General features: G+C 44.6%; 1 protein-coding gene and 1 long non-coding RNA gene across 2 annotated transcripts; one reads left to right on the forward strand and one right to left on the reverse strand.

Moving 5' to 3' along the window:
- Window positions 1-9,005: 9,005 nt before the first annotated feature.
- Window positions 9,006-109,588, forward strand: LOC144785844 (uncharacterized). The gene is made up of 7 exons (XR_013602047.1): window positions 9,006-9,219; window positions 40,106-40,299; window positions 61,631-61,835; window positions 62,650-62,729; window positions 62,900-63,072; window positions 108,925-109,087; window positions 109,522-109,588. It is a non-coding gene; the product is annotated as an uncharacterized LOC144785844 (long non-coding RNA).
- On the reverse strand, window positions 21,600-44,546 carry LOC144785842 (myosin-4-like). Its single transcript, XM_078664689.1, has 38 exons — window positions 43,044-44,546; window positions 42,814-42,957; window positions 41,065-41,221; window positions 40,948-40,975; window positions 40,725-40,845; window positions 40,544-40,636; window positions 40,372-40,435; window positions 40,176-40,274; window positions 39,462-39,565; window positions 39,187-39,325; window positions 37,187-37,305; window positions 36,921-37,070; window positions 36,659-36,829; window positions 36,268-36,574; window positions 35,793-35,872; window positions 35,573-35,660; window positions 35,356-35,480; window positions 34,908-35,024; window positions 34,081-34,217; window positions 33,719-33,974; window positions 33,380-33,622; window positions 32,688-32,864; window positions 32,143-32,288; window positions 31,765-31,855; window positions 31,290-31,679; window positions 31,081-31,207; window positions 30,581-30,699; window positions 29,598-29,794; window positions 29,326-29,509; window positions 29,073-29,238; window positions 28,549-28,673; window positions 28,138-28,446; window positions 27,852-28,055; window positions 27,617-27,742; window positions 25,758-25,928; window positions 25,565-25,669; window positions 22,566-22,661; window positions 21,600-21,743 (listed from the first exon to the last, which is right to left on the reverse strand). Exons 1-38 carry the CDS (start codon window positions 43,245-43,247, stop codon window positions 21,600-21,602), a joined length of 5,823 nt encoding a protein of 1,940 aa, XP_078520815.1. The 5' UTR covers window positions 43,248-44,546.
- Window positions 109,589-144,179: the final 34,591 nt, after the last annotated feature.

Raw genomic sequence — 144,179 nt, forward strand, 5'->3', positions numbered from 1 at the left:
CTGCAGACTCGGGCCGCTCAGAGGCTCAGGAGCTCACAACGCTCTCCCCAGTAGTCACCGGGCACCTCCCCGGGCCGAGGACTCCACAATCTATGAGTCTCGGTGCCGAAGGTGGGTAATTAGGGTTATTAAGGCAGGATTTCGTGAGGGCCGACGCGGAGCTCGGCTCTTACACCGCCAGCTCCATCGGCCTCCAAGACACGCCCCCCTTTATTCTAGGGTTTTATTGTATTATTTCAAAATTCTATAAGTCCAAAAGTACGTACCTGATTCCGATGATGGTGGTGTCTAAAATTATATAAAAATCTGTGTTATTTTTCTAAATTCATCCCAGATTTTTTATTGAGAGTGTCTCACTTATTGACTCTGTGTGTGCAACAAATGTTCAACCCTCCCCTTTGATACGTCTAAGTTCCTCGACCACACTACCACAAATAGAGCACTTGGGATTATTAAAGTAAGCCGAATAATGGTCATCTGGACTAGTTGTATGGGGTACCCTTACATTGGTACACTACATAAATAGCCAGCTTCCTGTAATGGTGGGCTGCTAAACTTGGCCCAACCCCTGCTCTGACAGATCATGTCTGCAACCTCAGCATCATCCTGGACAGTAAGCTTTCTATTAAGAAACAGGTAAACGCAGTCTCATTCTCCTGCTTCCACACCATATGCATGCTCCGCAAGATCTGCAGGTGGCCCCCAGCTAACATCATAAGGACTGCCATTCTGGCCCTTGTCCCCTGCAGACTGGACTACAGAAACACACTCTACATAGAAACCACTGCACGCCTCCTGAAGAGACTACAGACAATACAAAACTCAGCAGCCAGACTCATCCTCGACCTACCCAGACGATCCCACATCACAACCCACCTCAGGAAGCTACACTGGCTCCTGATCCAGAAGAGATGCCTAGATGTTGTTCCACGCATAGAAAGCCTGCCACAATGAAGGACCAGCTTACTTCAACATATACCTAACCTTCTTCACAGACATCCACCGAAGCAACAGCAGAAGACACTCCTTGTCACACCTGGCAGTCAAAGCTTGGACGGCTCTTCCCCTTCACCTCAGGAACACCCCATCACTACAGCAATTCAGGAAAGGACTTAAGTCCTGGCTGTTCGAATAAACAGATCACCACGAAGCAAGCAGCAATCTCAGCGCCTTGAGACCCTCACGGTTGATACTTGATTGATTGAAAAACGATCAGTGGGTTCACACTAAACCAAAAAAGCATACTTTCTGAGTAAAGTTCCTTAAATGTCAAGTATGGTGTAATCCGTTTAGCCGTTCAAGCTATAGGTAAGAGCTAAACTTACCATGTGAGCTAAAATGGGAAATCACTCATTTTTTCATCCATTCCCTGGTTTCTATGGACAGGTTTACATGAAACTTGACAATCAACTAACTCAGTTAGCAAGCTTTCGCCATGTCCAGTTTCATGAAGATCCTTCCATAGGAAAAAAGTTAAGGAGGGGTGAAAAAGTAATTTCACATTATAGCTCTACTCTGACATTTTACCAAAACAGAAAAAACGTTGAATAGATTTACACCAGATTTTGCAAGAAAACAGAACTGTAAATAGGAGCGGGTGCTTTTTGATTTGGTGTAAATCAGTTCTGTAGTTTTTGAGATATGTTCAAAAAAGGTCCCAATGTTAACAATTTAGTACATCTTATAAGTTGAAAAGCCATTTGTTAATTTACTTTTAACTTTGGCACTGTGAATATGCTTGAAATTTGGCAGACACTTGGCACATTCAGATTACTATTGTCATTACTGAATTTGGGTATAACCATGAAAGGGAGTGCAGTTAAAAATGGGGAGAATACATGTTAATTTACTTTAAAGTTTGACACTGTGTGATGAATCTGTACAAAATGTAGCAGAAGCTCAGAATGATTCGTTTTCTATTGGTATGTTACATTTTTTGCCAATGCATTAAGGGGGACTATAGATAAAATGGGAGGGATCAATAACGTTTTCATTTGTTTATAACTTTAGCGCTGTTTGACCTATCTGTGTCAGGTGTGACACATAGTTACTCTTCCAAAGTATGCTCCTGACCTACTTCTCTGGGTGTTACCTTGTGAAATGGGAATGCTGTCTCAACCGGAAATGGCGGAGTGGGATGGGGCACGCATCACCTCATGGGGCGACCTGTTCATCAACTACACCAGACATAGAACAGAAAACACAAGGAACCTGAGACATCTAAGATACTTCAAACGTTGCTCACCCACGGTTCTGATCGCCGGCCCATCACAATGCAATACAGTTCTATGAGACAAGACACCGCAATCCCATTGACTTTGCTCCGTACTTACTAGGAAACAGCACTTTCAGTAGCATTATCAGACAAACAATGGGAACAGTGCCTGGGGGTCCCCACGATAATCTTGACAAATGCTAGCCTCACGTAAACTCAATGTAACTATCTTTATCAAATGTATCTCACCCAGACAGACTTGCATGGATGTACCCAAACTCCACAGATATCATTCCTGTTGCACTAGTGACCGGGTCACCTTTGTACATATGGTGTGGGACTGCCCAGGGCTGGTGGGGTGTTGTACCATAAAACTGTCGAACTGGGGACACTACCGCGGGATACAACGCCTGCGCCAGGATTAGATGGGCATATTACAGCCCTGGCGAGCATACGTGACTGAGAAGACCATCATTTGAGTATAGAATTATGTGATAACAACTATATGGAATAGGACACATATACTATAGATAGGTGGCATATATTTATTCTGGGAAGGACAATTGCTGAAACTACCCTTCCGCTTTCTACTTTGCACCTATTATTTGACTGATTGGTGATCAACGTCAAATTGATGGTACAACACTATTCTAATTACTGGATTTTTGTGCGCTTGGATCAACCCAGAATCAAAATGATAATACCCGTCTCTGGAAATATAAGCCTTGAAAAAGTTACCATTGTAATGAAACACGTGTCTGCTGTTTCCATCGTTGACAACATACTATTAGTACCTTCGTGGGACTTTCAGTAATCTCAAACACCTTTGGGATTTGTCATGTGACTTTGCCTTGCACTTTGATATTTAGGTCTCCATATTTGGACTGTAACAGTGTTAGCTGGTATTAACATTGATTTTTTTGTAAATATTTTTCCGTTGGACTATTTTTCCTGGAAGGAGCTATATTGGTGAACCATATAACTAACTACAGTTTGTAAAATTGTGTTTACAAAGAAACATAAAGAGTGCCGAGGTATAGTGGTTTTGTTAATGTTCAGCACAGAAGTTCCCTAGTTCTTCTGTGCAGTTGACACCCTTGGTAGTGGGTTGTTTTTGTTGTGATTACCTTGAGTGGCACCTATACTGATTGCTGTCAATGGAAACATTGAGTTACCATACTGTTTGATAATTGATGTGCTACTCTATATACCACCGCTACCTTTTCTTGTGTTTTGCCAGGGCTGGTGGGGTACTGGACGATGATAGCAGACACGCTCTCAGAGGCAACGGGTAGGGTGGTATCATTGGACGCCATATACTTTCTCCTAGGTATCACCTCACGCTCAGCCAAACGTAAAACCTCAAATAAATTCCTAGTCCTCTCATTAGGGTTCGCTAAACGAAGACTCTCCATGTCCTGGAAACCCCACACGGCCCCTTCCTCTCGGGTGTGGATAACTGACCTACGCAAGGCCCTGGCATTCGAGCTAGAGATATCCCATGGCAATATACCGGGTCACCTGTTGACACCTAAACCCCCGACTGGCAAGCCAACTCACAGTAGTTGAGGCAAAATTGTCAAGTGAACCCGCAGGACTGCAAAACGCCTTGGAACCAAACAGCAGTTAAGACATCCCATGACACGATACAGACCACGTTGCACCTCTCCTAGACGTAACACAACAAATGTGACAAGATAAGAACAAAATGGAAAGGCCTGTTTACAGAAAGCAAAAGATTGTTGGAAGAATACAAAGAGCCACTGTGAACAAGCTTTGCTGTTCAAGAGGGGTGAAAACATGCTGGACAACCTAAAACAAATAAATCCAGCAAATATAAAGCCACAAAATGTGAGTTACAAACCACAGAGCCAATGGTAAGCAATGGGCGGAATGCATTTCCAGGAACGCTTTCAGAATGGAATACGGAGGTGGGTTAAAAGCAACACGGACTAGAGAGAGGAAAGTGGGTTAAAAGCAACAAGGACAAGGAAAATTAAACAGGCTATGCTAATATCTAATGCCTGAACTCAGTTGCAACACTTAAAAAGCAACTGACAGAATAGCAAATCAAAGGGGTTAAAAGCACATGCAAAAAGAGAAAAGCTGGCCTACATCTAGTAAACCATCCATACGTAAGGAGGCAGAATACATAGAAGTAGGCTGTATCCACTTTCGCTTTTAATAAAACCTCTCTATCTCATGATACAACCTATTGAAGTAAAACAATAACAAAACATATCAATGATTGCTTGTTTAGAATCCTGCTACAAAAACACAGTGAGATTTTTTTTGGTTCGGTTAAAAGGACTCTCGTCCACATCTTCATTGTGGCATGCATCATCATAGTGTCATCATCTGAAATATAAAACCACCAGGATGTGCTCGGCCTTAGTTAAGGGAGCTTTTCTTGTTATTGTGCATAGAGGATCTATACAATAATCAGTTAATATTACCTATGGAACTGACATACATAAAATTACTTTAATCTTGCGGCCCCATAGCAAGTTTAAAAACACAAAATGATCCATGTAGTGTATTAGTGCTCCTTTGTCAATAGGTCCACATGTTACAGTCAACTTTCCATGCCTGTCCAGGTCACACAGCCATTGTCAGGGCCATAGGTCCCTTTACTACTATTCAATGTGTGGAACCCTTCTAGGGGTTCTATGAATTAAATTAATTTATGCATTCAGGTATATATACACGCATGCATATGCCCACAATGGAGACTGCAATGTTGGTACCTGTGGATGCAGAAAAAATACATATGTTGTATTGGAACATCTGCATGATTGAGAACATATATGGCCATTCTTAACGTAGGTGATCACACTGTGTATACCTACAGTATTGTCTTGTGGATTTTGTGGGGAAAAACGCACACATGATAAAACACGTAATGGTATGTATAAATGTATTGCGCTAGGAAATTCTTCGTTAGCAGGCATCAAACTTTAATGGTATCTATTTTGCAACCACTGTGTTACACAGAACAAAATCTTAGGCTGTTATTATAAAAATTGACTCTATGATTCATGCTACAGTGTTGTACTCATAAATAAGTCAGCAAGGGAAGCTGACTCCTGGGGGGTTGTTTCTGATTCCAACAGGGGCCTAGAGAAGTGGTCCTTATAGTCACACATTGCTCTAATAAGAGAGTGATGACACGTAGGACTGTTTAGAAGTTAGTTCTAGAAAGTCAAATGGACCTTGCACTAAGAGAAACCTATTCTGTGTTACTCACATTGTCAAAGGATCCAGCCTGTGTGCCACATCTATTCTGTCTGCTAGTCCCTCCATGTCAGCATCCTGGAATGATCCCTTTAAATGTTCATCGGTCCATTGTTTCCCTTCTAGATCTGAGATATGTACACACCACACAGACACAGAGGTACTTAAAAGGTGTTGTGGAATTATGCGGGTGAAAACCAGGACTCTAAATGCCCTTCTTTCTGTTCTCACTGCATTGTGGACCTTCTAGTTCTTTTTGTCATAGAAGTCCAAATTGAAATGCCAAAGGCATTATGATTATTGTGGTTACTCAACATGCTAAGCCTTTTGGCACATTTTGCAAGAAAGCGACTCGAAGTATGTACTGTTTGGAGTACATCGAAGACATTCTGCTCTCAAATGAGGAGTCGCAGCCAATAAAATATTAAGGGTACACAAAGCATTTTCCCACAAATAAAGACAAATACCAATCCTTCCAGCTGGTGAATTATTAAAGTAAGGCAATGGGGTTGGACCTTTCAGCAATAATGAATCACTCTTAACCTATCACAAGGGGAATACCATGTGTAATACAAACTATACCTGATGGAATTATTGAGATGAAACCGCACATGATTTTTTTTTTACCAAACAAGTTCATGTGTCATAAACTTGTGAACTCGACTGTTACCATTGGGCGCAGGATCAAGACTGATTTGCATATGGCTGGGTCCAAACTGGAATGGCATGGTGAGCAAAAAAACGATGGATTTAGGCCCAGATCTCTGTACTGGGGTGAATGTATATATATTTTGGAAAACAGGGGACCCCTACAGTAATAGGCTTGCTATATGTAGGGAAACATCATTTTTTTGAAAAAGTAACTATATAGCAAACATTCAATTTTTAGATGCCGTCTCTCTCAAGAAAGATTGTTCTACAATATGCTAAACATAAAATACTGCGACCTTGATGTACAAAAAGATTCTTTTTATTCATTCTTTTTTAGTAACATAGTTGCCTTATATAATTTTTATATCATTAGATACATTCATTTACAATATTTGATAATGATTAGAATGAAAATAAATTCATCATATACAATTCAATTTATAAAACAGAACAACAGAAAAACAAAAACAAAAACATGATATACAGCAAGTCACACTGGACCGGTCAAAGTTCTATAGTAGTAGGCAAAGCGGTTGGTTTAGACTACGCGCGTTTCGGCAAGTTGCCTTCATCAGGTGACCGTCATTCGCACAACAGACTGGACAACACACAGGACAAAAGTGATGTAAAGCTGATAGGAATTAAAAGTTATAGATGTATTTTCTGTGGTATAGACATTTGGCTTCGGTCTATATTAGTAAACCATAAAGGCGACCCTTGAAGAAACTTTGACAGGGTCGAGTTGATTCTTTTAATAGGAAGAAAGAGCTGGTGCTGGCCGATTTATATAATTTCCTAAACAGCGTTTTTCCTTAGAAAGTAAGTGGTTACTTGTAAGGGGCACAGCCAGGTTACGATCTGAGGCTTGAATGATATGCGTCATATGATAATTCTTCGTAAAATTCTAAACGGATATAAGACGAATTTTATGAGAGGACAGTGTGTGGCAATTGCACGACGGTACACTGGATTTGGCAGTCCTTCAAAGGCACCTACACGGACCGCAATCAACTCTCGTGAGGAAGGCAGGCGTGTGACGTGCACACGACGATAGGAATTAAAAGTTATAGATGTATTTTCGCTATCAGCTTTACATCACTTTTGTCCTGTGTGTTGTCCAGTCTGTTGTGCGAATGACGGTCACCTGATGAAGGCAACTTGCCGAAACGCGCGTAGTCTAAACCATCCGCTTTGCCTACTACTATAGAACTTTGACCGGTCCAGTGTGACTTGCTGTATATCATGTTTTTGTTTTTCTGTTGTTCTGTTTTATAAATTGAATTGTATATGATGAATTTATTTTCATTCTAATCATTATCAAATATTGTAAATGAATGTATCTAATGATATAAAAATTATATAAGGCAACTATGTTACTAAAAAAGAATGAATAAAAAGAATCTTTTTGTACATCAAGGTCGCAGTATTTTATGTTTAGCATACTGGGGTGAATGTATGACATTGTTCTGCATTCTGTCCGCCAGTTGTACCTTTTGCCATATTGTGATTGAGCAGCTAGCTGCCTGACATGAATATGAAGGAGCCTTTGTGTGTTTCTGTGAGTCTAGATTCTCCTGAAGAGTCCCTTTCTCTTCTGAGCCCTGCTTAACACACGTGTACAGGAGGAGTCCTGTATTCATGTCCTCAATGTTTGAGACAAAAAATACTCATGGATTTCTGAACAATAAGAGTAAAAGCATTAAGGTAACATGTTGTTCCTGCTTATATTTCACACGCTTTACATAAACCTGTATTCCCTATGAGTGTTTGCTTTTTCCTGAATTAAACCTCAAACATGTTTATCCATTGTTTGAATCAAATAACGTTATAAGCTGTAACTGGTCAGTGAAATGCTAAACGTACTAAAAATGGTATGTTTTGCTCTTTCTAGCCACACCTGTGACTCCACCCACTGATCCAATCTTTGGTTATTTCCGCCCCCTGATTCTCCACCCACAGTTCCCTACTTTTTTTCCCCCACTTCGACCACTGTCTGCTTCCCTCTCGTTTTGATTCACTCTCACTTTCCTGTCCTTTTCTGCCTTTCTTTCCCTTTCTCTCTGTCCCCCCTCTTCCCTCCCCTGCCCCTTAAATTGTTCTTGTCTCTTACTATCTGCTGCTTTTACAACTATCCCACTGCTTTTCGTTACCTCACCCAGCGTCTTCGTTTTTGCCTTTCTCGAATATTCTCATTTCCCTACCCCCTGTTTTTTAATGTGTAATTTTATGTAATGTATTGTACTGCTGTGGTTACTCATGTAAAGCGCTCTGATACCTCAGGGTCTAGCCAGCGCTATATAAAACTCAAGTAAATAAAATAAAAAAATGCTTGACAATTTAGGTTAGCCCTGTATTTTATTTCTTTTAAAATACTGGTACTTGTAGTCTTACAAGTTCCAAAAATTCCAAGAAATACATTGGATTGGACTAACTAATCACATAAGGATAAGGGCCGGGGGAACATGTTAGCTATGTACTAAAGGTATCAAATGAAAGAAAAATCTGCTTCAAAAGTATTTTGGAACTGCCTACTGTAATTCTTAAATTATTATAAAAACGTTAGAAAAATTCAATAAAGAGGCGATTTTGCACAAAATATTTTTCAAGTACCCCCTCCTGGCTTCTTCATAACCTCAACGCCTACGGTATAAACAATTTAAAAATAAGTGGCAACACTACGCTTAAACGGGTATAAAATCTACTTGCGCGCGCGAATCCATCCGGTAGAGCAGTTCTTGAAGCGATTAACGGTGTACGAAAACCGCGCGTGGCACCACGTGCCTCCGCACGCGCTCTTGTCGAATACAACCTCGAGCACCTGTGACCTCCCCAGTGGACGCAAGGGGGCGGAGTCACAGGGGCCTCTGCCCAGGTCAAAGGCAGCTTTTAAAACAGGTGAGGTCAGGTCACCGTTGTGACGCGTTCGCGCCGCGAGCCGCCTCCGAATTCGTTGTTTGTCCTGAGGAAACTGCGGCAGTTGAGAGCGCATGCCCAGACCACCGTCTCGCGCCCCTCTCTCCAGATGAATGTGGTCGAAGCCCGCCTTTTTTTCCTGTCAGACGACGGCACCAGAAATAAGATAAATGTGTGAAAAGGTGCACGTAATCGGCTTTTAACAGGTAACCTCTATGGCGTGCGATTGAAGGGGTTGGGATTTGATTTATTTTCCGGGTATATTTGGTAATTTATAAGTGCAAGTACTCCTTGTCGCAGAGTACCTGTTTGTTGCTGCTGTGAAGTGCCGGTACTGTCCCACTAAAAACATTGTAGTAGTGCTGAGAAGTGCTTGTACTGTCCCTTACTGTCCCTTACATTTCCAAATTAAAGAAGTGCAAGTACTGAGTCCCATTAGTGTCTGGCCATTTGAAGCAATGTATTGCACCTGATTAGGCTTTTAGGTGATTTGTACTGCACTACCCTTTTCTGACCAAGCACCTGGCTCAGTACTTTGAAATAGAGCGCAAACGTGAGTGATTATTGGTGCAGTTTTGCATACTTAAATCTCCAGGGTCAAGTAGACATCATAATAGTCTGTCAGCCAGACTTGTTTTGAGAAAGGCTTTGAAGCTGAAAACCACAAGCATCTTACTGGAATTTGAGGAGGCATATCTCTTGAGAGCCAGTATATCTTGTTAAATAAATAGGAAATAGTGGAGTTCAGTGTACCTCATAGTCTTTCCTGTCTTTATCTTATACTTGCTTAGCAGGTAAAGTTCTGATTGTCACTTCCGGACTTTGTCATTTATTGCATGTTTATCCATGTTTCTTCGATTCATTTGTAAGTATATTCTGCTCATTGAAGTCAATCATTTAACGTTGATACAATAATTAACTTAAATACCAATTACAATTTTCTCATGCAGGCTTGCAAACTTTATCTCTCAATTTATGGCAGTGATGCAGATTGCACATACCTACATCTAAAGTGATTAAATCATGCATACTTTTCATTTTCTTTTCTAGCTGATTCTGTTATGGTGGGCTTGCTTTCAACTTTGCACACGTTCCAGTATTTGGGAATGGATAAGAGAGATTGAGGGAAAAAGCAGGAGAATTTAAGACACTAAGGGGCATATTTCAAAAGGTTTTGCGTTACCCTTGCACCATGCAAGAAGGCGCAAGGGCGACGCAAAACCTAAGTAGATTTATCTGGCCCGCAAGGCAGGCGCACAACCCCCATTGGGCTGAAAGGGCTTCAGTCCCCCTGACCCCCAATCGTGTTCTGTAGCCCAGGCTGAAGCCTGAGCGAAGGTTGGCTGGAGAAGAGAGCGTCGGAATAAACATTTTCTTTTCGCTGACAAACAGTTTAACTTGCTGCTTGCAGTGTCCTTAATGAGGTGATGGGGGGGGGGGGGGGTTCACAGGTGAGTCACAACCCCCAGGACAAGAAACCCACATTGGGGGTTCTAATTGTGCAAGGCAGTGTGATTTAGTGATAACACTTTATTTTAAAGAGAGAGAATGCTTGCACATTAACTCTGGGATGTGAGACTGGATCTGCAATTCAAAGGCAATATCCGGCAACTTCCTGGGCTTCCAAGCAAACAAGACAGAAATCCCATATAGTCTTGATTTGTAATTGAATTTATATAGCGCTTACAACTAATTTGAAGAGTGATAATTGCGAAATAAATGCTAAAAAGAGAAAAATTGTTTTGTTGTATTTTAATACAATTCCACTCACAGTCCTGACTTTTCTGTCAATAGTAATGCTGGGTGGGGGAATTTCTCATTTTGGTTCTAAAAGTGCCAAGTACTGACTAAAACATAAGAACATGCAAACTCATGTTGACAAAATAGGGGTGGGGTGGATGGATAGCAAAGAGGACCCGTGGGTAGAAGTTCCAATCCTCTGGGTAAAATGTTCCTGGCTGCCTGATGTTTTTATATTTGTGCAGTTTTATATCGCACAGACGTGGAGCAAAGGCATCAGGGTGCTTTCGATGAGCACCAGATTACCTTACACATAATCAGAATTGTTTTTTTAGGCACAGAAAATTAAGTGATTTGTTCAGGCTCAGAGGATGTTGAGCTGACGCTGGGACTCAAACCTCGTTCCCTGGTTCCAAAGTTGGCAGCTCAAACCATTAGGCCTTATCTCGTCAGTTAGTATTGGTGTCAGTGGCAGCTGTTGATCTTTGAAAGGGGTGTGGGTGTTATACCGCCTAGGAGTTTACCCCATTTTTTCAAAATTTTCCTCACTCATACTCATTCCTGCTCCCATTTAGACCCAGATTAACAAAAGTGACACAAACCTGTGCAGAATGTTTTTGTAATTTACTTTTTAGAGCAAAACTGTTTTGCTCTGGAAAGTTGCCTGAGAGTAACCCAGAGCAGTGCAAATCGCTGCTTTCTGTTACTCTGCATCAAAGGGGCATTCCATGAGCCGTACACGTGTTCCCATGCAACCACCCATGTTTTTTGTTGTAAAACCTTATCTTCTAACATTACTAGACCATGTTTTGCCTTAAAAAATAAACTCCACTGGAAAGCTGCCAGTGAAAAGGAGAAATGCTTTTATTTCTCCTAATGTTTTGCACTTTGAATGGACTGTACAGCACAAATCTGAAGTAGGAAACTTTTAAAGTTAGTCAAAGCATAGTATTTTGTACTGGAAGGGCACCCTTCCAGTCCAAAATCTGTGCTAGACTCATTCAGACACCTTGTCACTATGGCGCAAAGGTGTGTGTGTGTGACACTTGGTAGCCAAGTTGTGTGCAGGCGCTAGAGAGCAGGATGGTGCCATATCTTTGTAAATATGGTGCTTTCCTGCTCCCTCCCTCTCATACAGCTCAGCAGCTGTGGATGCTGCGCTGCTTTTTGTGAAACTTTTGATTATCTGGGCCTAAGTCTCTTTTCCCTCACGCACTCTGACTCACATTCTCTCTCTTGTCCTTTCTCTCACTCTTACTCATTCCTGGTCACTGGCACTCACACACAAACATACCCATACTCACTGATTCTCATCCTCACTTGCTAACACACATACACTCATTAACTCTGGGCCCTGGTGCATCTGCACCTGCTGCACCATTGATAGCTACACCCATGATTCACGTCCATTGCTTCTCACAACCTCCAATCAATAACACATTCTAACACACTCATTCTCCTTCATTTATTTATTTTGAAATTACTTTCATTTATTCATACACACTCCCAAACTCTGATTCTCACTTGACCCTCATTAACACTTTCAAATACACACACTTTCACTCAATCCAATTCGCTCTCAATCACTCACAAATACTCTCACAAACACACAAATGCATAGAGAAATAACTTTTTGTTTTACTTACTTGGCTGGCAACTTGGAGCCTCTATGGCAGCAGCAAAACAGGAATCTGGTGCTGGACATAGGAACCAGCTAGTCATGATTCCCAACGAGGAGCCAAATGGAGTAGCAACAGCAGGTTTGAAAAGGGGAAGGCCCACCTTAATATCCCTGTCAGCTATGTGATAGGCATGACAGACGCATCAGGGGAGAGCCACATTATGTTGGAGGGTTGACTAAATTATGCATCATGAAAAGACAAATTGTACAGTGTAATGCAGCACATTTTGTGATAGTATCATTTAATTATTTGGTAATTTTACACTTAATACTTTCTAGGTATAGGTTGACCCTCATTGGTGCCAATTTAACACCTAAATATAGCAATAAGCAGCAGAAAAGTGACCAGTCAACCTTTTCAAAGGGACTTCCTCTTCGCAGTAACACATGTTGCTGTGTTTTTTGTAAATTTTGAACTGTTTGAGGTATAAACACATTTTGTTTTTGTTGAAATCTGGAGATTATGCAAAATATTATGGATTATATGGCAAAACCATAATTATGCAAAAAAACACCACAGCCACACAATCACATATTTCTAGAGGTAAACAAGGTTTACCACAAAACTTTTTCCCCGCAGGGAATTACAACGCGCGCGTTACAGCAACCGCGTTGTAATTCCGCACACCATTACTCCACAAGTCCTAACAATGACTTGTGTAGAGGGAGAAGGTGTTGGATTTAAAATCCAACACCTCTCCAACTGTCCGCACAGACTGGAGTTGGAATAGTAAATTATACTATTCCAACATCCAGCGCCCCCCTCCCCCCTACGCAAGTCATTGCTACGACTTGCATGGTAATGGTATGTGGAATTACAACGTGGTCGTTTTAACGACCGCGTTGTGATTCCCTGCAGGGAAAAAGACTGCGTGATAACGAGGTATATTCATTTCCAGTGGCCCTATTGATTGGACTGGAAGCACAGGCCTATAAGAAGCTGAGATAGTTCTAGAGATCCTGGCCCTGCTGCACTTTGTGGCTTTTCATTGGGTCCAGGGATGTGCACCCTGAAAGACCCATTTTAGCAGATATACTGTGCAGTATGTCTGCTAAATAAAATGGATTGTGCCTGTATTAGGGGTGCTTACTTACCTGTTTGTAATTGAAGTAATATTGTGTATTTGTATTCATAACTCCAGGTAGGAGATATACCAATGTGTTAGTGAATGGTGTGTAATAAATAGACATATTTTTATATATATATCCTGTGTGGTTCTTTTTCATTTAATCTTCACTACATGATTAGATCTGGTAAAACATGCTGCTTAACACTCATTCAAGATAAGCCTGAAGATTGCTCTCCACAGCCACCACTTTGAGAGCATTTTATGGTTATCAAAGATCACTAAATTCACTGTAAGGGTTGTCTAGACTAGTGCAAGGTGCTTCACTTAAATAAGTGTGCACCATATACTAAGCCAGCCTCCTACACACCGCGTCTTGTAGATACAGTGCATTCCTGCCCTTTTGAACTGGCATAGAGCAGCACAGCAAAAAGACTTGAGGTGCTGCCCTATGCCAGATCTTTGCAAATGAGGCCCTTAGTGCAGGAAAGTGGGAGCGAACTCTTCAAAAAGAAGCTAATTGGAATTCGAACCAAGGATTACATCTCACCACTTTTAAAGGTCACCAGTCGCCACTGATATTAAGATGCAGTCAGGAAACCTAAAGGGTACACAGAACAGTTCAAAAGAAGGAGTCAGTACTGGTGGTACAGAAGTAAGGAGGGTTTCGGTCACAGTCGGAGAGAAAGTGAAAGTTGTAATAATAAAATTGGTCAGAAAAGGAATCATTGAACTGGTTGATGCTTAAGGGATGGCTTTCCTAAGTAGTGATCATGTGGAAGACCTTTTAAAGTTCTGTGTGGTCCTCAAGTGTTTGAACCAGAGCATACTCTTGGACGGGCCTTCCTTGTCCAAAATTAATAACATGGTCTTACTCCTGAATGAAGCTAAGATTTTTTTTTTTATTTGTCCTGAAATTAGGGTATCACCAATCTTGTCTTCACCTGGACTCAAAGGGCCTCCTTCCTAACTTTCAAGAAAATATGTACATTCATGTGATTACCTTTAGGTCTAGCCTCTGTCACTGGGTGTTTTCACTAGAAAAAGATTATTCTGTTCCATCATTAACCTAACATACATTTCTCCTAGGATGAAACTTTAGTGTATGGCAGTATGAAGTAAGACCCTAATAAAGTGTTGTAGAAAGACTTTATGATCTTGAATAGTGCAGGATTGGCTCTTTGCAGGGATACATACAACTTTATGTTGAAGCAAATTGAATATTTCGGATCTACTATCTTATAGAACGAGTTAGACCAAAAGCGGATTTGTTGGGTGCCATAAATGTAGCTACTGCTCTTGAACACACAGAACAATTGAGGCATTTTATTGCGTTTTTCTAATTTTACATACAAAAAAACGAATTTCTCAAATTTTAAGCACAGTTTGTATGTAGCTCTGCAGATAAAATGGAGTCCTTAAGATTGTTGCTGAGGAAGGGGTCAGGTTTTGTACAGGGCCGGACTGGGAACCAAAACCGGCCCTGGCAATGTGCTCGGCCGGCCCCCCGCCCCCCGGGCGGGAGGGGGGCGAGCGCTTTGCCAGGGCCGCTTTTCAGCCGATTTTGTTACAGGGCCGATTTTGCAGCTATGCTGCAAAAACGGCTCTGCAACAAAAACGGCCCCCAGGGCCCAAAACCGGCCCCCACCCTTGCGGCCGACCGGGGGATTGCCCGGTGCCCACAACGGCTAGTCCGGGCCTGGTTTTGTATGTGGAGTTCATTAATCCAAGGAAGTTGCGAGGGTAAAAGAAGGTATAGCTACTACAGGCATTTTGAAACTTTTTATTTTTTTTATTTCCGAAATTCTTTATTGTATATAGAAAAATATAATTTTACATACAGGGAAGAGGCTTATACATGAGTGGAAAGAAGAAAAGAGAGGAAAAAAAAGAGAGAAAAGAGGAAAGAAGGGGGGGGGGGGCATTCCCGTACTCTTGAGATCATTCGCCAGTTCGTAGTCTCATAGTCCCAAAAGTCTCGTAGTCTCATAGTCCATATTGCATTCCATTGGTGTTCCTTGGCGTTTGTGACCAAGCATTTTGCTCCCCGCGCCGCCCCGGGGGACAGTAGAGAGAGATCCAGGTTATAGGTTAAGTAGGAGATGTTAAGTAGGAGATGTACACGGTGCTCTGTTGGCGCTAGCCTGTTTCAGCCCGTGACCTCAGATGTATCAGGTTTTACATTTTGAAACTTTTTGACAGCTAGAAAAAGACTGTTTCCTCAGTGGTTGCAAACGCCTGAATTGTAGTTGCATGGTTGCCTCCGATTGATAACCTGTAGCATTTGTTTCCTTCTCATATAATACGGTTGGACCGAATCACAATTTTCTAGAGAGCTCAGATTGAAGGGCATATTATTTCTGCTCATATGCATAGTGTGCTCAATTCCCCCGTATACAGATCTGAAGTCCGTTCTCAAAGTTATTCATCCAAGAGGCGCAGTTAAGGAGTCCATCCGTTTGGTGCAGTTGTCAGATTACAAAACATTCAGTACGTAGCAGAACCTCCGGCCTGGTGTAGGAACAAGGAGGCAGATTGTGGAGATTTCCTCTAAGGTGAGTGGATATGGTCAGTAGGTCATTTGAGTGTTGGAAGGCTGATTGAGTGGTTACTATTGTAATGCATCAGTACTATCAGCTAAGTTTCATTGAGTTATTATTGAGGCAGTACGATGTTGCACTTCAAGGTGAAATTATGCACTACCGGTTTACTAATCAAACTGGCCTGTGATGTGTTTTTCGCCTTTACTAGGAAGAATCTAGGAGGTAAGTGCTGATGAAGGATGAGGAGATTTCTCAGTGGATGGAAAACTGGATTATCTTCAAACATAGTCAGCGAAGACTGAAACTGAGGGTGGTCATCCTCAAAGTTATAATAACCCAGGGGAGAAGGGTTATCTTGATATCATAAGCCCTCTAATTGTTTGTGGGATGTAGATAGATGCGCGGTTATGGTTGTATTCATAACGTGGTTAGAAGTTTTTTTTGTGTGAGGGAATCACCTTTAGGTCAACCACTGATGTATTAAGGGGCCTTTTCGTGACAGATGCTTCCTCTCCTCGTGCATAACATACTATAGCTAACTTTCTAAATGCCGAGTTTTCTATGGAACAAGGAAGTGACACACTTCTGCATAGGCAACAGTCTAATAGAACTGATGAACTTACAGGCTCATTTAAGGGTAACATCCAAATGGCAGAGGTACCAGGTAGAATGTATGGGTAATGGTGATCAAGTGCGCATGGGCTTCCCCCACCACATGTAATACAGTCACAAGGGAGGTTACTTTTTTCGTTGATGAGAGAAATTAAAGCTGTTGAGAAATGAGTCTCCTTTTGGATGTTGACACTTTTTGGGAGGGAAGGTAAAATGAAAGATAGGAGAGATGGAAATGACTGGGTGTTGGTAAAGGGAAGATCTGAATAAAGGCAGGGATTGTGAAGGGATTTCTAAGTACTCCGATCCGTGGATGGTTAGAGAAGTCGAAGGGACTTATTGTTTTGTGCACCAGACAAAGGCAGAACGGAAAAAGAGTGGCATTGTATCAGAAAGTGAGGGGTTGTGGGGAGAATAGGGAAGAGGTTGTACTTGCGAGGTATGTATGTTGCGTTAGTGTGATGAGTAAGGAAGAGTTGGTGAGTGGTGTGAATGAGAGATTAGTAGCGGGAAATGAGTGCCGAGGTTTAGGGGCATGTAGAAGCAATCAAAGCATATAGGCTGCAGAAGTGCATGTGTATAGAGGGTTCTGGTGTGTTTGGGTGGATTATGATCTATCCTGCTATAGTTTCATATTATAGGTTGTTTGTTTGCCATATCTTTGGTTCTGGCTGTGTATGTAGGGAAATGGGATGAGATCAAATGCTTTACCTGGTTGTGATATATATGGCTCACTGGTTGTGATGCATAATATGGCTATGATGATATGAGATGGACCCATTTGCATGTTCTGTTCAGTGACTACTGGAATATGAGCTGGTCAGTTGATGCTGGCATGTAGTGATCACCTTGTATGACTTGTGCTTCTTAAATAAACAATCTGTTTATCATGAAAGCATGATGATGATCACGTCACCTGGAGTCTTCAATCTGGTGGTAGAAGACTACCCATTTGGCACGAAAAATCCCTCTTTTGCCAGAAGAAATATCTGATTTATAGAGCGGATTGTTCTTAAATAATGGGTGCTTCCACCACATAGCCTCTCTATTAGTTTCTATCAGCGATTTTATTTGGACCTCATAATAGTGTACATCATTGGGTCTGAATATATGATTCATTAGTTTATTGCAGTTTTGGAGATATGTGAGAGAATCAAAAGGAACCAAGTAAAGGTCCTTCCTAAGTAAAAAATGATACAAATCTTACAACATAAGCAGAAGGTGAAAATGGGATCCCCAGCTGCTGAAGACAAATTCCATGAAATCACAGGCTACTCAAAGTCTGTAAGTCAGTGGTCTGACCAGGGCAGAGGGTGCATGACATTTTTAGCAAAAATCCGATCCTAGTTATGCCCCTGGAAATATTTGTGCACAATAACCTTTTGCTAAATATCGCAAACATACAGGCTAGCGATGAGTTAATTTACCTCACCATCTGCAAGTTAATCCAAACATGGCTGATCTACAGGGCAGTCTCCTCCCACCTGTAATGTTGCCACCTATGCCGCCAGTAAAGTTGCTACCTCCCAGTATATTATCGGCATGACCAGTAATTTTATGTCAAGGTCGGTAAATAAATTAGGAAAAGACGTCATTTTTTCCTCTGTTTGGTATATAACAAAAGTAACAAATGCAATTAGAATTATTTTCAAATATATTCTACAGTCACTTAAGTGATACCTGAATAATAGTTCAACTAAATAGATGCAGACTTGCCATCTTTTTGTTTAAATATTTCAGGTACCAGCTATTTCTGAATTTCAAAAACTAAACAAATACCCTAGTATTTTCTATGAGAAAGGTTAACATTCCATCCATTAGACGCAGATGAAAGATACAAATTAAGCTCTAAAATGGGCTTCTTGTTTAAACCCAGGGTTCTCATATGACTGCCGAGATTGCTAACTAGATTCAACCTTATCTCTGAAGACAGTCATTACCATTAGAATTCTTAAGCTTTGTCAAAATTTCAGGTGTAAATAACCCACCCCATCTCCCACTCATACTCCTTTTATCATTTCTCAATGAGGAGAACTTTGCTGGCAAATTAATTTTGTGTGCTTACTGTGAGGATAACAGAGAAATATGAGATGAGAAATGTATACAAATATTTTTTATTGCTTGTAATAGACAAACTGTGCCAGGGAATCCTTCAGTTCACATTTTGCAAATTTCGGTTTCTTCCCTGTTGACAAGATACTCGTTCATTCTTCGCTTTCAGCCTTCTAAAGAAAAGGAAGAGTTTGTTGAAATACAAAGAGTAAGGTGACACCATCACAGTACTATTTTACAAAAATCAGAAAATGACTTTGCAAAGTATAAACAAAGAGCTGTTGAAAATCATACTGGTTGTTCCGCGAAGCGAACACCTAGCATAGTTATAGTGCGATATTGTGCATGGATTGTATTTTCATCATGTCAGTGTAGAGCAAAATGGCCATTATTTCTTGATTTATTTCTTATTTCTTGTTTCGTTTTTATAGCGTGTCACTCTACCAACACAGTTTGTCAGTGCCAAACCAATGTTGAGACAGAAGGCAACCCCTTCAATTAAACACGAGGTAACTTTAGTTAACAGCTATAAATCTCACAAATAACTTTCTTTCAAGACAAGAGATTAGAGGAGCATTGGTGAAGTAAATAGAATGTGATGGTTTTTGATAAAAAAAGAGGTGAGATGCTGCACAGGAACTAGTGTGTGTGGAAAAAGAGAGGATAAGTATACAAGGAAGAAGTGAAAATGGACATGAGAGGATTGGGGGAATGTAAGTCAAGTAACGTGATGGTGGGAGTAGAACAAAGAAGATACTGAGGAAATAATGGTGTCTGTCGTAAAAGAAGAAATCTCCTGTGACCAGACAATAAGGTGGGGATAGGATAAGAGGGGAAGTATCAGAGATGTAAACGGACGAAATTTGGCATAGAGTTAGTTGATTAGTCGAGATAGATTATAAACGGATGAGTTTTTAGTCCTTTGTAAAATTGGAACAGGTCCTTCACACATTTTCGGTCAACAGGAAGCAAACTCAATAAGGAGGGGGGCTGCTCCAAAGAAGAGTTTTTAGTAGCCTGGCAGTTATACTTGAGGGATATGTGCATGCACTCATTGTACCATTGAGTAAGGATAGGGAACAGACTATACTACTCATGGCAACTCTGGTGGCTGTAAGACTTTTTACTCTCTGCACAGTTGATGAATCTCGGTATATGGTCAAAATATCGAGTCCAAAATATCGAGTAACACGAATATCGACTCCAAAATATGGAATGGACAAAATATCGAATGGACAGAATATTATAGACATCAAAAATATCGTTTTTAAGGTAAGTAATGTAATATCGATTTTAAAAATATAGAAAGTCAAAAAATCCAAGTACATAATATATGTTATTAAAAATATCGGATTTTTTAATAATATCGAATTTTGTAAAGTTTTTTGTATGTTAGTATATGTGTGAAAAGTGTATATTTTTTTGTAATTTATTTTAATAATTTTATGTTATTTAATTTTTGCGTAATTTAATTCTGTAGCGGGTTTGGGGTTTATTGGGGAATAGGGTGAGAAGTAATTTAACTATAATTAATTAAATATGTTAATTTATTTATTGGTATTTATTTTGAATACATTGTTAATTAATTTTTAATTGGTAATTAATGGATTCTTAATTGGTAATACATTTTTATTAATTGATAATTATGTGAATTATATTAATTTATTTTCACTAGAAGAATAGTAAAATTTACCCCTATGCTATCCAACGGTTTCCCTACTGTTGCACTCACTGGAGTGGGAATAGTAATTTTAACCCCTACGCTATCTAACGCTTTCCCTACTATTGCACTCTCTGGAGTGGGAATAGTAATTTTTACCCCTACGCTATCCAACGCTTTCCATACTGTTGCACTCTCTGGAGTGGGAATAGTAATTTTTACCCCTACGCTATCCAACGCCTTCCCTACTGTTGCACTCTTTGGAGTGGGAATAGTAATTTTTACCCCTACGCTATCCAACGCTTTCCCTACTGTTGCACCCTCATGGAGTGGGAATAGTAATTTTTACCCCTACGCTATCCAACGCTTTCCCTACTGTTGAACTCTCTGGTGTGGGAATAGTAATTTTTACCCCTACGCTATCCAACACTTTCCCTACTGTTGCACTCTCTGGAGTGGGAATAGTAATTTTTACCCCTACGCTATCCAACGCTTTCCCTACTGTTGCACTCTCTGGAGCGGGAATAGTAATTTTTACCCCTACGCTATCCAACGCTTTCCCTACTGTTGCAATCTTTGGAGTGGGAAAAGTAATTTTTACCCCTACGTTATCCAACGCTTTCCCTACTGTTGCACTTCCAGGAGTGGGAATAGTAATTTTTACACTCCCGCTATCCTACGGTAATAATATTGTGTATTTTTTATTAATATTATGTTAATATATATATATGTTTTAACATATATATTATTGTATTTTTTTTATAAGTTAAATTAATTATTTAATAATTTTAAGGTAATTTAGGTATTTTTAAGTATATTCTAGCTATTTATTTTTAATATTTTTTTAATTTTACATTATTTAAAGAAATTCGATATTTTTACAAAGTATATATTTTTAAACGATATTTTGGATTCGATATTTTGGTACTTACCTGTTTGTAGATAGGAATTCGATATTTTGTCTGTCGATATTTTGGCATCGATATTTTGGGTAGTCTATATTTTGTCCCTCGATATTTAGTCAGTGACCCATGAATCTCATTAGTCACACTCTATCCTGGCAGTTCCCCTTCTAAACTTAATGAAACCCTCTTGAGAGACTGTAAAGTGAGACTTTGGGTAACAGAAGCTAGCCTAAAGCTATTAAGTTTAGTTACAAGCAGATGCTTTTGGGGGGAAATGCATTATCGCTTCACCAAATGAGGTGACTCAAATATTATATCTGCTTGATTTATTTCACCTTGCTTCCAACATCACGACTTTTGGTCCTCAATTTATTCACTTGGGATTCAGCAATATCGGCTCTTTCTTCAGCTTCTTCAAGCTCATGTTGCACCTTCCTGAATCGGGTCAGATGTGAATTGACTTGTTCCTCCTAAATGTCAAAAAACAACACAGAATTGTTTGTCTTAAATACAGTGTCCAAACAACTTTATTTGTTCTCTATATATAGTTAGTTTGATGATCAAAATCAGAAGTACATGGTATCCAATTTCATATTTTCACGTGATTGGTTTGAATTACAAATTGTACGTCCCATTCATCTTAGTCATTATAGCATGCACAGCCAATAACTGCTGCAGAGTTATGGACGTTTTACAACAAATATATTCGCCTGTATAGCCGACTGCTTGGCACAGTCCAATAATTAATCCGGTGCTGATAAAAATCATGAAGCAGTAAATACATTAGTGTCAGTGGTAATTTCCTAACCACCTGCCGTTGTTATTTGAGACCTTCTTCCAGAAAAATGACCAAAACCCGCTGCTACTGCCAGAGATAATTTCCTACACATTTGAAAAGACACCTAAAAAGCCCATCACGCAGATAGCATCTCCACATAAGAGGGGTGAAAATCATCATCATTTTCGGGCTTCTGCACACTGTTCCTTTTTGCCTGGTCATTTTTCTTCACTGGGCAATACTAATACACAATGTGCACTGATGTGCACTGCCGTTTGTCTTGTTTCTAAAGTTATTTGAGTATTGCTTCATTAAACAGTTCCATCATATGAAAATAATGTCCTATTTTTTAATGGTACAGATGACATATTTTAAAGATGAAGTGGGATTTTGAGTAGAACATTTCGTCCCATGTGAACTTTGTACATTGGTTGCATACTTTCACCATTTACCCCACAAACTTTTTTTACTCACAAAAGAAGTATGCTTTTTAAGAAGCATAAATAAAACTTACGGATTCCTCTGCCTGCCTCTTGTAGGCTTTGACCTTCAACTGCAGTTTGTCTGCCAGGTCCTGAAGTCTCAAGACGTTTTTCTTATCTTCCTCAGACTAGTGGAAACACCGAGTAACAAGAGCAATGTGTTTTTTGAATTCAGCATTTTTTATAGGGCAACCAAGAACAAAAATGATATACAGACACTCTACATATAACCATTATTATGAGGGAACAAGGGTCACTGGAATAAGGGAGGGAGGATAATAGATTATTTATGACTCAGGAATTCATTCATGGATGTTGGAACAGGATTCCTCTGCATGGTGAACGTGCATGTGCCCCTGTTCTGAGTGCTTGGCTGCAAGTGAAACTGGTATTTTGACTTTTACTTTGGCCCTGCGTTACACTAGTGTAGTGTGTGCATAGAAGCTTAAACCTGCCCCTGTCAGTGTGATGTTTAGGACCCGTCCTCAAACACACACACACACCACATATGTGCCCTCAAAGTAGGAAGTGGACTACTGTGCATAATCTGCAATATCAATTTAAGGGGTGGATGTGGCATAACATTTATTGAATCCTTAAGGTGACTAGACATTTTGCACGCAACTTCATGAGGGCAGTCTAATCCCACTCATGTAAAATGTTGCTATGGCGTAAAATCCTGAAGCTTATCCCTATATCCCATGTGTATGTCCAGTGTGTGTGTGTTTGTATAGTGTGAGGTAGTAGGACTCTATGCATTGTGAGAGTCTGAGTATTGAAGCCAGTGGAAGCCATTCAAGATTCCCTTGTTTAGCATGGCATAAGGTTGAAGATGAGGACAGCGTCCCCCATACAAAGCAAGTGTATTGCCTGCACTGATGTGGCTGGAGGAGGATACTAAGACACTGGAGTGAGGAGGATGGGAATTCTATTGAGGCCTTGTTAGCAAAGGACTGTTGGTTAGTTTTTTTTAGCAAGACCTTTTGGAAAATGGCACTGGTGAGGGGTGGGACTGCAGTTTCTGTTCAAGTTCAGGAAGTTTCCAGACTGGGCCTGTCCTTTTGCCTGTCTCTGATTACTGCTTCAGGAAGGCTGGTGACAGCCAGCTGCAGAGAACTCATACTTCATTGTGTTCATGTTTTGGCCATTCCTGCTTGTAGACAGCCCATTGCTACTTCTATTAGAGATATCACTTTGCACAAAGCCTGCGTCTAGACAGCAGCCTGAAATTGTCTTTTGAAAGATATCCAACCCCAGCTGCATTTGAAACCTCAGACTCTGCATCCACATCCCTTGTCTGGAAAATGTTTATACAAGTTGGATCCAAACCGCCCCACTTTGTTCTAGTCCAAAGTACTTCTTGGCCAAATAAGGGCATACTCCGCAAAGTACTTGAAGAGCTGCTGTGCAACCAGAACTGGTGTCTGTCAGACTACCAGAGATGAAAGGATATCCAGTGAAGTCAACAATTTGTTTAGGGTCTGCATAAAGAGCCTATACGCCTACCTGCCTATTGAGAAAGGGAAGGAGTGTGCCTGACCCTGCAGGATGAGAGAATGTTCTGGAGGAGAAGCCCAGCATAGTCCCAATGTTGGCAGCCCCAGAGGAAACTGACGACCTAAGAGATGATACAGCAGTGACTTGTGCAGTAAGGGGGCCTTCAGGTTTGCAGCCCAGTTTACGAGTGAGCTGTATCATGACGAAACCTTTTTGAGCTATCTTGCCTGAGCCTGGGGTTAAGGATGGTAATAATGGGATTTTTACCATAATGGGAGGGTGAATGATTACCGGTATGGCTGAGGAGAGTGTAGCACCTCACTGTTAAAAGACAGCTTAGTACAACCCTGTATGCCGTAACCATTTAATGATGTAGTATTACGTATTTCTGTAATATCAAAGTACTATGTTTTTCCATAAAAAATAATTACTGGCTGGATCTTAAATTATTGTGACTATTGGACTGAACTATTGTGCGCCACACAACCTCCATGAGAAGCCTGTGACGGTTTCCAGTCGCTACCCTCAGAGTCAAGTGCTGAAAGGGTTTGATTGGCCCATCTTGCAGAGCAACAGTCGGACACCAGTGCCAAATTACCTCAGCTCCCACTGTTGAGGCCCAGTAGTCTGCCCTGTGCTTCTCCCCTGAAAGGGATCTAACAGTGGATAATTATGGTGAAAGCTTCTTCTGAGAATAATTATAGAGATTAGCTGGTAGACAACCATGTCAATTTAGCCTTTTGAGAAGAATACATCATTTATGTAGGGTTAATATTGGGTTACAAATTGTTTTAACAGATACTAGGTAAGGTCTGAGATTTCTGCGGCCAATGCTTATAGACTACAATGCAGCAACTGCGGCCCCTGAGATGGCTGGCGTGTCTTGCTACAGAATATTTAAATTTGGGCAGCAGAGTTATTGCTTCTCAGACCTTTAGACCTTCTTAATGTGGTCAGTAGCTCTTCAGGACAAGGTATACTTTTTTTGTGCATGGCTGTATGGACAAGGATTCTAAATTTGAAGCATATCCTTGTTTGTATAGTTAGCCAGTGGTGATCATAGAGCTGGGAATGATGCGAGAAAGTGTTTTTGCATTATGTATCAATCTTACTACCATGGCTACCATGTGTGAGATAGCTTTGATTGGGCCATGTGTGATTAGGGAATACCAGCTAGTTTGGCATTTCCACTGTCTACTCTGGATATGACAAGGGCTGGCTTCACTGTCCTTAGAGACTCGGATGGAATTGAGTGCCTTGTTTTCTTCAGCATATGCTGCTGAAAATGCACTGCTGTAGCTAAAGTTTTAATATGTTGGATGAATGTGAGGGCAGCGTCAACTGTAAAACTCATCTATCGTGAGTGATTGATACTTTGATAGTTCTCTGTTTATATTCTATGATTTCATAAGAGTTATATTCTCTTTGTATTCCCATTGTCAGATGTGTTAGAGTTAAAAGGTAATCAGTAGAAATGGTTCTGCTTGTGCTTTTTTATCGAGTCATTGCATTTTAGATGAAATTAGACACATACCTGGTATGTTAGTTCCTTAACTCTTCTCTCGTACTTCCGTACACCCTTAATGGCCTCTACTCCTCGTTTCTGTTCTGCTTCCAGTTCGTTCTCGAGTTCATGAACCTGAGTGGGGATTTGATACAAATATATAATTCCGTCACTCACCCCTGTCTCCAAACCCTGACAATATGAGCTCTGGACTGTAACTCACTCTGCTCTCCAGTTTTTGGAGCTGCTTCTTCCCTCCCTTCATCGCAAGCTGCTCAGCCTCATCCAGGCGATGCTGCAGGTCCTTCACGGTCTGCTCCAGGTTCTTCTTCATCCTCTCAAGATGGGCGCTTGTGTCTTGCTCCTTCTTGAGCTCCTCAGCCATCAAAGCAGCCTACATGAAAGTATAAGAATGCAGCTTGTCATTGGTATTTTCCTTGTGAACACATTCTAACGAATCAGTTACATTTGGCTATCACCTTAAATAAGGTGACTAGTTTCTATAGTTATGTAAAGGCTGTGGCACAGAGATGGCCAGTAGTAGGTAGTCTGGCTTGAACAATTTCCCTGTCCTCAATCCGACTGCTATGGAATGATGATAAAGTGAAAATTATGGTGTTGTACAGTGTGTGTGTGTGAGGAACTCTCAGCCGCCTGCTAAAGTCTCATTCTGAGACACCGACATTGTGCCTTCTAGGACACCAGGCTGCTCTGGTGAATACACCTAAGTGAGCCGGAGAGGCAAGGTAATGGACGGCTCTGGTGAATACACCTAAGTGAGCCGGAGAGGCAAGGTAATGGAAGGTAAATTCTTGGGAACGGGTTCCTGACTTAGTGTGCTGTGCCTCACACCTGTGTTTGGACATAGCTCCACCCTGAATGCCACACCTCAGGGACACTCCTTTTCTCTGCAGTAGAAGGGTTGACGTTTGATACTGAGATGTAGCATTGCATGCTGAGAGTGTAGGTGTAGACGGACTGCAGCCTAAGAATTTTGGCCTAACTGACCGAGTGTGAGCAGCCAGTGTTTTATCTGGACCATCCATACTGCTCTCCCCTGCTTGCACATCTCTCATATAATCTTCATCTTGTAGAGTAGCTCCTTAACCCCTTCGGTGCTGATGACGGCTCCCCGGTCGTCATGCGTCACAGTGGGCGTGTGCTGATGGCGGCCGGGATCCGTCATGACCAGGCCCACGAGCGGAATGTCCAGCACCGGCGCGGAATTCCGGCCGCAGCCAAGGTGTTAATGTGTCTTACTTGACATAATGAATCTGCCTTCCTCATCCCATCACGTGCCAGTTTTGAGGAACACAGGCAACAGGTGTCCTTACTGGTCATTTTGTGGGCTGGACATCGGTGGTAGCATAAAAATAATTCTGGACACTCTGTTTGCAATTTGAGCCTTTGCTTCTCAAATTCCCCTGCACAGCTCTTCATTCTCTTCATCTGCTTTCTAGACATTCAGTGATATGGACTCCAGTCCACTCTGTGCTGCTGAAAGTGTTGCACAGCAGGAATCAAAGTAAGGGAAAGGACTTGTGTGGGCAAGGAATGCTTGATGACTCCAAGAATGCATCTCCAGTGCGCCATCAAAGAACCTGTGTTGGTTGACCACATGTGCCATGGGCTAATACCTTTTGCACTGAGGATGAGTACCACCTCTATCTGATTGCACAAGCAGTAACAATGAGCACCGATCCGGCACATCTGGCAAATGAGTAGTGATTCTGAAAGTCAAATAATATTCTGAGTTCTCAGAAGATCTATTGGAATGCTAGTTTGAGCTGGACTCATTTCCCAGTCAGCCAATGCTTCACCCATCTTTTCCAAAGCCTAACACAAAATAAAGGGTGGCACTTTCAGTAATTAATATTCTGGTTGTCTCTAGGATGCACCAGAGATGTAGATCAGTGTGCTGAGTTCACTGTCTTGTACCATTTTCTTGAATGTAATAAAAAGTGAAAGGTAACATATATATTGTGATAGCAGCATACATTTTTCAGTAAAGTGTTTGTGCCATTCCTGTCCATGTGACTTATGAAAATTGACTATTATCGAGCTACTGGACAAAGACTGTACATCAGTGATGGCTTTCTTGGCTTTTTCTTCAGCATTTCTGGCTTCCTGAATGGCTTCCTCTACTTCATTCTGGAGCTGGGTGTTGTCACTCTCAAGCTTCTTCTTGGTATTAATGAGACTTGTATTCTAAAAATAAAGAAGAATGAAAGAAGAATTACTTAACTGGCTCAGTAATCCATAAAATACACCACTATCTGTATTCGGCTATAAGGGATGATTTGCTGAGAGAGAATACCTGTGAATGCAGAAGCTGCAACCGCTCACTGCAATCAAGAAGTTCCTGTTCAGCAACTTTACGAGATCTTTCTGTCTGTTCCAGTGCAGCCCTCATTTCTTCAATTTCTGCCTGCTGCAGGTTGTTTCTGCGTTCAGTGACAGCCACCTGTTCCTTCAGGTCATCCTGTCCTCTAACAGCATCATCAAGATGAAGTTGGGCATCCTATTTGGATAATACAGTTAATGTTAAGATCATGATGAAGCGTACATAAAATAGCAGTTTCACTTTTGCAGAAAAAAAGTACCTTGAGTTGAGCTTGAACATTCCTGAGCTGCTTCTGTGCTTCTGCTGCCTGGCGGTTGGCATGGCTGAGCTGAATCTCTATTTCATTCAGATCTCCTTCCATTTTCTTCTTCAGCCTCAGAGCATCATTCCTGCTTCTGATCTCAGAGTCTAATGTACCCTGCAGAGAATCCACAGATCTCTGGTTGTTTCTCTTCAGCTGCTCAATCTCCTCATCTTTCTCTGCAATCTTCCTGTCCACTTCACCCTTGACCTGGTTGAGCTCAAGCTGGATGCGCAGGATCTTGGCCTCTTCATGTTCCAGTGATCCCTTTTTATAACAGAAGAGTAGTGTCATAAAGGTTTTAAAGCTATCTAAAACATTTCCTCAGTTGAATACATTTTCCATTGTTGAAATGCATCCTTGACTTACCTCCGCTTCCTCCAAAGCTGCATGGAAATCACTCTTTTCTTGTTCAACCTGTTTCTTGGCTTTTTCCAATTCATGGATGGCCTTTCCGGTTTCCCCAATCTGTTCAGTGAGATCTGAGATTTCCTCTATGTGAAATATACACAAATGAAGGCATTAGATTTTTTAAATATGTGTTTGCTGATATCACATACAATAATCATATGGGCATGGATATAAAGTGCATTATTCATGCAACATGTATTTGTGTATATTTTCCGCCTATATTTAAAGTGCAAACATTCATTTCTTTAATAATCAAAAATGTCATAAGCATTCTTTAGCTAGATTTTAAACTTAAATCTCACACTGCGTGTGAGCAATCGCTGCAATGCACACATTAGATTCCTGCTGTTCAGACTTTTGGGAACAGGTATTAGAATCTCACCTAATGACCATGATCCCTACATTTAAATTTCGTGTTTTTTGCACTGGCACTTGTTTGCTCTTCTACCAAAATCATCTTGCTTAGATGTTGAAAAACTTACGTTGCAGATTTTTGTTTTCACGTTTCAAGGTTTCAAGATTATCTAAAGCCTCTTCATAAGCATTCTTCATTTTGAAGATCTCGGTACTCAAGGAGCGGGCATCCTTCTGAGAAGCTTCTAATTCAGACTGAGCTTCCTCATATTTCTGTTTCCAGTCAGCCAGCACCTGTTAAAGATGGTTTACATGTTATCTCAAAAATCACAATTATGAGGAACACTGATTACTTAAAAAGGATTTTTTTGTCAATGTTACCTTATCAAAGTTCCTCTGTTTCTTGTCGAGAGCTGCAGCAGCACCGTTGGCTCTCTCAACATCAACCATGAGGTCCTCCACTTCAGACTGCAGTCTCTGCTTCGTCTTTTCCAGAGATGCACACTTAGAATTCACAGCCTCAACCTGTTCCTCAGCATCCTGCAGTCTCTGAGCCAGCTTCTTCCTGTAATTTTGGAAATTAAGGTGAGTATTAAATAAGGAGAAGAGTCAGTTTCATGCCAGTATATGTCTTCTTGCTTAGCATAACATACTTGGCCTCTTCCAGCTCTTCTGTGCGCTGGATGGCATCTGTTTCATACTTGGTCCTCCATTGGGCAACTTCCCCATTGGCTTTGGACATTGCCCGTTGGAGCTCAGCTTTGGCTTCCTGCTCCTCCTCATATTGTTCACGGAGCAGATCACAGTCATGTCGAGCAGATTGCAAGGCGTGTGCCAGTGCGTTCTTTGCCTGTAAAAAGACAACTCTATTAATTACCTTTTGCACTGCTGATTTTGGGGCACATTTAGAAAGGCACAGAACAATGCGATATGTAAATGAAGTTTATATTTGGGTGTTAATGGCCTTTAGGTTTTCACATGCACTCATATGGATGTTGTGTGTAAATTATGCTTTTAAAATATTCACGTGAACTTTATTTTGGGCTTTATTTTTCCTGGCAAACAATATTTTGTGTTTACATTTCTTTGTTGATTTTATTTTAACCAAACAATCCACAATATAAAGCGGAAAACAATATTTTAAGATTAATGGGCCCCTCTTAAACAGGTCCTGACATATCTGATCGGTTGGTGTACTTCCACAAGCTTCCAGCACCCACCATATATATTTGTCTGTAGGTTATGCACAGATCAGTGTAGAAGTGACGTTTCTAGATGTAGTTACCGCGTTGTGCTTGTGAATTAATTTTGCAATGCATTTCCCTGGTGACTCTTTGTGGATCCTTACTGTTCCACTTCCAGTGGGAATTTAGATGTAAGTCATTTAAACATAACTTTCATACATTAAGCACATGCGTGCTGGAGGATCTCTACTACTCATTTGAGAATCGCGCCTAATGTTCGAAAGATACATCTTGACTTCCTCCGGGTGTTACTCTGAAAGTACCATAGCACAATCTGGAGAATGAGTGATGCTACAGACATGGACATCAGAAGTAATACTCTCAGCCCTAGGAGCCTGTTCTTGGTCCTAACTAAATATAAAGACAATCATTAATGAAGGAAAACAAAATACCTTCATTTCTTCTTCCAGCTGCCTCTTCAGTTCTTCTGTCTGCTGAGTAAAGGCTTGCTTGCCTCTTGTCAGCTGAGAGATCAGCGATTCTTTTTCTTCCAGCTGGCGAGCGAGTTCACCTGAAAACAAACAATGCGTTATGTCGTTTAAGCTCTCATTATTTCACGTTTGATGAATAAACATTAATAAGCTTTAGTAACGGGAAATTGTCTGTGTAGCACCTCCAGTGGATCCTGGCAGCTATATCTTCCTGGAGAAAAGTTTTGTGAAGTGCAAACAACATCACGTTCAAAGCTATGGCGTTTTTTGGTTTCTTTTATTGCACAAAGTAGTAATATAGAACGTACATCAGAGTTTGTAAACACACACCCTATATTGTCATGGGAATTTAAGTGTGCATTTTAATATGAGCACTCATTCTGAAAATATATTCTACTGTCTGCACTATAGATGTTTCATTTGTGTTGGTTTTGAGTAAGTTGCAAACTTGAAATTCATACCATTTTCTGTCTGGAAGCGTGCCTTCTGGGTAGTGAGGTCATTAATTATGCGCTGATGTTCATCATCTTTTGTTTTAACTTCGCTAAGTTGGTCTTCCAACAAACGGCTCAACTTTTCAAGGTTAGCCTGTGGACAAAAACAGGCATTACTAGGAGTGTCCACAGTTAACTTGCTTCAGAACTGATTGCTTCCTACAGAAAGAGCTTACCTTAGACTTTGAAACATTCTCCATGTTGCTGGCAAGGTCATCAATTTCCATCTTATATTCACTCTTTTCTTTCTCCAGCTTTTGCTTGACCCGCTGCAGATTGTCGATCTGTTCCCCAAGTTCTGCAACGCTGTCAGCATGCTTCTTGCGAAGGGCAGCAGCAGTAGCTTCATGCTGAAGAGTGGACTCTTCCAGGTCTCTCCTCACTTTCTGGAACTCTGCTTCACGCTTCTTGTTCATTTCAATCTGGGCAGAAGTGGCTCCACCAGCTTCTTCCAGTCTTTCACTGATTTCTTCAAGTTCCCTGGAGAGATCAGACCTCTGTTTCTCAACCTTTGCCCGAGCTGCACGCTCTGCTTCAATCTCTTCCTCCAGTTCTTCAATGCGGGCCTATAAGTTTAGAATGATTTTATTAGTTGATAGTCAGATTTCATCATCATTTGTTGCTGTAATGGCACGTTACATGAATGAATACCTGGAGTTCCTTGATTTTTTTCTGCAGTTGTGCACCCAAAGATTGTTCATCCTCGATCTTGCCGAGCAGTTGGCTCAAATCGAAGTCTTTCCTATTGTTTGAAAAAATACGTTTATGGAATTTTTTAGTGGGGTAATTACTCTTGCAGGTTAACATTAGCGGTGCTATTTTTTAGCCTTCAGAGGTGAATGTGCTATTTTAACAGAACTAAGCTCAGAAACAAATGAGCTGATACATTATCTCAACTGTAGTTTTTTTTGTTAACATTTTTACATACACTTAAATATAACTTCTAAAGTATATTATGGTAACCTGGTGCAAACACCATCCCTCTTTCTTTACACCATATTTCGGCAAATAGATCTCATAAATTCCTACTTCTTCAGTTTTTCTTCGCTTTGCTGTTTATCATTCTCCAGATCCATCACAGTTTCCTGGGACAGCTTCAGGTCACCTTCAAGCTTCCTCTTGGCCCTCTCCAGGTCCATGCGAAGTTTCTTCTCTTGCTCCAAAGAGCCTTCGAGCTAAGTGTATTGAAACAAAATGTATTCCATAGAGTTCTGTCACAAAATGGCTCGTTTGTATTCATTCGCGAAATATATAATGTTGTTGTATACAATAGAAAAAATAATATTCTACTTCTGAAAATCATTTTACTGTAAAACATATCCAAAAACACATTAATTTATGCTTAAACTGAGTTGCATTAAGACATGTTCACCATCTTAGCTAATACCTTGTGAAAACTGGGATTATAATGGCTTTATGTGTCATATCACTACAGGCTAACCTTTCTGTCCTAATATTTGCAGTGTTTCAGTATTGTATCGTAAACCCACTGGAGCAAACCATTGAATTGAGCTAGTGAACTAGCTATAGCTAACTGATACAACGTAATGTATGCAATCTCTGCGAACACTTACATCATCCACTTGCTGTTCCAGCTTGGTTTTTGACTTTGTTAGTGAGCTGACTTTATCTTCTTCTGCCTGGAGGTCATCCAGAGTCTGCTGATGGGCCTCTTGGAGAGCTTTTTTCTCCTTTGACACCTTTGAAATGTTTTCATCAAGAGCTGCCATTTCCTCTGTGAGGTTTTTAACCTAGATAGATATAGATAAATAACCCTTATATAGATGTAGCTTACATATTCGACTTAGTTGAATCATTTTGTAAATGCCAATTTGTATTTACTTTTACTGCGTTTTTAATATTATTCTCTTTTCAGTGCACACATATCAGTGCCAGCAATTTAGTCCAACTGTACAACAGTTGCAAACATCTGTGGTCAGCATTGTGGTCTCTATCAGTTGCATATTCACCGTAACATGATATTCAGTGTGGTGTGAAAGTTGCTCAGATATTTTGTAAAGGCCTTGTTCTCCACCCAGTACTCTAGGATTTTTGTTGCCCTTTTTTTTGTATCAGGCCTCAAACAGTTGGGCGTGCACATCTGTCAAATATCAGTACATGTACTCCCTAATAACGAAAGTGCACTCATTGACTGCGACAACCCGGTTCACTAGGGGGGGGATCAATGAATAAGGTCCCCAAATGTGTCCAGAGGTCCGCAATTGTTTTTTTAAATGGCCATTTAAACAGATCATTGCCAAGTTACCTTATTCTCTGTGGCATGCTTTTCCTTCTCTACTTTGGCTAGAGTTAGCTCAAGATCATCAATGTCTTTCTTCAGCTCAGAGCATTCGTCCTCCAGTTTCCTCTTCTTGGCTGTTAGCTCAGCATTACTTTCCTCCTCATCTTCAAGTCTTTCTGTCAGCTCTTTCACTTTAGCTTCCAGTTGAATTTTACTTTTAATGAGACCTTCACATCTTTCTTCTGCATCTGCCATGTTTTCACTTTCCTAATGGAATATTAAATATAAAAATATAAATATCTTTATTTATGCTTTTGCACAAATTTGACTGTTTGTCCTTGATATGTATGTGATTTCACCTACCGCTTGAACCTGTAATGCAAGATCATTTTTCTCCTGCAGAAGGACAACCATTTTCTCCTCCAGTTCCTTCTTTCTTGCTTCAGATTTTACCAGAGCTTCCTTTGTCTTTTCAAACTCTTCTTTCATGTTTGCCATCTCCTTTTCTGTTTCCGCGCTCTGCAGAAGAGGCTTAATCTTAAAATACAGCTTCATCCATGGCCAGGTTTTGACGTTCATGAAGGACCGTACATTGTACTGGATGGTCATTATGGATTCTCTGTTCAGAGTAGAATTAAAGACAGCGTTAAAAATGAAAAGCACATGGGACCAGTACAGACCATGGTGTCAGTACATGTATTATGAGTAACTAGTTCTGGCCATACCTTCTTTCCATCATTTTCTTGAATTCTATTCTCATGAGGTACCCTCTGCAGGCCGCCTGTGTTCTGGTGATGAGATCTGCCAGCTTTTCATCTCTCATCTCTTCTAGGGTACCCAAGAGGCCAGCTTTGAAGAATACCTTCAAGTGGGATGTGGTTTATAAATTAACTTACTTGTGAAATGTAGTGAAAGCACGAGATATATACTTTAAATATATGTTACACAATAGGATGAATGAGAAAGCAAATGTTTCTGGTTCAACTGATGTCTTGTGTAATAGGAATTTCAAATTGCTGTTTCTGCTACTTGTACATAACTAATCAAGAGGCAAAAAATGTTCTCATTGTGGTGAAAGTATGGTCTACCTAAACTGACATAATTATGTTTTTTTCACAAATTGATTCAAAGACCCACATACCCACCTGCGACAGCAGTGTCGGTAGAAAACATCTCATTTCAGCAGAAGGTGTTCTCAACACACACCTCCGGAATTAGCGTAGTAATGGGCTAGCTAAACCGAGTGGGGTGTACCCTTCTTCTATAGGCCTTGAAACACAAAGTTAATTTTCAGGGCCAATAGTTGAAAACATTTTCCTTCACCACAAGCATGTGCAAATATGTTTCTGCGTGCTCAGCTCAATAAAGGTATATCCTTTGCCAGTGAGGGAACTCTGCAAATGCATGAGAATGCTTAACTCTGTTGAGCCCTTTTTAATGCTGGGGTATCCTCACCTACTGCCATTCCCATGTGTGTCACACATTTACGTTATGTAGACCCAAAGAAATGTTTCATTCTTAATTTTATTAAATTGAGTACATCACTTCATACCTTGGTGTGTCCAAATCTGTACTGTGTATGGTCAACATCAATGGATCCCAATAGTTTCTCAGACGCCTTCTTGCTGTCCATAAATGCACCTTCCGGAACAGCACTTGCATTGAGAACCTTGTACCTGAAAGAGAGTCCTGGTTAAACTCAATCCATATGATGAACATGTTAAACCTCAATGTAAAATTAAGATAGCATGTTTCTTTTATTATCTTAAATGGTTATTTGCTTCAGTCAGACACAAATATTTATTTTGCATAGCTGTGTTCTTTGGAGTATTTCTAAAACATTGCTTTAACTTCTGGGGTTTGTAGTATGTGAGGTTGTACTCTATCTAGCAGAACAAATGTATATTGCTATAGTTGCAGTGTAAACAAATAATTTCATAAAGTTAAACATCTTGTGTGTCATTATACTTCAACTGTTTGTTACTCTGTTAATGATATACAGTGTTCCTTTGCTTAAAATCACCATAAAGAATTCTGCTTGGAAATCCCTTTCTGCAAATTCTGATGCCTTCCAAGACACCATTACATCTCAGCTGGTGGATCAGGAGATGGTTATCCATAACACCTAAAGAGGGAAGGTAGAGTTTAAACGGTTAATTAGATTTTGTTACATCAGTAGGGAACACCATGATCTTTGTAAGCATTGACAGATTGTACCTGGAGTTTTTGTCTCATTGGGAATGAGACAGCGCACAAAGTGTGGATGAGTGCTTCTTAAGTTAGTCATCAGCTTGCCCAAATTCTCCTATGATATTGAAAATATACATTTTTAAAAGTCTATCCTAAGTATTGAGTATGTAACAATAGTCATGGTTTTGCTTGGTATACTATAGACACAACAGAGTTGTATTTATATACATTTATGTACAACTCTTACTCTGAACAAAGCAGACACTGTCTGGAAGGACCCTCCTTTCTTCTTCTTTCCACCCTTTCCACTAGCAGCAGCTGCAGCTTCTATGTTTGAAAGTAACAAAAACAATCCATGGATTAGGCATTCTGTCAAGACAACATACTCTTTATGTTATATCTTTGTTTTTTATTTGCGTGCTACTTATCCTGGAAGGTAACTTACTATCATCCTTCCACACTCCTCATATTTAGAGATAAGACTCTCTTTATGGTTCCACGGGTCAAAAAGTCCTGATCAGGGGGCAGATTGCTCTCGTACCTAGCCCCTCTATGTTGGAATGCTTTACCGCGCCACATTTCTACATGCTTGCATCACCTTCATTTTAGGAAGCAGTTAAGACTACACTGTTTTATTTGCGGCAACAAGATATCCCTCCCGGGGTGATTAGTGCGCATTACAAATTAAAATAACATAACATGCCTTTTAGCAGGATACTTACCAGCCTCTGCTGCAGTAGCGCTATAAAGCATGGATAGCACTTTAAGGGAGGACTTCTGGTAAAGCTGGATAACAGATTCATTCAGTGGATCCTTGTTCTTCTCCAGCCATCCGGTGATGTTGTAGTCCACAGTACCAGCATAATGCACCAGGGAGAAGTGAGCTTCAGCCTTTCCTTTGCCTGGCTTGGGTTTCTCAAAGTTCTTGCACTTGCCCATATGCTGGTCATACAGCTTGTTCTTGAAGGAGGTGTCTGTAGACTTGGGGAACATGCACTCCTCTTCAAGGATGGAGAAGATTCCCATGGGCTGAAAGAAACATATCTATGTGAGACTTGGGTATATGGGTACGTTATTTTAATACAACCATATGCAGTTTTAACAGTCACCCACCTTCTCAATAAGTTCAATGCAGGCAGCCAAATCCATACCGAAGTCAATGAATTCCCAGTCAATGCCTTCCTTCTTGTATTCCTCTTGTTCCAAGACGAACATGTGGTGGTTGAAGAACTGTTGCAGTTTTTCATTGGTGAAGTTGATACACAGCTGTTCCAGGGTGTTGAACTAAAACCCAAACCAATTGTTGTGGATTAGATATTTGTTGATTGGTCCAGCATGCCACTTCACCACCTCCTCTTTAGGATGTTAGACTTACATCAAAAATCTCAAAGCCTGCAATATCCAGGACACCGATGAAGTACTGCCTGGCTTGCTTGGTGTCCAGCTGTTGGTTGATACGGATCACCATCCACAAGAAGAGCTTCTCATAGACAGACTTGCAGAGTGCACCGATGGAGTTATACACCTAACGAAGAAGGAGTTGCAATTGAACGTGGAATGAGTATATGACCTCGATAGTCCTTTCTTTATTAAAATATTCCTTATTGGCAAGGTGAGTAGAGGCAGCCATTGCAATTTTACCTGGTTAACAGTCTGCCCCTTGGTGACAAATTCATTGCCGACCTTCACTCTTGGGTAGCACAGCGCTTTCAGCAAGTCAGCTGAGTTTAGACCCATCAGGTATGCAATTTTGTCTGCAACTGTAGTTAGAAAAACGTTGTAACATTAATGAACTACATAAATCCTTATAAGGTTCAGAAACTGTCATAGATTCATCATCCCAAAAACAGCTTTTTGCGCAGTTACTGCAAGTTGTCTACTTCTCCCTTCCACTATTTTGTACTAGAACTTCTCTTTGAAGACCAAAATGTATCCATCTCAATGATCTCATATTTGGTGCTTTTGATTTTACATTCCACTTAATTCGGGCTGTGTCATAATGATTGCAGTTGTTACATCAATTGTAATTTACAAAGGACATTCTTTAATTAGATTTCTGCATCCAAAACGTGGCGACTTCTACATTAATTGGCTTTTCAAAACAAAGGGTGTTCCCTTGCCAAGACCTGCACCAAAACGTCAGGATCACCAAGCCTTTTTTAATTGACTTTTTTCTACTTCTTGGTGAATGTGGAATAGATTCTGAATGTTTTTCTTGGGTTTTTAAACAGACATTTGTTAGGTTAATCAATTGTATCCTGTATGTAAATGCATCTTGCCATTGCCTATCCCAGTCTAAGATAACAAGCGATAACGTCCTGAGCCATGTAGCGTTTTTCTTTTTATTGCACTTTAGTTATGTGACGTGGTGATCTTTGCAATTGAGAAGATTGTTCTGTGCCACTAAAGGCGATTTCATGGACATTGGATTGGTGTTTTATTCAGCCTTTGTGTGCCTTTACTGATTCGCGATTAGCATAGCACTTTAATGAACTTTTTGTTTTATGCCTGCAGTATTTCTTTCATCCCCAGCACTGGTAAACTATTCGTCTTATGAGACATAGCCCAACAGTGGAAGGGGATGTCTCCACCATCGGTGGGTGGGTGGAAACACGCCATGGACAAATGCATGGGGATGGTATTAGCAGTATTCAAGGCGTGAGGCTGCTCACAGAAACACAATAAAATCTGGACGTGTTGGGCTGAATACAAGAGCATAGATCTGCCTTCCATACGACCCCCAGAATCCCTCATTGAGCAGGAAATACATTTATATGGACACAGATATGCTCATAGCTTGTAGACCCCGCCATCCAAATGCTGTTGATAAATATTCCTGGCGGGGTGGGAGGTGGTACCAGGTCTGTGCGAAGGTTTTCTCCTTAGTTTCTTTTATTCCCTTGTTGATGTTCTGAAACATGGATACTATTCAGCAATGTACTACATCCTGATGTTAGTGTGTGGCCTTCCTGGCCGTGTTGTACGACCCAAAAACTTCAATAAAATCTGTTATAACAAAAAAATTATTCGTCCTATAAGGGTCTGGTGTCTTTGATGGTCTTCCTCTGTATCCTTTCTTCAAGTGTGTCATCCTCACACTGTAGTTAATTGTTCTGTTTAGTACTTTTTTATGAATGTATCTATTTTAAGGTACCTCCTTATAGCATTGAACTTGATAATGCTCTACGCTAATGGGATCATATCATGCTCTTAGTAGGAATTGAGGAATCAGCAAGTAATTCCATACCGGTGATATCAGACCCAAACGTAAACATATGGGCGGCAAGGTATACCTGTGTAGCCTTTTAACTGTAAATTGCATGAATTTTATCTTGGTTTTTATTAATCACTCAAATACAATGACTAAATGACTTGTAATTGTGCTGCCTTCATTCACAGAACCCTTGCTTGTTTTTACAATCGTTACGTCTGTTTTTTTCCCCTTCAAAGTACCTCTTTCAAATTATTTTATTTCTGGTGAGTTTTTCTCCTAGGACGTCACAATGCATTAACCGTCTGCAACCCAGCTTCTTCTCCTATTACTGGTTGACTATATGCCTGCTTAAAGCTGTGCTAGGTTCTTGTTATAGAAATAACATACCCATACATATATACAAGGCAATGTGCATATCATGCCTTACCCTCTGTGCCATCGGGCTCGGCCTGCTCCTCACGCTGTTTCTGCTTGAACTTCATGTTTCCGTGGTGCATGACTGCTCCAGTCAACTTGTAGATGGCGATCTTTTCATCTTGGTTGAACCCAAGGATGTCAATGGCACTCTGTCATGAAATAAGGGGCAGCGTTTTATGACTGTGATCTTCTACTCAATGGAATGTATTGTTATTTTTACACCTCTTGTTTGTAGTAGTAACTGAGGGTGAAGAGACATGGTGGTTAATATGTATTGTAACTCACATCAGTAGCCAGCAGCTCCTCTTCATCATTGATACTTTTCACCACAATCTCACCCTGGCTGATTGACGGGAAATCATATGGATTGGTGGTAATGAGGAGCATTTCTGCAAAGTAAATACATGCAGGGGTGAGGAGTCTCAGAATGCACGAATAGCAACACATTAACCTAAGGTCTGTGTACAAAGTAGATATTTTCCCAAGAAACAGGTGAATAATGTAAACATTTGAAAAAGTGGTTGTTATTTTTAGTAATGTTTTCCATTTTACAGAGGCAATATTCATGATAGTCTTTAGAGGGTGCGGAAAGGCTGACTCGCTTTGGAGACATATTGCTTGATAGCAAAGAAGGACTCAGAGAAAATTAAGCTAAAGAACAATAACTGTTCTTTAATTGACTCAATTGCTGCAGTTCGTTTGTGTGTACTACAGTTGCCTAACGCCTTCCTAAGTACTGTGATCTAGTCACCCTCAAACCATTGCTTACATTGGTCATATGGTCCAAACGTGTCTGAGTCTAGAAGGCCAGTATATTTTATCAGAAAATTCAACATTCTTAGAATCATAATCACTAGAATGCTTCTTGCAAATGTATATACTACCAACATCGTTTTTATCTAAAGTTCGATGGTCTGGTTTTCTTCCAGGGTTGTTTTTTAACCATTGGGTCCATGCTGAGAAGAGAACTGAAAATAACTAGAGATTGGAGATACATACCGACAAGCTCTGGCTTCTTGTTGGTCATGATCTGGTAGAAGATGTGGTAACTCCTCTCTGCTGACAGCTGGAATGTGACTCTGGACTTTTCCAGCAAATCTATAACAAAGAACAACATTAATATGTAAGTGCAAGATATTTATTTAATTACTTCAAACTCAGTATTGTATTTAAATGCTTTAATGGCTGGTCTTACATGTTTCAATATCAGCAGAAGCCAGTTTTCCTGTGGTTCCGAAATGGATTCTGATAAATTTACCCTAGAGAGTAAACAAGTGCTCTAGTCACCCGGAGGTTGCATTGGCAGCTAATAATGTACATTATGCACCAAAGTACTGCACAGAAACCCATGCACTCAGAAGACTTACGAAACGAGAGGAGTTGTCATTCCTCACGGTCTTGGCATTACCGAAGGCTTCCAGCAGCGGGTTAGCCTGGATGATTTGATCTTCCAGAGTTCCCTGTAACAAGCAATAGGCAATAGGAATGTATTTGTTTTACAGATTATTTATTAGAAGCAATTTAAGTGGAAAAACGGAATAAACAAACCTGCATCTTGTTGGCCATGGCCGGGGCCTCCTTTTTCTTGTCACCACCACCAACAGCAATTGTTGCAAAGTACTGGATGACACGCTTGGTGTTCACAGTCTTTCCTGCACCAGATTCTCCGCTGTAGAGAGGATCAGCAGTGTGTGTCAGTATGTCTCAGTGAGGCGAAACTGGTCATGAACTTTATGTTGTTTGATATTTCAGAAATATGTTTTGTACTCACGTAATCAGGACAGACTGGTTTTCACGATCTGTTGAAAAGATTATTTAAAGAAAGATTACACATGTACTTAGAGTAACAATTCCAGTTAGAGTGCGGATAAAAAAACTGAGGTTGTACCTGTCAACATGAACTGATAGGCGTTATCAGAGATGGAGAAGATGTGAGGTGGGGCTTCCTGGCGCTTCTTGCCTCTGTAGGCTGCGACCACCTCAGCGTTGTACACCGGCAGCCACTTGTAGGGGTTCACAGTGGCACAGAAGAGACCGGAGTAAGTCTGAAAGGAAAGCAGAATATTATCAGACTGAGTGCATTGATTTTTGTAAACACAGCAGTAAAGACAACTAAATAAGAGAAGCTAATTTTCAATCTTTGTTGATGTTTTAAACTGCCCCTTATCGGATCCGTTTACTGTTATTGATTGTTGTTGTGCTTTCTATTTCTTTTTTGAGATCTTAGATAAGTACATAATTATGTATGCGAGTCTATTAATGCTGTATGCTTTGGAATTAGTCACCGTTTATCATGACTACTTAGATACGTAGACTGCTTTCACACTGTCACTTGTTGTCACATATAATGTCCATTGTTGAATCTTGAAACCTTTACACCCACTTACTTTTCTCTAGTCACTTTACTCATCTGCTGTCTTTTTCTTTTAAAGCTCATCACAGCTCAAAGATTTGAAGAATACATTGCCATGCTAATATGTTCATCCTAGCACCTTTTACTTTTACAGTGCCCTGTGATTTCATATGTTCATTTCATCCCGATAATCTAAATGCAACAACTTACAATAAGACCATACCATTGTGTACTTGCCACAACATAACTCTGTCCATTTTGATTTCCATTGCTTATATGTCAAATAATCCAGATGTCAGGGCACAGATGTACTCAATCGGAAATAACATTTTGAAAGGAATTCATTGATGATTTCAGAAAGAAATTGGATTTAGCTCTGCAATGCTGGCAGAGAATGATCTCGAAAGCATGCAACATTGAAGGCAGTCCACAGCCTTCTTTCATACGAGCCTTAGCAATAGGGTGTACGTATCTTCAAAAAAGTGTTGGGGTTATCACCAGGTATGCCCTTGATTCCCAGCCTCTGAAAATATCCGATACTGCTTATTGGAAAGAGTAGGAATTCCATGAAGGAATGTTTCCCCACCTGGGAGATGGATCTCCCTATCTGTAACTCAGAAAATAGGTTTTGGAGTGGAAGGGATTGCAGCATGAAAGAGCAGGGGCAAGTAGTGCCAGCCACCATAGAGTAGTTGTACTGGGTAAATACAATGGACGGAGAGGGAAATGAATGGAAAGGTAAAAGTTATTGTTTGTAGTAGTTATACTATGTTTGATACATTTAGTTGTACCTAGCCTGTACATAAGGGATAAAACACATAGGTGCTCATTTTGAGTTGTTGGGGCTGCCAGCCATCCACCATAATTTGAGATTTCTGTGTGCGTGACCGAGATCTCTATGCCTTTAGAGGATGCCAGATTGGCTCCTCTGAAGGCAGTGCAAGTTTGATAGCAGTTGTCATGTTTCATGCAGCTGCCCAACAAACTTGTTTTTCGAAAGCAAGAGTTTTTGGTGTAGTACCTTGTTCACCAGACTGTAAATGAAGGAGTCGATAAATCGTAAAGAAGTGCACAAGTCAGGCTAGTGAGTTGTCCACCCTGCACACAGCACTTCTTGGCGTTTCTGAAGGCTTTGGTGAATTATGTTCCTCCTCCCGAAGACAGTAAGAGCAGGTGGGTGATTGCATTCGGGCACTTGTCAAGGCCCATACAATCTCAGAGTAATTTCTATAGCTTGACTTGCCGCAGCTTGATTCATTGGTTTCTGTTTTCTGCCGTACTTACGTAGATCATCCAGGCTGCATACCGCTCGGCGAGGTTATACAGCACGGAGGCTTCGTTCAGATGGGTCATTATGACCATGTCTTCAATCTTGTCGTACTTGGGAGGATTCTGGGGGTAGACTTGAGTGTCTTTGACAGTCACAGTCTGTAGCAAAAGAGAAGGAGGAAGAGTTAATGCAAGAGACTGGCAGAAGCTGTGTGGCTGAAATCTATTACACTTATTTTGCTTACCCTTCCGTCGTCAGTCTTGACAGTGACTTTGCCATTCTCTCTGGCTGTGATAGTACCTTTGACGTAGAGCTCTTTTTCATCATCTACGTAGCAGGTGTTCTTGGCATCAAATGGCTTGTTTTGGGCTTCAAGTCTTTCCTTTTCAGACTTCCGCAGGTATTGTGCGGCCTCCCCAAACACGGCCATTTCTGCATCCGAAGCCATGGCTGCAGACGGTTACTAGAAAGATAGCAAAACATGTTTTTATATCGAACACATGTATTTTTGTATCTGTAGGTAAATCTTAGAGTGTTACTGAACTTGGGTGAAGTCATTCAATAATTCAATTTTTTACTTTTATGAGCAAGATATAGAGCTTTTTTGCAAATCTAGTGTGTCCTAGTCGCAGCTGCATGGTCCATGTCATGCGGCCTCACAGCCACAACATCCAAGGGTACCCAGCTGATATCATGTGACTGCTCAGTTCACCAGTGCTAAGGCAGCATATGCAGCTTTTGAGATGTAAACTTATATCAAGATCTGTATGCGCCCACTTGGCGCTTCTCAAGCCTTTTGTAAGTGTTGGTCTCCAGAAGTCTGATGCAGAGTGGATGCACAGAGTGGCCAAGCTGTTCAATACAAATTCATTCATAATCTGGCATTGCGCTGTGTGTTCTCATCGTCTAATTCCAGGTTACTTGCTTATCTACTAATATCATTTGAACCTGCAAAGGTCTGGACAATTGAAAGAGATCACATTAAACTCCCCTTCATGTAATCCATTTCTCCTTTCCTATTACATTTAGTCTCTTGAGTCCAATCCCAAATGAGAGTGCACTGTTAGTTTAGTATGTAGACATCAGACCTTTTGTGAAAATGGAGTTGAGGCAGTCATGCATTGAATAGGATGCAAGGTGTACATGGCTAGGGCTTTTAATGAGGGAGTACTTACAGTTTTTTGAAGCGTTCTGCAGTAGTCAATAGTCCTAAACTTGCCAGCTCGAAATAGCCTATATTCTGGCAGTGTCCAGCTACAACGTTTTCATTTGTTAATCTGAAGGCGCCTATGAATTTGAAATGACAGAGAACCCATGCTAATAACTTCTTAGCTAACAAGCAGGTGTGTGTGTGAACTATCACTGTTTTGCAGCATGGGACTTTTGTTTCTGGTTACTAATAATATGCGTAGACCAGGCTTTGGGCCTGCCCCTTCAACCATTAGATTTTTTGACCAGCTTCATTCAGCCGTTGGCTCGAGACTTTGTCAATCATGTCTTGTCTCTGCCCAGTGGAATATTCACCTCTCACCTAAGGCTTTTGGGTATTTGAAAGCATGCATTGAACTTCCTGAGAGACTCATTTACAACAATGGACTTTTCTGTCAGTGTCTGTAGCTCCCTCTGGGTGTCTTGCTCCAATGTGCTAATGGTACATGAATAAGCACATTAAACCCAGACCTATTTGCAGTGCCAGCGTTTATTTCTAAATTACTCTGAGGTTGCTGAAGTGCGTGGACCTCAATGAACCAGGTAAAGTTTCATGCTGTAGACCTGGATATATATATATATATATATATATATATATATATATATATATAATAAGAAATTAACAGCATTTGAGGGCCATAAAAAATGGCGACTGTGCCTACCCGGTGGCTAGGCACTTCGATAGGTTTCATGTAAAGGATGTAAGAGGTTTAACGTATTATGTAATTGATGCCGTAGAAAAGAATGTGAAGGGTGGGAATCGTGGGAGACAACTTAGAAAGTTGGAATCATGTTATATAGTTGAATTGAACTCAAAACAACCTGAAGGTTTGAAGATGGAGGAAGATTTGTATACTCATTTGGGGTGATTAAATGGAATTTGAAATGTGAATTAGAACAACTGATCTTAACAGACTTGGGGAACAACTTGAGTGTTTTTAATGAATGTTTTAATTTGACTGTTTACCCACTTGGGCTGAATTGGTATGCGCGAATAACTATAAGGCCACTGGGGCAAGATGGTATTTTGATAATGTAAAGTGTAATATTGATAATTTTTTTTAATATGCCGGCAGCAGTAAATATGAAATAGGTGGAGTACGCCCACTTGGGCAGTATTCGAAAATTCATGGATTGATTGTAAATTATTCGTTTACAAGAGACATCAGCAATATTGCCTAAATATACAGTGTTCTTGAAAGAGAGGTCCGTAATGTAATATTGATTCACTGCGGAACAATGCAGTTATATGCTATCGCGCTAAACAAACAGTCATGGTGAAAGTTTTGTAAAAACTACAAGTCTGTCTTTGAATGCACTACGTTTGTAGTTTTAATTGCATCACATGTGATATGATTTTTAAAATGGCCGCCACCAAACAAATTATCAGTGAACAAGAGTGCGCAAGCACTCGAAACGCGTATAAATTTGGATGGCTGAATAAAGGTTTGAAAAAAACGAACAAGGCTGCGTACTAATACGTTAATACTGGGAGAAGTGAAGGTATATATATACTAAGGATTTTACACAAGCTTGAACAGAAAACTTGCATCAAACCTACTAAGGTAAATTAATGTTTTGCTCACCATAGGTACTAGATGTCCCATAATGCATCAATTAAACCATGCACTATGCAAACTCCCACTGTGGGCTGGAAATTGAATAAATAATGCCAAAAATGAATGGTGAGCTGTTGGTGTGTCATTTTAGCAGCCCATGAAGAAGGGGACTTGAGCCCTGAAACGCGTCAGCAAAATATGCTAATTTTGAAAGATCGAGGCGAGTTGCATTTCAATGCCAGATGGTGTGAGCGCTGGGAGTGCCTTCTCAATGCTTCGGGCACTTTGGTTAATATATGTGTATATATATATATATATATATATATATATATATACATATATATATATATATACATATATAGCATATGAAAAAAACCATTTGGAAGAGAAATGTTAAGGAGGGAGAGCTAGACATCTGAAGTTCTGTACCTGTTTGCCCTGGTACCAAGCTCCTAAATTGGCAAATAGGACCCACGATAGTCAAGAGTGCGCCATTTGTTTGGCCACTGGAAGAATAGGACAGGCTAACACAAATATATTACTATGCATAAAGCATGTTTTCTTTGTCATCCACCAGTCATAGGCTTCTGGTTTTAGTCCTAATTGGTTAGATATGTAACGTAAGTTTTATCAGAGGCTTTATTCTAAGTGGTCTTTTTGACCTAAGTCTGTGCACAGTGGTTATTTAAATAAAACATATGTCTTGTGAGGTGAGATCGTGTGGCGCAGTTCTTATAGAGTCAGCTCGTTACCTAGAAGACATCTGAAATCTTTACCTGTATACTTTTTGCTCAACCGGTCACCTCAATGTACAGTACTTCAGGGCAGCACTCTAGATATTACGATTTTTTCAGAAGACGTCTGTAGGGTGCTCCCATCTGCTTCACTATTCAGGATTTGCAATATTTATTTTCTAAATTTCCACCTCTTTGTTAGAGCCAAGCCACTGGGTGTACGTGTCCTGCCACTGTTAATTTGAGCTAAGCAAGACAATTGTGTATTGAGTTATTTGCCAGGGACGGAACACAATGGCCCTGTAGGTCTGTTATCCCTGCTGAATGTTTTACCTTTAACTTATTGCATATACATGTGCACTTTATTCTCCCTTCCACTCTTTTAGCTATTACCCACTTTCCTATCTTTCTGATATTGATAGGTTTAAAACTCTTGATGCCACGATGAGATTGCCAATGTATTCACACGCTGAATTTTCTTTATCTTTGGCAAAGTTTCCACTCTGTGCTCTGTGTGTGGTGGAGCGCGTTTCTATTTGATCCTTAATTCGATTCTTTGGAATGTTTACCTCCATTGAGTACGTCTGCTCATCTTCATGTGTATACTGCTTGTCTGTCCTGCACGGAGAGCAGCAGCCGGAAGTGTTTAGTAAAAGGGCCTAGTGATTCAATACTTCAGTTTAATAGACTACGCCTTTGCAGTGAATGAGGTGCATAGGCCCACGCTAGCAGGCCCTCTCCAACTCCACCTCTTTCTTGGCAATGTTTCCCTCCTTGGAGGACTCCTTCTTGCTCTTCCAGTAGTTACACAACAATAGTATTTGGGCTCCTTTTGCTGCATGTTACACTCGACTGCTCAGATTAACTCAGTTTTGGGCCTTTTGTGGCTCTCTAGTATTGTTATCCTATAGTTTACTGCTGTGTTTTCAACAGTCGATGATAGCTTGTAAGTCAACTATCGTAGCCTGGAGGTTGGCGGGCAGCATCCTAAGTCACTGCTACATCAGTCTTTTCAAAGCACTTGCAGTCATGCATGTTGCAGTTACACACTCGACTTAGTTCACTGCTGGGCAGCCCAGGCTGCTTGGACTTGTTCTTTAGGAGGCACCAAACGAAATATTTTTTAAATTACAGTAGGATTTAGGGAATTTGTTTTTATTCCCCTATCTGCCCGCAACAGAAAAGTATCCTTCAAATCCTATGAAAGTGTGACCATTTGTATTAATGGAAGATGCTCCCAAATAACAAATGAAATATTTAGCAGTACGTTTCCAACATAATTCTTGGGTGAGAAGTATGCCTGAGAGTAATTTTTAACTATGCCAGAGTAATTTGGGTAATTCCACAATACTCTTTCACTTGTTATTCCCGATAATAATGAAGTTATGCCCGCTTGTGTAATTTAGAGTATTTGGGGGTGAGGAGAATCCTACCAGGAAAGCACATTTAGCGAGAGTATTTAGCACTGTTTTCTTGAAGCATAATGCACCCTCATGTCCATTTTGCACACAAGGGTGTATTTTGCTCCAAGAACTAGTACTAAAGGCCAGGAGTAAGTTGGGGGGAAATTCTACCCCAAGTGCATATTTAGCGAGAGTGAGTGGCTGCTCGCCCTTGTTATGCATGTTTTAATGTATTTACTGCTGTTTCTTAGTATAAAATGCATCCTCGCCTCCATTTTGGACGCCTGAGAGCATTTTTGTGCTAAGAAAATCGCACTAAATGCAGAATTACTCTTCAGGCGTGATTCTGTGTAATGCCGCAAAATTTGTAGGTAGTTCCACTTGATTAAGCTACACAGAATTACGCGAGTCACGCCCACCCCTAGTGAGAACCTTTCAGTCCGATGTAAAGTATTCTTTATATCCTACACATGTTTGAACAATGATAGTAATTCGGTGTTCTTACAAAGGGAGTCACTTTAGCCTGCATTTTCTCTGGTCCATGAAGCTGGGTGCTCAGCCTCAGAAAATACTAACAACATTAAAAGAGTCTGGCAAGCAGCTGCTGACCCATGTGCTTTTGATGAAGACATTGGTTACTGACACTGCCATCCCTCGTCTAACATCAAGCGCTCAAGAATGTGTCTGTCCTGGAAGAAAGACATTTCGGAATGTCATCATTTCTCTTTGGGTGGTGTTTGTGCTGTTGAGTGTCCTCGTTAGAATACATATTGTATTATAGATTTGTAGTGGGAGCTGAGAAAGTGGCCAGCAGGCAGCCCCCGATTCTCCTCGGAATCTGAGAACTGCTTTTCTTTGTTTTGGAGAGTGGGAGACAGACAGGAGCTGATGAAAACCCCCCCCCCCCTCCTTCAGTGATACTGTCTTCCCCGGTTGGGGTACTGGAAAAGCTTAGAGTTTACATACCCCACTTATCCCGGAGGGTCAGGGGGGTGGATTAGGGCGCTAAAAAGTTGCCAGCTGCGGGCCGGTACCAGTGGTTATAGTCTGCCGCTGCGCCTCTCTCTTCAGTGGAGCTGTCCATCCTAATCTTCTAACATATGGTTCTAATCCTGGTGAACTTCAGTACTGTCTCACCTTTTCCCTCCCTGGAACCTCATAAAGATCCGAGTCCTTGAATTATATTGGTTTAGGGTCTTTATTAGAAGGCAATGACATTTATTTTTAGGAAGTCTTCTCTTGCCTTGACACCTTGCTCTGGTTATAAAATCATATGATGGGGAGGTTCCTTAGATTGAGCCAGGAGAAGTACTGCGTGCTCATTAAATTTATTTTTTACAACTGAAAAACCTATGTACAAGACCAAAGACTGCGGTTAACATATGTACTTGTAGTAGGCAAAAGCGTAAGAGGTTTCAGAGAGGAAGTGCGTAGCTTTGAGGAAAGGCAATAGAAAGGCGATCTAGTGACCAGTTTAAATAACTGATTTATTTAGACGTTACACTACGGCATTTATAACTTCAGCGAAAATTATAATTTTACACAGGGAATTTGTGCGGAATGTGTCCCATCCAGAAGGGAGATACATGGTACTCTACTTGGCCCCTGGCGATCCTGTTCAGTGAGGCATGAGATCACACGTTGTGTCACATATCGTGGCATGATTTTGCTGGTAGAGACGCTTGGTTCATCAGTCCTGCAAGCATCATTTGACCTGGTACTACCATCAGCAGGGGCTAAGTTACCCCAAGAATCACCTACTTAGTCTGCTGTGGGATTTATAGAGCCCCCCATTCCGTGTCATTGGGAGATGGAAGAGATTCACACGTTCTTTTATAGAAAAGGAACTCGAAATATATTCTTGAAACTTATTGAAAGAAAAATGACCAGTGGTAATTGGCAAATCCTTTTAAGGAGGCTGGAGGGGGAGAGTGGACTTGTTGCTTATTGTTTCTCGTTTGAGGAAGAAAGAAACTCAGTCCTTACCTTAGACACTCAGGGAAATACAGCTGTCTTCTGGCCCCTGTAGAGAGAAGCACAATTTGAGAGTTGCTTAAACTTGGTTCCTTGCTTCCAAATTAATATCTATGTATCTATAGATATATATAGCTATAAAGATATAGATAGATATAGATAAAAAGATAGATATTTATTTATGCACGCAAGAACACCAAATGGTTAAGATTCTTGATATTGATAAATTCCGTAGATAGATAGACCATTCGTGTAAATAAAACCAAACTGTTGAGAGGTTTGTTGAAAGGTAATCCAGTATGTAAGTACTTAGATAAATGGATGGATAAAGAGATAGATAGATCGATAGATTGATAGATAGATAGATAGATAGATAGGCAGACAGGGAGATAGATAGATAGACCATTCGTGTAAATAAAACCAAACTGTTGAGAGGTTTGTTGAAAGGAAATCTAGTATGTAAGTACTTAGATGGATAAAGAGATAGATAGATCGATATAGATAGATAGATAGATAGATAGATAGATAGATAGATAGATGGATAGACATTTAACAGAGTATACGTACCACAGCCTGACAGCGAAGCATAGGGCAGCCCTGCTTATATAGGCAAACGTCTGCTTATTCAGCATGGGTGCCTCTCCTCTTAAGGGAAGCAAAGCAAGTTACAGAAAGTGTATAAGTGACTGAAACCGAATACTACAGTGTGGGCAGAGAATACTAAAAATAGCTGCCATACATGAGCGCGCCTCGCTGTTCCTTACGTAGTGACAGTTCATTTTAAATGACGACCACACATTTCCCGAAATATTACACAGCCACACACATTTGAATCTGGAGCTGTTATTTAATAAGTATTAATGAACCTCTCTTACTCTCTATGCACTGTTCAATAGTTGAAATGTACTCATTATTGTTCAGTATCTTTCATTTCTCTGGAAATTTAAAAGTAGGTTTCTTGTTGAGCCGTATGGGCCTGCGTGCATGTGGTGTGTTTTAGGGTGCAATTGACCAACCTTAATGACGCCATGATAGCTATTCTCTCTGCGTCGTGCTTTGTGCCACACAAACTTCAGCTTGAATACCTTTCGTAAAGGGCTGCCAACCTGACACATCTTGCTAATCGCAGTTTTAGCATCATTTCTGACTAGAAACCTATATATATATATATATATATATATATATATATATATATATATATATATATATATATATATATATATATATATATATATATATATATATATATATATATATATATATATATATATATATATATATATATATATATAGTTGCATATAATCCTCGGAATGGGGATAAATTGCCCTAAGAGCTATGCAGAGCAGGCGGTGGTGTATACATACGGCTTAATTTTGTGTTAGATAGTCTGAATCCGCTTCAAATGCTGGCGGTGCCATGTAGTGTTTAATTTGCTCTGCACAGATTTTCCATTACGACTGTCCATGTGTGGTACGCAAGTAAATACCACGAAGAAGACGTTCTTCTTAATAGAAGGTAAGTTTATTCAAATACAGCTTCACCAGCGCACCTTCAGAAGTTCGATCTGCAACTGCATCAGCCGATCGAACCCCCAATCACGCCCACATCAAGCACGATAGAACAAAGCATAAGGACAAATGCAAACCCACTACATCACGCGTAAAACACCTTCCTTGAAACTCTCGGGGTGTACGGAATGTGACATGTCCAGTGCCAAATGTTTTACCTTCTCAGCTGCAATTTGTAATTCTACCGCAAGGTGGTGCAAGGTTCTCACTTGTCGGCAATGCAGTCCCTAATATAGAGTAACACAATCATGAGTGCTGTTAACTTTTAATGTTTGATAACGGACCTGTCGCCACATGGACAAATATAAAGGTGGAAATTCACAAGGAAAGTAGTAAATCTGCAGCTGTAAAGTACTCCAAGCAGTGTACAGATAGATGTACTACTTTTTGTGAATTCACAAACATTTAGGGCCAGATTTAGGTCGCCCAATACCGACCAGTATCCATGAAATGAGATGTAGGAGCCTATTATTTACCGAATTGGAAAACATGAGTCGGTATACTTCCGACTCGGTAATTATGAGTCGGTATAATTCCGACTCGGTAAATATGAGTAGGTTTTTTACCGAAGCGGAATTTTCTGAATTCATATTTACCGAATTCTTATTTACCGAATCGGTAAATAAGAAACGGTAAAAAAATGGGCATGGGGATGTAGGAAAGCCCAAAAATACCAAATTCACGGAAATTCGGTATTTATGAGTCGGTATTTACCATGGATTGAATGCAGGTGGTAACCCGGTGAAGGCTATAAAAAGAGTCCCAAAATGCAACAGTGGAACCACAATGGCGGCTTTCTACGTCATTGCAAGGCGGCAAAGACTACAGGCAGCAGAAGAGAGGGAATGGCAAAGGGAGGAACAAGTGTACAGGCAGAGGATAACTCTGTTCCAACTGACAGAGCCTGAAATACTCCAGAGGTACAGGCTACATCCCCAAACCATCCAGGACTTGATCAGGGACCTACATCCACTCCTGGAGCACCCAACACCCAGGGCCCACGCCATCCCACCCCGTGTGCAGGTGCTGTGTAGCTTACACCTGCTTGCCTCCGGGAGCTACTAGAGTGTGATAGCTGCAGTGGGTGGTGTGTCGCAGAGCTGCCTGTCCCGCTTCTTCAGGAGGTTCCTTGACGCCATGATGCAGAGGATGGAGCATTATATTTCATTCCCTGACACACCTGCGGAACTTGCGAAAACCAAGACTGATTTCTATCAACTGGCACACTTCCCTCACGTGATAGGCTGCATAGAGCACCCACGTACCACTCTGTCCACCTGCAGCCACAGAACACATATACAGGAACCGTAAGTCAACACACTCCATCAATGTACAGGTCATATGCAACGCTGGCAACATCATCACAGACATCGTTGCAAAATTCCCTGGGAGTACCCATGATTCGTACATATTCCAGAATAGTGGATACACACGCCTAGTTGCCGGAGAATTTGGAAACGGATACCTGCTAGGTAAATGACATTGACACACCCTGACGCTCACTGCAGATTAATGTATCATGTACATGCAACTAATGTCAATCTTTCTCCCCCCTAGGCGACAGTGCATATGCCCTGCGGTCCTTTGTGCTCACCCCCTACCTCAACCCATCCACCAGGAGTGAAAGGCGGTACAACGTGGCACACAGATCCACACGCAACATTGTAGAGCTCACATTTGGACTACTCAAGAGCAGGTTTCGCTGCCTCCACAAGAGTGGAGGGGCACGCCAGTACACTCCAAACCTGTGCTGCAAAATCATTGCGACTTGTGCAATGTTACACAATCTCGCCACCAAGGAAGGCACAGAGGTGGAGAACACACATCATGAGGACATTGATGATGACACAGAACTGGCAGAGCCCCATGGTACAGTAGCAGCACCAGCTACAGATGGGAGACTGAGACGGGCAGAGGTCACACAGCAATATTTCTGAGTGAGTAATGAGACACAGACAGGCAAAGATTATGACGTACGTAGTTTAATTTTCACTACGCAAGTGCAATGATACCACACAATGGTGACACGAAATATCAAAGTCCATGACTGGGTGGTCACAGTTAACACCACCGTGACCTGTCCTTTGGGTGGAGGGCATAGACAATGTTTACGTCCATGGATTACAGGGTGGGACTGATGTTGCTGTGTGTCATGGCTTTCGGTGTGGCCTGTCTCTGTCGAATGACGCCTGCCGCTCCTGCGTATTTCTGGGACAGGAGTGCTTGTGCCACTCCTGCTGGTGGACTCCTCACTTTATCCAGTATTATGGGTGTCTTTCATAGATTCACATGCCTGAATCATTCCCCGTCGTCGAGACGGGAGTCTCAGGTGCATAGAAAAGTAATGTCCTATAGACATATATAGAGAGAAGTAGGCCTAAGGGCCTCACCTTAGTAGCCTATCTATGTCCTTTTGTAAAAAGGACCAAACTCTAGAAGAGAGCCAATCAGCTAACACCTCCCTCTAGAACCTTCCTGTCAGGAGCCTCAGTCTCTCAGATTTTCTACCGCACGTTGTGCCAAGGGAGTCTCCACCTGAGTTCTCCTCAGGTTTTCCTTACTAAAGCTTATTTCTCAAAGATTTGGATTACTTTTCTTCAATTTTGATTATGGATGATGCTCAGAAGAAGAAGGGTCTCTTCAGAGCATGTTCTTCTTGCCGAAAGAAGAGATTACATATGGAAGACCAGCACCAGACCTGCTTGTATTGCTTATATCCGGACCATTCAGCAAAAGACTGCAAAATTTGTTGAACTTTTTCTACAAAAACGCTGAAAGACAGGGAAGGTCGTCTTTTACTTTGGTTGAACAAGCTCAAAACCAGAGAAAATCTGGAATCTTCGGAGGAGGATGATTATTCTTCGATCTCCTCACAACTGTCTTTGAAAAGGCAAAGGGTGGCTTTCCCTAGCCCTACAGACGCTCCTCAAAAGAAGACTGCGAAAAAGTCTTCAGAGGTCAAGTCATCAGCGTCTGAGAAGGAGGTTCACACCTTCAAAAAGCTTGCGCCGTCATCGACGACGATATCGTCGACGCCTTCACCTGCGCAAAAGAAGACTGTGTCTCACGTCTATGTCTCGACCTCGACGACGACAGTATCGACGACGTCAGCATCGTCAGCTTTTTCCTCATCGACGACGACAACACCTACGACGGCGGGTAAGCCTCTGTCGTCGATTATCATTATCAAAAAATCGTCATCGTCGACAACGGCTTCGTCATCAGTGTCGACGACGAGACCTGTGTCGACGACGAGACCCGTGCCGTCGACGAAGGCGCCATCGTCGATGGGTACATCATCGTCAAAGTCATCGTCCTCGACGAGTGTGCCGACGACGAAAGCAATGCCGTCGACGAAAACATCGTCGTCGACGAGCGTACCGTCGATGAAGGAATCGTCGACGAGAAAGATACCGTCGACTGTGCCATCATCGACAAGAGTATCGTCGACGAAGTCATCGTCGATGCCAACGCCGACGACGAAAGCAACGACGACGATGGCCATACCGTCGTCAGCTGCACCGTCGACGAAGGCGTAGTCTTCGCCACTATGGAAACAGTCACCGACGATTCCACCATCGATGGGACAAACACAAGACCTACGCTCCATCGACAATAAATCTTCTCGAATCCTGTCGTCTGTGGTAAATAAATAAATAATACCCTATTTTTGACTAGACTTATAGCATAACAGATAGCTCAATAAATAAGAGTCAAGATTCGAGGTAGTAGGAGTTTCTGCAGGTTTATTACAGCACAAGGACAGGATCAGGACAACCTGCATAGAACAGAGGTGACCGGGCCCAGCAGGACAACTGGGGCCCAGCAGGACAACTGGGGCCCAGCAGCTGCCGGGGCTTGATCTGGGATGAGCGCGCTAACTTTTAATAACAATACATTGACTTATATACATAGCGCAAACACATAGCATTACATTGCAGTAGGCGTAGCAGTGGGTGGAGCAGAGTGCGTGACGCGTAGCAGTCGCGAGAGATAACAGTAAAAAGAGGTGTAACTGGGAGTATACATAGACATGTGATGCATACGTAACAGAATATGTCATGAATGGGCGGAAACATAGGAGGGGGCTACCTAAGGAGCCGGGACCTCTAACCTAATGGTGCGCGAAAACTGGCAATGACGTGTTACTAGGAGAAGCTGGGGGCTACGAACTCTGTGCTAGGAGCAGAGACTAGAGTCTGGAGGGTCGGAGCGACATGTACCTAAACCCTATCTGGTATCTGATGTTTAGGGAACATGTTGATATAAACTAGAAGTCATGAGGGGAAAGGCTAACTTGACTCTAAGACTGGACCATGCATTATTCTATATGTAGTGCGAGATGAAGAATACTAAATGACCATTAAATGCAGTATTTCTCTAACATGGAGACGAGAAGGCTAGACAATGACGGAAACTATTGATGCAGTTCAGTAGCTCAGGAATGTAGAGGAGGAGGACTGAACTGATAACTGGAACTATAACATACATTTGGCAGACTCAGAGGCAGAGCCGGGCTGCACCGGGCACTGCGAGGCAGGAAGTAAGTGAAAGGTCGAGGATACAGGTGGGGGCTGTATCGCTCCTCAGCGAGGCTTTCAGGAGACAGGAGCTGAATCTGATGTCCGGGCCCTTTTGAGGCCTAGAAACGGGGACTTTATAATGAAATAACGTGCACACTGAGAAACGTGGCAACATTACTTTACACAGGCCTGATATTCGTAGTATTCACGAGGACTGGAAAATAGCATACTAGAGGTGGACACAACTGTAATTGCGTCATTAATCGGACATGGGGAATAACATATGCATATTGGTCATGCACACATAACATATGATGGATGAGGCGTAGGGACACAGAACATGGCAAAATTTACTTTTCCACACGTCGACGAGTCCTTCAATGGATATTACACCTGAGTTAACGTCCCCAAGTAGGGTACAAAAACTGCCTCCAGCGCGTCTTTTACAAAATGAGGAGTCGGATGAAGAAGAAGATAGCTGGCAGGCTACAAGTCCATCTCATCTAGTGGTCAAGTGCCAAAGTACAGATGAGGATGACCATGAGGTTGAAATTACCCAGGAGCATAATGTTCAGACACATATGCAGACTCAAGTTACGCCCATGGTATGTTTACCTGCGGCTATAGTGTCTGATTTGAGATTCTTAATACAGGACTATAAACAACGATTCCCTGAGTCCTCGGCTCCAGCGGATAGGCAGGCGCCTCCAACAACAAGGTCGGCTGCGTCTCCACAGCCCAGACCATCACCATTGGTGCTTCATCAGGAAAGGGAGCACGTTCAAGATCCTCCATCATTTGAGGAGGAGGAGGAGGAACCACATGAAGAGTGGGAGATTCAAGATGACGTCTCCCATCATGATGACGGGGATGATTATATTATTTCTTCTCCAGCCCACAACATCAGGTTCTCCACCGGGGAACATAGGAGGGTTCCACAGTTTGATGGAAAGGGCAGCCAAAAGGTTCCACATAATGATGGAGTCTCAGGAAACGGATTGTTTCCTTTATGATTTTAAGGAGCCACTTAGGAGGACAACCAAATCTATTCCGATCATCGAATACATTTGGAATGAGGGTCTACAATGAATGCAGACACCAGCCTCAGTTTCAGCGGTGGTTCCAAGACTGGACAAAAAGTACAAGGCCCCGGCATCGGCGCCAGCCTGTCTTACAGGACACCCAAACCAGACTCTGTGGTTACACAAGCGGCGCAGAAAAATTCCAGAAATCCTTCCTCGCCGTTAACAGCCCCGCCAGATAAGGAAGGCAGGAAACTAGACAATATCGGAAAACGATTCTCCACCACTTCGGCAATGACAATAAAGGCGGCAAATTCAATAGCGCTGCTAGGAAGATATAACAGGCAATTATGGGCAGACATTGCTCTGTCCCTTTCTGACCTGCCGGAAGACACAAAGGAAGAGGTTCAAGCTTTGCTTCTAGAAGGTCAGTCTTCGGCCTCTGAATTAACAGACTGTGCTCTAGACGTTGCCATGACTGGTTTCAGACAACTAGCAAGAGCAGCTGTATTGCGAAGGCAGGGATGGCTCAAGTCTACCTCCTTCAGGCAGGAGGTACAATCTAAGATCCTGGACATGCCATACGATGGGCAACAACTGTTTGACGCTAAGATTGATGAAGCGCTACAAACAATAAAGAAGGACACAGATACAGCGAGAGCACTCGGCACGCTGCAATTTAAGAACCAGTCCTTTCGTGGGAACAGGGGCAGAGGCCAGTCCTCTTACAGAGGCAATTATCAAAATAGATCCTCGTATTCATATGGACAAAACAAGTCTCAATACCAACCACGCCAACAGCAACAGAGCAGGCAGTCCTCTTTTGGAAGGTCCAACTTTCGTGGAAAGTCCCAGCGAAAACCCACTGGCAGATGCCAATGACCTATTACTACAGCCAGTCCATCCTTCATCTCCTTCTTTCAAACTTGGAGGAAAACTGACCCATTTCCTCAATAATTGGAGGAGGATAACAACGGACCGGTGGGTCCTCCAGTTAATTCAATTTGGCCATTCTCTAGAATTCGAACTTATCCCTCCTACAACCTCTCCTCGCCCTCTGCCCCACAAACACCTACGATTGCTCCTTCAAAAAATCTCAATCATGCTCCAAAAAGGGGCAATAGAGCAAGTACCATCAACCCACAAGGGAAGGGGATTTTACTCCCGCTTCTTCCTCATTCAAAAGAAGGAGAAGAAATGGAGGCCCATTCTAGACCTCAGGGCGCTCAACACATTCTTAAAGAAGCAATCGTTCCGCATGGTCACGATTCAGGAGATCCTGGGCCTGCTGGAGGAGGGAGACTTCATGACGTCTTTGGACCTACAGGACGTATATTTTCACGTCCCAATCCACAAGAATCACAGGAAATTCCTATGATTTGCAGTGGCAGGCCAACACTATCAGTTCTGTGTCCTCCCTTTTGGTCTCAAGTCTGCGCCCCGGATCTTCACCAAGTGTCTCTCCCCGGTGGCAGCATTCCTCCGACAGCATGGCCATCAAGTCTTCCCGTATTTGGACGACTGGCTGGTGAAGGCACCATCCTTGTCAGGCGCGATCACATCCTCCAACGCCTGTCTTAATCTCTTCAGGAACTTGGGTCTTACGCTCAATCAAGACAAGTCCACCTTGCATCCCTCTCGGACCATTACCTTCCTCGGAGCGACACTAGATACAACAGCGGCGAAGGCTTTCCCTTCTCAGGAGAGAAAACGCAAGCTTATCTCTCTGGCCGCATTAGTGTCTTCGAAGAAGACTTTGACAGTCCGGACCTTCAAATCCCTCTTGGGAATGATGTCTTCATGTATTCTACTCATACCACACTGTCGACTACGGATGCGTCCGCTCCAGGAAGCTCTGTCCAGGCAGTGGACACAATGCATGGGATCGTTCGACGACCGCATAAAGGTCACACGGCAGATCGTCGAGGCATTACTGTGGAGGTCGCTCAAGAACCTCTCGCAAGGGCTGTCGTTCCTGCTTCCGGCGGCGCCGCACGTCATTACTGGGACGCCTCTCTGGAGGGTTGGGGAGAAGTCCTACAAGAATTGAGGATCAGCGGCAGATGGTCATCCCAGGAGACACAACTCCATATCAACCTACTGGAGTTGAGGGCAGTCTTCCTAGCCTTGCAGGCCTTCTTGCCAAGGATCAAGAACTCCCTAGTGCTCGTCAGGACCGACAACACAACGACGATGCACTACCTGAACAAACAGGGAGGAACGCGTTCGCTAACACTCTCTTGCGAATAGCAGAAAATCTGGAACTGGCTCATTCTCCACAACGTTTCGTTGAGAGTGGAGTACGTCCCAGGCAAGGACAATGTCATCGCAGACGCCCTAAGCAGGCAGAAGTCTTCCTTACACGAATGGGAGCTAGATATGGCAACCGCTGCTCAGGTCTTCTCAAGATGGGGAACACCGCCAATCGACCTATTTGCGACCAGGGAGAACGCCAAATGCCAAAACTTTGCAAGCTGGCATCCCCAACCAGGGTCTCTCGGAAATGCATTTTCCATTGCATGGCGCAACATCTTTGCGTACACATTTCCACCATTTCCGATGATACCCAGAACCCTCAGGAAAATGAAGGCGGAGCCCTGCACTTTAATTCTGATAGCCCCATTCTGGCTGAGACAACATTGGTTCACGGACCTCCATCGCCTGTCACTGCAGCCGCCAATACGGCTTCGTCAGCATCCCTCTCTACTCACGATTAGCAACAAACAGATTCAGCACCCGGATCTGAGATCTCTCAGGTTATCGGCTTGGCTCCTGAGTACCGAGAGTTCAGCAAGTTAAACATCCCGCAGAATTGTAAGGATGTTCTTGCCAGAGCACGAGCGGACAGCACTAATAAGACTTATTCCCTGAAGTGGAAACGCTTCTGCATCTGGTGTGCGGACAAAGGTTTACGTCCTTTCACCGCCTCCCCAGAACAAATATTGCCATACTTGCTTCATTTGGCGCAGTCGGGCCTTGCCCACTCCTCCATAAAGGTACATTTGGCGGCTATCTCACGGTTTAAAAGGACACCTAAAGAACCCTCTCTCTGGTCTAGTAGACTGGTGAAGCAATTCCTCAAAGGTCTCTATAGATCTTTTCCTCGACCACGGATGGTCCCTCCAACATGGCATCTAAACGTGGTTCTTAACCAACTAATGAAACACCCTTTCGAACCCATTCACAAGGCAGACTTAAAGTACATTTCATGGAAGACGGCTCTACTCCTGGCACTTACTTCAGCAAGGAGGGTCAGTGAACTGCAGGCTCTTTCCATCCAAGACCCCTTCCTGCAGTTTAGAGATGACAGAGTTATTTTAAGGACCAATCCGAGGTTTATTCCTAAGGTCCCCTCGGACTTCCACTTGAATGAGCCTGTGATCCTCAAATCTTTCTTTCCAAATCCCAGTACTGCAGCTGAGAGATCGCTGCACTCATTGGACCTTAAAAGATGTCTCACATTTTATATTGATAAGACCAAACATTTCAGAAAATCTAACCAGCTCTTCATTGCCTTCAGTAGACCTAGAAAGGGTCTACCGATTACCAAACAAAGCATCTCCAGATGGATCTCTTCGGCAATTACCTTCAGCCACGACAGAGCCGGACATCCATTGCACACTAAAATCAGAGCGCACTCTACAAGAGCCATGTCGACTTCTATGGCACTTTTTTCAGGAGTGCCAGTCCTCGCCATCTGCAGGGCGGCAACGTGGAAGTCGCCGCATACCTTCACCAGGCACTACTGCCTGGATACAGAGCTGATGAAGGATGCAGCAGTGGGACAAGCAGTGCTACGCCATCTATTCCAATAAGGTGAGCCTTCCTCCATCCCTCTATCCTTTTCTGATATGCACATTTCTCTGTTACTACTTCTGGTTGATGTCTATTGATGGTTCATAGTCGCATGATATGTATTATCTAATGACTTGTTTATGATGCTCCATCAGAAATGTGCACATGGTATTGCTTGCTACTCTGATTCAGGCTTGTGAATCTATGAAAGACACCCATAATACTGGATAAGAAATGCGTTACTTACCTTTAACTGCAGTTATCCAGTATTGGTGTCTTTCATAGATTCACATGCAACCCTCCCGCCTCCCTTGGAAGGACTCACCTATCTCTCTATCAGTGCTACGCCTACTTAGCTTGGTCCGTACGAAAATCTGAGAGACTGAGGCTCCTGACAGGAAGGTTCTAGAGGGAGGTGTTAGCTGATTGGCTCTCTTCTAGAGTTTGGTCCTTTTTACAAAAGGACATAGATAGGCTACTAAGGTGAGGCCCTTAGGCCTACTTCTCTCTATATATGTCTATAGGACATTACTTTTCTATGTACCAGAGACTCCCGTCTCGACGACGGGGAATGATTCAGGCATGTGAATCTATGAAAGACACCAATACTGGATAACTGCAGTTACAGGTAAGTAACGCATTTCTTCAGCCACACATGTGTCGCCTCGAGTGGCAGTCTGTTGTGCGAGCATGAGCTCCATGGCAGAGGTCACTCTGGCCATCCCCACAGAGAAATTGGTGCAGCACTGAACAATAGCATCCTGCATCGCCACTGACCATCTGCACAGCATGGAGGTTGCAGTCGCAAATCTGTTTAGGGCTTTTGTCTGCTGCCACACATCCACATGAGCCTTGCGCCTCTCCAAGTGGTCCCTGTCCATCTTGTCGCACAGGACAGTCATGCACTGGGTCATGTCTGTAATGCCAGATGCCATTGACTGCATGCTCTCAGAAATGTCTCCTATGCCCTTGCCTATGTCATCCAGCTTGTTGTTAGTGGTGCGTGCCTGCCTCTAAACACCCATCATTGCTTTCGCCTGCAGGCGCTGGACTTTGACCATGGTGGCCTCCAGACCGCAGAAGACCCCCTGACCGTGATGCTCTTCAGCTGCCTCCCGTGACCTTCGTCCTCGGACACTGGCCCGCACAGCTCTAGGAGTGGGCTGCTGCTCAGCGTTGGCTGACTCTAGGGGATTGATGGCCATGTCACCCTCATCCTCTTCCTCCTCAGATGTTTCCAGTATGCGGGTAGGGGGCACATCAAGCCGCCTTGCCCTTTCCAGCACTGGGGACGGAGTTGTCGGGTGGGGGACTGTGCAGCCGCTCCTGACTCCTGACTCCCAAACAAAAGAGGAGACTGAGGCTGTGGTGTTGTTGTATCCTCAGGTGACTTGGCTGCCTGCTCTGTGTCCTTCCCTCCATGTACTGTGCTGGGACCAGCTTCTTCTCTCCTCTTCTCCCTATCCTTGGCTGTGCTGCGCGATGACTCTCCTGTGGACAGACATGGACATTGTGTCAGTGAAGTAGTTCACCTGTGTCTCTTGATTAAACACACTACTATCACACATTTGCCTGTCCCTCATTTGCTTATGCTAGTAGTGTGTTGCATCCCTTGCTGTATGGTATGCTGACTGCATAGAGGTATCTACCTATGACTACGTCTCCCATTATGCATTGCTGGGCATTAGTAAAACCTGTTCTGGAGTGTGATGTAGGCACACAGGGCCCGATTCACAGAACTAACTTAAGACAAAATCCTAAACTTACTACTTTTGGTATTCACAGAAGTTAGGATTTTGTCTTAAGTTTGTCTTAAGACAAACTTAAGACAGACTTAAGACAGACTTTAGTTAGGATTTTGTCTTAAGTCTGTCTTAAGTCTGTCTTAAGTTTGTCTTAAGACAAACTTAAGACAAAATCCTAACTTCTGTGAATACCAAAAGTAGTAACTTTAGGATTTTGTCTTAAGTTAGTTCTGTGAATCGGCCCCACAGAGTGTGGAAGGGGAATAGGTAAATGGGTTAATGACAATGTACATGCATCTTACCTTGTTTCTTTGCAGCTCTTGCAGAGCTGTCTGCGTCCCCAATGCTATGGATGGATTCAGGCTCAAGGGTGGATTCTACCAGCTCCTCAATGTCGGTGAGTTGTGGTGCTCGGTTTCTTCCTCCCCCTGTTGCTGCAGCTTCTTTTCGGTGGGCAGCTAGTTTCTTTTTGGTAATGATGCGAAGGTCATACCACCTTTTTTTAAATCGTCTATTTCACGGTGGGTGACACCAATGCCATTTACCTTTGCTTGTATATCAATCCAGGTGGTGCGCTTGATGGACTCAGCAACATGCAGTGATTGTTTCCCAAAAACCTTGCTGTAATGTCTGACAACCTCTGCAACAAGCACCTGCAGTTCTTCAGGGCTGAATTTCAATTTTCTTCTGCACTCAGCAGCATCCCTCTGTCCATCCTGACAATCCATGGTGCTGTACAGGTAAGCTCAGGGAAGCCTGCTCCTCAGTCTGTCCTCCTGCTCTCCTGACTGTTGGTTTCTGTACCTGCATGGGTGTGGCCACTGCCAGGTACTGGGGAGGGGTGCTTGATTCTGATTGGTTGATTCCACTGTACCTTTGGGTTTGGGTGTGGTTGGTGTTCCTGATTGGTTCACAGGCTCACATGTTTGTCAGTTTCAAATTTCTGATTCGGTATTTACCGAATCGGTATTTTCAGATTCTGTAAATTCCGATTCGGTAAAACCCATTCATTCCTATGGGCCATGGGCCCATTGGATGGGCCATGGGCCCATTGGAATGTATGGGTTTTACCGAATCGGAATTTATCGAGTCGGAGAATACCGATTCGGTAAATACCGATTTCAGATTCCGAGTGATTCTGAATCGGTAATTTTTACCAGTTTTTTACCTACATCTCATTTTTCGATTCTGAAATACCGATTCGGTATGAGTCGGTATTTTAGAATCGGTAAAATAATTTTACCTATATCTGGCCCTTAATGTTGTAAGGCGCAGCAGTCCAGTAATACTGCAGGAATTGTTACTCCAGTATTGGAACGTTCATAGATTCACATGCCTGAATCATTCTCCGTCGTCGAGACGGGAGTCTCCGGTATGAAAAAAAAGCAGTGCTTAGTAGTATAGCAAACTGAAAAGAGACCTAGGCCCATTTCCCTTTTGCAACCCATAGCCTTTGTTATGTAAAAAAGGCCCAAACTTTTCCCTGAACCAATCAGAGCTCCTCACCCTCTAGAACACTCCTGAGAGAACCTTCTGCCCCTCAGATTTTTCTACGGCACGTTGTGCTAGGGAGTCTCCTTTGAGCTCTGCTGAAACTCTTTACTTCTACAGTATTTTGACTTGGATTTTAGGTTTCTTCATCAACCATGTCTGAGAAAGAGAAAAAAGGATTATTTAGAGCTTGTTCAACCTGCTCCAAGAAGAGGCTGTTTACAGATGACCCTCACAAGGACTGCATCTACTGTCTCTATCCAGACCATAAGGCAGCAGATTGTAAGGTATGTCGTATCTTTTCAAATAAGACCTTGCGAGATCGTGAGGGAAGGCTACTGATCTGGCTTCAGAAAGTCAAAGCCAGGAAGGAAATCTTCTCAAGTGAGAGTGAGGAGGAATCTGTGGCGTCTAAGAGATCTCAGAAGAGAAGTAGATCTCCTCAGACACATTCCTCAGGGGAAAGACATGAGAAGGCCCCAAAAAAGACCACTCCAGGGTCTTCAGGGCGCAGTCCCTCAAAATCCCCTTCAGTCTCATCTAAGGGGAAGAAGGGATCTGCCAGTGAGGTGAAAGGAGCAAAATCCACCTCAGATCCACCACAGTCACCTCAGAAGATCAAGATTACCATCAAACGATCTTCTTCTGCGCCTTCTGAGGAGAAATCAACTCCGTCGACGGGACCGTCGACTAAAAAGGGACCATCGACGTCGACGAAGACACCTCAGTCGTCAACGAAAAAGGATAAGGCTGGTGAGAAAACAGCTTCGACGATTTCACCGTCGACGACTATATCGTCGACGGTGAAGGCGTCGACGACCGTGTCAAAGGCAGCGTCGACGACGGCAGCGTCGACGAGGACTGTGTCGACGATGACGTCGACGAGGACAGCGTCGACGGTCACTACAACGTCGACGGTGGCGTCGACAACAATGACTTGGTCGACGACGCCGAGGGAAAAAACACCAGAAAAAAGGTTGGTGCCTTGGAAAAAACCTATAACACCTGAGGTTACATCTCCAAGCAAGGTCTCCCCATTGCTACCGTCTCACTTACTGGAGGAGGAAGATTCGCAGGAAGATGATGAGTATGGTATTGCCAGTAGCCCTTCGCAATTACAGGTCAAGTACCAAGAAGACGATTCTGAGGAGGAATATGGGGGTTATCAAGAACAACCCCAAGAACAACACCGATATCGCCAACAGCAACGAGAGGAGATGACAAGTGTGCCATCCTCTTTGTTGAAGGATCTCCAGGGAATGTTGGAGGATTATATGAAAAGATACCCAGCGACTCCAGTCGCTCAACAGGCCATAGAGGCTACTCCACATCCACGATCGGTTCCAGGGACTCCGATTCGTAGGAGAGAAATTGTGCCGGAACCTACTGTTAGGTCCCCACCACCGACAACAGCCCACGATACCTCGGATGAGGATCAAGAGGATGGTGAGATTGCGGACACAAATACGGAATGGAATGACTATATCGCCCAATCACCTTCAACTCCTCCGCAGAGACCAGTGGACTCTCCACCGGAGGACATTGGTAGATTTCATAATTTGATGGAGAGAGCCACTAAGAGGTTTGCACTGACCATGACAGAAGAGAAAACGGAATGTTTTCTATATGACTTTAAAGACTCGTATCGGAGATCTGTACGATCTCTGCCTATAGTGTCTCATATCTGGAAGGAAGGATTGAAGGTCATGGAGACGCCAGCGACGGTAACACCGGTTCTGGCCAGACTGGATAAAAAGTATAAAGCACCGGTCGATGCTCCATCTTGCCTTTTGGGTCATCCCAAACCGTATTCTGTTATCACGCAGGCGGCACAACAGAAATCCAGGAACCCATCTGCTCCGATTGCAACACCTCCAGACAAAGAGGGCAGAAGGTTGGATAACGCAGGGAAGGGTTTTTCATTAATGTCTGCTCTGCTTGTAAGAGCCGCTAATGCCCCTATATTGGGGGGGTATGACTGGCAGATGTGGTGCGACCTGTCTCCATACGTTAACCTGGTGGCAGATCCAGACAAGCAGGAGGCGAAGAAAATTCTCATGGAAGGAGAGAGGACTTCGGCTGAAGTCATAGACTGCGCTATGGATATAGCGACCACGGCATTTAGATCCTTGGGAGGAGCTGCGGTCCTGCGCAGGCAAGGTTGGCTGCGAGCAACAGCATTTAGGCCGGAGGTGCAAAACAAAATCTTAGACCTCCCTTTCAATGGAGAATAATTATTTGGAAAACATATAGATGATATGCTGGAAAATATCAAGAAGGATACTGATACGGCGAAGGCTCTGGGAACGCTGCAGTACAGGAAAACCCCTTTTCGTGGCTCCAGGGGAAGAGGACAATCCACGTATAGAGGAGGATACCAACAAGGGAGATATTCGTCTTCTTATCAGTCCTCATCGCAGCCGTACCGTCAGCAATATAACCAGCGTCAGTCAGGAGGATACACAAAATCAACCCCAAGAGGACGTGGTGGCCGAGGAAAGGACAACACCCGTCGGCAATGACAACCTCCATCTTCCGGCTCTGTCAGATGCTCCCCTGGGTGGAAAGATTGCTCACTATCTTCACAATTGGTGGAAAATAACAACGGACCAATGGGTCCTCAAAATTGTTCAATTCGGTCACACCCTAGAATTTCTTCAGACGCCCCCTTGTACGCCACCGATGCACCAGAGAGCCAATCATCTACATCAACTCCGGCAGGAGATTCGGACAATGCTCCGAAAGGGAGCAATAGAACCGGTACCGAAATCCCAGGAAAACAAGGGGTTTTACTCCCGGTTTTTTTTTATCAAGAAAAACAAGCTCCAGTGGGGCCCCATTCTGGATCTCAGATCCTTAAACACCTATCTCAAGAAACAATCTTTCAGGATGGTATCCCTACAGGACATCCTTCTGTTATTAAACCCAGGAGATCATATGACCACATTGGACCTACAAGACGCATATTTCCACGTGCCGATACATCCTGCACACAGGCAGTACCTTCGGTTCTGGGTAACCGGAAGACATTACCAATTCAGGGTACTGCCATTCGGCTTGAAGTCAGCGCCAAGAGTTTTCACGAAATGCCTGGCTCCAGTGGCGGCTGTGTTGAGGAAGCAAAGACATCTAATACTTCCTTACCTCGACGACTGGTTAGTCAAAGCACCATCAAAGACACAGGCCAGAGCATCGACGCAAGCTTGCATAGACTTATTCGCCGATTTAGGATTGACTCTAAACGAGGGAAAGTCAAACCTCCACCCAGCAAGAGTGATCACATTTCTGGGGGCAATATTGGACACGGAATGCAACAAAGCGTTTCCCTCCGAGGAAAGACAACTGAGGATTGTGTCCCTCTTCCAAGACTTGGGAAAAAGAAAGTCTCTTTCAGTCCGCAGGTACAAATCATTGCGGGGCACAATGTCCTATTGTATTCCAATGGTACCTTGCTGCAGGCTAAGGATGAGACTATGGCAGGAACAGATCGATCTCCAATGGCGTTAGGCGGAGGGATCTTTCGACGATACAATAAAGGTGACACCAGTAATGCTGCAGGCAGCAAAGTGGTGGACGCAAAAGGCAAATGTGTCTCAAGGACTGACGTTTCTAGCAAGAGCAGCTCCGCTAGTGGTAACAACGGATGCATCGTTAGAAGGATGGGGAGCTTTCCTTCAGGACCTTCAGGTCAGCGGCCGTTGGAAGGCAGAGGAGCAGCAATTACATATAAATCTGCTGGAGCTCAGGGCGATCCGCTTGGCATTACTGGCTTTTCTGCCAAGGATAAAAGGTGCGCCGGTGTTGGTAAGAACAGACAACACCACGGCGATGCATTATGTGAACAAGCAAGGGGGAACAAGATCTCTCTGCCTGTCTCAGGAAGCCCAGGAGATATGGGAATGGGCTATTCAGCAGGGAATATCATTGACAGCAGAACACCTCCCGGGGGATCAAAACGTCAAGGCAGATACTCTCAGCCGGCAAAAAATCGTCCTGCCACGAATGGGAACTAGACCAGGAGATCCTGGACAGCGTCTTTCGGAGATGGGGAACACCGATGGTGGACCTCTTCGCTACAAGGGAAAACAGGAAATGCCAGTGCTTCGCAAGCTGGCTTCCCCAGAGGGGATCTTGGGGGAATGCGTTTTCCATGGCATGGTCCGGCATCTTTGCCTACGGTTTTCCTCCAATTCCTCTTCTCCCCCGCGTACTGGTGAAGATCAAGAAAGAGCTGTGCAGGCTGATCCTAGTGTGCCGGGCTATTATGTGTTTGATCCTAGTAGCCCCATGGTGGCCCAGACAACACTGGTTCACGGAACTGCTTCTACTGTCTGAGGACCGTTCAATTCGGTTGAGCCTGATTCCATCGCTTCTGACAATGTCCAAGGGGCAGGTGCGCCATCCGGACCCGAAATCCTTGCGATTAGCAGCCTTTCTCCTGAACACTGTGAGTTTAGCCATCTGAACATCTCACATGAATGTAGGGTGATCCTGTCCAAGGCCAGAGCGGAGAGTACCAACAAAACCTACAGAATGTGTGGTATATAAATAAATAATACCGGATCTAGGTTTGACTGGACATAGCAATAACAGATAGCTCAATAAATAAGAGTCAAGATTCGAGGTAGTAGGAGTTTGCAGGTTTAATACAGCATAAAGGACAGGAACAGGGCAACCTGCACGGGAACAGGATGGCAGCGCTGCCTGGGACAGGATTGGACTGGCGTAACATTTAATAACAGTGTACAAGCATATATACTAAAACAGTTGCATTACAATACATACGATAGGCGGAGCAGTGGGTGTGGTCAATAGCAGTCGCGAAAGATAAGGGTGAAAGTAGGTGTAACAGGAGGCGTATACATAGACATGTGATGTAAACGTAACAGAATATGTCATAAATGGGGCGGAAACATGGAGGGGGCTACCTAAGGAGCCGGGACCTCTAACCTAATGGTGCGCGCAAACTGACAATGACGTGTTACTGGGAGAAGCTGGGGGCTATGAACTCTGCGCTAGGAGTAGAGACTGAAGTCTGGAGAGTCAGGGCGACATGTACCTAAACCCTATCTAGTATCTAATGTTTAGAGAACATGTTGATATAAACTAAGAGTCAGGAGGGGAGAGGCTAACAGACTCTAAGACTGGAGCATGCATTATTCTACATGTAGTGCGTGATGAAGAATATTAAATGACCATTAAATGCAGTATTTCTCCTACATGGAGACGTAAAGGCTAGACAATGACGGAAACTATTGATGCGATTCAGTAGCTTAGGAATGCAAAAAAGGAGGGCTGGACTGATAACTAGAATCATAACATACTCTTGGCAGACTCGTAGGCAGAGCCAGGCCGAGCCGGGCACTGCGAGGCAGGAAGTAAGTGAAGGGTCGAGGATACAGGTGGGGGCTGTATCGCTCCTCAGCGAGGGTTCAGGAGACAGGAGCTGAATCTGGTGTCCGGGCCCTTTTGAGGCCTAGAAACGGGGACTTTTCAATGAAATAACGTGCACACTGGGAAACGTGGCAACGTAGCTTTACATAGGCCTAATACTCGTAGCTTTCACGAGAACTGGAAACTGGCATACTAGAGATGGACACAACTGTAATCGCGTCTTTAATCGATCATGGGGAATACATATGCATATTAATCATGCACGTATAACATAAGATGGGGAACACGTAGGGACACAGAACATGGCAAAATTTACTTTTCCACATTCCCTCCTTGTCACTACGTTTCCATCAGGAAACATCAATATTCATGATACCATCTATCATTTCATACAGTATCATTTGCTCGTCTCGGATTTTCTTGGAACGGGATTTAGAACGGGACTTGGGACTAGGAATACAAGAGGTAGTACAAATGCCACAAATCGCAGGGCCACATTGTATACAGAGGCAGCAACTGAATATGATCGCTACTGCAATACCTAGAAAGGACAATACTTTCCATCCCCAGGCGGAAATTATATTCCAGAACCAACCGGACCATGTCCAGGTGCCTGGATCTTGGTGTAACATATGGGCAATTTTATGGAGTCTGGTTATAGCTGAATAAACAGACGGTGCGTTATTAGGAATGAAAATGCAGCAACTAGATCCGATGACTCTACATGCCCCGCCCCTATCGGCCAGTATGACGTCAAGGACGAGACGATTCTGGAGCACGACAATTCTCATAAAGGATTGCTCTTCGGTTAAATTACCTAGAGCAGAAGTAGTCTCAATCACTACTGCTTCGAGTGTTCTGGTTAATCTACGTATCAGTTTACTATTCACAACAGTACCTAAATAGGGAAATACACCTTTATTGATATCTATGTATTGTTCTAGAGCAGTTTCAGTATAATCGACAATCGGGAGGTCTCTTTTGTGTCTGATATGTACTAGGTGGGAGTTCCTATGGTAGTCAGGTGGGGCTAGAAAAACTGGTGGCAGTAGGAAGGCAATGTAACAGGTTCCCTCCCAATCGAGGGGCAGACGAACATATGCGGTCTGACCACAAACAAAATAAGAATGACGTGAAGCTTTGAAAATAGATTTCCTACTGTCACTATACTTGACAATAGTAGTACAATCACTATGTCCTACATGTACGGAACCATTCTTTCGGACACATAATTCGCCTTTAACTGGTAGTACTGACATAGCAGGTAAGTCTGGAGTAGTATCAGACTGAACATTCAGGACCATAAAATTCGAAGAATAATTACCTAAATTATAAACTTCATTTTCTAGATCTAACCCTGTTCTGTGGGGAAGACCTTGCTTGTCTGGAAAACATGTACTGTTAAGAAAAGACATATCTGTTGAGGATGACGTTAACGTGGACCATGCTCCACACGAACCATTATGTGAGAATGGATAAGGAAAGAGTGGCAGAACTCCCTTCGGTGTCTGGAAAGGGGGGAGTCGACCACACACCCAACAATTAGTGGCATTGCTGGTCTGGTGTGAATAATGTAACATGCGGATAAAGGAATTATTACGCATAGCAAGACGATATGAGAGTTCATGAGGAGGCAGATCACTAAACGTGTGCTCTACTGTAACATTAGAAGACTTATTTACATGAGAAACTGGAAAATACAAATAAAATGCATAACCTGTGCAGGTAATCATAAGGCTGAAAAACAATATGAAACTTAGAAAAACGATACATCGGATTGAGTTTTGACTAACTCTCTCACTATGGGGGTCTATTTTATACATGTCAGAAACCGGTCTAACCGTTTCACCTAGGGGAGGACTTAGACAATCAAACTGGCTGACTTATTTTACTAGACCTTAATTTTAGCTTGTACTCCTGTTGCGGAGTTTTCTCTAACAGGGAGGGATTTGTATCATAGTCTTTTGCGGGACAGTCCTTAAGAATAGTATTTTGGCAATCTTTGAAATCCTCGGAAACGTTCTTGGAAACAGTCTTTAATCCATAAAACTTTTTCACGTGAGACAGGTGGACCCAGCCCTTCCTGCCTTCCAGCTTGACGGCAGTACGGGTGGCCAGGAGGACTTGCTTGGGCTCCTTCCAGCGGGGCTCCAGCGGACTTGAACGATCAAAATTCCGGACAAGAACCATGCATCCGGGAACGATGTCATGCGGTGCCACCTCGGTATTGTCTGGAAATGCGGCGGAAACCTGTGAACGACAAGAGTGTAGGGCAGACATCAAGGAAGCTAGGTAATCTGTCAGCATATTACTTGAAACATCGGTAATACTTCGGGGTCTAGGTGTACCCCACACATTAGGGGGGCGGCCGAATACGACCTCGTACGGGGACAGACCTGATCTGGAATGTGCGACCATGCGCATATAAAACAAAGCGACTGGCAGGGCTACTAGCCAGTCCACACCTTTCTCTTTACATATTTTGGCGATGCGGATTTTCAGGGTCTGGTTATGTCTCTCTACGAGACCGGCTGCTTCAGGATGGCGTACACAATGGAACTTCCACTGGTACCCTAACAAAAGGGAAACATGTTTCATGAGTTCAGATGAGAATGGCTGGCCGTTGTCAGAATATACGACCCTAGGGAGTCCGTAGCGGGGGAAGAATTCACGAACCAACTGCTTGGCAGTGGTCGCGGCTGTGTAATCTGGGACCGGATATGCCTCTGTCCACCTGGACAAAGCGCATACAACTACAAGGGCATACTTGAAACCTCGACATCGCTCCATCTGAATATAATCCATTTGGAGGACTTCAAAAGGATGGTCAGGGGGCTGGAATCCACCTTGTTCCACCGGGACACTTTTACCTGGATTAAACTGGCAACATATCATACAGGTACGGACCTTCTGCTTGGCTGCAGCTCGTAAATGCTTGTTGAACCAAATGTTCTGGATACTATCTAACATAGCTTTTTCTCCTAAATGTGCTGGACTATGTGCGGTATTGATAATGACTTGAACCATTGAGTCGGGGAGAAACCATGTGGCTCTACCCTTCGTTACCCATCCCTGATCTGTCTGGACCCCTCCTTGTTCGGACCATTTCTTGATTTCATCGGGAGTAGCATGTAACTGGATATCTATGACATCTTGAGTAGGGTCCTTAACTGTCATACAGGTAGTCGGAGCTGGAGTATGTGTCTGTGTTGGATTAACTGGAATGTCTGGAGTCTGTGCTGTAAGCTTGGCTGTGCGATCTGCTAGATCATTACCTTGAGAAATGGTGTCAGTAACTTTCGTATGTGCTTTGCACTTCATGATAGCAATAGATGTCGGTAAGTGTATGGCATCCAACAGAGCTTGAATAAGGAGACCATGCTGAATCTTGGTTCCATGAGAAGTCATGAAACCTCTCTCCTGCCAGAGCACTCCGAAGTCGTGTACAACTCCGAATGCGTAGCGTGAATCTGTATAAACATTAACTTTCAGGTTCTTAGCGTGTATGCAGGCTTGTGTCAGAGCAACTAGCTCTGCTGCTTGAGCAGACAGGGTGTCAATACGGTGTGTTTCTATAACTTCAGTGTCAGTAGTCACTGCATACGCGGCTACTAGTTCTCCTGTACTTGTTCTCATACATGAACCATCCACATAAAGTGTCAGGTCGGGATCTGGTAATGGAATATCTGTCAGATCTTGTCTTGGCTTTGTCATAGTGTTAACTACTTCCACACAGTCGTGTGTGGCAGGATTCGAAGTAACTGACGGTAACAGTGTAGCAGGATTTAGAACGTTGCAGCGTCTGATTTCTATGTGTGGCTGGAACAGTGTCAGTTCATAACCTGTTAAACGTGCAATTGTCAAGTGCTGAGTCTGTGTTCGGTTTAAAAGAACTTCCACGGAGTGTGGAACTTGTACTGTCAAGGAATGTCCTAATACTATGGAATCACTTTGTCTGATAGCTAGTGCTGTGGCTGCAACTGACTTGAGGCACGCAGGCAGAGCCTGGGCTACAGGATCTAGTGTGCTCGAAAAATAAGCACAGGGCTTGTATTGTCCTGCTTGATCTTGTGTGAGAACAGATAATGCTGTACCTTCACGTTCTGTGACGAAAAGTGTAAAAGGCTTACTGTAGTTCGGTGTAGCTAGAACTGGAGCTTGACATAAAGCTTTCTTTAACTCATTGAAACTAAGTGTATGTTCAGATGTCCAAGGGAGGACAGTCGATACAGCTCCCTCCTGTGTCGTTAACTGTATCAGTGGCTTGGCTAGGAATGCATACTGAGGAATCCATTGTCTGCAGTAAGAAGTAAGGCCGATAAAAGCACGTACCTCCTTCTGTGTCTTGGGCTGAGGAAGACTCGCTATTAACTGGATACGGTCTGGTGTCAACTGCCTACCCCACTTGGACAGTAAGTGGCCTAAGTAGATCACTTGCTGTACACAGAATTGAAGCTTTGAAGGGGACACCTTGTGCCCCATCTCTGCTAAGAAATATAAGACTGTAAGTGATGCTCGCTCGCAAGCACGTTCAGAACGGGCTGTGATCAGTAGATCATCGACATACTGGAGCAGGGCAGTGTCAGTTGGCATGTGAATATTGTCTAGTTGTCTCTTAAGTGCTTGACTGTAAATACTAGGACTTTCTGTGAAACCTTGAGGAGCTCGTGTGAACATATAGCTCCTTCCATTTAAACAAAATCCGAAAAGAAACTGGCTGTCTGGATGAATGGGGACACTGAAAAACGCGTTCTTGAGGTCTATGACTGTGAAAAATGAGGCTTCGGAATCAATGGCTGTCAATAGGGATGAGATATTTGGGACTACTGGATACTGGGGGATGATACATTTATTGAGTTCTCGAAGGTCAATCACTAATCGATATACTGGGGGTGCATTTGGATCAGTACGTTTCATGACTGGAATGATCGGAGAATTACATACATTGGAGTCAGTTTCTACAACTACTCCTTGAGCGATGAGCTCGTCAATAATTTTGGATAAGGCTGCTACAGCCTCAGGTGGCAATCTGTACTGTCTGATTCGTGGTAACACTACACCTGGTTTGAGAGTCACACGATGGGGTGTGATTTGCATATAACCTACATCAGTTGGACCTTGCGCCCATAGATGCTGCGGAACATTAGACAATCTCGGATCAAAATCTCGTAATACATAGTGACCCTTGAAGTCACGTAGAAACAGGCGTATTCCCTCTGGGGAGCAGCAAATAACTGCACCTAATTCTTTCAGTGTCTTAATACCTAACAGATTTTCTGGACACGACTTCGTAAGTAACAGATCAGTAGTGCGGGACAATGGACCTACTTCTAGAGTAACTGGCTTAGATATCTCGTTTACAATAGGCTTTCCTGAAAATCCAAGGGAAACATTTCTAGAGCCTGCGGGCAACAGGACTTTTAACATTTTAATTATATCTGGATACGTGTATTCTCCCATACGGAGCATGTCTTTTAATTCTCGGTGGAACCCTGCTGGATCTTTGTCATGACAGGGAATTAATTTCTTCATTTCTAAGAGTTCCATCTTTGTAATCGGGGTGTAAACAAACACTCGTTGCATTTCACCATCCGCTGTCCTGACTGGGTGTACTTCTCGTAACGGATTCTGTCTATCTATGTAAAACGGTTTACTTTCTGGAGGTGAGACATGAACAAAATGAGGGTTCAAGAACGCACTATATTTGTGACGCTGTTCTAGAATGACACTAATTAAATCGGTACCTAAACCTTTCCATCTATACTGGAGTAACTCGTTCAGGACATCATGTAACGGACCTGGATCAGAATGTTGACCCTCATACAGAGTAATGAGGTGCTGGATCATATACATACCCACCAGTCGTTGCTCGGCTGGGGGCAGTTTCAGAAACATTTGTGCCACTATTTCGTCTGGAAAAGTGGTAGAATCAGTAATCCATCGGACTGCTGATCGGGCTAGTTCTTGTTCATGCATAGTACTTAACTTACTATAACCGATTCGTGATTTCAGAATGTGATCGGTAGCTTGAAATACTTGTTCTAGAGAACCTTGTTCTGGTGCTGGAAGATGAAAAACTGACTTGTGTTTTAGGCGTAAATGGCGGTCTGGAAATCTAGATTTTCCTACATACGCTATTCTGGCGGGATTCTCGTCCTCTACCTCTTCCGTAGAAGAGTCATTCTCTTTCTCGCTTACTTGTGCTGCTTTACGTTGTTCGTGTAACTTTATTATTTCTTTACGAATTCTCTTGTACATACTCTCTATACTACTGATAGTTCTGTGTTTACCCTCGGCTATATTATCACTCCACCTTGTCAGGATTCTCTTTCGGCTGGATCTTTGGTCGGATAATCTTGTTCCCTTATTAAACAATTAATCAGAAACTTTAATATCATGAGCTGGATCTCAGCTTTCCTTTGGGACATGGCTTCGCCAATACTTTCTGGATCATCCCCTGTACGGATGAAACGATATATTCTGTCTAGATCTTCTTTCATATTCGGTAGGGTGTCCAAATACCCGGTCACCCGTCTTACACGGATGGAATATATAACTGTACTATCATCACCTGCAACTGGATCATAGCGGCATTCAGTAAGAGCTCGTCGGATATCTGCAACGGACTTATATTTGGGCGTACGCTGTAACGCACTTTCATGTAACTCGACTAACGTTACTCGTTGGTGTGGTGGCGGGGTACCAGGAGGACCTCCTCCTGCGGCCCCTATACTGGAATCGTCGACTGATACTCTTCGTACTGGCAGAGTGGGAAATTGTAATGTGGACTGGACCGGGGGTACCGTAACAGGTACTCCGGTGTCTGGAGGAGCAGGAATTACATGATTTATAGGGACTGGCGGAACAGGATTTGCATATTCTGGGACTGTATCGTCCAAATAGGACGAGATGAAAATATCAGCTGCGGTCGGTTTGTGACGTAGCTTGGTCGGAACTAATGGTGGCGGAAAATTACTGGATGCCTCCGGGGTTGCTTTTGGCAAGCCCTCGGCAAGGAGAGGGTACATACCCTTAATAAGGGCATTCCTCTGTCTGTCTGACTGTTCGGTTTTAACTCGTTCACCTATCTCGATTAATTCCCTTTCTTGGGCTCGTTCTAGGGATTCTTTACTTAATTCTGACTTTCTGATTTCTTTTTCGGTTCTTTTATGAGATTCTTTGCGCCATAACTCGATGGCATCTTTCTGTGACTGTCTGGCTTTCTTTTTCCATAATGCTTCTTCTACTCGCATGATGCACTCGGCATCCCATGTGCCTGATACAGGCCATCTATACTTTTCTTCTAACTCTTTGGTGTACTCCACCCATAAATCTAGATATAATATGGCACTTATGCCATGCTTCTGATACATAAAATGACCTGGACTGTCCCTAGGCGGGACAGGAACTGCTTCTTGTAACAGACCTTTTCTAGTTCTTAACTGACGTAGTCTGGAAAATAACGGCATGACTGAACTGTAATCTGGACACAATACAATACACAATGAACACGATAATTACAATAACGATAATTACACCACTTTCATACCACGACATTAAAATACATGAAGAACATTTAAAATAACAGTTCGGACAGAATACTACCTGGAATACGGAAAACAGAATACATGGATTTTCTCGAGAACAGAACTGACTAGAACAGAAACTAGATGCACTGCTAAAACAGTACGAAACTTACCGGTCTCATAAAGAGACACGTCAGGACCCGCATCCACCGAAGTGGACACTTCGTTTTGGGATCTGTGTACCACCAAAACCCACGGACCAGAGACAATTAGATTGACCCTGTCTAGATACTCCCCAGCAACGGTACTCACCGGGCAGCAAGAACGGAAGGCCTCGGACTGGACTGGACTGCTTCGACGCCGGACGGACGAACTTCGGACTTCTGTTACGGGTGGGCCTCCGGATACCTCGGACCTTGTACTTTCGGCTTGGGCTCTGGTTGGGACTCGCCGCGTTCCTCCACCGCCTCGTCTGGATGCTGGACCGCCACCTCCGTCTCCTCCGTGGGCCTGAGGGATACTTGAAGCAGAAATATCTGCACGTGCACGGTATGGTTCCGTCACGGCTGCAGAGGGTCAGGGGGCCGGCGTGGCTTCACCGGCGCGTGGGGAAAGGGCAAGTCCCTATTCGGGCGCCATTATGTGGTATATAAATAAATAATACCGGATCTAGGTTTGACTGGACATAGCAATAACAGATAGCTCAATAAATAAGAGTCAAGATTCGAGGTAGTAGGAGTTTGCAGGTTTAATACAGCATAAAGGACAGGAACAGGACAACCTGCACGGGAACAGGATGGCAGCGCTGCCTGGGACAGGATTGGACTGGCGTAACATTTAATAACAGTGTACAAGCATATATACTAAAACAGTTGCATTACAATACATACGATAGGCGGAGCAGTGGGTGTGGTCAATAGCAGTCGCGAAAGATAAGGGTGAAAGTAGGTGTAACAGGAGGCGTATACATAGACATGTGATGTAAACGTAACAGAATATGTCATAAATGGGGCGGAAACATGGAGGGGGCTACCTAAGGAGCCGGGACCTCTAACCTAATGGTGCGCGCAAACTGACAATGACGTGTTACTGGGAGAAGCTGGGGGCTATGAACTCTGCGCTAGGAGTAGAGACTGAAGTCTGGAGAGTCAGGGCGACATGTACCTAAACCCTATCTAGTATCTAATGTTTAGAGAACATGTTGATATAAACTAAGAGTCAGGAGGGGAGAGGCTAACAGACTCTAAGACTGGAGCATGCATTATTCTACATGTAGTGCGTGATGAAGAATATTAAATGACCATTAAATGCAGTATTTCTCCTACATGGAGACGTAAAGGCTAGACAATGACGGAAACTATTGATGCGATTCAGTAGCTTAGGAATGCAAAAAAGGAGGGCTGGACTGATAACTAGAATCATAACATACTCTTGGCAGACTCGTAGGCAGAGCCAGGCCGAGCCGGGCACTGCGAGGCAGGAAGTAAGTGAAGGGTCGAGGATACAGGTGGGGGCTGTATCGCTCCTCAGCGAGGGTTCAGGAGACAGGAGCTGAATCTGGTGTCCGGGCCCTTTTGAGGCCTAGAAACGGGGACTTTTCAATGAAATAACGTGCACACTGGGAAACGTGGCAACGTAGCTTTACATAGGCCTAATACTCGTAGCTTTCACGAGAACTGGAAACTGGCATACTAGAGATGGACACAACTGTAATCGCGTCTTTAATCGATCATGGGGAATACATATGCATATTAATCATGCACGTATAACATAAGATGGGGAACACGTAGGGACACAGAACATGGCAAAATTTACTTTTCCACAAATGAAATGGAAGAGGTTTTGTCTGTGGTGTAAGAGACATGATGTTCACCCTCTTACTGCTGCACCTCATCAAATTATACCTTACATTCTGCCGTTAACAAAGTCAGGATTAGCACACGCCTCCATCAAGGTGCATTTGGCTGCGTTATCCCGCTACAGGAGGTCATCGTCAGGCCCATCTTTATGGTCCTCAAGGATTATCAAACAATTCATGAAAGGGATATTCAGAGTCTTTCCACCAGTAAAGCCTCCACCACCTTTATGGAATCTGAATATTGTACTCTCTCAATTGATGAAGCCACCATTTGAACCGATACACAGGGCAGACCTGAAGTTCTTGTCCTGGAAAGTGGCTCTTCTCATTGCATTGACTTCAGCGAAAAGAGTAGGTGAACTACAAGCGCTTACGATTCAGGGGCCTTTCTTGCAATTTCAAGAGGATAAAATGATTCTCAGGACAAACCCGAAGTTCATTCCGAAGGTGCCAACTGATTTTCATTTGAACGAACCATTGGTGCTGAAGCGTTTCTTTCCTCATCCATCAATAGCGGCAGAAAGAGTATTACACTCGCTGGACGTTCAGAGATGTATGAAATTTTACTTGAAAGAAACTAAGGCGTTTCGCAAGTCTTCCCAGTTATTCGTCGCCTTCAGCGCACCCAGGAAAGGTTTCCCGCTGTCAAAGAGGGGAATTGCCAGATGGATTTCCAGTGCAATTGTCTACTGTCATCAAGCTGCTGGAAAGCCTTTGAATGTACGAGTCCGTGCCCATTCCATGAGGGCAGTGGCCACATCCACTGCACTGTTTGGAGGAGTGCCAATCCAGGATATCTGCAGAGCAGCAACCTGGGCATCTACGCACACCTTCACCAGGCACTACTGCTCGGAGGCAGCCGCAGAATCGGATGCGGCGGTTGGAGAGGCGGTACTGAGGAATATCATCCAGTAACGGTGAGCCTTTCTTGCATCCCTCCATCCATAAGTTCTCTTGTTTACAAAGTCACATTTTATATAAGTATGTATCTATACTACTATAATAAAGCAGAAACTTTCAGACTTTGAGGCGGGTAAACTCGGGAACCACTGCGCCAATCTACACACCCTATACACCGTTGAAATCGGCAGGGTGTGTAGATGTGCTCCTGTCTGTACTTGCCCAAAGTGTTGGGACAAGTTGTGAAGTTGGCAAACCCCATGCCAGTCTCACAGACAAGAGTATCTAAGTCAGGGGACCTGGTTAGGCCATAGTCCCCAGGAACTCCCAAAGTAAATGCACCCAAATTCTTGGGGGCACTCCCACCACCTGGGGGATTACTACTAGTAGTAACAGGAGGTTTGGGAATGTTACTTGGGGGTATGTTTTCCTTATTGTTATTCTTTGGGCAACTGCTGTCAGTTTTTAAATGACCCACCTGTTTACAGGGATAACAATAAGGTTTCTTCTGGTTGTTGGAAGGATTTTGGGACCCACCCCCCTCAGAGGATTTTTGGGGCCCTGATGTGGTTTGATCTGTAGATTTATTCCCACCCTTCTCTTGAGGCTTGGTTGATTCCTTTTTCTGGTCACCACCTTGGTTCTTGGGCCTAATCCTGGTTCTGACCCATTTGTCTGCCCTCTTACCCAATTCTTGTGGAGAGGTCAGATCAGAGTCTACCAGGTGCTGGTGTAATAACTGGTTCTGACAATTATTTAAGACTTGCTCTCTCATAATAAGATTATATAATCCTGTGAAGTCAGTAACCTTGCTACCCAGTAGCCAGCCTTCCAAAGCCTTAGTGGCACAATCAACAAAGTCAGACCAGTCCTGAGACTGAGTTTTCTGGGTGTCTCTGAACAGCAACCTGTACTGCTCAGTGGTTAAACCAAACCCATCAACCAGTGCATTTTTCAGGACCTGGTAATTGTTAGCATCCTCAACTCTAGTAGTGAGGAGCTTATCTCTACCTTTACCATCAAAGGAGAGCCACAGTATAGCTGCCCACTGACTCTGGGGAATGCCCTGCACAGTGCAGGCCCTCTCCAGAGCAGCCATCCATTTCTGGATGTCATCCCCTTGCTTAAAGGGGGGCACTATTTTAATCAGGTGTTTAGTATCTAAACCCTTCTCTTTATCTCTTGGGAGATTGCTGCCACCAGTGGGAGCTAGCCCACTCATCTGCTGCTCTCTTGCCAGGGCAAGCTTCTCTTTGGCCAGGGCAATTTCTTCCCTTTCAATCCTCAGTTCAGCTTGTCTCATCCTAGCTTCATGCTCCCTTCTCTGAGGGGAAGTAAATCTCCTCTGTGGAGGATTCCTTCTCCCCTGAGAAGAGGCATTAGAGTGCAGAGATCTATTGGAGTCCCTAGAAAGAGATCTATCTCTCCTAACTCCAAGGTTAGGCCCACTTCGGGTTAGTACTGGGGGGCCCCCAGATCCTAGCCCAAGTAAGTCTAAGTTGGTCCTAGTTAGCCTTCTGACTACCTCAAGACCCTTGTCTACCTCATCCCCAGAGAGTACCTCTTGATCCTCCTCCTCAACTGCTGAATCAGTGTTGGGGAGGTCTGGATCCCCAGAGGTTCCCTCTAAGGCTGGCATGTTCTCATGTAACTGAGAAAGCTTTCTGGCATCATATGTCTCTAAGAGACCTATCAGAAAGGAAGTGGTGGGGTTAGACCCCTGCTTCAGTTTTCTGGAGACACAGATCTGTCTCATCTCATGGAAACTGAGAGCTGCATATCTTGAAGTGACCTGTGGAGGGTCAACACTGACCAGGGGAGTCTCAGTAGAGTCCCCCTGAGTCGACATGCTTTTCTAGTGAGGTGTAAGTGGTGCACTTACCTACACTATATGTTTGCCTACTGATCCCTTGCTAGAGTTGTAGTTTAGGGTGTGCTAGGCCCTAGGAGCTACAACAGCTGGTTCAGTAGAACTCAGAGTATTTTAAGCTAAGTTATATGTACCTTTAGTACTTATGTGATCTTTCACAAGATATTCTTAGGGCATGTGTGGTAAAACAACAGCAAGCTCAAATCCCAACCGCTGCTCACCAATGTGAGAAGTTGGCCTGATGTGCAGTGCTCACTATTCTAGTGATCACTATATATCAGTCCAAACAACCCTTATTGATGATTGGTTGTAAGTCAACCTTATAGACCAGCTATCCTAGTAGCATGGATACGAGCAGTCTAAGGCTAAGACTCTAGAGGGCGTGTTAAGCCAGCTGTTTTACCATCACATTACCCCTTGAACACCCAGTGAAAGGACACCACACAAGTTGTTATGAAAATAAACAGTGTATTTATTTATAACAAGACTACCCTGGCTCTTTATGAGACAGGGAGCTAAGCACACAACAAAACTCTTACGAAAATACTTAAGTTAGCACGTTTATACACAAATGCCCGAGGGGCACGAAAAACCATATACTTAAAAAGTGGAATGCGAAATTACTAGCAGGTAAGTACAGTACTAATAGGCTTTGGAATCGCTAGGACTGGACTAGGGAATCGTTAGATTACTACTAGGAGACCCAGGGGACTCGGGTGCAGAGTGTGCACTCTCACGCGGGATGCGGGACAAAGTCTATGGAGGCTAGTAAAGGCAAAGTTAGTGTTCACGGGCGAACCCGACCTGGTAGGAAGAAAACGACAGTGGATCCTGACCCTAGGATAGTGAGGCTATGCTGGGACACCGAAGTGCCGAAGTTACCTAGCCCAGGGGCTGCAGCTGCATAGGTCTGAAAAGACGTCGGGGATCTCGTTGCCGGACCAGGAGCCTGGAAGGAAGAAGTTGCTGGCAGGCGACCAGTGAAGAAAAGTTCGATGGATCCAAGCCTGGATCAAGGAAGAAGAAAACCTGAAAGCAGAGGGGACCAAGTTCTTGAATCACTAGCCAGTGATTAAGTGGGCACCAGGATGGCACCGGGCGAAGTCACCGCAGTCAGGTGAGTGGGCGCTGCTGGGCTCTGCAGTCTCTCGGACCAGGAGGCGTTGTCGGCGACCAGGATGGAGGTGCGAGCTGTCCCACGAAGGTTCTTGCTGTCGACGTCGCTGGACCCAGGATTGGGCAACAAGTCTTGGCAAATGCAAGGCCCACGCGGTGGACCTAAAATGGCGTCTTGAGTGGACCAGGAGGGTCCAGGGTACTTCTCCGATGGAGGGAAGCAAGGGCCAGTCTGGAGCAACCAGACCAGCAGCAGAAATGTCGTCGGGCGTCGTCAGGAAGGCCACAAGCCAGCGGGCTAGTAGCCAAACAACGCGGTGAGCAGTAAAAAGCAGAAGGGCCCCACGCAGATCGTGGAGATGCTGGGGGGCTGCTCTTCGGTGCGGGAGCTGCTCAGGGTGGGGGCTTCTCGGACCCCAAAGCACTCACCAGGAATTCACTCGGCGGGCTTGCTGGAAAGAAGTCGTGCAGTCTTGAAGATGGCCGGTCCCTCGAGGTCTCGTCACACCCACGAATCTCAGCGTGACTGATGATGCAGGTAGAGGTCAGAGGTGCCAGGGAAGCCGGTTCTCGTCGAGCTGGGCAGTCGGATTCCGGAGGAAGGACTTGCAGCAGACCGCAGTGTTCTTAGATGGTGCCTGCGGATGCAGGGTGACTACTCCTTAGTCACAAGGGAGAAATCTTAGGAAGAAGTCTTGAGTTCCTTTCGCAGAAAGTAGTTTCAGGATTCAAAGATGATCTGATTTGGAAGGGGGCCAGTCTCTACCTTTATCCTGTAAAAAGGGGCTGGCACGCGACTAAGTCCTGCCCTATGGGTGGGACTGGGAGGGGGGTGGTTACACCCACTTCCTTGGCGGGCTTTTCCCCAGCACAGGGTCTGGAGTGACCCTGGAACTGGTTCCAGCCAGCCTATGCACAGTGAGCACCGGGGTGCCACGTGCAGTCACCTTCCTCTAAAGCCCTGCCTACCTACAATACACAAAACCCTGTCTGGGACGGTGCTGGCACCGCCCCTGGCAGGAAACCCTTTGTCCTTATCTCCTGCTCTGGGAGGACTCCCAGCAGCAGGAGGGCAGACTTGTGTCTCGGTGGCAGCATCCATTTTGTGGATGCTAAGGCTCTGTCTGACTTTTAACCGGGTTATAGGTTACATGCATGTCGTGTCCCTCTAGAAGGGTGAAATGCTAACCCCGTCGCCAGAATTGGCGAGGGGTTAGTATTCCAATTCGTATGACACCTTACTCGACATGTTTTGATAAAGCGATACCAGAGTTGGCACATAACCGCGAGGATTATAATGCACTTAAGAGTATATGGTATGCGATATCATGGAAACGGCTAAGGGATAGATCCCGAAAGCCGCAGACAGGCTCAGCTCATGCCAGAGCACCATCTCACACGATTCCAAGCACTCTGCCTTCAGGATTGTTAAGGCCTGCCATAGGAGTGACTGATAGGAGATCTGTGTGTCCATTTTAGGGTTAGATATAGGTATACTATATCTAAAGCAAAGGGTGATTACACCACCTTGCCCCAGCTGTCAAGCAGCCAGTTGTGTCAGATTTGGATGGCCAGCCAGGGGTGGCATAATACATGCTGCAGCCCCTGGTAGGCCCTGGGTACACCTATGCCCTGGGTACCTAAGGTACACTGTACAGGGACTGATAAGGTGGCTCAGTATCCAATTTAGATATGTACCTAAGGTACATGGAATCCATTTTACAGAGAGAGCAGTGGGCCTGAGGTCCTGAATAGCAGGGCCTCAGGTCAACTAAGTCAGAAAACCAGCAAAACACCAGGCAAAAAGTTGGGGGCAACCATAGTCAGGGATCAACCTTCCTACATAAATCATAACATGGTTTTCATTTAGGTACTCACTATACTGGCCTGTTGTTTTTAATGTTGTCAAAAAACAGATGCTATTATTACCCTATTTATGGTAATCCCTCAAGCGACCTTAGAAGGATGGAAGGCCGAGTATGCCTTGCTAGGATTCATCCCCCAGAACACAGCATCCGGCAGCCGAGCATTCTATTCAGCTACCCATTCTGTCAGCTAAAATACTCAGAGCTGTAGGTGGCCTTGGATGCAACAATGGTATATTTAAGAGTACATTTTTGAATTGTTTATTCAAAATATTTTTAAGCATAGGACCCTTCTAACAAATGGTTCCCCTTCCATTGTGCTGTGAGGAAAGAGCCACCTCAGAAAGACTGGGGCGTATGACATAGAGGTCAAATCTCTGCACTTGGGGCAAGATATACAAACATTTTTCAGATCATAAATCTATACTACTATAATAAAGCAGAAACTTTCTGCCTTTGAGGCGGGTAAACTCGGGAACCACTGCGCCAATCTACAGACCCGATACACCGTTGAAATCGGCAGGGTGTGTAGATGGTTATAGGCTACATAAATTAAAAAAATAAACGTTCTTTCAAATTTTAGTTAAAAAAAAAGTAGTCCCTCAAAAGTAGCGCCGGCCGCGACGTGCGTGGTCACGTTTGGAGCACGGGGAGGAGCGGCGTCCAAGGAGCGGCGGACATGGCGCGGGGGAGGAGCGGTGACGTCAGGAGCAGAGGACCGACTGTGGAGGAGGAGCGGCGGACATGGCGCAGGGGAGGAGCGGTGGTGCGAGCGGACAGGCGGGAGCAGCGCCGGCGGAGGTAAGGGCACTCATGTTGGGGCAGGTGGGGGTCGGGGCAGGCGGGGGACGGGACAGGCAAGGCGGGGGATGGGACGGGCGGGGGACAATGTAGGAGCGGGCGGGGGTTGGGGAAGCTGCCTGTTGCTCCGGGACAAGGTCGGGACGGGCTGCTAGTATATGTATATGAGATTATGCTTCATTTTCTAATGGTATTGCATGATTATGCAATGTATCAGGAAAATGTGCTCTGTTTTTTTTTTCACTGCTCGCTATTCTGATTCAGGCATGTGAATCTATGAAAGTTCCAATACTGGAGTAAGAAAACAAGTTACTTCCCTGTAACTTTAGTTCTCCAGTATTGGAATCTTTCATAGCTTCACATGCACCCACCCTCCTCCCCTGAGAGGCTCACCTCGGATTTAGCACAAGATGAGTGTTATATGCACAAGTGCGCAAAAAATCTGAGGGGCAGAAGGTTCTCTCAGGAGTGTTCTAGAGGGTGAGGAGCTCTGATTGGTTCAGGGAAAAGTTTGGGCCTTTTTTACATAACAAAGGCTATGGGTTGCAAAAGGGAAATGGGCCTAGGCCTCTTTTCAGTTTGCTATACTACTAAGCACTGCTTTTTTATATACCGGAGACTCCCGTCTCGACGACGGGGAATGATTCAGGCATGTGAATCTATGAAATATTCCAATACTGGAGAACTAAAGTTACAGGTAAGTAACTTGTTTTCTTATGTGACATGTTTCTCGGGTTCCTATTCCTAACGCCTTAATGCGTAACCCTACATAGCGTAGGTTTGGGCATAGAGGAAATGGAGCCTAATGTGCAAATCCACGTTTTTTGATTCATTTTTTCCTCTTTAGGAAGACTCCCCGCACTGCCGCTGCATTCTTGTGTTGAAGAAATACCCGGTAGTAAACTCATGTATGACTTTCAGCATTCCCTTTATGAATGCCTGGGAGTTTTAAATGCAGGCATTTTCAGCCTTATATGTATGTTTATGGCCAACATTGTGCGCTGAATTTCCCCCAAAATCTCCCGGTAGCATAACAAACTATTGCCCTGGAATGCCCACTGACAACTATCGGCATACACTAAGTCTAGGGGGCCGTATACTGGGGTGGAAAGGAAGGAGAGGAAAGCTTAGCGCAAATGACTGGCCAGCATTAATCTGAGGGATGGGATGCAGGTCATTACAGGGCAGAACCGAGCGTACCAGAATAATAGAGTACGAAGAGGTATAGCAGGATTCAAAGTGTCAACAATCACAGATAGACAAACATCATAAAGTATGATCTTTTCACCTAGTGGGAATACGTCTGGAGATAGAAAATAGTAGCCTCAGTGCAGTCTGAAATATGAGCGAAGCGGAAAAAAAAACAGCATGAGCGTCACAGTAGGCAGACCGTTTAAGGTAGACCAAATATATCAAGAGTTTTCATAGCAAAAAGAGATGGTTGCAGTGCCCCGTGGAGGCTCCTAGGCAGTTGCAATTTCGGGGACCTCCTACGCAAATTATAACCCTAATACGTTTTTAATCTTACCAACCAACAATTTTAATAACCCAATTTTATCACCCAAAACTAAACATTAAAAATTCTTAATGTTATTAAACAAAAAATTATTTTGAACATTTTTAATAAACCAACAAAAGGTAAAATATTCACTTTCCTCCAATTGTTTGTGGTGAAATCCTTCAAGATATCTTGCAAGTCTACCTTTTGGAAGACGTCCTATTCAGTGGAGTCTTTAATGTAAAGTTTACGCTTCTTTGAGTTGATTATTTTTTTAATATCTTTTGAAACAATTTAAGAAAGCTTGATTGTCATTTTCTTCCAAGATCAAATTAATAATATTTTGATGCGTTGTCGCGGGCCCCTAAAAGGAGCGGGGCCCTTGGGAGGGTGCCTGCTTTGCTTATTTGGTAATCTGGAACTGGGTGATTGAAAATTAGCAGGAATCAAAAGATGGTTTCGTAAGCAGTGGCAAAGAAGAAAAGCTTAAGTTGAAGATAGCCTTGTGATGTGGTATGACCATATGAAAAGAAGAGAATAGTGTACCAAGGGCACACATAGGTGACAGAGGGATTGATTTAAGGGACAAAGAAGTGGGTAAAATCAGACCATTAAGAGAAGAGCAACGTGAGAATGACGGTTCCCAATTGTACAGTCATCCATCCTCATGTTTTACATATGCTAGATTCCACTTGCATGTTTATCCTTGGTGGATTGGCTTCACATTTATTTGCACACCAACAGATTGATCAACTCTGCTGGACTGGAGTGCAACCCAACATCAGGCTGCTGGGAACCTTACCACGGTTCGCAATGATGGAGTAGTCAGCAGTAAAACGCGTTTTTTACCTGCACAGCTGATAATAGAAGCTGTGGGCTCTCTACAATGCATTTAGCTCCCCACAATTGGGGTCCTTCACATCTCCTTGAATGTACAAGTAAGCGAATCTATGTGTGACATGGTGACTTTCATACAGTAGTGGCTCTGCACATGAAGGATACTCCCTCCCTGCTTACATAACCCTTTGCTGGTAGCAGTCCCTAGGAGACCATGGGAGACCCAGTTTTTAGGTCTCGCCTGTCCCAATCCGCAAGGAATGGATAGGGGAGATTTTTAGTAGGCAAAATAAGTCCTCAAACCATCGGCGGATTTCAAACAGTTCACGTGAACACAAGCATGCGCTTTTCCCCCAAAGACTTTTTTCATGAGCTTACAAGAGCTTTCATTGGCTCTTCACTTTGTGCACCCTCCATTCCAGCTGCTCACTCCTCCCACCCTCGTCATCCCACCCCCTGCCTTTGAAGCGCAGCAGTTCACGTGAACATCAGCACGCGTTTGTCACCCACAGGCTTTTTTTTCACGAGCTTACAAGAGCTTTCATTGGCTCTTCACTTTGTGCACGCTCCATTCAAGCTGCTCACTCCTCCCACCTTCGTCATCCCACTCCCTGCCTTTCGAGCGCGGCAACAGGCAGACCATATTTTTTTTTATAAACTCAACACGCAGACCACAGACCACACTTTATTTTATAAACTCAACATGCAGACCACAGACTCTCTCGCATTCAGCTGCCCGTTCTCCCCCCCCTCCCTCTCAGTTCACGTGAACATCAGCACGCGTTTTTCACCCACAGGCTTTATTTTCACGAGTTTACAAGAGCTTTCATTGGCTCTTCACTTTGTGCACTCTCCATTCAAGCTGCTCACTCCTCCCACCCTCGTCATCCCACTCCCTGCCTTTCGAGCGTGGCAAGAGGCATACCATACTTTATTTTATAAACTCAACACGCAGACCACAGACCATACTTTATTTTATAAACTCAACACGCAGACCACAGACTCTCTCCCATTCAGCTGCCCGGCAACACGCATACCATACTTTATTTTGAAAAGTCAACACGCAGACCACAGACTCTCTCGCATTCAGCTGCCCGTTCTCCCCCCCCCCCCTCCCTCTCAGTTCACGGGAACATCAGCACGTGTTTTTCACCCACAGGCTTTTTTTTCACAAGCTTACAAGAGCTTTCATTGGCTCTTCACTTTGTGCACGCTCCATTCAAGCTTCTCACTACCCCACCCTCATCATCCCACTCCCTGCCTTTCGAGCGCGGCAACACGCAGACCACAGACTCTCTCCCATTCAGCTGCCCGTTTCCACCCCCCTCCCTCTCATGCGCGCTCTTCTCTCTACATTTGTTCACAAACTCTCTCCCATTCACCTGCCTGTTTCGTACACATCACCATTAAAGCACTATTCACCACCACAACAGCAGCACAAAATAGCAAACATACTAATTTTCAAACAGATCCTGTTACAGTTCTTTCTAAAAATGCCCCCAAAAATAGCATTGCAATACGTACACAACTTTACACATAGCAAATAATACGCATATGGGGTGAAACCTGTGAAAGAGGTATACATTGTTTCAAATGAACAAACACTGCCAAAATGAGTGCGCATCTTTGTCAATGCAAGCAAAGCATTTCCATTGACATTTTCTGTATACCTTCAAAAACAAATGGTAACTTTTTAATTGTGCAATGTGCACACAATTACTGATGTGGAGCTTTCTTACATTTATTAATTCGCTTTTGCCTTGCGACACTATACCTACAAAGTAAGCACACAAAAAAATATGACGAAGCCCCAAATAACTGCTTTATAATTTGAAGTACTGTAAAAACCTCTTTTACGAATCAACTTTTTTTGAGAAAAATTTAAGTTACTTAGCAATTGGAACACATGTTGTGCAAAATCTGTCTTTAGAAAAAAGCTTACACTTATTTGAAAGTTTGAACATTTTTAACAAAGAGTAACACAAAAAGTCTGCAACTGTGTTTACCATCAAGTTTTTTTATTTCGGGGTGGGGCAAAAGGACCGTCGGGGACGAATTCACACCAGGGTACTGGAGTACTTTAAGCTCAGTCGTAAAGATTCTAATCTGTTGGTGGCCATCCGCTGTGAAATGCAAATTGGAGCTAAAGGGAACAAAATTCGCCTTCCCCCCAAAAAAAGGGAAAACAAGTGAACCAACTTTAGAAACACAGGCTAAAACACAATAGCCCCTCCACAAACTATTACATGCAGGTTACATGTTATTTGTTTGTCTGTGATTTGGTAGTGCACAGTTACCCACCATCCACACATAACACCAGCCGTCAGTACATACTTAGGCCATGCACACACACCACCACTCTGAATGCCTGAAAAAACAATGCATTAAAAAAAAAAAAGGCTTTTATAGGACACTGAAAATACCGCTAGATTTAGAGTAAACAGTACCTTTGTATAGTAGTGTGGCTACACACTGTGGCAGAAGAGCATTTTCAGTTGAATGCTTATGAAATGTTTTTTGTTTTCCTTTACAGCGCGCAAACACGCAGACCACAGCCTCTCTCTCAGCCAGCTGCACGTTCGTCCACCCCCCTCCCTCTCACGCGCGCTCTTCGCTCTCCATTTCTTTCTCTCCAACCCCATTACAATGGCCACAGACTTGCTCCATAGCTTGCATGATATTCTTTATTTTACAAGTGACATAAGACCTACTCACTATGGCCTCTGCAACACAACCTTATCACTTAACACCACTAAGCACAACCACAGTAACACCACAGCATAAAGCAGCACCAGCACAGCCACAGTCCAACCTTCCCTCACATTTACAGAACAGACAGGGTGCCCTCAGCATCAGTGCATCCTTCCCTCACATTCACAAAACAGACAGGGTGCCATCAGCATCAGTGGAAGCTACCCTCACATACACAGAACAGGCACAGTGCGGGCAGTATTAGTGTAAACTTCCCTCACACCGAACAGGCACGGCATAATCAACATTAGTGCAAGCTTCCTTCACCAAAAAAACATGCCGGGTGTGGCAGCATCCAATTAAGCTTCCCTCACGTAGACAGAACAAGCATGCCATGCAAGCTCCCCTCACATACACAGGACAGGCCTGATCCAAGCAGCATCAGTGCAAGCTTCACTCGCATACACAAAACAGGCATGCACTATCAACATTAGTGCAAGCTTCCTTCGCAAAAAAAGGCAGGGTGTGGCAGCATCCAAGCAAGCTTACCTCACGTACCCAGAACAAGCAAGGCATGCAAGCTTCCATCACATACACATAACAGGCCTCAGGTAAGCAGCATCAGTGCAAGCTTCCCTCGCATACACAGAACAGGCATGCTGAATCAACATCAGTGCAAGCTTCCTTCAGAAAATGAACAGTCAGGGTGTGGCAGCATCCAAGCAATATTCCATCAGATACACAGAACAAGCATGGCATGCAAGCTTCCCTCACATACACAGAACATGCCTAATGCAAGCAGCATCAGTGCAAGCTTCCCTCGCATACACACAACAGGCATGCACAATCAACATCAGTGCAAGCTTCCTTCACTAAAAAGAACATGCAGGGTGTGGCAGCATCCAAGCAAGCATCCCTTATGTACACAGAACAATCATGACATTCAAGCTTCACTCACATACACAGAACAGGCATGATGCAAGCAGCATCAGTGCAAGCTCCCATCACATACACAGAACAGGCATGCACAATCAACATCAGTGCAAGCTTCTCTCACATACACAGAACAAGCATGGCATGCAAGCTTCACTCATATACACAAAACAGGCATGATGCAAGGAGCATCAGTGGAATGTAATGTAATGTAATGTATTCGACTTATATAGCGCACGTATCACCCGAAGGTCTCAAGGCGCTTGCTTAGGGAACCCATCCTGGTATTCCCCTGTGAGATACCCCGGCAGGGTATCCACAAGGTGAAAGCCAGGCATCCCGCTGCGAGGGGCCGTAGTGGAGATTAAGCAAGCTATTGCCCAGAGTCGCAGAGTGTGACCCCGTGAGTCGAGTAGGCACCGGAGCGAGAATTGTCGAGTCCGTGGAATTTTTGAGCCCGAGACCCGGCGGGGAATCGAACCCTGGTCCACGGCCGATCTCAGCTTCTGGGTCTGCCGCCTCTAACCACTGAGCCACGCTTCTCCTACACATACACAGAACAGGCAGAGTGCAGGCTGCAGCAGTGCAAGCTTCTCTAACTTACACAGAGCAGGCAAGGTGAAGGCAGCAGCAGTGCAAGTTTCCCTCATGTACACAGGAAAGGCACGGCACAGGCATCATCAGTGGTAGCTTCCCTCACGTCCACAGAACAGGGATGGTGCGGGCGGCGTTAGAGCAAGCTTCCCTCACATACACAGAACAGGCACAGTGCGGGGAGCATCAGTGCAAAGTTCCCTCACACAGAACAGGCACGGCATAAGCAACATCAGTGCAAGCTTACTTCACAAACACAGAACAGGCACGGAAAAAGCAACATCAATGCTAGCTACCTTCACAAAAAGAACAGGCAGGGTGTGGCAGCATCCAATCAAGCTTCCATCAAGTACACGGAACAAGCATGACATGCAAGCTTCCCTCACATACACAGAACAGGCATGATGCAAGCAGCATCAGTGCAAGCTTCCCTCGCATACACAGAATAGGCATGCACAATCAACATCAGTGCGAAGTTCTCTGACATAGACAGAACAGGCACAGTTCAGGCATCGAGAAAAATTACTTGGTGAGGGTCGAAGGTCCAGATTAACGACCCCTAACAGACACGTGCCCTAATACTGCATAAACATAACACAATATGTCTGTGTGTCAGAAAAGGGAAAATAGGGTTCTCCTGTGAGACCAAATATGTAGCACAACCAAAGCAAACTAACCAGTGAAGGGTGCAAAGGTGTAACAGAACGCACTAGCTTCCTTGGGTAGGGAAAAAAGTGCCCATCAGTTCCCATTCGGTACCGCCCTATTCATCACCTGGGCTCTCCTAACCCAGGAGAAAAAGTGGGCTGACACTACATGTTTTATGCCACGGACAATTAAAGCGATATAGAGTTCGTACACATCACCATTAAAGCACTATTCACCACCACAACAACAGCAGCACAAAATGGCAAACAAACGATTTTTCAAACTGATCCTGTTACAGTTCTTTCAAAAAATGCCCCAAAAAATAGCATTGCAATACGTACACAACTTTACACATAGCAAATAATAGGCATCTGGGGTGAAATCTGTGAAAGAGGCAAACTTCCCTCACACAGAACAGGCACGGCATAAGAAACATCAGTCCAAGCTTCCTTCACAACCACAGAACATGCACGTAATATTCAACATTAGTGCAAGCTTCCTTCACCCAAAAAACATGCCTGGTGTGGCAGCATCCAAGCAAGCTTCCCTCACGTAGACAGAACAAGCATGCCATGCAAGCTCCCCTCACATACACAGGACAAGCCTGATCCAAGCAGCATCAGTGCAAGCTTCACTCGCATACACAAAACAGGCATGCACTATCAACATTAGTGCAAGCTTCCTTCACACAAAAAAACAGGCAGGGTGTGGCAGCATCCAAACAAGCTTACCTCACGTACACAGAACAAGCATGGCATGCAAGCTTCCATCCCATACACATAAAAGGCCTGATGTAAGCAGCATCAGTGCAAGATTCCCTCGCATACACAGAACAGGCATGCTCAATCAACAGTGCAAGCTTCCTTCAGAAAAAGAACAGTCAGGGTGTGGCAGCATCCAAGCAATATTCCATCACGTACACAGAACAAGCATTGCATGCAAGCTTCCCTCACATACACAGAACAGACCTAATGCAAGCAGCATCATTGCAAGCTTCCCTCACATACACACAACAGGCATGCACAATCAACATCAGTGCAAGCTTCCTTCACTAAAAAGAACATGCAGGGTGTGGCAGCATCCAAGCAAGCGTCACATATGTACACAGAACAAGCATGGCATTCAAGCTTCACTCACATACACAGAACAGGCATGATGCAAGCAGCATCAGTGCAAGCTTCCTTCGCATACACAGAACAGGCATGCACATTCAACATCAGTGCAAGCTTCTCTCACATACACAGAACAAGCATGGCATGCAAGCTTCCATCCCATACACATAACAGGGCTGATGCAAGCAGTCTCAGTGCAAGCTTTCCTCGCATATACAGAACAGGCATGCTCAATCAACATCAGTGCAAGCTTCCTTCACAAAGAGAACAGGCAGGGTGTGGCAGCATACAAGCAATCTTCCATCACGTACACACAACCAGCATGGCATGCAAGCGTCCCTCACATACACAGAACAGGCCTAATGCAAGCAGCATCAGTGCAAGCTTACCTCGTATATACACACACATAAATTACTGCCAGAATTAGAGTAAACATTGCCTTTATATAGTAGTGGTGCAAGTGCTCCTTTAACACTTCCTCACACGTCTTGCCTGCATGTTTTGCGATTTAAATAGTGCTCACATTTTGCAAATTATGGAGGGCTACACATTGTTGCAGAAGAGCAATTTCCGTTTCATGCCTTTGAAATGTTTTTTGTTTTCCTTCACAGCGTGCAAACACGCAGACCACAGCCTCTCTCTCAGTCAGCTGCACGTTCGTTCACCCCCCCCCCCTCATGCGCGCTCTTCGATTTCCATTTTTTTTCTCAAACCCCATTACGCAGGCCACGGACTTGCTCCATAACTTGCGTGAAATTATGGGTTTTACTAATGACATAAAACCGACTCACTAGAGCCTCTGCAACACAGCATTATCACATAACACCACTAAGCACAACCACAGTAACAACACAGCATAAATCAGCAGCACCACAGGCACAGTCCAACCTTCCCTCACATTCACAGAACAGACAGGGTGCTATCAGCATCAGTGCATCCTTCCCTCACATTCACAGAACAGACAGGGTGCCATCAGCATCAGTGGGAGCTCCCCTCACATACACAGAACAGGCACAGTGCGGGCAGCATCAGTGCAAACTTCCCTCACACAGAACAGTCACGGCATAAGCAACATCAGTGCAGGCTTCCTTCACAAACACAGAAAAAAGAACAGGCAGGGTGTGGCAGTATCCAAGCAAGCTTACCTCACGTACACAGAACAAGCATGGCATGCAAGCTTCCATCACATACACAGAACAGGCCTGATGCAAGCTGCATCAGTGCAAGCTTCCCTCGCATACACAGAACAGGCATGCTCAATCAACATCAGTGAAAGTGTGGTAAATAAATAATTAATTACCGGTACTATTTTTCAGGATACTCATACAAATAGATAGCTCAATAAATAAGAGTCAAGATACGAGGTAGCTAGAGTTGACAGGCTTTAATTAAGCATAAAGGACTGGAACAGGACAGCCTGTACGGGGATGGGATGGCAGCTGCCTGGGGCAGGGACAAAGGAACGCTCTCACTTTTAATAACAGTGCACAAGTATATATAGTTAAAACATTCACATGGCATTCAATACAATAGGCGTAGCAGTAGGCGGAGTTTGTAGCAGTCGCGAAAGATAAGGACAGAAATGATGTAACAAGAAGGCGTGTACAGGGCGTATACATAGACATGTGATGCAAACGTAACATAATATGTCATAAAAGGGGCGGAAACATGGAGGGGGCTACCTGAGCAGCTGGGACCTTTAACCTAGTGGTGCGCGCAAACTGGCAATGACGTGTTACTAGGGAGAACTGGGGGGCTATGACTTCTGCGCTAGAAGAGGAGACTAAAGTCTGGAGTGTCAGAGCGACATGTACCTAAGCATATCTAGTATCTAGTGTTTAGAGAACATGTTGATAGAAACTAAAAGTTATCAGGGCAAAGGCTAACAGACATTAAGACTGGTGCATGCATAATTCTACATGTAGTGTGTGTGCGAGGAATATTCTATGAATATTAATACAGTATTTCTCTTACATGGAGACATAAAGGCTAGACCATGACGGAAACTATTGATGCGATTCAGTAGCTTAGGAATGCAGAGAAGGAGGGCTGGACTGATAACTAGAAACATAACATACTCTTGGCAGACTGGAAGCAGAGCCAGGACGAGCCGGGCACTGCGAGGCATGAAAGTAAGCTAAGGGTCAGGGATACAGGTGGGGGCTGTATCGCTCCTCGGAGAGGGTTCAGGAAACAGGAGCTGAATCTGAGTCCGGGCCCTTTTGAGGCCTAGAAACGGGGACAATTCAATGAATTAACGTGCACACTGTAAAACGTTGCAACGTAGCTTTACATAGGCCTGATATTCGTTGTATTCACGATAACTGGAAACTGGCATACTAGAGATGGACACAACTGTAATTGCGTCTTTAATCGATCATAGGGAATACATATGCATATTAATCATGCACATATAGCATAACATGGGGAACACGTAGGCACATACAACATGGCAAAATTTACTTTTCCACATTCCCTCCTTGTGCCCTACGTTTCCATCAGGAAACATCTATATTCATGATACCATCTATCATTTCATACAGCATCATTTGCTCGTCTCGAATTGTCTTGGAACGGGACTTAGGGCTAGGAATACAAGAGGTAGCACAAATGCCGCAAATCGCAGGGCCACATTGTATACAGAGGCAGCAACTGAATATGATCATTACTGCAATACCTAGGAATGACAATACTTTCCATCCCCAGGCAGATATGATACTCCATAGCCAACCGGACCATGTCCAGGTGCCTGGATTCTGGTGTAACTGATGGGCAATTTTATGAAGTCTGGTTATAGCTGAATAAACAGACGGCGCGTTATTAGGAATGAAAATGCAGCAACTAGATCCGATGACTCTACATGCTCCTCCTCTATCGGCCAGTATGACGTCAAGAACGAGACGATTTTGGAGCACGACAAATCTCATAGCAGATTGCTCTTCGGTTAAGTTACCTAGAGCAGAAGTAGTCTCATTCACTACTGCTTCAAGGGTTCTGGTTAGTCTACGTATTAACTTACTATTCTGGACAGGTCCTATAAAGAAGAAGAAACCTTTATTGAAATCTGTATACTGTTCTAGAGCAGTTTCAGTTTGATCGACAATTGGGGACTCAATCTCCCTTCTATGTCTGACGTGTACTAGATGTGTGTTTCTATGATAATCAGATGGGGCTAGAAAAACTGGTGGCAGTAGGAAGGCAATGTAACATGTTCCATCCCAGTCGAGGGGCAGACGAACATATGCGGTCTGACCACAAACAAAATAAGAATGACGTGAAGCTTTAAAAATAGATTTCCCACTGTCACTATACTCGACAGTAGTAGTACAATCACTATGTCCTACATGTACGGAACCATTATTCCTGACACATAATTCGCCTTTGACTGGTAGTACTGAAATAGCAGGTAAGTCTGGAGTAGTATCAGACTGAACATTCAGGACCATGAAATTCGAAGAATAGTTACCTAAATTATAAACTTCATTTTCTAGATCTAACCCTGTTCTATGGGAGAGACCTTGCTTGTCTGGAAAACATGTTCTATTCAGGAGGGACATATCATTAGAAGATGACGTTAACATGGACCATGCTCCACACGAACCATTATGTGAAAACGGATAAGGAAAGAGTGGCAGAACTCCCTTCGGTGTCTGGAAAGGGGGGAGTCGACCACACACCCAACAATTAGTAGCATTGCTGGTCTGGTGTGAATAGTGTAACATTCTGATGAATGTGTTATTTCTCATAGCAAGACGATAGGATAACTCGTGAGGAGGCAGATCACTAAACGTGTGCTCTACTGTAGCATTAGAAAACTTATTTACATGAGAAATTGGAAAACATAAATGCAATGCATAACTTGTGCAAGTAACCATCAAACTTAGAAACAATAGAAAACTTAGAAAAACGATACATCGGATAGAGTTTTGACTAACTCTCTCACTATGGGGGTCTATCTTATACATGTCAGATACCTGTCTAACCGTTTCACCCGAGGGGGACTTAGACAATTAAACTGGCTGACTTATTTTACTAGACCGGAGTTTTAATTTATACTCCTGCTGCGGAGTTCTCTCTAACAGAGGAACTTTTAGTTCTGGATTTGAATGAATGTCTGATTTAGAGTCTGGTTTCAGGTAGTCCTTTGAAATGGAAATGTCTGTAGAAATGTCATTAAAAGTCTTGTTTCTGAGTCCGTGAAATTTCTTGACATGAGACAGATGGACCCAACCCTTACGGCCCTCCAACTTCACGGCCGTACGGGTGGTCAGAAGGACTAGTTTCGGTTCTTTCCAGCGAGGCTCCAGCGGACTTGAACGATCAAAGTTCCGTATTAAAACCAAATCCCCAGGAAGGACCTCATGCGGTTTTACTTCAGTATTGTCTGGAAATGCAGCGGCAACCTGTGAACGACAAGAGTGTAGGGCAGACATCAAGGAAGCTAGGTAATCTGTCAACATATTACTGGAAACATCTGTAATACTGCGGGGTCTAGGTGTACCCCACATATTTGGGGGGCGGCCGAATACGACCTCATAAGGGGACAGACCTGATCTGGAATGTGCAACCATCCTCATGAAGAATAAAGCAACTGGCAGGGCAACTAGCCAGTCTACACCTTTCTCTTTACATGTCTTAGCAATACGGATTTTCAGGGTCTGATTATGTCTCTCTACGAGACCGGCTGCTTCTGGATGGCGTACACAATGGAACTTCCACTGGTACCCTAACAAAAGGGAAACATGCTTCATAAGCTCAGATGAGAATGGCTGGCCGTTATCAGAATACACGACCCTAGGGAGTCCATAACGGGGGAAGAATTCACGAACCAACTGCTTGGCAGTGGTTGCTGCTGTGTAATCTGGAACTGGATATGCTTCTGTCCACCTGGACAAAGCGCATACAACTACGAGGACATACTTGAAACCTCGACATCGCTCCATCTGAATATAATCCATCTGGAGGACTTCAAAAGGGTGGTCAGGGGGCTGGAATCCACCTTGTTCCACCGGGACACTTTTACCTGGATTGAACTGGCAACATATCATACAAGTACGGACTTTCTGCTTGGCTGCAGCTCGTAAGTGCTTGTTAAACCAAAGGTTCTGGATACTGTCTAACATAGCTTTTTCTCCTAGATGTGCTGGACTATGTGCGGTATTGATAATGACTTGAACCATAGAGTCGGGGAGAAACCATGTGGCTTTTCCCTTCGTCACCCATCCCTGATCTGTCTGGACCCCTCCTTGTTCGGACCATTTCCTGATTTCTTCAGGAGTAGCATGTAACTGTATGTCTATGACATCTTGTGTAGGGTCCTTAACTGTCATACAAGTAGTCTGTTCTGGAGTGAATGTCTGTGTCTTGTTAACTGGAATGTCTGGTGTCTGAGCTGTAAGCTTGGCTGTTCGATCTGCTAGATCGTTACCTTGGGAAATAATGTCAGTAACTTTCGTATGTGCTTTGCACTTCATGATAGCGATAGCTGTCGGTAAATGTATTGCATCTAACAGAGCTTGAATGAGGAGACCATGCTGAATCTTGGTTCCATGAGAAGTCATGAAACCTCTCTCCTGCCAGAGCACTCCGAAGTCGTGTACAACTCCGAATGCGTAACGTGAATCTGTATATATGTTTACTTTCAGGTTCTTGGCACGTATGCAGGCTTGGGTCAGAGCAACTAGCTCTGCTGCTTGAGCAGACAGGGTGTCAATACGGTGTGTTTCAATAACTTCAGTGTCAGTAGTCACTGCATACGCGGCTACTAGTTCTCCTGTACTAGTTCTCATACATGAACCATCCACATAAAGTGTCAGGTCGGGATTAGGTAATGCAATGTCTGTCAGGTCTTGTCTTGGCTTAGTCATAGTGTTAATGACTTCCACACAGTCATGTGTGGCAGAATGTGAAGTAACTGACGGTAACAGTGTAGCAGGATTTAAAACGTTGCAGCGTCTGATTTCTATGTGTGGCTGGAACAATGTCAGTTCATAACCTGTTAAACGTGCGATGGTCAAGTGCTGAGTCTGTGTTCGGTTTAAAAGAACTTCCACGGAGTGTGGAACTTGTACTGTCAAGGAGTGTCCTAATACTATGGAATCACTTTGTCTGATAGCTAGTGCTGTGGCTGTAACTGACTTGAGGCACGCAGGCAGAGCCTGGGCTACTGGATCTAATGTGCTCGAAAAATAAGCACAGGGCTTGTATTGTCCTGCTTGATCTTGTGTGAGAACAGATAATGCAGTACCATTACGTTCTGTGACAAAAAGTGTAAAAGGCTTACTGTAGTTCGGTGTTGCTAGAACAGGTGCTTGGCATAAGGCTTTCTTTAATTCATTAAAACTAAGTGTATGTTCCTGGGTCCAAGGGAGGACAGTCGATACGGGTGCCTCCTGTGTCGTTAACTGTATCAGTGGCTTTGCTAGAAATGCATACTGAGGAATCCATTGTCTGCAGTAAGAAGTGAGGCCAATAAAAGCACGTACCTCCTTCTGTGTCTTGGGCTGTGGAAGACTCGCTATTAACTGGATACGGTCTGGTGTCAACTGCCTACCCCACTTGGACAGTAAGTGGCCTAAGTAGATCACTTGCTGGACACAGAATTGAAGCTTCGAAGGGGACACCTTGTGCCCCATCTCGGCTAGGAAATACAGGACTGTAAGTGACGCTCGCTCGCAATCACGTTCAGAACGGGCTGTGATCAGTAGATCATCGACATACTGGAGCAGGGCAGTGTCAGTTGGCATGTGAATATTGTCTAGTTGTCTCTTAAGTGCTTGACTGTAAATACTAGGACTTTCTGTGAAACCTTGAGGAGCTCGTGTGAATTTATAGCTCCTTCCATTTAGACAAAAACCGAAAAGGTACTGGCTGTCTGGATGAATTGGAACACTGAAAAATGCATTCTTGAGGTCGATTACAGTAAAAAATACAGCTTCAGAATCAATAGCTGTCAATAGGGATGAAATATCTGGGACTACTGGATACTGGGGTATGATACATTTATTAAGTTCTCGAAGGTCAATCACCAATCGATATACTGGAGGTGCATTTGGATCAGTACGTTTCATGACTGGAATGATAGGAGAATTACATACATTGGAGTCAGTTTCTACAACCACTCCTTGAGCAATGAGCTCGTCAATAATTTTGGATAAGGCTGCTACAGCCTCAGGTGGCAATCTGTACTGTCTGATTCGTGGCAAGACTATACCTTGCTTGAGAGTCACACGATGGGGTGTGATTCGCATAAAACCTACATCAGTTGGACCTTGCGCCCATAAGTGCTGCGGTACATTTGACAATCTTGGATCAAAATCTCGTAATACATAGTGACCTTTAAAATCCCTTAAAAACAAGCGTATTCCCTCTGGGGAACAGCAAATAACTGCACCTAATTCTTTCAATGTCTTAATACCTAACAAATTTTCTGGACATGATTTCGTAAGTAATAAATCAGTAGTTCGGGACAATGGACCAACTTCTAGAGTAACTGGCTTTGATATCTCGTTTACAATAGGCTTTCCTGAAAATCCAAGGGAAACATTTCTAGAGCCTGAGAGCGGAGCCCCTGGAACCTCGTCATGACTGATAGTAGTCCTACTTGCCCCTGTATCAATCAGAAACTTTCTGTCTTTCCCTAATACTTGACTATGAACATAGGGACCCTCTTGATCTACAGGTATCTCGATGAGAGGCAAGCCTACCTCCCTCTCTAGGCTGTTTCATGAATACGGTTGATAATCTGGATACTCTGACTGGGCATACTGGTACATTTGCTGTGTAACATGCTGTGTTGCAGCGATAGGCTGCGGTGCTGGAACTGTCTGTTGTGCATTCTGTGGTGACTGAGAAGTCTGTGAAACTTGTTCTTGTCTAGGCGGACGTGGTCTTTCTTTAGTCTTACCAGTTGCTATGTTGTGTTTCAGAACTGCACACTCGTTTATAAAATGACCTGGCTGTTTACAATAATTGCATGTCCCTTTAACGGGAGCTGCAGGATGACTGGCTTGATTCGGACCCCTCTTCTGACTGTCTTGTGGAACAGATTGTGCAACTAGTACTTTCATTTTCGTGTCTTTCATACGTCTCCTTTCATGTTCTTGTTCTTCCCTGATTCTGTTCTGGTGATACTGGAGCATCTGGAGCATCTGTGACGGGGTACTAGCTTGCCAAGTACTTTCGACTTTCAAAACTCGATTTTTAACTTGTGGACTTGAATTCTCGACTAGTTTAGTAACAAAAAGATGAGGGTATGACTCGCTACCTGTCTTCAAACCACTGTTGATCATAAAACATTTCTCGAATCTAGAATAAAAATCACTAGTATCTTCATCCTGTTTCTGTTTGCATGCTGAGATTGCATCCCAATCTTCCTTTTTCGTGGCTAATAATCTTGGCAAAACCTGAATCAATAACTCGGGCAATTCTTTACATTTGTCCCCAAGACCGGTACCTGGTACTCGTATTTTATCTTCAGCTTCTAGAGCTGTCCAATCTATCTTTTTCTCTCCCACCTCCCATTCTTTTTCCTTGAGTTTTTCATATACCCCTGCGGGCAACAGGACCTTTAACATTTTAATAATATCTGGATACGTGTATTCTCCCATACGGAGCATGTCTTTTAATTCTCGATGGAACCCTGCTGGATCTTTGTCGTGACAGGGAATTAATTTCTTCATCTCTAAGAGTTCCATCTTTGTGACAGGGGTGTAAACAAATACTCGTTGCATTTCACCATCCGGTGTCCTAACTGGGTGTACTTCTCGTAACGGATGCTGTCTATCTATGTAAAATGGTTTACTTTCTGGGGGTGAGACGTGAACAAAATGCGGGTTCAGAAACGTTCTATATTTGTGGCGCCGTTCTAGAATGACACTAATTAAATCGGTACCTAAACCTTTCCATTTATACTGGAGTAACTCGTTCAGAACATCATGTAACGGACCTGGATCAGAATGTTGTCCCTCATACAGTGTAATGAGGTGCTGGATCATATACATACCCACCAGTCGCTGCTCGGCTGGGGGCAGTTTCAGAAACATTTGTGCCACTATTTCGTCTGGAAAAGTGGTAGAATCAGTAATCCATCGGACTGCTGATCGGGCTAGTTCTTGTTCATGCATGGTACTAAGTTCACTATAACCGATTCGTGATTTCAGAATGTGATCGGTAGCTTGAAATACTTGTTCTAGAGAACCTTGTTCTGGTGCTGGATGATGAAAGACTTTCTTGTGTTCTAGGCGTAAATGTCGGTCTGGAAGTCTAGATCTACCTACATACGCTATTCTGGCGGTATTCTCGTCTTCTACTTCTTCAGTATCAGATTCGTTTTCTTTCTCGCTTACTTGTGCTGTTTTACGTTGCATGTGTAACCTTATTATTTCTTTACGGATTTTCTTGTACATACTCTCTATACTACTGATGGTCCTGTGTTTACCCTCGGCTATATTATCACTCCACCTTGTCAGAACTTTCATTTCGGTCGGATCTTTAGTCGGACAATCTTGTTCCCTTATTAAGCAATTGATTAGAAACTTTAATAACATGAGCTGGGTCTCAGCTTTCCTGAGAGACATGATTTCGCCAACACTTTCTGGATCTTCTCCTGTACGGATGAAACGATACATTCTGTCTAAATCTTCTTTCATATTCGGTAGGGTGGCCAGATACTCGGTCACCCGTCTTACACGCAATGAATATATAACCATATTATCATCGCCTGGGACTGGATCATAACGGCATTCGGTAAGAGCTCGCCTGATATCTGCAACGGACTGATATTTGGGCGTACGCTGTAACGCACGTTCATGTAACTCGACTAATGTTACACGTTTGTGTGGCGGCGGGGTACCTCCTCCTGCGGCCCCTATACTGGAATCGTCGACTGATACTCTTCGTGCTGGCAGAGTGACTGATGTAGCGGGAACTTGTACTATGGGCTGGGCTGGGGGTACCGTAACAGGTGCTGTAACAGGTGCCCCGGTGGCTGGAAGAACAGGAATTACATTATTTACTGGAGCTGGCGGAGCAGGATTCGCATATTCTGGGACTGTGTCGTCCAAATAGGACGAGAGAAAAATATCAGCTGCGGTCGGTTTGTGACGTAGCTTAATCGGAACTAATGGCGGCGGAAAATTACATGGTGCTTCCGGGGTTGCTTTTGGCAAGCCCTCGGCAAGAAGAGGATACATACCCTTAATAAGGGCATTTCTCTGTCTGTCTGACTGTTCGGCTTTAACTCGTTCACCTACTTCGATCAATTCCCTTTCTTGGGCTCTTTCTGAGGATTCTCTACTTAATTCTGACTTTCTGATTTCTTTTTCGGTTCTTTTATGAGATTCTTTGCGCCATAACTCGATGGCATCTTTCTGGGACTGTCTGGCTTTCTTTTTCCATAATGCTTCTTCTACTCGCATGATGCACTCGGCATCCCACGTACCTGATACGGGCCATCTATACTTTTCCTCTAATTCCTTGGTGTAGTCCACCCATAAGTCTAGATATAATATGGCACTTATGCCATGCTTATGATACATGAAATGACCTGGACTGTCCCTAGGCGGGACAGGAACTGCTTCTTCGAGCAGACCTTTTCTAGTTCTTAGCTGACGTAATTTTGAGAACAGAGGCATGACTAGACTGGAGTCTGGACACAATACAATACACAATGAACACAATAATAACTCGAAAGAACAATTCATTCATACCACGACATTGAAAACACATGAAATAACATTTAAAGTAACAGTTCGGACAAGATACTACCTGAAATACTGAGAACAAAATACATGAATTTCTCGAGAACAGAACTTACTAGAGCAGAAACTAGAATGACTGGATGCACTGCTAAAACAGTACTAAACTTACCGGTCCCATAAAGAGACACGTCAGGACCCGCATCCACCTAGGTGGACACTTCGTGTTGGATCTGTGTACCCAAACCCACGGACCAGAGACAAATTAATTGACCCTGTCTAGATACTACCCCAGCAACGGTACTCACCGGGCAGCAAGAACGGAAGGCCTCGGACTGGACTGGACTGCTATGACGACAGACGGACGAACTTCGGACTTCAGTTACAGGTGGGCCTCCGGATACCTCGGACCTTGGACTCTCGGCTTGGGCTCTGGTCGGGACTCGCCGCGTTCCTCCACCGCCTCGTCTGGATGCTGGACCGCAACCTCCGTCTCCTCCGTGGACCTGAGGGATACTTGAAGCAGAAATATCTGCCGCTGCGCAGGATGGTTCCGTCACGGCTGCAGAGGATCAGGGGGCTTGCGTGGCTTCTCCGGCGCGTGGGGAAAGGGCAAGTCCCTATTCGGGCGCCATTATGTGGTAAATAAATAATTAATTACGGTACTATTTTTCAGGATACTCATACAAATAGATAGCTCAATAAATAAGAGTCAAGATACGAGGTAGCTAGAGTTGACAGGCTTTAATTAAGCATAAAGGACTGGAACAGGACAGCCTGTACGGGGATGGGATGGCAGCTGCCTGGGGCAGGGACAAAGGAACGCTCTCACTTTTAATAACAGTGCACAAGTATATATAGTTAAAACATTCACATGGCATTCAATACAATAGGCGTAGCAGTAGGCGGAGTTTGTAGCAGTCGCGAAAGATAAGGACAGAAATGATGTAACAAGAAGGCGTGTACAGGGCGTATACATAGACATGTGATGCAAACGTAACAGAATATGTCATAAAAGGGACGGAAACATGGAGGGGGCTACCTGAGCAGCTGGGACCTTTAACCTAGTGGTGCGCGCAAACTGGCAATGACGTGTTACTAGGGAGAACTGGGGGGCTATGACTTCTGCGCTAGAAGAGGAGACTAAAGTCTGGAGTGTCAGAGCGACATGTACCTAAGCATATCTAGTATCTAGTGTTTAGAGAACATGTTGATAGAAACTAAAAGTTATCAGGGCAAAGGCTAACAGACATTAAGACTGGTGCATGCATAATTCTACATGTAGTGTGTGTGCGAGGAATATTCTATGAATATTAATACAGTATTTCTCTTACATGGAGACATAAAGGCTAGACCATGACGGAAACTATTGATGCGATTCAGTAGCTTAGGAATGCAGAGAAGGAGGGCTGGACTGATAACTAGAAACATAACATACTCTTGGCAGACTGGAAGCAGAGCCAGGCCGAGCCGGGCACTGCGAGGCATGAAAGTAAGCTAAGGGTCAGGGATACAGGTGGGGGCTGTATCGCTCCTCGGAGAGGGTTCAGGAAACAGGAGCTGAATCTGAGTCCGGGCCCTTTTGAGGCCTAGAAACGGGGACAATTCAATGAATTAACGTGCACACTGTAAAACGTGGCAACGTAGCTTTACATAGGCCTGATATTCGTTGTATTCACGATAACTGGAAACTGGCATACTAGAGATGGACACAACTGTAATTGCGTCTTTAATCGATCATAGGGAATACATATGCATATTAATCATGCACATATAGCATAACATGGGGAACACGTAGGCACATACAACATGGCAAAATGTACTTTTCCACAAAAGCTTCCTTCACAAAAAGAACAGGCAGGGTGTGGCAGCATCCAAGCAATCTTGCCTTATGTACACAGAACAAGCATGGCATGCAAGCTCCCCTCACATACACAGAACAGGCCAGATCCAAGCTGCATCAGTGCAAGCTTCACTCGCATACACAGAACAGGCATGCACTATCAACATCAGTGCATGCTTCCTTCACCAAAAAAAGGCAATGTGTGGCAGCATCAGTGCAAGCTTCATTCGCATACACAGAACAGGCATGTAATATCAACATCAGTGCATGCTTCATTCACCAAAAAAACAGGCAATGTGTGGCAGCATCCAAGCAAGCTTACCTCACGTACACAGAACAAGCATGGCATGCAAGCTTTCATTGCATACACAGAACAGGCATGCTCAATCAACATAAGTGCAAGCTTCCTTCGAAAAAAAAACCAGGCCGGGAGTGGCAGCATCCAAGCAATCTTCCATCACGAACACAGAACAAGCATGCCATGCAAGCTCCCCTCACATACACAGGACAGGCCTGATCCAAGCAGCATCAGTGCAAACTTCACTCACATACACAGAACAGGCATGCACTATCAACATTAGTGCAAACTTCCTTCACAAAAAAAAACAGGCAGGGTGTGGCAGCATCCAAGCAAGCTTACCTCACGTACACAGAACAAGCGTGTCATGCAAGCGTCCATCACATACACATAACAGGCCTGATGTAAGCAGCATCAGTGCAAGCTTCCCTCGCATACACAGAACAGGCATCCTCAATCAACAGTGCAAGCTTCCTTCAGAAAAAGAACAGTCAGGGTGTGGCAGCATCCAAGCAATATTCCATCACGTACACGGAACAAGCATTGCATGCAAGCTTCCCTCACATACACAGAACAGACCTAATGCAAGCAGCATCAGTGCATGCTTCCCTCGCATACACACAACAGGCATGCACAATCAACATCAGTGCAAGCTTCCTTCACTAAAAAGAACATGCAGGGTGTGGCAACATCCAAGCAAGCGTCACATATGTACACAGAACAAGCATGGCATTCAAGCTTCACTCACATACACAGAACAGGCATGATGCAAGCAGCATCAGTGCAAGCTTCCATCGCATACACAGAACAAGCATGCACATTCAACATCAGTGCAAGCTTCTCTCACATACACAGAACAAGCATGGCATGCAAGCTTCCATCCCATACACATAACAGGCCTGATGCAAGCAGCCTCAGTGCAAGCTTCCCTCGCATACACAGAACAGGCATGCTCAATCAGCATCAGTGCAAGCTTCCTTCACAAAAAAAAACAGGCATGGTGTGGCAGCATCCAAACAATCTTCCATCACGTACACAGAACAAGCATGTGCACAGTTACCCACCAGCCACACATAACAACAGCTGTCAGTACATGCTTAGGTTATGCACACACACACCAACACTTTGAATGCCAGAAAAATCACACAATGCTGTTTATTTAAAAAAAAAAACACTTTTATATGACACAGAAATTAGTGATAGCATTAAAGTAAACATTACTTTTATATATTAGTGCAGCAAGTACTCCTTTAACCCCTTCAGTGCTAATGACAAGGTCAACTCGTCATGGGTTTTACCTGCCCTGTGCTTATGACGAGTTGACCTTGTCATGAACAATGGGAAAACGGAGGATTCAGCGCCCAGCGGGAAAACCCCCTAGCAGCCAAGGTGTTAACACTTACTCACACTTTTTACATGCTTTTTTTGCAATCTAAATAGCGCATAAATGTTTCAAGTAATGGAGGACTGACTACACATTGTGGCGCAAGAGCAAATTCAGATTTATGCGTTTGAATTTGTAACTTTTTTTTTTACATATGAATGTATTAGCAAGTTCGGAACTGTTTAGGAATAAATTCGCCTAGAAACGTCACATTTTTACTTGAAATCGTTTTGGGAACTTAATTGCAAATGCACGTGGTCGTTCACTCACCAATTTGCAAAGTGCAAGGTACCTATTGTACTTTGAGGAACGCAGGGGCATATTATCAAGGGTGTTTATCTCCGCATTTTTGGCTTTAAAAGCCAAGAAAGCGGAGATAAAATTATCTCCCTATTACCTAGCTGTCGCTAACACCAGTTAGCGACAGCTATTAGGAGATAGCGACCAACTTGGGCCCCACTTTGCATGTCAGTGATATTTATCACTAATGACATGCAAAGTGGGCGTGCCAAGATGTTAGCGACTGGAAACAGTCGCTAACATCGCTATCTCCTATTACCAACTTTTGGAGATATTCGCGCTAAGCGCGAATATCTCCAAAAGCTAACACCTGCCCTGAGCAGTTCTTAGCCATGTTATCCAATGGGAGGTGGATAACATGGCTAAAAGCATTAGCTCGGTAATGCATGAATATCGCTGACTTTTCAGCGATATTCATGCATTGCGGCCGTTTTTTATCGCATTTGCGATAAACCTTGGTAATACCAAGGTTTATTTGCGATAAAAATCGCCGCAGCTCAGCTGTAATTTTTGTCTCTAACCAAGCAATAGCGATAATTATCGCTAATCGCTATTGCTTGGTAATATGCCCCGCAATTTTATAAGTAGGCTAAAAAATATTACCCTTGACGTCACGGACTATTTACTCCGTATGTATTACTTTAGTAACATTTATTTAAAAAAAACAATGTTATTTATTTAATTTTAACAGGGGAAAAAAAGCAGTTCGTTTGGGATTCCTCATTGTTTGTTCTTTTCGGTGTGGGGGGACACAGGTAAATTAACAAGTGTTTCGTTAAGAAGGCAGGAAAGTCGCTAGTGGCGCCAGGAACGGCACGACATCTACATACACATTCAACTTTTCACACTTGCGAGTTAGGCACTTTATCTTTGGGAACATCTCCTTGGGGCAAAGGAAGGGAATTCACCTTTCATCCTTTGTCCACTACCAAACAGCTTCCCAGAAAATTTCAACCTCAGACCCTATTTTAGCTGGGGAAAGGGTCACTTGGAGACATAGCCTTTTTCGTGTGCAGAAAGACAAGAGTGGCCGACGGGACGACGCTGTATTTTCTGCAAAGACTAAATCTTCGAAGACACTACGCTACACATTTAAAATGTAAGTGAATTTATGTTTATTTACTTAAAGGACTCTCCATGTTTATTTTCGTGCTCTTACTGACCCCTTCCTCTCTACATTTCTCTATCTCCTTCTCCCCTCTTCCTCTCTCTTGCTACTTCTACCCCTACTCCGCTCTCACTCTTCCCCCTCTACACTTCTCTTTCTCAACCTCCCTCTTTCTCTGTCCCTATCATTCCCCTCTCTCTTAGCTTCTATCTTTCTTCCTTTCTCTCTCTCCCTGCCTTTCATGCTTACTCTCTGTTTCTCTCTTCCCCTCCCTCGCATGCTTCCTCTAACTCCCTCGCCATATCAACTATAATTGCTACATCAATACGTCTCGCTTACCTCACCCACTCTAACTATCTCGCACTCTACTTATCATGCAGTAAGGATGTGATACATACTTTGTAATTATACTCTTTCTTTCGCAGATAACGCATTAACTGTTTCAAATCCATTCTGCTCAAGTGGTGCTCGCTAACAAAGATTATATTTTAGGTAAGTACATGCAAATGTTAACATGGTCATCTGATTAACAGAGTGTTTTTGGAGATCCGCTTGTCATTTTTACAGTTAAAAAAGCCATAGGAGTACTACTACACTCTCATCTGACCTGCACAGATCACACCACTTACACACACCTCACAGAACCACTTTGAGTCAGCTCAACGGACACTCTCCTCCATCCTATCAGCAAATAAACACACAATACGCCACTGCTACACAGTCTCTAGTTCGTCCTCCGCTACTATGTCTTAACATACACACATTGCACAAAACTTACCGCAAAATCGCATACTCCCTTATCTGCAGGTCTCAACACAATCTAAACAAGCTCCACAGCTTCCAGTTCCTCCTATGCTTATCCCTCCTAACGCACATTCAGCTCACACCACTTCGCCACACCTCACTCGAACTCTCACCGGCACTTAAACACACAAGCTGCACATTTCTAGCAGACTGCTACACAGTCTCCACTGCGACACCCTCAATGAAACACAGCTCATGCCACTTCACCACCCCTTACATACCTCAAAACGTGATGCACAACACACAAATAGGGACATAGTTCACTGGCTTTTCTACATCCACAGCTGCTCCACCGTAACGCGCACACAGTTCACACAACTTTAGCACACATCACATATCACTCCCACTAAACTTCAGCACACAATCGTCCCATGCTGCACAGCCTCCCGTGCCTATTTCGCTGCTCCCTCCTAAGGCACACACAGCTCACACCACTTCGCCACATCTCAAAAACGCTCCTGCAGCCACATCAACACATCCTTTGAAAATGCTCCACAGCCGCGCATACATTTTCGGATACTACTCCCTAAAACAAATAAACTCACATACACAAAAAATCACATTCAACATTCAGTGCTGAACAACACAGAATAGAACCCTAATACACATCTTTACGTTGCTTTCACGATCAGCCCTCCGAAGAAACACTCAGATCACACCACTTCACCACACCTCACAGCACATCTAGGCTGCAACGCACAAACTGCCACTGCTACACACACTGCACTGCGACACCACAAATCACACATAGATCACGCCGCTTAACTTACTTCTGAAACACCCTGGCATGATGCATAACACACAATAAGGACGTTGTGAACAACCTATACTACACCCTCATCTGCTCCCCCGTAACGCACACACAGTTCACACAACTTCGCCAGACATCACATAACACGTACACTAAATCTCAACACACAATCGTCCCATGCCTGCACAGCCTCTCGTTCCTACTCCGCTGCTCCCTCCTTTTGCACACACAGCTCACACCACTTCGCCACATCTCACTAACGCTCTTGCCTGGAAATAAACACGCCTAATTTGAAAGTGCTCCACATACTTACGTAGATTTTTGTATGCACACATTCCACACCACTTCGCCACATCTCACACACCTTCTTCACAGCAAATCAACAGAGAATATGCCACTGCTCCACAGTCTCTAGTTTATCCTCCGCTACCACGTCATAACATACACACATTGCACAAGACTTAACGCAAAATCGTATACTCTCTTAGATGCAGGTCAAAACACAATCTAAACAAGCGCCATAGCTTCCCGTTCCTCCTCCGCTGATCCCTCCTAACGCACATTCAGCTCACACCACTTCGCCACACCTCAGTCAAACTCTCACCGGCAGTTAAACACACAAGCTGCACAGTTCTAGCAGGCTGCTACACAGTCTCCACTGCAACACCCTCAATGACACACAGCTCATGCCACTTCGCCACCCCTTACATACCTCCAAACGTGATGCACAACACACACATAGGGTCAGAGTTTATTGCCTTTTCTACACCCTCATCTGCTCCACCGTAACGCACACACAGTTCACACAACTTTGCCACACATCACATAACATGTACACTAAATCTCAACACACAATCGTGCGAAGCCTGCACAGCATCTCATCCTACTCCACTGCTCCCTCCTTTTGCACACACAGCTCAGACCACTTCGCCACATCTCAAAAACGCTCTTGCATCCACATAAACGCATCAGGTGCAAATACTCCCCAGGAGAACATACATTTTCGGATACTACTCCCTAAAACAAATAAGCTCACATACACAATAAATAACATTCAAACTTCATTGCATAACAACACACAATAGAACGCTAAAACACAGCTTTACGTTCCTTACACGTTCATCCCTACGAAAAAAAAACACTGTGATCACACCACTTCGCCACACCTCACAGCACAGCTAGCCAGCAACGCACAAACTGCCCCTGCTTATCACTCCTGCGACAACATACATCACACATAGATCACACCGCTTCGCTATAGTTCAGAAACACCCTTCCGTAGTGCATAACACACAATAAGGACGGAGTTAAAAGCATATACTACCTACTCATCTGCTCCCCCGTAACTCACACACACTTCACACAAGTTTGCCATACATCACATAACACGTACACTAAATCTCAACACACAATCGTCCCATGCCTGCACAGCCTCTCGTTCCTATTCCACTGCTCCCTCCTTTTGCACACACAGCTCACGCCACTTCGCCACATCTCACTAACGCTCTTGCCTGCAAATAAACGCATAATTTCCAAGTGCTCCACATACTCGCGTAGATTTTGGAATACTACGACCTAAAACAAAAGAACACTTACACAAAATAACATTCAAAATTCACTGCATATTAACACACAAAAGTACACTACTACATAGCTTATCGTTCCTCACACGTTCTTCCCTCGGAACGCACACTCGCATTACACCACTTCGCCAAACCTAACAGCACATCTAGCCTGCTACGCACATTCTGGGCATGCTACATCCACTGGTGCTACCTTGTAACACACAAACAGCTCACACAACTTACGAAAAACAACCACAACGCATTAACTGAAGCTTAGCACACATTAGGGCCATTTTTGACAGTCTATCATAACTCCTACGCAGGTAGCACATTCTCAGCAGCTTAACACACATCCCAAAAGTGATTCACAACCTCTTGTACTTTCTACGTGTTCTCTCCCTCCTTCCATCTATGTAACCGCCCACCCATGTGCTGCCTTCAAATATGCAACATACAACAAACATATGTTGATGCTTCCCTAAACTACCTGCCATGTTTTTGGGGGCCTGTTTCTGATGTGTGTGTTATTTGGACAATATAGCCATCCTCCCGCTGTCCGTGTTGTTGACTCCCACACCCTTCTTCCCTCCTTTCCTCCACAAGTTGCCTCCCACATCTTGCATGCTTGATGTAATGCCTTACATGTTGCCTCTCTCCCTCCTACCTCCGTTAAATACTCTCCCTGTTTATTTTTGAGGGAGCATGCTCTTACTGCCCCTTTCCTCACTTTGTTTCGATATCTCCTTCTACCCTCTTCCTCTCTCTGGCTACCTCTCCCCCTCTTCCGCTCTCACTCTCTTCCCACAAAAATTTGCTTTGTCACACTCCCTCTCTCTTTCTCCCTCCCTTTCACTCACCTCTTTCTTACACTCTCTCCTTCTTCCTTTCACTGTATCTCTCCCTTTCATGCTTCCTCTCTTTCTCTTTCTCATCCTCCCTCTCACGCTTCCTCTCTCATACATTGTCTGAAAAAATGTTTAATGTCCATAACTATACAACTTTTTAAACCTACAATTGCATTAGATGTTTTGTTTTTTGGGTTAAAGTCTTATTTAAGGGTGAGCACATTATAACAATTTACTTTAATCTCCTTTCAGATTTTTCTAACGGGGTACAATCGTCCACAAGTCAAGGTAAATAATAAAATAGTTCTTTTCTTAAAAATCACTAGGGATTTTAATAGTACTTCCCTTACAGGAGAAAAAATACATTAGAATAATAAAAATAACGGAATTAAATGTAACATGCATAGGTGCTTAAAAGCCAGTTACCATCAAGGAAATACAAGATTTAATAGCAATTCACAAGGGAAGCAATGCTTACCAAATAGTACCTTTGCTATTTTGCATAATTTATGCAAACCAGTAAATACATGGAACTCCAATGACCTGCATTATATAATGGACCTTGGCGATGCTTTATATCTACAAATGCATTCCATTAACAAAGAAACACTTATGCATCTGGATGATTTGCCAAAATACATTGAGCACAATCAACATATATATTCACTTACGCTACTGAACCCTTACTATGGTAATGTCCTTCAACGTTTTGATAAAGACTATCCAGATATTAGCACAGCATTACATGTAAGTCTTTCTAAGTACTGTGGGGTACTACTTTGTATGAGTGTATATGTCATTTCAATTTTTAGACATATGCAAACATAATTTGTATTTGATTCACATAGCAGGGACAATGAAGGCATGCCGCATTCAAATGGAACATGTGTTACACTTGAAATAAAACCTTTTGAAGGACTTCTGGAATATGTTGTAAAACTAGCAAAAAAGTTTAGAAATCAGTCTCAGGAATGCGTACCATTTGAATTAACACCAATAGATATAAAGAACATTAAGAAACAATCCTTAGACAGAGCACTTAGAGCTCACAAGAAAAACTGTCATTTAACTCCAGCTATAGGAATGTTTGTACATACTACTGCAGTGACTGTAAATACTAATTCTAAAACAAAATTGCTATATTCAGATGCTTTAGGGATTCAAAGTAAGGGGAGTAATAGCAATACTATTAATGAAGCTCATTTTTCAGGAACAAGTAGTTCTATTCTGGGGACAAATAAACAGTCTAAAATAAACCAAGATAACTTGAACATTTCTAAACCTAGTGTGACAAGGCAAAGTTCTAATGCTGCACTAGGAGGCCTTGGCAATATAAAAAAAAATGTCTTGAACAAAACAGACCAACTGAAAGTTTACCACTGGTACAAAAACGTCAAGCCAATAAACAAATGCAACAAATTATTATATAAATATTGCATGGGCCTGAGTACGTTTGTACTCTTTGCAATCAGTTGTGGCATAAACAGACAATAAAAAGTACACGCACTGTTTGCCAAACAGAAATGTTTAAAAAGTGTGACATTAGTAGCAAAAAAACAAATTTGATTTGTATGGCTTGCTATGCGTACATCAGAAAAGATAAAATACCACCATGTTCAGTTCTAAATGGCATGGGGTTCCCAAATGTACCAATAGAATTAGAATTATATGATTTAGAAGAACGATTAGTTTCTCCTAGGATTCCTTTTTTACAAATTCGTTGTTCACCGTGTGGATTTCAAAAATCATTATCAGGTCTTCTTTCAACACTGTAGTAGAATCCGATGCCAGACAATAGGGGCGCCCCTGGTGGAACATTACATGGAAATGACCCACACTCCAGACTCCATGAAATGGGTGGTACTCGATCATCCTGGGACCGCGAGGGGGCAATCTCAGTAATGTCCTGAACATCAGAGAGTGCAAATGGATGCATAAATTCAACACAATACATAAAGGCCTGAACGAACTGGACGCAAATTTTGCGCAAATGGCAGGTCTTGACCCGGAATAGATGCAAATCTGACCTTTTGAGCACACTGACAATTAACTCTCGGTGAACCACTGCAGTAGAACTCTAATTTCGCCCACCAGGCATCATTCTCCATCCTGTATAAATGTATCTAACCACCCAGTAAACATGGTTTTGCCGACATAATGAGTGTTTATATGATGTTCTTAAGCCGGTCTAATATGTAATAATGTTGATATTCCATCATCCGTAATGTCCACATCCATATACTGATTTAATGTCATACAACTATAGACATCTAGTTTCCTAAGATCATCTGATGTAAAGAATATAACCCATCTGTTCTTGATCGGGCCTGAATGTATTTAAACAAATTGTATGGTTTCACGATTTTGCAGTTATCTGATATATTATAAATATGCAATACCTTATTTACTGTATAGAAGGCATGCAAATAATTATGCTTTTTCCATGAGAATATTGACCCTTGGGGCTTTCACTCTATGCCCCCAAAATGATGTCATGCCCGCCCATGAGGTAGATTCAAGATGCATTGGCCCCTTGATTAATCCTTAAACACTCGCTTTTTAGATGGTCCCTCGCGAAAGTGAGGTAGATTCGAGATGCATTGGCCCCTTGACTAATCCTGTAACACTCGCATTTTAGACGGTCCCTCGCGATAGCGAGTCAGACGTCCCGGCACTTCCCATTGGAGTTAGCTGATTGGCTACCAACGCCGAGCCCCTTTGATATTAGCATTCAGCGGCTGCACCGCGAGCAGCCACAACCACGGTCAAGCCGAGGTGCGCCGGTCGCTGCAGCTTCATAAGAGAGAAGGTATGTTCGCGCCCCCATCCCTGGCCTCCCGATCTTTTAACTAATCAATCAATCAATCAGGTCATTTGTAGAGCGCACTACTCACCCGTAGGGTCTCAAGGCGCTGGGAGGGGGGGGGGTGCCGCTACTGCTCGAACAGCCAGGTCTTGAGCTTCTTCCTGAAGGAGAGGTGGTCTTGGGTCAGGCGCAGATTGGTCGGAAGTGAGTTCCAGGTCTTGGCGGCCAGGTAGGAGAAGGATCTTCCTCCTGTTGTCGCTCTTCGGATGCGGGGGACGGCGGCGAGGGCGTGGTTGGTTGATCTGAGGAGGCGCTTGGGGGTGTAGAAGGTGATCCGGTTGTTGAGGTAGCTCGGGCCTTGGTCGTGTAGGGCTTTGTGCGCGTGGGTGAGGAGCCGGAAGGTGATTCTCTTGTTGACCGGGAGCCAGTGCAGATCTCTCAGGTGTCCGGAGATGTGGCTGCGTCGGGGGATGTCGAGGATGAGTCTCGCCGAGGCGTTCTGGATCCGCTGGAGTCTCTTCTGGAGTTTGGCAGTGGTTCCGGCGTAGAGGGCGTTGCCGTAGTCCAGTCGGCTGGTGACGAGGGCTTGGGTGACCGTCTTCCTCGTCTCGGTGGGGATCCACCGGAAGATCTTACGTAGCATGCGCAGGATGTTGAAGCATGACGAGGAGACGGCGTTGACTTGTCTGGTCATGGAGAGGGAGGAGTCCAGGATGAAGCCCAGGTTGCGTGCGTGGTCCGTCGGTTTGGGTGCGGTGCCCAGGGCGGGGGGCCACCAGGAGTCGTCCCAGGCGGAGGGCGTGGAGCCCAGGATGAGGACCTCCGTCTTGTCTGAGTTCAGTTTCAGGCGGCTGGTCGTCATCCATTCGGCTACGTCTCTCATCCCTTCGTGCAGGTTGGCTCTGGCGGTGGCGGGGTCGTTGGTCAGGGAGAGGATCAGCTGGGTGTCGTCAGCGTAGGAGATGATGTTGAGGTTGTGTTGGCGTGCGATGGTCGCGAGGGGGCTCATGTAGACGTTGAAGAGGGTGGGGCTCAGTGAGGATCCTTGAGGGACGCCGCAGATGACTTTGGTGGCCTCTGACTTGTACGGTGGTAGGCGGACTCTTTGTGTTCTTCCGTCGAGGAAGGAGGTGATCCATTCCAGTGCCTTCTCCTGGATTCCGATGTTGCTGAGGCGCTGTACTAGGGTGCGGTGGCAGACAGTGTCGAAAGCCGCGGAGAGGTCTAGGAGGATGAGGGCCGCTGTTTCTCCGTTGTCCATCAGAGTTCGAAGGTCGTCGGTGGCGGCGAGGAGGGCGGTCTCGGTGCTGTGGTTCGCTCGGAAGCCGGACTGTGAGGGGTCGAGGGATCCATTCGTCTCGAGGAAGGCGGCCAGCTGTTTGTTGACGGTCTTCTCGATGACTTTGGCCGGGAACGGGAGGAGCGAGATGGGACGGTAGTTCTTGAGGTCGGTGGGGTCTGCTGTAGGTTTCTTGAGGAGAGCGCTGAGTTCGGCGTGTTTCCAGCTCTCAGGGAAGGTGGCGGAGTCGAAGGAGGTGTTGATGATGTCCCGCAGGTGGGGTGCGAGGACCGCGTCGGCTTTGTTGAAGACGTGGTGAGGGCAGGGGTCAGTCGGAGATCCGGAATGGATGGAGTTCATGGTGCGGATGGTGTCTTCGGTGCTGATCGGGGTCCAGGTGCGGAGGGTGGTGGTGGGTGGCGTCGTTGCGGTTGTGGCTTGCGTTGGTTGGTTGTTGAAGCTGTTGTGTATGTCCGTGATCTTGTTGTGGAAGTAGGACGCGAGGGAGTTGCAGAGGTCTTGCGACGGGGTGATGTCGTTGTTTCCGGCGTTGGGGTTGGAGAGCTCTTTCACGATGTTGAAGAGTTCCTTGCAGTTGTGTGCGTTGTTGTCCAGCCGGTCCTTGTATGCATTTTTCTTGGTGGCGCGGATCAGTTGGTGGTGTTTCCGGGTGGCGAGCTTGAGGGTGGTCATGTTGTCCGTCGTTGGTTCCCTTCTCCAGGCTTTCTCGAGGGCTCGACAGTTCTTCTTGGAGCTCTTGAGTTCGTCGGTGAACCATGGTGTTTTTCTGCTGCCGGATCTGCTGGGTGGGGTTCTCAGAGGGGCGAGTTCGTCCGCGCAGTCGTTGATCCATTTCGTGAGGTTGTCGGCGGCCTGGCTGGGGTTCGCTGAGTTGGCGGGAGGGTGCTGGCTCAGGGAGGCGGCGAGCTGGTCGGCTGTGATCTTGTTCCAGCTTCTTCGAGCAACCTGTTGCTGGAGGTGGTGGATCGTCGTTCTTCTGAAGGTGAAGTGGACGCAGCTGTGGTCCGTCCAGTGGAGTCCTGTTGCGTGGCTGACGGTGACGTCTTTGCTGGATGAGAAGACGGCGTCGAGTGTGTGTCCGGCGAGGTGGGTGGGGGTGGTCACCAGTTGCTTGAGTCCGAGGTTGTCGAGGTTGTCGAGCAGGGTGATGGTGTTGCGGTCGTTGTTGTTTTCCAGGTGGAAGTTGAGGTCCCCCAGGAGGATGTAGTCGGCGGAGGGGAGAGCGTGCGGGCTGATGAAGTCGGCGATGTCCTCGCTGAATCGTGTGCGTGGTCCCGGGGGTCGGTAGATCAGGGTGCCTCTGAGGGTGGTCTTCGGGTTGGTGTGGATCTGGAAGTGCAGGTGTTCAGCGGTGGTGAGGGTGTCATCGGTGTTGGTAGTGATGCGGATGGTGTCTCTGTGGATGATGGCGATGCCTCCTCCGGTCTGGTTGTCGCGGTCCCTCCGGACGATCTTGTAGCCCTCTGGGATGGCGATGGCGATGTCTGGGGCTGAGGAGGCGTTCATCCAGGTCTCGGTGATGAAGGCAACGTCGGGGGCGGTGGTGTCGAGCAGGTTCCAGAGTTCTACGGCGTGTCTGTGGACGGAGCGGGTGTTGAGCAGGATACACTTGAGGTGGGTGCTGCTGGAGTTCGGCTTGGCGGGTGCAGGGGAGGTCCGGATGCAGGTGAACTTGCAGGCGTGGCAGCTGAAGGGTCCGTGGGTGTGCTTCGGGGCGGCTCGGTGACATCCTGGGATGTGGCCGGTGTTGAGTGCGATGAGGTCGGCGGCGCTGTAGGTTCGTCGGGTCGGCTTCCGTCGGTGGGGACCAGGGGTCCTGGCGCTGGTCGCGATCCGGTCGCGGACGGGCGCAGACGGGCTTACCTTTGGCGCGCCTTCGGCGCACAATCGGCGCGCCCGCTGCGCGTGACCGCTGCGCGTTCGCACGGTCGCCATTTAAGGCGAAGTGCGCGGGTGGGCGGAGCAGCTGGGAGGCGGGAGCGGGGAGGGTACAGAATAGAAAAAGGGGCGGGGAAAAGCGGCGGTGGCGGGAAGGGAGGGCGGAGGGCGGCGAGGTAGGCGGGCAGCTAGGAAGGAGCCACAACACGGGGGAAATATAAAATAAACAGAACAGGCACAATTAACTAAACAGTTACTAGACCGCGCATACAGCAGAGGATGCAGCATACCGTACGTGCCATTTCTGTCGACTGAAATGCCACATTGCGGCCTCATTGGGCGCTCAATATAGTTTCTAGTTATTGAGCATTAGGTTGAATAACAACAACTTTAACCACCTTAGTTTACCTGTTTTCAATGCCCATTGTGTAGAACAGAAACTTATTCGTCATTTCTGTCTCATTACTTCCTAATCTTTTAATCAAACAGTCACTACATCGTGAAGACAGCAGAGGATGCCACACACCATACGTGCCATTCCTTTTGACTTGATAGCCACATTGCGGCTGCAATGGGCGCTTAATATAGTTTTAAGTTATTGAGCATTTGGGTGAATAATAACATCTCCAACCACCGAGTCTACCTGTTTCCTATGCCCATCATGTGTAGAACAGAAACTTATTCGCTATTTCTGTTTCATGACCTTCACAGAATGATGTGCTGCACATTTTGAAGTATTCTACATGAAGACCCCATTTACTACACTTAAGACGCCGATTAAAGTAAGTCTATGTACACTGGTTTCTCCATAATGACCCATGAAGTGAGCAGCTTCCCTGGTCCTAATCCTCCCCCATTCGCTTTTATAATGTATTTCAGATTTCGAAATCTACAGGAGCAATTCCAAGCCCAAGACGTGACGCCAGACATGCCGTCCGCCTCACACCATGTAGGTAACGTGTCGGTTAGCCCACATGCCATACGCCAGCCCACCACAATAGTTTACCATAATAGGCAATGTCCTCTTTTCTAGGCTCTCCACCTTGTCCTGATGAAGACCCCCACATGAGGGAAGAATAATCCTTCTACATACTCGGGGTCGAAACGTTGACTACGCCGAACCCTACACGCCATAGGAACAAATGAACAATTTTCTCTAACCTATGTGTGAGGTACTTTGGGAACATTGCTAGTACCTTAATTGTAAAGGTGTTTTATTTTTATGTGATGTAACACTGTCACACCACCTTTACCACGTCCCACACTTACCTTTCACCCCCCTTTCCTATCCTCACTGAGAGCAACAATTGTGTAATGACTGTTAAAATTACATAAATGAAATGCAGATGATTTATAAATAATGATATGCAGTTAAAAGCATAAGTACTGCACCAATATGGAATAAATACAATTCCTTGAATACTGCATACTACACCTTCATTGCGCTGAATATATGTACTGTGAAAAATAATTGTGGTGTGTAAGATTCTATTGTATACCAGTATATAGTAATTGTAAAATACATATCTAACTCGGACCACCCCATCTTTGTACGTAGTTAATGTACCTGCAGATGTTATGGCAACTGTTACCATTTTACAGAGGCAAATTAATGATGCCATGACAATCCCAGTTAAATTAAAAAGAAAATTAGTGTACAAATCCCACACACATCATGAAAATATTAGACCAAACACCGTTAAAAAGGCAGCTACATGGCTAGCTAGAAATAGTGTCATGTTTAATGAATATGGTGTGACAATTAACCCCGCCTGGGAGTATATACCTCCAGAAATAGACAATTTGACTGATAATTCAGAGACAAACAATTCTTCTGATACTTCTGACAACATGGAAGCAGGGAATTTAGATACTATGTTAACAAATGAAACTATTACCAGTAATAGTGTAAATGTAGTAAGTTTAGTTCCAGCTGAACATAATACGCCAAGAGGTTTATATGAGGATAAAGATTCAGAGTTTTTGGCTTTTCCTACAATTTTTTCTGGGGAACGAAGGCCAAACAATAAGGAAAGACACATACCGGTACGTTATAGTACTATTTGTCGATCTGAATTAAGAAGTTATGATAGAATAGTAGCGAAATCGATTAGTAATGTCTTCTTTAAACTAAAAAAATTACATATTAAGCAAATCCACGATAAAATAAATATTTCTATAAGGAAAAATTATACAGATGGTAAAACTATTACTGCTAAGGACATAAAATATAATATAGAAAATATATTCTAGTTTAATGAAGGTTATAAAGTATTGAAAACTATACGCAGTTCCCCTCCATATTGGGAAAGTTGCAAAAAAGACCTTTTTGCTATGATAAGACAACTTGGCATACCAACTTTTTTTTAACTTTATCTGCTGCAGAAACAAAATGGCACCATTTAATCAATATACTATTGCGAGTTAAAAACTTAAATGAATGCACAGAGGAAGAATTCAATAACATGTCTTGGGAAACAAAATGTAGATTAATACAAGAAGATCCAATTACATGTGCAAGACAGTTTGACTATCAGGTTAGGAAATTCTTTAATTGTGTTTTGATGGACAGGACAAATCCAATTGGGGAAATAGTAGACTACTTTTACAGAGTCGAATTCCAACAGAGAGGTTCTCCACATATACATGCATTACTATGGGTAAAAAATGCACCCCTCTATGGTGTATCACCAGTGGAGGAAGTCAATATTTTTATTGACCAATATATAAAATGTAATAAGTCACAGTTTTACAGCCTTTAATAAATTTACAAAGGCATGGACACACTAACAATTGCAGGCGTAAAGAAAGAAGAACCTGCAAATACCTGCAAATATCAATACCCCAAATATCCAATGTCAAATACTCTCATATTAGAGCCATTAACACTTGAGGGGACAGATAAGCAATGGAAAGATAATATAAAACGTATCCATGAAGCGATGAATATTACAACTTTTAATACACTTTCTTTTGCAGAATTTTTAGACAACTTTAAGATGGATGATAAAGAATGTATAACTTCTATACAAACTAGTTTAGAAAAACCAACAATCTTTTTAAAAAGAACACCAGAGGAATGCTTCATTAATAACTACAATAGTACTATTTTAAAAGCTTGGCGAGCAAACATAGACTTACAGTTTGTACTAGATGCTTATGCTTGTGCGGTATACATTATTTCATATATCAGTAAATCGCAAAGAGGAATTAGCAAACTTATTGCACAAGCTGCTAAAGAGGTGCAAACCAATAGTAATGTAAAAGACCAACTTAAACACATAGGAAACAAATTCCTCAACTGGACAGAAATTAGTGCGCAAGAAGCAGCATATCTCATTCTTCAGATCCCATTACGGAAAGGTTCACGTGCATTTGTATTTATTAATACTAGCCGTCCTGAAAAAATAACTTATTTAATGCGGGATATGGAAACTATTAATGCTTTGCCCGAAAATTCAACTAACATTCAATGTGAAAATATTATTGCTAAGTACTGCAAGAGGCCAAAAGCATTAGAGATGTGTACTTTAGCTGATTATGCAGCAAATTTTAACTATGCCAAAAAAAATAATTATACCAGAGAAATAAATGATTGTGAAGATTTACTTGCCGAAAGAAACTTTTACAGCTCAGATGAGGGAGAAATAGAAATAGAATGTACTAAACTAGAACTGGGTGTCCCACAGGGCTCTTCGTTAAGCCCCACTCTATTCAACCTTTACGTGAGGCCGCTGGCTGCGGTCGTCAAGCAATGGGGCTTGACGATGGTCTCATATGCAGACGACACGCGGCTGGCGGTCACGTTGAGTGGGGACTCTGACATGGAGGCTTCCAGGTTCCGTGACGGACTACGGGCAGTGGCCACCTGGATGAATTCCAACTATCTCCAGTTAAACGCCAAAAAGACCGAGGTCATGGTGGTCGGCAAGCAGGTGGAGTTATGGGGTGACAGATGGTGGCCTCACGAATTGGGTGTGACCCCCTCTCCGGCACCGGAGATAAAAAATCTAGGGGTTTGGCTGGATCCGACTCTGAGTTTCATTTGCCACACCAAGAAGGTGGCGGCTACCTATTATGGCATTATCAGAGGTCTAAGACCTATCCTGAAATTTTTCGACGCACCCACCAGGCAACTAGTGGTCCAAGCGACAGTGCTGTCCCGGCTGGATTATGCTAGCTCGCTTTTGGCGGGGATTAATCAGTCGGAACTTATCCGGCTGCAGCGAGTTCAAAATGCTGCAGCCAGAGTGGTGATCGGCCTGCCAAGGCAGTGCTCTGTCTCAAGCACACTGCGCGCTCTCCATTGGCTCCCTGTAAACCAGAGGATCAAATTCAAGGTATTATGCCTTGCTATTAAAATCCTTAAGGGCTCATCTCCCCAAATATTGGAGAATTTGCTGGTACCATATGTACCCTCACGAACCCTCAGATCCCTGGGTCAAAACCTGGCAGTTGTTCCGCGTTTTAGGCTGAGTAGAGTCGGTGGTCGTTCTTTTCGGGTGTTAGCGGTGAAGTTGTGGAATTCTCTCCCCCCTCACACCCGGGCTCTTGAAGACCTTTTGCAGTTTAGACGTGCCGTCAAGACTATCTTATTTGAATAGTTTTTAATTTCTATCACTGTTGTTCCCTTCTGGCTTTTAACTGAGTTGTGTTTTGTGTACCTTGCAAAGCGCCGGGACGCCCCTTTGCTGGGGCAGCTGAGCGCGGTATAAATGCGAATAACATAACATAACATAAAGAGGATGGAGAAATGCAGAATAAAAATAACAAATATGCTTTAAGTAAGCGCAAACGAAGAAAAATAATACGCTATTGCAGATTTAACAAAAACAATGAGCCAGAAGATTACTATAGCGAAATATTAATGTTGCACTATCCATGGAGGGAAGAACATAAAATTATATTAAACAAGGACCCTTACTATAATAGGTATCTCCAAGTTAAAAATGTTGTTGATGCACAACTTAAAATCTATAACCATCATCACGGGGAGGTTACAAACATTACTAATGAACAGTGTAATGAAGATCTTATATGCCCTCCTCTATCACCTCTGTTAATACCAACAGAAACAGATGCGATGAAGCAAACAATAAAGAAAATCAACATCTATATGATTTGTCGTTAGATTTAGGAATTAGAACAATAACAGAAGAACAAACCTTAACTAACTCCATTTTACCTGATGATAAATACCAAAAAATGATGCAAAATTTAACGAGGGAACAACTCAATTTTGTTTACCATCACTTGCATTTGTTAAAAACTAAAAGCACTCCATGCTATACTTTTTGCACAGGAGGGGTTGGTGTTGGTAAAAGCGTTCTAATAACTGTACTATATCAAACATTACTACGCTACTATAATACAAAGGCAGGTGAAAATCCGGATAATATATATGTCTTACTTCTCCAACTGGCAAAGCAGCACATAATATTAATGGGAAAATATTGCATAGTACTTTCAAAATCCCTGTGTCACAAAGTTTTACTTCTAAAGCACTAACTCATGAAAATAGAACTTCTTCGTAAATTCAAATGATGCATGTTAGAGTTGTTATTATAGATAAAATTTCAATGGTGGGTCAAAATATGTTCAATTTTATACATAACAGGCTACAAGAAATAAAATCATCAAATGAACCATTCAGAGGAATTTCTATTTTAGCTATTGGTGACTTTTACCAATTGAAACCTGTTTTTGACAGATACATTTTTCAGGACTCTACAAATTTGTATGGACCTTTAAGTACTAACTTATGGAAAGAACATTTTAAACTATTTGAATTAACTAAGATTATGCACCATAAAGAGGATCTTCAATTTGCTGAACTACTAAACAGATTAAGAGAGGGAAAGCATACTAAGGAAGATATTGTGCAAATTAAGCAAAGAGAAATGCCACCAGATGCGAGTCTCTTGGAAAAAATAGCATATATCATGTCTACTAATGTTGAAGTTAATGAAATTAACAGACTGGTTTTGGAGAAACATAGCAAGGAATATCCAGTGTACATAACAGTAGCTAACGATACCGTGAGTTCAGATGTGTCAGAAAATGTAAAAACAACTATACTAAAGCAATTGCCCAAGGATCGTGCAAAAACTATGGGACTTGCACATACATTACACATAGTTTTACAACTACGTTATGATTTACCTTGCAATGTGGATGTTAATGATGGTTTAACAAATGGCACAACTGGTGTGGTACAATTTGTTGAAATTATTAACAATACATCTTTTATTGTTTGGGTAGCATTTGACAATAATAGTGTTGGACAAAAAACAAGGCAAGAATATAAGCATTTATATCATTCACAAATTGAAAACTCATGGACACCAATACATGCTATAGCTAGACATCTATACTACTATAATAAAGCAGAAACTTTCAGGCTTTGAGGCGGGTAAACTCGGGAACCACTGCGCCAATCTACACACCCGCTACACCGTTGAAATTGCAGGGTGTGTAGATGGTTATAGGCTACATAAATTAAAAAAAATAAACCTTATTTAAAATGTTAGATTAAAAAAAAAGTAGTCCCTCAAAAGTAGCGCCGGCCGCGACGTGCGTGGTCACATTAGGAGCACCGGGAGGAACGGCGTCCGAAGAGCGGCGGACATGGCGCGGGGGAGTAGCGGTGGCGTCAGGAGCAGAGGACCGGCGGCGGAGGAGGAGCGGCGGACATGGTGCAGGGGAGGAGCGGTGGTGCGAGCTGACAGACGGGAGCAGCGCCGGCGGAGGTAAGGGCACTCATGTTGGGGCAGGCGGGGGACGGGACGGGCCGGGCGGGGGACGGGCCTGGCCGGACAGGGGACGGGACGGGACGGGCCGGGCGGGGGGCGGGACGGGACATGCCGGGCGGGGGACAGGACGGGACGGGCGGGCGGGCGGCGGTAGGGGAAGCCTGAGGACAAGAAAGAGGAGGCAAACGGTGCACTACAAATGTCAGACAAACGGTGCATTAAAGGAGGAAAAAGTGACGTGTAGCCAGAGGGGTTTTAGATGCTGTAAAGGTTTGAGCCACCTCAGCTTCCGTAGGATAATCCCATGCTCTTCTCAATGGGACTCTGTGCTCCGCCGTTCACAAAGTGCGCAACGAAGGCCTACACACGGTCAGGAGAAAAACGGTACCCCCTCGAACGAGGCCACCTTCTGTCAAAAAGGAGAGAGTTTGCTCACATAACTGTCAGCTGTGAATATGTTATTGTTTAGATGTGTTTGCTTCACTATAGGAGATTATATTTATATAGGAATATTTCCTTCACGAATACCTGCGTCCCTTGGATGGAGTGGAGGGAAGAGGGTGGATGACGTGTGCACGAGGAAAAAGTGATGTGTGCAGGTTACAAAAGTGGGGCGGGCAGGGGCCCTGAAGCAAAGTAAATTACAGGAGGAAAAAGTGACGTCTGCAGGTTACAAAAGCGAGGCGGGAGGGGGCCCTGAAGCCTAATTGCTCCCGGGCAACTTCGGGACGGGCTGCTAGTTTCCAATACACAAAGAAATTTATTACAGTTATACGCAAACAATTTCCGTTACGACAAGCATCAGCACGTACTATACATCGCACACAAGGGGACACTATAGAACCACTTTATATACACTTTAATAACAGCAAAACTCATCATTTGCATTATGTTGCTATAAGCAGAGCGAAATGTATACAGAACGTATATGTCCAGAGTTTTGATGAAGAGAAAATTATAATACACCCAAAAGTTAATGAGGAAATGGAAAGATTAAGGACAGAAATGCAACTTGAAATAACTATCCCACAATTAGATACATACACTGCACATTTCAATATTATCACACACAATATACGATCGCTTCAGAAGCATTTCACATCAATGATAGCTGATAGTAACATGATGCAAGCAGGCATTATTTGCTTAACTGAGATCAACACTACAAGTTTACGGTAGAACAATATCATCACATTATTTTTGATAAATTTCATACATACAACACTAACCATGGAATGATACTGTACTACAAAAAAGATCTTTTTATAATACCTATTTATGAAACACACCAAAGGATAGACATTTTACATTTTACATTACATATTAATAGCACAGATGACCTTATTATTATAGTATACAAACCACCACATAAACTTATTAGTTATCTTTTGGAATTGATCACGATTATCACAAATTTGTACCCACAACACAAATTCATCATTATGGGTGATTTCAATTTGGATGTATCTCTAACAAATTCACACACTAGCAAACTAATTGGGTTCTTTGAGACAAACTTACAATGTAAACAACTCATAGACAATTACACAACTGACTACCAAAGTATCTTAGATCATATATATATATATACTAATGACATACCTCAAAATTATGGTACATTAGAATGCTATTACAGTGATCATAAAGCACTATGGGTTTGTATTTAACATTGTTTGTAACATATTTTTCTATTTCAGATGATGACTATTGAGGAAATCATTAACCTTAACACCAATGAAAACAAACCTTATCAAAAACCCATCAGGGTCAATGTTATCAACTGCTCAGGCAAAACTAATTATAAAAATGCAAAACAGGAAAATAAAGTTCTCTATCATTTGGCTCTAGCTGATAAAACTGGAACAATTAAAGCTACGTGCTATCAAGTGGAATTATACCAACAGACAAAAAACAACTGTGGCCTACTAATACGCAATTTTATGATAAAAAACAATATAATTCTCATTACAAAGCAAAGCAAAGTAACAAAATATCCAGCAATGCCTCTAAATCAATTTATAATTCAAGAAGCAGAAAACATTTTGCAGCAGCTTGCACCACCTGCTTCTCCAATTAAGGACATCAAGCGTGCAACTGTGAAAACGCTTATGACATTTTGTGGAACAATTTCTGAAGTAGGTATATGTGTGTTGTACTGTGTGTGTTGCAGCTTGTGTTGTCTGTTGTTGTGTGTGTTGTTGTCTATGGAATTGTCATTGTGTGTTTTGTGTTTGTAAGTGTTTTTTTGTATGTGTAGTTTTGTGTGTCGTTTGGTGTGTGCTTGTGTGTGTTGATGTTATTGTGTGTGTGGTTGTATATGTCAGTGTGTGTATGGTGTTGGGCATGTTATTATGTGCTCTTGTGATTTTTTTATGTTGTTGTGGATGTCATTGTAGTTTTAGGGGTTGTGGTGGGTCTTCTGGTGTGTGTGTTGTGTTAATTACAGTGTGTATGGTTGTGTGTGTGATTATGCATGTCGTGGCCTGTATGGTTATATGTGTGGTTGTGTGTGTGATTGGATGCTTGTGTGTTATTTATTTCTGTGTGTGGTCTCTCTAACACAGTATATCTACTTATGTTTCTGAGGCATTAAATCTCTAATAAATGATCTGTACAGCAGACAAATAATAACAGTTTACACTGTGTCTAACTAGGTACAATGCACAATTTTTATAAAGCCCAGGATTGTATGAACTGTAACAGTGTATTGATTTGTAAACTACAAACAAAAGTCTGAACTATAGCTCTGTCCAAAAATATCAATGTGCAACTGCAAAAAAGTAGTTTAGTGAAGTGTTTAACCCTTTAACCGCGGCGGAAATTCCGCCGCAATGCGGGTGATTTATGGCGTGGGCGTGGTTCGGACGGCCCCTGGCCATCCTCCGCACACACCCACCGTGACGTCGGACGGCAGGCGGCCGTCCGACTACGACGCACGCAAGGGGTTAAAGCTGAACACCGTACTCAGACATACAAGTTAAGATTATTTTGACATGCTTGTGAAACAATAGGTTAACTTGGCCAGAACAATATATCCTTCACTTATTAACTCTGACTTCAATGCGTTACTAATTCTTTAAATTTTGTTGTTTAGGAAGAGGAAAATAAAAATGTGTTTATTAACGGACAAAATACAGCACTGAAATCCATTACAATAAAAGATGCAACAGATGACATCAAAGTCACATTGTGGAGGGAAGCAACTCTATTCCAAACAAATATTGGCGATTATGTGATGTTGACTCATGTGACAGTACATGAATTCAATGATCAGAAAATATTAAATACGACAAGGCACAGCAAAATACAAGTAAGGAATAAAGTTAATACATACTTTAAACATTCACCCATGTAACTAAACACATCTGTACAGCTGTCTAACACACTTTAGCAACATCTATACACTTCAACATATATCTCTTTATCGCTCTATACATCACACTTTATTACCAGTTGTACGTGTGGACACATTTAAGCCGCTCAAAGGATCTCACTATGTACACACTCTCTTACATATACACACTCTCTCTCTCCCACACACACTCTATGTCCTACACACTCTCTTTCCCACACACTCTCTCTCTCCCACACACTCACTCTCTCTCCCACACACACACTCTCTCTCTCGCTCACACACTCTCTCTCTCGCCCAGACACTCTCTCTCTCCCACACTCCCTCTCACACACACATTCTCTCTCTCAAACACACTCTCTCTCACACACACACTCTATGTCCTACACACTCTCTCACTTGCCCACACACTCTCTCTCTCGCCTAGACACTCTCTCTCTCCCACACACTCCCTCTCACACACACACTCTCTCTCTCAAACACACTCTCACACACACACACACACTCTCTCTCACACACTCTCTCTCACAGGCACACTGTCAGTCACAGACACACTCATACAGACACACTCACCAGGCACACTCTCACACAGACACACTCTCACACAGACACACTCACACAGACACACTCTCACACAAACACTCTCTCACACTGATACTCTCTTTCTCGCCCACACACTATCTCTCACACACTCTCTCTTACACACACAATCTATCTCACACTCTCTCTCTCTCACACACACACACACTCTCTCTCACACACTCTCACACACTCTCACACTCGCACACTCTCTCACACACACACACACTCTCACACACACACTCTCTCTCTCACACACACACTCTCTCACACAGACACTCTCACACACACACTCTCTCTCACACACATTCTCTCTCACACAATCTCTCTCACACAATCTCTCTCTTACACACTCTCTCTCTTACACACTCTCTCTCACACACTCACACTCACACACTCTCTCACACACAAACACTCTCTCACACACAAACACTCTCTCACACACAAACACTCTCTAACACACAAACACTATCTCACACATAAACACTCTCTCACACACAAATACTCTCACACAAAAACTCTCTCTCTTACACACACTATCACTCTCACACACACTGTAACACGCACACACACTCCAACGCACAACATAAAACAGTAGTTTAAAAAATAACATTTAAAAAAAAGAAAGGAATTAATTATGTTGTTTTTTACTACAACAGGTAACAGCAGCACCACAGGAAATACTTGAAGTGGAAATACATGGAGTAGAAAGCACCAAATGAGATTCTAGTACTATAACAACAAAAGTAACAAACACAGACAGTTTTCAATCAATGGACATTCAAAATAAAACACTTATACAGTGGATTATGTTGGATGAAGAGGTGGACTACATTGGCGACACACTTATGCACTATTTACCACAATATTGTGAAGTTGCTTTTTGTAATGGGAAGATTATAAAAATTGTAAAAGAGAAAACTGAGGAAGAAATAAGTTCAGATTGACAAATTTAATTTAAAATGAACATTAAATATGTACAAAGTTAATAAATAAATAACTGAGTTTGGTTGGGTAAAAATAAATGTACAAATTGTTAAATATTCAATTGTATGGTCTGTTGATTTGGGGGTGGATATATTCACTTAAAATAACTATTAACAACCATAACATCATTACACATACCACCAGCAGTCGAAGCATGCTTCCGCCAGGCACACAAACTGACGGCCAACAGTGCATTATTTTAAAAAAATGAACACACAACACCAGCCGTCAGTACATGCTTTAACGAGGAACACACAATACCAGCCATAAATGCATGCTTCATAGTTATGCTGATTGGTGCTGTGGTGGTGCTGAGTGATGCTGTGTTTGTACTTAGTGATGCTGTGGGAATGCTTAGTGATACTAAGTGTTGCTATGGTGTTGCTGAGTGGTACTGTGGTGGTGCGGAGTGGTGCAGTGGTGTTGCTGAATGATGCTGTTGTGCAAATTGCTGCAGTGGTGGTTCAGAGTGATGCTGTGGTGGTGGTGAGTGGTACTGTGGGGGTGCAGAGTGATAGTGTGGTGGTGCAGAGTGGTGCTTTGGTGGTGCTCAGTGATGGAGTTGCAGTGATAAATGGTGCTTGTGTGGTGCTGAGTAATGCTGTGGTGGTGATCAATGAACACCAACACAGCAGCAGCCATCACCACCACAGCACCACTCATCACCACAACAGCATTACTCAGCGCCACAGTAGCATCACTCTGCAACACACCAGCATCACTCACCACCACCACAGCACCACTCACCATCACAACATCATCACTCAGCGCTACTACAGCATCACTCAGCACAACAACATTATCATACAGCAGCCCCACATTATCACTCATCATCACCACAGGACCAATCTGCACCACCAATTCACCATTCAGCACAACAGTATTATCACTCATCACCACAACATTATCACTCAACAACAACACAGCACAACTCAGCACAAACACAGCAGTACACATCACCACTACAGCACTAGTCACCACCACAACAGCATCACAAATTAGAAAACATATACTTAATTTCAAACATATCATGTTACAGTTCCACAAGCACCTCTCTGCACTAACACAACAGCATCAGTCAGCACCACCACAGCATCACTCAGCACCAACATAGCAGCACTCTGCACCACTACAGGCACCACTCAGCAGCAACACCACAGCATCACTTTGCACCACCACAGCATCACTCATCACCGCCATATTATCACTCAACACCACTCAGCACCAGCCCAAAACAACACTGCACCACTCAGGTGGTGGTGCTGCATGATAATGTTGTTGTGCAAAGTGCTGCTGTGGTGGTGCAGAGTAAGGCTGTGGTAGTGCAGAGTGGGACTGTGGGGGTGCAGAGTGATACTGATACAAAAAGAAAAAAAAGAAAAACATAGCAATTAATACGCATCTGTGGTGGGAAATGTAAAAGAGGTATGCATTGTCTCAAATGATCAAACACAGACAAAATGACTGCGCATCTATGTTAATGCAAGAAAAGCTTTTGCAGTGCAATTTTATGTATACCTTTAAAAACAAAGGTTAACTTTTTAAATGCACAAAATGCTAACAATTACTCAGCAGCAGCAGCCCAAAATCACACAGCACCACTCAGGTGGTGGTGCTGTATGATAATGTAGTTGTGCAAAGTGCTGCTGTGGTTATGCTGAGTGATGCTGTAGTAGTGAAGAGTGGGACTGTGGGGGTGCTGAGTGATACTGAGGTGGTGCTGAATGGTGCTTTGGTGGTGCTCAGTGATGCAGTGGTCGTAATGAATGGTGCGGTTGTGGTGATGCGTTATGCTGTGGTGGTGATCAGTGAACACCAACACAGCAGCACTCATCACCACCACAGCATTACTCAGCGCCACACTAGCATCAATCAGCAACACACCGGCATCACTCTCCACCACCACTGCACCACTCACCATCACAACATCATCACTCAACGCTACTACAGCATCACTCTGCACAACAACATTATCATACAGCACCACCACGTTATCACTCAGAACCACCACAGAACCACTCAGCACCACCAAATCACCATTCACCACAACTACATTGTCACTCATCACCACAGCATTATTACTAGACAACAACACAGCACCACTCAGCACCACCAGAGCAGTACACATCAGCACCATAACACTAGTCAGCACCACAGCACCACCACAAAATAGCTAACTTATACTAATTTCCAACCATATACTGTGACATTTCATTATAAAAATGCGCCAAAAATAAAGCATTGCAAAATGAAAAAAATAAAAACAGCAAATAATACGCATCTGTGGTGAGAAATGTAAAAGAGGTATGCATTAACTCAAATGATCAAACACAGACAAAATGACTGCGCATCTATGTTAATGCAAGAAAAGCTTTTGCAGTGCAATTTTGTGTATACCTTTAAAAACATAGCTTAACTTTTAAAATGCACAAAATTCTAACAAGTACTCAGCAGCAGCCCAAAATCACATAGTACCACTCAGGTGGTGGTGCTGTATGATAATGTGGTTGTACAAAGTCCTGCTGTGGGTATGCTGAGTGATGCTGTAGTAGTGCAGAGTGGGACTGTGGGGGTGCTGAGTAATACTGAGGTGGTGCTGAATGGTGCTTTGGTGGTGCTCAGTGATGCAGTGGTCGTGATGAATGGTGCTGTTGTGGTGATGCGTTATGCTGTGGTGGTGATCAGTGAACACCAACAAAGCAGCACTCATCACCACCATAGCACTAGTCAGCACCACAACAGCATTACTCAGCGCCACACTAGCATCAATCAGCAACACACCGGCATCACTCACCACCACCGTGAAGATCTGGAAGTTTCCCAATTAACGTGACGCAATTGCAACGCTACGTAACACAACGTTGCAATTTGATTGGACGGAATAGACGTCAATCAAAATGCAAGGAAAAAACTAGAACGCTAACCGAAAAAATTAGGTTAGCGTTATGGCACAAGGTAGCGTACGCCATTTTTACGCAAAGGGAAAAGGCTAAAAAATAGAAAAGGGACTAATTCAAATACAAGGCCAAAATCCGGACTCACAACGCACACACATACAAACACACACAGACACACACACATAAGCTCACAACAACACAACTACACACACTTACAACAGACTTACACTCACACACACTAGCTCACCCTCACACCCTCACTCACACTCACCGCCTCACACACCCTCACTCTCACACACCCTCACTCACCCTCACACACTCATCCTCACACACCATCACTCACCATCTCCCCCACACCCCCTCACACTCACACACCACTCACCCTCACACACCATCATTCACACTCACACCCCCTCACCCTCACACCCTCACAACACCTCACCCTCACACACTCAACCACCCTCACTCACCCTCAGCCTCACACAACCTCACACCCTCTCACCCTCACACACCCTCACTCATCCTCACACCCTAACCACCCTCTCACACCCCCTCGCCCTCACACATCCTCAACATCACAAACTCTCACATCCTCACTCACACCCTCACCCACCCTCACACCCTCAGACCCTCATCCTCACAAACTCTAACTCACCCTCACACCCTCATCCCCCTCAAACTAACAACCCTCACACCCTCACTCAAACTAACACCCTCACCATCACTCACCCACACACACCATCAAAAACACTAACACCCCCTCACACACCCAATCAACCTCACACAACATCACTCACCCTACACCCTCACACACCCTCACTCACCATCACACCGTCTCCCTCACTCACACCCACCCACTCAACATCACACACCATCCATCACCATCACACCCTCACCCTAACATCCTCATCCTCACACACCCTCACTCACCCTCACACCCCTCACCCTCACACCCTCACACACCAACATTCACCCTCACACCCTCACAACACCTCACCCTCACACCCTCAACCACCCTCACTCACCCTCACACTTACACAACCTCACACCCTCTCACCCTCACACACCCTCACTCATCCTCACACCCTAACAACCCTCTCTCACCCTCACACCCCCTCGCCTTCACACATCCTCAACATCACAAACTCTCACATCCTCACTCACACCCTCACCCACCCTCACACCCTCATCCTCACAAACTCTAACTCACCCTCACACCCTCATCCCCCTCAAACTAACAACCCTCACACCCTCACTTAAACTAACACCCTCACCCTCACACACCCACACACACCATCAAAAACACTAACACCCCCTCAAACACTCAATCAACCTCACACAACATCACTCACCCTACACCCTCATACACCCCCACTCACCCTCACTCACCATCACACCCTCACACACACACACCCTCACACACACCCACCCACTCAACCTCACACACCATCCCTCACCATCACACCCTCACCCTAACACCCTCATCCTCACACACCCTCACTCACCCACACACCCTCACCCCCTCACCCTCACACACACTCACCCTCACACACCATCACACACCCTCACACCCCATCACAACCCCTCACCCTCACACCCACTCACCCTCACATCCCCTCAAATTAACACACCGTCACACCCTAACCCTCCATTCTCACACACTCTTACTCTCCCTCACAACCTCAAAACAATCACCCTCAATAACACTAACAACCTCACCCTCACACATCATCACACACACTCACACCCCCTTACCCTCACACCCACACCCTCACTCACCCTCACACACCATCGCACCCCCTCACACCCCCTCACCCTCACACCCCCTAACCCTCACATCCACTCACCCTCACACACCCTCACCCTCCAACTCCACCCTCCAAATCCAGCCTCCAACTCCAGCCTCCAACTCCACCGTCCAAATCTAAAATAAAAATCCACACTACAACTCCACCCTACGACTACAACTCCACCCTCCAAAACCAACTCAGCCCTCCAAATCCACCCTGCAACTCAACCCTCCAACACCACTTAACGCCACTGCATCACTCTGTGCAACCATTCAACAACTAATGCTTATAATATGTTCTCTCAATGTTTCAAACTTTAATAAAAATGTCACAAAAATATGTTAATATTTCAATTCGGTTCTTCAATTTTCATCACAATAAAATACACTAAAAATAATCTTCCAAAAAATTGTTTACAAAAGTTTAAACTACTGCCATTATAAATTAATGTAACTTTTATTTAAGTATTAAATATTAAAAAATAAAAAAAAAAATGTTTTTTGTAATATTAATACATCTAAGTCATGTAAATACAACACATATTGGATTAGAAAGGCTATAGGAGTCACGTTTGCAAAAGTTAAAACTATTGACAGTGTAAATAACAAAGCTAATAATTTCAATTTATTCCAAAACAACACATAAATAAAAATTTTGTCATTTGCAATTCCAATATCTCAAATTGTCCTAATGCGAGACCTATTGCATTGCAAATGCTTGTTTGTTTTGCAGATGACTGGCTTAGAACGTCCAGTACTCATTCATAGAGTTGACTCCAGTTTTGGTCTATGTATGCCCTCCAAGTGTACGCTTGACCTTGAAGCCAAAGCTTACGCTCGCCTTCTACTAAAGGCTTGGAGGGGTGGGCAGAAGAGAATAGCATTATACCATCTTATAAAACGGGCTTCCGGTCAAAGGCATCGACCATGTATAACATACTGGCATTGGCCTATTCATCCACCGAGGCCACCACGAAGAACCATCCCCCACTTTTCTGCTGCTTCGTGGATTACAGCACAGTGTTGGAAAGGCGATCCCAGGGGAGACAGAAGATGTCTGGCTGCCCGCCCCGAGACCCACCTCTCTCTATGAAAGAGGCCGAGCGCCGTAGGGAGGCCTCCTTGGCGAGGCTCCTCTCCTACAATCGTAACAGCGGAGCAATCACACTACCACAGACGGACACCACACGAAGGAATATTCTCAAGAATCTTTATATAGAAATGAAGGCACGTTCTCGTAAGATGATAACACAGGGATCGAGGGATCCGTAAAGTCTTGGCTTCGGGAAAAGGGGGTAGCGGGACAGTCTTGGCACCAACTGGTGCGTTGATAGTTCAAGGGGTCAGGCCGCGACAGCGTCAGCAGGGCCTCGAAGGTGGTTTCAGCTTGGTCAGGCCGCGACAGCGTCAGCAGGGCCTCGAAGGCGGTTTCAGCTTGGTCAGGCCGCGACAGCGTCAGCAGGGCCTCGAAGGTGGTTCAGCTTGGTCAGTCCGCGACAGCGTCCGCAGGGCCTCAAAGGTAGTTCAGCTTGGTCAGGCCGCGACAGCGTCAGCAGGGCCTCGAAGGTGGTTCAGCTTGGTCAGGCCGCGACAGTGTCAGCAGGGCCTTGAAGGTAGTTCAGCTTGGTCAGGCCGCGACAGCGTCAGCAGGGCCTCGAAGGTGGTTCAGCTTGGTCAGGCCGCGACAGCGTCAGCAGGGCCTCGAAGGTTCCAGGTGCAAGAGTTCGGATCAGGATCAGCCGCGACAAGGTCAGCAGGGCTTCGACTCCCAGATACAACTGAAGTCCTAATCCAGGGCTGGCCCAGATATAGGGCTGGAGTCCTTTGATGTCCGGACCCTCTCGCCTGGGGGTCAGAGGGGCCGGGATGAAGGTGTCCAGACACCCAGCAGGGGGTGGAGCCAGCGCCCAGGGAGGCTGGAGGGCGATCGATACCAGGCGTCCGGGGACGGCTGGAGGCCCATCGAAACTCTCCTCCTCTGGGATCCGCCAAGTGGCCACTCTACCACCTGGGAGGATCTTGGGGCCTCGATGTCGGGGCTTCGCTGGGGCCGGGGCCGGGGCCAGGAATGGCTGCGGCCACGTGCTCGGGACATGATGGCCCAAGATGGAGTCGGGCCGGAAATGGTGGCCTGGCATGGTCGCCAGACCGGCAGTGTTGGCGAGCAGGGTCCGCCGGGGTCCCAGGGGGGAGAGCCGTGGGTTGCCAGGGGGGCTGCTCTCGTCGATGGTTCGGGTTCAGGGGGGTCGACAGCGGGTCGACGGAGGGCTGATGTCATCCCGGGCCCGCCGTGCGGGAGGGGTAGGACCACGCCAAGAGGCCGGGTCCAACACACGTCCCCTCCAGCTGAAGGCGGGGAGAGTCACCCATCTTCCTGGGGATTCTCCTCGTCGAGGCGGAAGAAGCGGGACAGGCCATCAGCGTTGGCGTGGTCGTTGCCAGGGCGATGTTCCACAGTGAAGTCCATCCCTTGGAGGGAGATGGACCATCGCAGCAGCTTTGGGTTTTCGCCATGCATCTGCATCAGCCACCGTAGGGGTTGGTGGTCAGTCTGGACCCGGAAGTGGGTGCCGAAGAGGTAGGGTCTGAGTTTCTTGAGGGCCCACACGACGGCGAAGGCCTCTCTCTCAATGGTGCTCCATCGCTGCTCTCTGGCCAGCAGCCGCCGGCTGATGAAGGCCACAGGATGGTCAATCCCCTCGGGGTCAATCTGAGATAGGACCGCCCGATGCCGTGCTCCGAGGCGTCGGTCTGGACTACGAACTCCCGGCTGTAGTCAGGGGCTTGGAGCACAGGGCCGGTGCACATGGCTGTTTTCAAAGTCTCGAAGGCCACCTGACACGCGGGTGTCCATTGTACTTTCTGTGGCCGGTTCTTCGAGGTCAGCTCAGTGAGGGGCCCCACATGCTCCCATATTTCTTGATGAAGCGCCGGTAATATCCAGTGAGCCCCAGGAAGGCTCGGACGGCGGTCATGGGTGACCGGGGGCTCTCAGGTTATGATGGCATCAATTTTGGGTCGGAGGGGAGCCACGTGGCCGCTCCCCACTTGGTGTCCCAGGTAGGTCACGGACCCTTGACCTATCTGGCACTTGCTGGCTTTCACAGTTAGTCCGGCACTTCGGAGGGCCGTCAGGACCTCCCAGAGGTGCTTCAGGTGCTCGGCCCAGTGGAGGCTGTACACCGCAATGTCGTCTAGATAGGCGGCACTGAATTCTTCTAACCCCGCCAGCACTTTGTTAACCAGTCTCTGGAAGGTGGCTGGAGCGTTTTTCATACCGAAGGGCATCACCTTGAATTGGAAGTGGCCATCGGGTGTTGAGAAGGCCGATCGCTCCTGGGCGCCAGGGGTGAGGCCGATCTGCCAGTACCCGGCTGTGAGGTCGAAGGTACTGAGGTACTTGGCGGCTCCCAGGCGGTCGATTAGTTCATCGGCCCGGGGGATGGGATGTGCGTCGGTTCTGGTAACAGCATTCAGTCCCCGGTAGTCGACACAAAACCTGAGTTCTGGCGGGGTGCCAGGTGCGGCGGCTTTGGGGACCAGGACAACTGGGCTGGCCCAGGGACTGTCGGAGGGTTCGACCACCCCCAGGGCCAGCATTTTGGTAACTTCTGTCTGGATGCAGGCCCGAACTCGGTCGGGAACTCGGTAGGCCCGGTGTCGCACTGGCTGGCTGTCCCCGGTGTCGACATCATGGACACACCACTGGGTAACCCCGGGGGTGAGAGAGAACAGGTCCGTAAATCGTCCCAACAGCTCTTGGCAGTCTCTGCGCTGTGCGGGGGTCAGGTCGGAGGAGAGAGAGATTCCCTCGATGGAACCGTCCTGCTCAGCGTACCTTATTAGGTCGGGCAGGGGCTCGGAGTCATCTTCGGCCCCATCATCTGTAGCTAGCAGCAGGCTCAGTTCTGTGCGGGCAAAATGAGGCTTGAGCCGGTTGGCGTGCAGGACCCAGAGGGGGGTTCGTGGTGACTCCAGGTCCACGAGATAGGTGACGGGGCTCTTGCGCTCGATCACTTTGAAGGGGCCCGACCATTTGTCCTGGAGGGCACAAGGTTCGACCGGGGACATGACCCAGACCTGCTGGCCCGGCTCGAACTCGATGGATGAAGAGTTCTGGTCATACCAGCGTTTCATGTCCTCCTGACTGGCCTCAAGGGTGGCCTCGGCAAGGGCCCGGAACTTCCGAGTCTGGCTTCGGAGGGTCAGGAGGTACCGGTAGACATCCGGCGGTGCGTTTTGGACTGTAGTTTCCCAGCCTTCTTTGACCAGGCTGAGGGGACCTCGGACAGGGTGCCCGTACAAGAGTTCAAAGGGGCTGAACCCCAGGGATTTCTGTGGTACCTCCCGATAGGCGAACAAGAGGCAGGGCAGCAGGACGTCCCATTTGCGGCGGAGGGGCTCTTCTAGGCCCTGGATCATCCCCTTGAGCGTTCGGTTAAACCGCTCCACAAGTCCATTCCCTTGGGGGTGATACGGGGTGGTGAACTTATATGTGACCCCGCACTGTTGCCACAGGGACCGCATGTACTTTGATATAAAGTTTGTGCCCCGATCGCTCACGACTTCTCGGGGGAACCCCACTCTGGAGAAGATCCCCATCAGTGCTCGGCCCACCACGGGAGCCGTTATTGTTCGGAGGGGGATGGCTTCGGGGTAGCGGGTGGCATGGTCCACCAGGACGAGGATGAAGCGATGCCCTTGTGAGGTTTGGGGGTCCAGGGGCCCCACGATGTCGATCCCCACTCGCTTTAAGGGGGTGGTCACTACTGGAAAGGGTTGGAGCGGGGCCTTCACCTTCCCCCCCCCGCTCTTTCCGCTGGCTTGGCATGTCGGGCAGGTGCGGCAGTGGTTATGCTCATCGTTGCGCATTTTCGGCCAGTAGAAATGGGTCACCAGGCGGCTGTTAGTTTTGTTCTGCCCCAGGTGCCCGGCGTGGGGCACATCGTGTGCCAGGTTCAGGAGGAAGTCTCTGAATCGTAGGGGGACCACCAACACTCGGCTGGCCCCTAGCTCGGCAATTTTCTGTTCACTGTATAGGAGGCCGTGGTCCCAGTAGACCCAGTGGGACCCCGAGGCGTCCCCGGCAGCTTGGGCTGTGGCTTGCTGCCGGGTCCCCTCGAGGGAGGGGCAGGCCTTCTGTTCCTGCCGGAATTGTTCTCGGGTGGGACCACCCTCCTGGCGCCATTAGGCTAGTTCGGGTATGTCGCTGAGCTCGGTGCTGTCTTCGTGGTCGGGCTCCGAGGGCCCGGGTTCAAGGTCGGATTCTTCATGGACTGCGGGCAGTGGTGGCGCGGGCCACTCCGGCTCTTCGTTCGGGGCGGCCTCGTCGCCGCCGGGGCCCGGGCAGTCATGGATCGGGTCGTAGCGCAGACCCACTCTGGTAGTCCCATCATTCCTAGATGTTCTCTCCACTCGACTTGGGCCCAGGGAGAGGTCTCAAGGTCGTTTCCGAGGAGGCAGTCCATGGGGGCGTCGTCCCGGACGGTCACCTTGAGGGTGCCCGACACCCCCCCCACTCGAAGGGGATTCGGGCCATCTGACACAGTCTCAGAGTTGTCGGCGGCCCTCACGGGGCATCGCACGTTTGGTATGATCTGTTCGGGGGTCACCAAGTGGCAGCGGACGGCCGTCACACTGGCTCCCGTGTCTCGGAGGGCTTCGGTCCGTCGTCCATTGATGTGGACCCACTGACGGTATTTTTGGGTGTTGCTCGGTAGCGGGGCCTGGGGGACCATGTCTCTTTTGCCCAGGCAGGCTAGGGCCATGGCGGCCGGTTCATACTCTGTCTGATCTTCATTGTAGACCTCTTCGTCTTCTTCTCCCCCTTCCCCCAGGGCTGCCGCAGCGAACTGGCGGGTCGGAGGCCCGGTGGTGCCGGGACTCTGGTTCATGGGGCAGAGGGGGTCACTGGCATAGTGACCGGGCCGCTGGCATCTGTGGCAAGTAATGTTCGGGCGGGGCCCTGGCCGTGCTGGAGGGGGCCCTCTTCTGGTCAGGGATGGCGAAGTGTTAGTCTGGCGGGACCCCCGAGGTGGACTCCGTCCCGGGGCCGGCGGGAAGTCTCGGCTCCTGTTCTGACCTCCTCCGCCGCCACGCTGGCGGGGGTGCCCCTGGCCGTTCCGTCCCGTTTCTCCTATCGGGGTCCGGGGGACCCGGGTGTTCACCCATCGATCGGCCTCGACGGCGAGTTTTCGGGGCTCGGTCAGCTTGCTGTCGAGGAGATGCTGCCTGAGCTCGACAAAGCAGTTGTTGGAGAGGTGCTCCCAAACGATGAGGTCGAACAGCTGCTCGTAGGTGGACACTTTGCTGCCCTTTATCCATCCTTCCAGGGCCCTGCTATAAAAGTTTACGTACTCCACCCACGTGGTACCGGGGATCTTTTTGCAATCTCTGAACCTCTGTCGGTACATCTAGGGGGGGGGGAGGCCATACCGGGTGAGCAGGGCGTCCTTCATGTGTTCATAGGAGGACATCACGTCCTCGGCCAGCTCTAGCAGGGTGTCTCTTCCTTCGCTGACAAATCTCCCCCATAAGCCGGCACCCCAATCTTTTTGCGGGATGCGGTGCGCGGTCATGGCAACTTCATATGCCTTGAACCATTGTTGGATATCGTCATTCTTGTAGTATTCCTTGACGATATCCTTGGGAATGTGGACCTTCGGGTCGGCAGGAGGTGGAGGGTTCCGGGTTACCGCGGCGCCAGCCTCTTCGATCTTGGCTTTGATCTCTAGTTCTTTGAGGCCACGCTCGTGCTCGTACGTGAGCTTTTTTTCTTCCAATTCTCTTTGCCTCCGCCTCTCTTCCAGATCTCCCTCTAATCGTAGTTGCTCAATGGCCATTTTCTTTTCTGCTAATTGAAGTTCTCCGTCCAGCCGGAGTCGGGCGAGCTCTAGTTCATGGAGCTGACTCCTCTCTCGCTCCCGGGCGTCTTCGTGGGAGAGGCCCGGTTCTGTGTGGGCGGTTCTTTCTTCTACTGGGGCTAGGACTGTACTCAGGGGTACTTCTAGGACAATGTCATCGTTAGTTTGGGGTGGGGTCGCTCCGGTCTCCACCCACGTTTGCAGCGCTTCTTTAAAATCGTCTTTTGTGCTTAGTCCGGTGGTAGCGATACCCAGGGCTTTGCAGAATTGTTTGAGTTCTTTATGGGTGTACTCTTCTAGTCGTTCCTTCTGGAACTCTGTGGTCGTTCCGGCTTCCTTAGTACTCATGGTTGCTGTGTGCCTCTGTTAGTAGTGGCGAGTTACTCGCTGTATGATTTGCGTGGGCTCGGATCCCACCGCTTGCCACCAATGTTGGAAAGGCGATCCCAGGGGAGACAGAAGATGTCTGACTGCCCGCTCCGAGACCCACCTTTCTCTATGAAAGAGGCCAAGCCCCAGAGGGAGCCCTCCTTGGCGAGGCTCCTCTCCTACAATCGTAACAGCGGAGCAATCACACTACCACAGACGGACACCACACGAAGGAATATTCTCAAGAATCTTTATATAGAAATTAAGGCACGTTCTCGTAAGATGATAACACAGGGATCGAGGGATCCGTAAAGTCTTGGCTTCAGGAAAAGGGGGTAGCGGGACAGTCTTGGCACCAACTGGTGCGTGGATAGTTCAAGGGGTCAGGCCGCGACAGCGTCAGCAGGGCCTCGAAGGTGGTTTCAGCTTGGTCAGGCCGCGTCAGCGTCAGCAGGGCCTCGAAGGCGGTTTCAGCTTGGTCAGGCCGCGACAGCGTCAGCAGGGCCTCGAAGGTGGTTCAGCTTGGTCAGGCCGCGACAGCGTCCGCAGGGCCTCGAAGGTAGTTCAGCTTGGTCAGGCCGCAACAGCGTCAGCAGGGCCTCGAAGGTGGTTCAGCTTGGTCAGGCCGCGACAGCGTCAGCAGGGCCTCGAAGGTGGTTCAGCTTGGTCAGGCCGCGACAGCGTCAGCAGGGCCTCGAAGGTTCCAGGTGCAAGAGTTCGGATCAGGATCAGCCGCGACAAGGTCAGCAGGGCTTCGACTCCCAGATACAACTGAAGTCCTAATCCAGGGCTGGCCCAGATATAGGGCTGGAGTCCTTTGTTGTCCGGACCCTCGCGCCTGGGGGTCAGAGGGGCCGGGATGAAGGTGTCCAGACACCCAGCAGGGGGGTGGAGCCAGCGCCCAGGGAGGCTGGAGGGCGATCGATACCAGGCGTCCGGGGACGGCTGGAGGCCCATCGAAACTCCCCTCCTCCGGGATCCGCCAAGTGGCCACTCTACCACCTGGGAGGATCTTGGGGCCTCGATGTCGGGCTTCGCTGGGGCCGGGGCCAGGAATGGCTGCGGCCACGTGCTCGGGACGTGATGGCCCAAGATGGAGTTGGGCCGGAAATGGTGGCCTGGCATGGTCGCCAGACCGGCAGTGTTGGCGAGCAGGGTCCGCCGGGGTCCCAGGGGGGAGAGCCGTGGGTTGCCAGGGGGGCTGCTCTCGTCGATGGTTCGGGTTCAGGGGGGTCGACAGCGGGTCGACGGAGGGCTGATGTCGTCCCGGGCCCGCCGTGCGGGAGGGGTAGGACCACGCCACGAGGCCGGGTCCAACACACAGCCTTCGATAAAGTGGTGCGTAGAAGATTATGGTGGAAGCTAGAAAACTGAGGCATTCCACCGAACCTATTGAAGGCAATAAGATCACTTTATGAAAATACCTGTGTAAGAGTCAAAACCAGCGCCAGCACAGTGTCTACGAAACTCAACACGGAAAACTGGCTGAAACAAGGTTGCGTGTTGGCTCCCATTCTTTTCAATCTTTACATGGCGGATTTGGGCG

Source organism: Lissotriton helveticus, chromosome 10, assembly GCF_964261635.1.
Source record: "Lissotriton helveticus chromosome 10, aLisHel1.1, whole genome shotgun sequence".
NCBI lineage: Eukaryota > Metazoa > Chordata > Amphibia > Caudata > Salamandridae > Lissotriton > Lissotriton helveticus.

Excerpts from the sequence above, each read along its gene's own strand:
- LOC144785842 (XM_078664689.1), bottom strand. The coding sequence starts at position 43,247 with ATGGCTTCGGATGCAGAAATGGCCGTGTTTGGGGAGGCCGCACAATAC. Across the intron at positions 33,623-33,718 it reads TTGCATTACAGGTTCAAGCG|GAAAGTGAAAACATGGCAGA; the intron begins GTAGGTGAAATC and ends ATATTCCATTAG. Across the intron at positions 25,670-25,757 it reads TCCAAAAACTGGAGAGCAGA|GTTCATGAACTCGAGAACGA; the intron begins GTGAGTTACAGT and ends ATCCCCACTCAG.